This window comes from Pleurodeles waltl, chromosome 6, assembly GCF_031143425.1.
Source record: "Pleurodeles waltl isolate 20211129_DDA chromosome 6, aPleWal1.hap1.20221129, whole genome shotgun sequence".
Taxonomy (NCBI): domain Eukaryota; kingdom Metazoa; phylum Chordata; class Amphibia; order Caudata; family Salamandridae; genus Pleurodeles; species Pleurodeles waltl.
Window position 1 is genome coordinate 139,588,306 of NC_090445.1, and position 144,179 is coordinate 139,732,484.

Below are 144,179 nucleotides of genomic sequence, written 5' to 3' on the forward strand. Positions count from 1 at the left end.
AGAAGGCAGGCCTCACTATTAAGGCAGGCAATTGCCAAATAGGGCAGGGTTCGGTGGTGCACTTGGGACACCAGGTCGGGAGTGACCAGGTGGCACCTCTACAGCTAAAGATTGATACCATTCTGGCTTGGGAGCCTCCTAAGACCCAGACTGAAGTGAGAGCCTTCTTAGGTCTCACAGGATACTACAGGAGGTTTGTCATGGGGTATGGTACCATTGTTACCCCCTTGACTGAGTTGACTTCTAAGAAGCAACCCAGGAAAGTGATCTGGACAGAGGCTTGCCAGAACGCTTTTGATGCCCTGAAGACTGCCATGTGCACAGCCCCTGTGCTGAAGGCACCTGACTACTCCAAGGAGTTTGTTGTGCAGACAGATGCCTCAGAGCATGGTATTGGAGCAGTACTCTCACAGCTTAATGAAGAGGGCCTAGATCAACCGTAGCCTTCATTAGCAGGAGGTTACTTCCCAGGAAATGTAGGTGGAGTGCCATAGAACGTGAAGCGTTTGCTGTGGTCTGGGCGCTGAAGAAGCTAAGAACCTACTTGTTTGGGACTCACTTCTGGGTTCAGACCAACCACAGGCTCCTCAGATGGTTAATGCAGATGAGGGGTGAGAATCCAAAACTGTTGAGGTGGTCCATTTCCATACAAGGGAAGGCCTTTACGGTGGAACACCGTCCTGGTACAGAACACGCCAATGCTGATGGTCTGTCCAGGTTCTTCTGCCTTGGTGATGAAAACTCCCATGAGGTTGGGTAGTTGCTCCCTACTTTCAGCAGGGGGGGATACGTGTTAGACTTTTCATCCTTGGCGTGGTCTCCCTTAACTTTTTGCCTCTATTTCCCAGGTTGTTGATGTGTGCTGGACTCTGTTTTTGCTGTTTTTGTTACTCTGGGCACTTTACCACTGCTAACCAGTGCTAAAGTGCAAGTGCTCCTATACAAAATGTGTATGTAATTGGTTCATCCATGATTGGCATAGTTGATTTGCCAGTTAGTCCCTAGTTTGCACTAGAGGTGCCCAGGGCCTGTAAATCAAATGCTACTAGTGGGCCTGCAGCACTGGTTGTGCCACCCACATAAATAGCCCTGTAATCATGTCTCAGACCTGCCACTGCAGTGTCTGTGTGTGCTGTTTTAACTGTAAATTCGACTTGGCAAGTGTACCCACTTGCCAGGCCTAAACCCTCCCTTTTCTTACATGTAGGACACTCCTAAGGTAGGCCCTAGGTAGCCACAGGGGCAGGGTGCACTGTATGGTTAAGGTAGAACATATAGTAATGTGTTTTATATGTCCTGACAGTGAAATACTACTAAATTCGTTTTTCACTGTTGCAAGGCCTGTCCCTCTCATAGGTTAGTATGGGGGCTACCTTTAAATATGATTACATTTGTAGATTCCCTATGGGAGCGGATAGACATGTGGAGTTTGGGGTCTCCGAGCTCACATGCACGTTATTTTAACACACTAGGCCAAGCAGCTGTGCACTCTATTTTATTCGGCTTTATTTTATTATTGTTACAATAGCCACTTTCACAGTCTTGTTTTATTTTCTGTTTATCTAACTGTTTTTGCCTAGGCCAGCATTCTGTTCTCAAACAAGACATTCTTGCTCACTCTGTGCTTCTTCCAAGGCTACAGCAAGGAACATTGCCGGTGAACGTGGTATAAGTTTAGTCTCCAACATTCGTAGAAAATACACATCCTTACTTAAGAACATTTTCTCAGTACATCAGCTGTTTTATTATAAAAACACTTCCTTGTCCCTTACACGTTAGAGGGAGATTCCAGCCAGAGAACCACGACTGTATGCTGATTGCTGAATGCTTCGCTACAGATGCTAATGCAGACCATAGGCCTTTGCTCAGGCATGGGGAATGATGTCTTCCTAGGGGAACCTGAAGGGCAGAATTAGAGCTTAACATGCTGTGCTCTATCATAGCCTAGGTAGGAGTTAGTCTATCAACCGTAGTGACAATATGATAGCGTTATTCTTATACTTCACACTTCTTGTCACAATTTTAATACAGTCATGATGTTTCATCCTGGTTATTGCAGCTCACACTTTGCTATCTAAGATGCAGTTGTTTTATTAAAAACATTGAAACATATACTGCCTCTGTTTGTCATTGCATATATGAGACTAAGGTAACTGACAGAAACGGATGAGACCTGAGTGACCACGGCTTCCCTGAGAAACCAATTATGTCATGCGCTCGGCTGCCCAGTCATTCCCGCCCTTGGGTGGAGATGAAACACTGGTAGTTGGCCGGAGCAAAACCCAGATTGGAGCGACAGGTGTCACCCGCCATGGGTCAGACTTAGTCTCCCACACATCGAGCGATTCTGCCGTTCAAAATCCAGTAGTCTCATTAGAATAATGATAGCCTACGCGACAGAGGCTGTGCCTGCCCTTACACATTGTAGTCTCCAACCCCCTGGTGTGTGTCTGGGGCCTGGCCTGGGCAAAGCAGGATTTCAGAATCAAGAGAGACTTTTTTTTTAAGTAAGCCTACTTCAAAGGGCAAAATGGGTATAAGAAGGGCACCAAATCCACACACTTTAGAACACTTCTGGAAAAAAAAGGAACCTCTGCCTGGAGAAGAGCTGAAGAGCTGAGGAAGAAGAGCTGCCCTGCCTGTGACTATGCTTTGTGGAGCTATCCTGCAGTTGCTGCTTCTGCTTCCACTTTGTGTTGCCTTCCTTCTTGTGAAGAACTCTCCAAGGGCTTGATTTAGAGCTTGCCTCCTATTGTTTGAAGTCTCAGGGACAGCAAAGACTTCTCTCCGCCAGAGCCTGAAGCCTCTGGAGAGACTCCTACTCTGCCAAGTGGTGCCCATCCAGTTCCTGGGACCCTGAGAAGAGAAGCTGACAGCCCAGGAGTGAGAAATCCACGCACAGACCGCCATGTGGGAAAAAGATCGATGCGACTCCGATCTGCGGTTGAAAAATCGACGCACAGCCAGCTTTGCGGCTGAAAATCGATGCTCACCTGCAACGCGATCGGAAGATCGACGCCCGCGGCTGGAGAAACAACGCGCAGCATCGCTAATGGAGACCGGTGAGATCGCAAACCGCGCTGTGTGGTTTTTGGACCATTGTGCGGCTGAATTTCTGACGCAAACACTGCTGGGTGTGTAAAAACTACGCAAGGCCTGCCCGGACCCGAGAGCGCTGACCGGATTGGTGCATCGCTGCCCTGCAGAGAGAGGAAACAACGCACACCGACCCGGCTAAAGGAGAAACGATGCTCGTGAGTGATATCGACGCATCTCAAGCCCTTTTTGACGCACACTCACCCGTGCGGGGTTATTTTCACGCTAACAGCATTAGCATTGTGTTTAGAATTACATGAAGAATCTTTATGGTTTTTGATCGATAACTTGACTGGTGTATTGTGGATTTTTGTCATTTTGGTCTTGTTTTGTTTAGATAAATGTTTTCTATTTTTCTAAACCTGTGTTGTGTCATTTTGTAGTGTTTTCATTAAGTTACTGTGTGTGTTGGTACAAATACTTTACACCTAGCATCTGAAGTTAAGCCTACTGCTTGTGCCAAGCTACCATGGGGGTAAGCAGGGGTTAGCTGAGGATGATTCTCTTTTACCCTGACTAGGGTGAGGGTCCTTGCTTGGACAGGGGGTAACCTGACTGCCAACCAAAGACCCAATTTCTAACAGTATCAAACTGTGAGCCCAATATATTTTCACAGCCCTGAGTTAGAAATCACGCTGAACAGAACCCACACTTTTACAACAGTCCCTCCTGTTTAAATATATATAGGTTATTTCAGCCCCCAGTCTGCTCCTGTACGGCTTCCTCTCTTGTGGAGTGCCATTACCATAACTGGTCACGTACCTCAGAGAGCCATGCTCCTCCTGGAGTGCAGCATAGTGATTCATCTGATCGGCAGCTCTCCTTGGGGTTTCAAATCTTCCTGTCACCGTCTCGTCTTCGTAGGACCTTAGATACCTCAGCTGCTTTCCTCTGGTCCTGCATCTCAATAGATGGATCAGCTTCCTCTTCTCTGCTTCCTGCATGCTCCTAATCCTTTTTGCATGACTCTGCCTTCTTCCGGTAGCTTCCCTCAATCAGCTCACTTCCCCTTATCCAGATGCAGTCAGCCTGTCGCAGAAGTTCTGAAGTCCTGTAAAATCAAAAGGGATTCTTGTTCTTCACTTCCAGGTGCAGGAAGGACCTAAACCCAGGTAAGTTCTACTGGTAAGTCGTCGGCCTCCTAAACGGGGTCTCCGACACAATTTAACTGTTTTAAAGAAACATTTTCAAAAGCTGTCTGTGTAATACTTTTTAATATACTACTGTGCTAACCCCTAGGTGAGTTTTTGAATCATTATTTATCTTTACACCTTCCTTACCATACTAGGGACACCATGCAGCACTGTGGAAATCCGCTATCACCACTTGTATGAGGTGTGGAAGAAAAGGACACGTTGGGAAAGTAGTGTGTCCTGCTTTACACAAAGAATATTTCATGTGTGGCAAATCTGTAAATTTTTGAAGTGTATGCAACTCCTGAAGAAGTGTAATTCTGTTCAGAAAGTGATGTTAAATGCTAAACAAAGTGACAACAATCAGCATGTGTGTTGTTAACAATCACAAGTTCTTCTTTTGACAGCGATCGTGTGAAACCACTGAACTGAAATTTACCATAATTGGAATTGCTGTAGATGTATTGGTGTGCCTTAGTTCACTGCTTACAGCTATTTATAATGGGTTCTGTAACAAAAATAGGAAAGAACTACATTTCGAAATCAGTGACATTAACACTCATGGCTATGGAGGAATTCTATGAATACTCTGGGTTATTTTCTTGCATCTATTACTTCCCAGCTTTGCACCATTATGGGAAAATATACGTAGCAAAGGATGTACAACATATTTTGGGTTGGAGGCATCAGAATAATGGATCTGGACTCAACTGTAGATTTTGTCTATTTACTGCATGAGTGTAGAAAAAGGTATTGAAATCACTATTTCCCAGTAAAATGTCTTTAGAAAAGATCTAGGTAAAGTGAAAGGATTCTTATACAATATTGAGTTCAATCCTAACAGCGCACCCATTAAACACAAGCTCAGCGATTAGCCGCTCATTTCTAGAAAGGAACTTAGCTCTTGCTTAGGGGACTTCAAGCTGAAGAAGTTATTAAGCATTTTGGCTCTTCAGAGTGGGTTTGCAAAATATTTTTGGCGTGAATAAATCTGGGACCCTGAAGCTGTGTGCCTACCTTAGATAGCTAAATAAACAAATCAAAATTGATTGTTGCCCCCTTGCCAAAATTCAAGAGTTTTGGTTCTATTGGAAGATGCTAAATTGTTTAAAAACTCTTGATCTGAAGTGAGCTTACCATCAAGTTGAGTTAGGTAAGAGTTGTAGAGAATTAATAATTACTTTTATTGCACCTGATTTGGCTTTTGCAGCATAGCGATGCCTTTTGGTCTCTTATCAGCTGCCTCAGTTTTTCACAAGCTGATGTTCATTTTGTTTGGAGACTTGGAGGGCATCATTATCTTGCAAGACGATATATGTGTGTTTGTTGACACTGTGAAAATACACACCTGTAGACTATCTCATGTTTTGAATATTTTATAAGAAAAGGGAATGATTCTACAGATGGAAAAGTGTAATTTTCGACCAGTGATGTTGAATATTTGGGTCATAATATTACTCAAGAAGGTATTTGCCCTAAACAAAACCTGCTGCGTGGAGTTCACAATTCTGTAAGTTTTATTCACATTTTTTGGACAAGTTTGCCAACACAGCTGCACCATTGAGAAATCTGCTCAAAAAGGGAGAAATATTTTTCTGGTTGGAGAAACACCAGAAGGCGTTTGAATTATTAAGCAGCTGTATGTTTGCATCTCCTCCACTGTTTCCATTTTGTCTCTCTGGATGTCAGTGGCTCAGGTCTGGGGGGGCATGCTCATGGAAGGAGTTTGTGGCTGTAAAACAATAGCTTTTGCCTCTAGACCATTTTCTGCTGTAGAAACACAGTACTACACTATAGAGATGCTCGGCTACCATGTTTGTGGGCTATTGAACACTTCAACCTATCGATAGGGAAACATTGTCATCAGAACTAATCATCAACCCCTACTTTCTCTTCTTACTGGTAATGGCATAATAAGGCATCTTCACGTTTTGGATTACAAATCTTTCTAAATTATATGAATGCAAGTTTGATATCAACTTTTCTGGGTCAAGAAATTTGGTGACTTATTGTTTGGCTAGTTTACTAGATAATGATACCAACATGAAGTGATGAACTTGTGGAACGATGTGTGGATGTTTTGAAATTCTGTAAATTCAATTTCACTAGGTTGCAAGGTTAGCTAAGAAACAAATGTTGCTTAGTGATTTGCAAGTGTGTTGAAAAATTAAGGAACACATTTCCATGTGTGAAGATTTTCTGATGCCTGGTTCTATATATCTTCTCCTGTCTGTGCCATCTTTTCCGGCAGTGGGTGCCCCGTCTCTGGTGGACCCCCAGGGTCCGGACGTCCTTGGCAATGGCACGCCAAATGTCCTTCTTCTGGTGGGCGCTGACCTACATGACATGCACAAGGGAAGAAGCGAAGTCATTACCAACTGCACCGTCGATGTGAGTGGACCCCCTCCCTACCCTAGCCATGTGGCACATTCATTCACATGCATTTATGTTCCCTGAACTCTGCCCCCTTCCCTCTTACAACCAGCCCTCTCCACCCAGGCTTAGCCCATACAATTTGCTACCTGTGTACTAACCTGTTGGTCTGGAGGACCGTAGAGGAGCGTGTACTGGGGGAGGACCCCGTCTACCAGTTTCTCCAACTCCTGAGCAGTGAAGGCAGGGGCCCTTTCCCCAGACGCAGCAGCCATCGTCGCTTCCAGACCGAGGTCACAGCAGCACTTGCAGTGTAGGTCTTCTCCTGTCGAAGATCAGGTATCTAGTGATTGAACAGATAGAAAATGGCAGTGACGTCTGCGGCGGTGACGTCCGCGGCGGTGCGTATCATCACCACCGGCGCACTTGTTCATTGGCTCCTGGGACCCCATAGGGTCCAATGTTAACCAATGCAGCATTGCGCCGCGGTCTACGACCACCTACCGCGACGGTGTGCAACAGCAACGCAGTTACCCCACAATCCAATTGTCCCAGTTTAGAGGTCAGGCAGCTGCCATTTCAGGGGCCCACATGGCTTCATTTACTTCTGCGTCACACATAGCTAGGCCTACACTCAACACACATACAGGAAGGGTTTTGTGTTTGGTGTCGTCTTCTGTGTAACTGTGGGTACATACCTTGAAAAAAAATGACTCTGTGGTCACTGTTGTCCTTCCTAGGCGCCATCAGCTGGGACATTTGAGAAGATGGCGGAATCCTCCGGTGGACCTGTTGACAATGGAGGAGCGACATTTAATCGTCACCTACAGGTTTGACCGTGCCACAATCCAGGAACTATGTACCCAGTTGGAGCCAGACCTGATGTCACCAATCCGCCATCCCACTGGAATCCCCCCTGACGTGCAGGTGCTGTCAGTGCTCCATTTCCTTGCAAGTGGGTCTTTTCAGACAACAGTGGCCATGGCATCAGGGATGTCCCAGCGTATGTTTTCCAACGTGCTGTCCAGAGTGTTGTCTGCCCTGCTGAAACACGTAAGGAGATACATCATTTTCCCTGAGGTGGAAGATTTGGCTACAGTGAAAGGTGACTTTTATGCCCTTGGACATATCCCCAACATCATAGGTGCTATTGATGGGACCCATGTAGCTCTGGTCCCCCCCCCCACAGGAGTGAACAGGTGTACAGGAACAGGAAGAGTTATCATTCCATGAATGTGCAGATGGTATGTTTGGTAGACCAGTACATCTCTCAGGTAAATGCTATGTTTCCTGGCTCAGTGCATGACGCCTACATCCTGCGGAATAGCAGCATCCCTGATATGATGGGTCAACTCCAGAGGCACCGGGTGTGTCTATCAGGAGACTCTGGTTACCCCAACCTGTCCTGGCTATTGACCCCAGTGAGGAATCCCAGGACCAGGGCAGAGGAACGCTACAATGAGGCCCATGGGCGGACTAAGAGGGTGATCGAACGCACCTTCGGCCTCCTTAAGGCCAGGTTGAGGTGCCTCCATATGACAGGTGGTTCCCTATTCTACTCACCGAAGAAGGTGTGCCAGATCATCATCGCCTGCTCGATGCTTCACAATCTTGCTTTGCGACGCCAGGTGCCTTTTCTGCAGGAGGATGGTCCAGATGACGGTGTTGTGGCAGCTGTGGAGCCTGTGGAGCCTATGGACAGTGATGAGGAGGAAGCTGAGGAAGAAGACAACGACAACAGGGAGTCAGTCATACAGCAATATTTCCAGTGACACACAGGTGAGAACATTTTCATTTTTACCATTACATTCACTGTCACACGTCTTCCTCTATCCTGCGTGTAATTTAATGTGATTATTTGGTAACTGAGTTGTTCCTTTCCATTACGGTTTCACAGGTGTGGCTACCAACGTGTGTCATCTGCTTGCATCCTTCAAGGACTTGTGATGTGTGACATAGGTATGTTGCCTTTACAACTAGAAACGCATTTTGACACTGTCATTGATAATACATTTTACCAAATCATAGACTGACTCCAGATTGTTTTGTGGTTCAAGGGTGTTTATTTAAGTGCTCAAAAATGGAGGGGGGTTGTAAAATGAGGATGGGTGATGGTGGAGGAATGTCCATGGCAGAGTCCAGTCTATTAGTCTCACAGGTGCACTGCCCATATGGGCATAGGAAGTGGTGCTGGGGCAGTTTAAGTATGGACAGGGTAACAAAGTGGGACAGTGGGGGGACAATCAGGGTGGTCTCATTTCCTGTCGGGGTCTTGCCATCTTGCTCTGTCCTGTTCCTGGATCTCAGGGACCGCTTGCGTGGTGGTTGTCCGTCTGCAGGGGGTGGGGTGCTGGTGTGGTGGTCCTGTGGCGGGGCGTCCTGTCCACTAGCGCCGGCGGAGGTGGTGGGTAGTTCATCGTCCATGCTAGTGTCAGGGGCCCCTTGGAGTGCCACGGTGTCCCTCATGGTCTGCTGTATGTCCTTCAGCACCCCTACGACGGTGACCAAGGCGGAGCTGATGGTCCTGAGCTACTCCCTGAACCCCAAATACTGTTCCTCCTGCAGGCGCTGGGTCTCCTGAAACTTGACCAGGACCGTCGCCATCGTCTCCTGGGGGTGGTGGTATGCTCCCATGATGGAGGATAGGGCCTCGTGGAGAGTGGGTTCCCTTGGCCTGTCCGCCCACTGTCGCACAGCAGCCCTCCCAGTTCCCCTGTGTTCCTGTGCCTCCGTCCCCTGGACCGTGTGCCCACTACCACTGCCCCCAGGTCCCTGTTGTTGTTGGGGTGGTGGGTTATCCTGGGTTCCCTGTAGTGGTGGACACACAGCTGATTGACCTGTCCTGGGTACGGAGGTTTGGGTCTGCTGGGTGGGTGCTGTACTGGTGTTACCAGAGGGTGGAAGGTCAGTGTTGGGCTGTGCCTGTGCAAGGGGAACCGACTGTCCCGAGGCCCACGATGGTCCGGGCTGGTCATCAGGCTCCAGTAGGGCAGAGCTGCTATCGTCACTGTGGGCCTCTTCTGTGGGTGGAGTGGAGATGTCTGGACCCTCCGGTGTGGTGACGGTCCTTCGTGATCCTGCAGGGGCATAAGAGCATGATTATTGCATGTGTGTGTGTCATGGTGTGCAATGGGTGGGTGGGTGTGTTCCCCAGTGCAAGCATTCCTGTGTGGGGGCTTTGTGTGATGATGGTTAGGGGGTTGTTATGGGTATGTGCAGTGGGCATGCTTTCGTGATGGGTGTCCATGCTTAGTTGTGTCATGCAGGGCTTGGTGTTGGGATGGGTGGTTTGTGTTATGAGTACATTAGTGAGGAGTTGGAGTGATAGGGGAGGGGGTGAGGGTGTGTGATAGCATGCAGGTAGGGTGGGGGATATGATATTTAAGATTTGACTTACCAATGTCCATTCCTCCACCGACTCCCCCGAGGCCCTCAGGATGCATGATGGTCAAGACTTGCTCCTCCCATGTTGTTAGTTGTGGGGGAGGAGGTGGGGGTCCGCCGCCAGTCCGCTGAACCGCGATATTGTGCCTGGAGACCGCTGAACGCACCTTCCCCCGTAGATCGTTCCACCTCTTCCTGATGTCCTCCCGATTTCTTGGGTGCTGTCCCACAGCGTTGACCCTGACGACTATTCTGCGCCCTAGCTCCATCTTCCTGGCTATGGATGTGTGCTGCCCCTGTGAGCCAAATAGCTGTGGCTCTACTCGTACGATTTCCTCCACCATGACCCTGAGCTCCTCCTCGGAAAAGCGGGGGTGTCTTTGGCGTGACATGGGGTGGTGTGGGTGATGTGTGGGGAGGTGTATGTGTTGATGAGTGTGGTGATGTGTAGTGGTGTGTGGTGTTTTGTGCGTGGATGTTGTGTGGGTGATGGTGTTGTGTGCCTCTGTGTGGTGGGATTGTCTAATTTGTGCTGTCTCTCTGGCCTTTGGTTCTAATCTTTGGTCGTAGGGGTTTGTGGGTCATGTGGGTGTGTGTTTTATATTGTGTTGGGTGTGTGGGAGTGTTGTTTGTATGTGTATCAGGTGTGTGTATTTGGAATTGTCCAATGTGGTGGTGTTTTGGAGATGTGTGTGTATTTTGAGCGCAGCGGTGTGTACCGCCAATGGAATACCGCGGTTGAAAGACCGCCGCGTGGATTCGTGGGTCGTAATAGCATGGGCGTGTTTCTGTTGGCGTGGAGGTGGAGGATTTGTATTCGCCAGTTTAACACTGACCTTTGGTGTGGCGGGCTTGTGTGGGTGTCTGAATTTCGTCGGATTCCGAGATGTGGGTCATAATAGCTGTGGCGGAATTCCGCGGCCGCGGCGGTGTATTGGCGGTCTTCTGCACGGCGGTAAGCGGCTTTTACCGCCAATGTTGTAATGACCCCCCATATGTCTAGGTCTAATAGGATAGTAGTGACAACCCTTCTGCCTATCCCAATCTAATGGAGTAACCCAACCCCATACCTGAGTACGATAGCAAGGGACTGCCTGTTGTCTAGATGGCAATCCTCTCAGGAAGCTGAAGTCAGTGGCAGAATCAGTAGAGCTGTCTGTGGAAAAGTGTGTGTCCCAGAACAGCCATGACTGGAATGCCCTCTGCCTCCCTTAGGCCTACATGTTGTTTATATAGTAACCCATACAGGGTTTTAGGAACAGGCCTGACGTACTGATGTGTTTAGAAAATAGGGGCTGACCCCTGAGCTCCTGGACTGGCAATACAAGTTAGCATATCATGTACCGTACTTGACAGCTTTAAGCAGGGTACATGTTGTACAAATGACAGATACATTTTGCAGGGCAAACAACTCTGTCATCTTAGAAAATAGCAGCTGAATAAAATATAAAAGCAACAACCAGAAAAAAAGCAGGTTTGTACTAAAAATTTGAAATTAATAAAGCAAAATATAAAAGGCACAGGCTATGGGCCTAATGCTAAAATAAGGGTGCCCAACCTAGGTGCTGAAGGTGGCCTATTACACCCCCAAGGGTGACAAAGGATGCTAGACCTCTTGATGCAAAACCACATGGTGGTATGCAGCGGACATGTCAAATGTGGTAAATACTGAAGCACTTCCAAGAGTACTAAGCATTTCATTTATGTTACGTAAATGTTCTCTATCAACCAATATTTTCTGACTCAGATCCATGAGATCAACACACAAATGTATAGACGTGTCCACTGGAGCCAACCGCTCGCAGTCTTCAATTAGCTCAATCACATCTAACTCTTTGCACAAATCAACTCTTAAAGACGAAGGCACTTTATGGACCTTATGTGCGACTGGTACAGACCCAGTTTCCAGAATCATCCAGAAACCTTACAACTTCCTTAGTCGTTCAGCAAATACTTCATGGAACTTCTTCACCCACTGATTTACAAGCGCTATATTCGTGCACAGCAACTTAGACACATATTCCAGATGACCGTGGTCAAGCACTATGTCCAATTCATCCTGGTCATTCCACCCTAAGAGATTCAAACCTTGTTTTGCCACACAAACATCACACATGTTTTTTTTTTACCATAAAACTCAAACACACCCCGGAAATGCCATTCTATGTCAATCCTTTTCCCTCTATAATCATTCATCTTTACCCTAGACTCTTGCAGACTCTGTGGCAAAAATTGCTTAAACTCACCAGGTCCGATTAACGTAAAGGATATCCTGCATCAGTCATCGAAGGTACATCAATACCATTAATCACAATATTGCAGAAGGGAACGGTTTCACTTGTGTGACAGTCTCACTGTCCTCCTCATTTGTATCAGATGATACAAAACTCCTGGAATTCGCTAGCTCATCACCACCACTTCAATTGTGAGTATGAGATTACCTTCATCCACATCAACACTTTCCATGGTACACTCATCAATCACAGACACAGTAGATTAACATGAGTTACAACACACCCTGACAAAATGTCCTTTGCGGTTGCATTTGAACACATCTGATGTAAGGCTGGACAATTCTTTGCAGAAGCTATATGTGTGTGGCTATCACATCTAAAACTCACAGCACTGCCTTCATTCCTAACCTTGTTCACCTTAAGATATGAACGACTATTAATCTTGAGTAGTGAATCCTTCTTCACTGCTATCCAATCATATTTTGCCTTAAGTATTTTCACTTCTTTCAGGGAATCATTGTCAATAAGCATAGATCTGTCACTCCGCTTAAGCTGCTTGTACACCGCACAATTGTTTCAGGCGAGCGGAACATGCAGCCTCTCTGCAGTGTGAGCAGCAGCAGCCCTGGAGAGCCAGTGCCTCCTTTCCCTTGCCTTACCTTGTACTTGATCTACAGTTGCACGCCTATGTGGGGATGTCCTGGACCTTGGGGGGAGCAGGCAGCCCTTGTGGTGCCATCTTGTCGGCCAGACCTCTTTACAAAGTTTCTCTGTAGGGATTCTGAAAGGATATGTAATAGCCCAATCCTAGATGGCCACCACTATCTTTACTCCTATATTATCACAAACTATTATGGAGAGTTCTGTATGATTCTGTTTCCTCTTCCTTCTTCGGCCTATTTTAGGGAGGGTTTTCCAGACTTTCATTGTCTTAACACTTTAATTGTTTTTGTCATGTTCTCTCGCTCCGGGATCCAGCCTAGTAGTAGTCCCAGCTCCAGCCTTTATCTTCTTGGCCCACCTTCTTCTCCAGTTCCTGCTTCAGTTTCCATTGTTTCCAGTCAAGTAGTCTTTCTCTACCTTGTGCCTTGATACCAAGTTTAGGAGTGTCACCATCTCTTGGAGGTTTTTTGCCTTGTGGATTTTTTGCTCCTTGGGGCTTCTTCTGTAAGACACTTTCCTGCATGGTCTTCACTAGTGTCGGCAACATGGCTACTAAAAGTGGTCGCCTATACAGCTGTCAGACCAAGACTGGGACTACCAGACACTGAAACCACCTGTGAGAGCTCTCTAGGTATCAAAGTCATGACAGTTTGCGACGCCCACGATCCAGCCTAAAAATCAAAGTGATGAATCCTGATCAAATGAACAAGCTTTACCCTTATTGTTGGCAGTTCAGCAGCAAACCTAAGAACTGCAGCAATTACACATGTAGAATATTGCCCTGCCTCAGGCTATAATCTCCAAGGCTTTAGACGTACCGGTAGTGTCCTCTTCAATTCCACGCTTCTCCAGGGATCTAAACAGGTTGAAGGAGTTCCTTGAACTTTCACCCATATACTTTGCTTTTTGTCCAACATAATTTGCTCAAGATCAAACTAAAATAGCTATTTAATTAGTGGCCTATCTGGAGAGCTAGCTTGGGTAACCCCCTTGGTAATCACTGATGATCCAAGTCTATGAGATTATGACACAGTCTTAGCCACCTATAACTAAGTTTTTTGAGATGCAGGATCTAGTGTGTTCAGCCGAAGAGGCACTAAGTGACATTCATCAAGGAAAACATTACATTCTATCCTACAGAACTTAGGGCCAGATGTATGAAAAAGTTTTCCACTCGCAAACGGTGCGAATCGGTAAATTCGGCCGTTTGCGAGTGCAAAACAGTGGTCTGCGATGCATAAAATGCATTCGCAGACCACAAATAAGAAATCGATAAAATTGCGATTTCTTGCGTTGCGACCTGGAAATTGCAAGTCGCTATTTGCGATTCGCAAATTCCAGGTCGCAAGGCTATGCTGGAAAAAATCGCAAATTGCGATTTTTCCAAAAATGGCATTTTGCACTTGCAAAATACCATGATATGCAACCAGGTGGAAACCTGGTGCAAAATTTAAACATGCAATAAAACTGCATTTTTAAATTGAACATGTAAAGCACAATGTGAGTACCTTACATGTTTAAAAAAATGATTTTGGGGTGCAGGAGAGGGGGCCTTAGGCCCCCAGCACCCTGGCCTTTTGCATTTCCAAAATTGCGATTTCTGGTTCAGAAATTGCAATTTTGGAAATGCAAAAAATGTGCAGCTATGGGCCCCACAGGCCCATAGCTGCAAATGGGGCCGGTATCGCAATTTGCGATTCGGTAATAGCATTTGCGATTTTTAAGAAATCGCTATTACCGATTCGCAAATGTGATACATGGCCCTTTGCGAGTCGGTAATAGCGATTTCTTAAAAATCGCTATTACCGAATCGCAATGGGCCGTGATGATACATCTGGCCCTTAATTTGTCCAACTAGTGGCTGAAACCTCTTAGGTTGAACAGACTCTAATAACTCTTTTTCATTGAGGCTTGAAGGAAGAAATAAAGGATGAATTGGTCCACTATGCTGGTTCCATTAATTATGCAGAAATTATGAATCAAGCCCTTCTGACTGAACACCGGTTGAAGGAGCGGCAGTTACAGAAACAAAGAGTTTGCTTCCCACCAGTGGTAGGTGGGAACCAGTCCTTACCTATGAAAACGGAAGATGTCCCAGAAACTTCTGCAGAATCCGTAGGATGGCAACCAGTGCAAACTGGATCAGCTCATGCATCCCTCTTGGATATAGAATAGGCACATAACAGAAGGAATGGGCTCTGTATGTATTGTAAGTCTCCTGACGTTTTGGTTTATTGTTGTCCTTTTTCACCAATGTCCTTCAGGAAATGCCAGACTTCACCCCTTTTAAAAGGGGAAAAGGTGGGCCGAGCAAGATCCTCTTCATTGGAGTATCAATAGATGACCAGTCCTCACTTTTCATTCTACCACTCCTTATTTGGCTTGCCTAACTACAACATGAATTAAGTTCCTGCTCTTTTGGATTGTGGAGAAAGTAGATTATATCTTGGCAACTCTTGGACAAAGAAGCAAGAACTAACCCACATTACAAAAGTTTCTCCAGAACAAGTTCATACCGTAGATGGAACCCCGTTGGTGTCAGGATCTGTGGTCGAGATGACAACACCTCTACAGTTAATATTTGGCTCTCATAATAGGGAGAGCTCCTTCAATATTATTACCTCAACAAATTATACCATCATACCTGGTGTGTCCTCGGTAACACATCTGTTTTGCTTTCCTTATCTTATGACCGAGCTGACAAAACTTCTCTGGAATGCACTTCTTAGTTTAAAGAAGACATTTATTATTACTTCACCACGAGGTTCCTGAGAGACGAGATTAGTAGGTTGGAAGCACACGTTTAAAAGTAGTCACAGCAATGAAAGCAAAATATATCAAAGTACTTCTCAATTGCAATGTACACAGCAAATACATGTGATTATATTATAGCATAACTTCAAAGCAAAGAATAAAAGTCAAAATTCATCAGCGTAGGGCCTATCACTGCACGTCATCTTTCTCATGCCTGCAAGTTGATGATTCCTGTTCAACTGCGAGAAAGAGATTTTCCACCCAAACGGGAAGTCAGGCAGCTGACGTCCACTCTTGACTGAAGTCTTGGAAAATTCCCCTCGCTGCTGCCCAGGGACACCCCTTTATAATGAAAAAGCCTGCTAGCAGGCCCTTTCCTCTAATAGTCAAAACATGCTGGCTACTGTATCAAAGTGGGAAAAGAACAAGCGTTGGAGAGTGGCCAAGTCTCCAAGCTCGCTCGTTCCCACGGCTGAGCAGAGGGAAACACCAAAATATACGCTCTCTTATCACGCTAGGGTTCGGTGAGAATTTGAAATACAAAAAACGCAGCTTGGTCTACAATGTGGAAAAACACAGCTCATCTGCAATGTCTCAACTGCAATGTCTAACTCCATGATAAAGCCCATAGGCAGCTAAACTGAATACAAAATGTAATGTCTAATGCCACGTTAAAGCCAATAGGCAGCTAACCTAAATACCAAATGTAATGTCTAATGCCAGGTTAAAGTCAATAGGCAGCTAAATTGAATACAACATGTAATGTGCTACTGGTAAACATTGAACAACTAATATGCACAGTGGAGAAACACAAAGTCATTGGTCAAACACAATTAATGGCATAACAACATCATAACCCATATATTAATTGGGAGACTCAAACTATCTCCCTTTCGTTTACATTTTACAGTAGCCACTGTTACCCAAAAAACAGGTACAGATAAAGAAACAGCATGAAACAATAAAGTTATTTTAAGCCTAGTTTTTTGGGTCATTCTCCTTTCCCTTACAGGTCTGGTGTATCCACAATTCAAAGTAGAATCATCGTTGACTTCTAAATCCGGTTTGAAGACAAGCATTTTCAACATTGATCTGCTCCCCTTGTATGCTATGTTCGCAATTAGAATATTCCTCTTGTATGTCCTCTACTCTAAGAGATCAATTCAAAAAGGACTCCCTAGTGGGATTGACAGAATTATATGAATTATGGCCTGGTGTCATAAAATAGGAAGACTATGAAGAGACCGAATCCAAAACCTTTTCAGCTAAAAATAAATAACCAGAATCATACGTAATTTTTACAGTTTCAGTTACATTAAGATTAAACTTAAGCAATCTGCTTAAATTCCACCAAGAGCCATTGTTGAGTTTGGCAGATATTTTCCAACCTGTATGACCCTAAACAGTTTGTTGAAACTGGACATACCTTTTTAACATAAAACAGAAATTTAAATTTCACCCTGTTACCCATCTTTTAATGCAATTGATTCTAGACTGGATGGTTCTCCACCTTTTCCTGCTGATTTTCCCCTACATCAACGTTGGCCTCGTGATATAGTGACTTTAAATTTCATAGTGGCATTTCACCTTTAATCCATTTTGGTATCATCTCCATGGAGGGCACCCTACCTTTCAATATGTGAAAAGGTTAAGTTCCAATCACAGAATGTGCTGTGCAGTCATAGGCCACGATTTTCTCAGAAACAAACTTCTGAATGTTGTAGTTGTTGGCAAAAGCAGCATGAACTGTTAATAAATGTTTCCACAAGATCTTTCATATATGGTGAGTAATAAGCAGTTTTGTGCTCATTGGATTTGTTTTCAAAAAACTCTTACAGTTTGTAAGAAATGAATTATACACCATTCTCTGTGATAACACTCTGCAAGAGATTGTCTTTGTAAAAGCGATCCTTCAGAAAATCAATTACAGAATTGGTGTTGGTTTGATAAATCCATCTAATCTCTGCCCACTTGGTAAAGTATCCATTGCCACTAATGCATATATCTTCCTTGATGTCCATGTTTCATATGGGCCCAATAAATCAAGGGCCATTTTTTGCCATAGACTCTTGGAAAAATCTGTATTACCATGTTCACATCTTATCAACTTTAACCTTTACACACAACACATCTCCTGATCTTGTGATTCATATAAGGCCACCAAAAATATTCTCTGACTCTTAGTCAACATTTCCGCGTAATGACCAGCATACACATATGACAAAATGCAAGTGCGTATTTCCAATGGCGGAATTCTGCATCCTTTTTTAAGAATCTGGGGTCAGATGTAGCAAACGATTGCGACTCGCAAACGGGCCGAATCGCAATTTGCGACAGTGCAAAATCGGAAATGGGATGCAAAAAGCCCATTTCCGACTCGCAAAAAGCGATGGGACCCGTTTGCGAGTCGCATCCGGTGCGACCCCATTTTGCGACCCGCAAATTGCAAGTCGCAATTTGCGAGTCGCAACCCATATGCAATTGCAACTCGCAAATTGCGACTAGTCGCAAAAAGCCTAGTTTGCATGTCCCATTTACCACTAACTCAGAGCAGGTGGTAACCATTACCAAAGTATAAAAGGGGACCCAGAAGGCATCGGGGTTACTCAAGATGGCGGAGATATACCTGATAGCAGTGAGGAGGAGAGTCTACGCAGCCAAGCAGAGGAGGAGGAGGGGCCACAGACAGGAGAAGATATATAGAACCAGGCAGACTCTTTTTCAGCAAACTGAAGAGGAGATCTATGACAAATACCGCCTTAGCAGCGCAGCCATTCTAGAATTAATAGATTTACTGAAACCACAGCTAGAACACAAGACTCTGTGTGGCTGCGCCATCCCTACGCATGTGCAAGTACTATGCGCACTGCACCTCTTGGCCTCAGGGAGCTATCAGGGGGTCATTGCCGTGGCAGGTGGGGTATCCCAAAGTGCAGTGTCAAGGTTCCTCAGGGCATTCCTAGAAGCCTTAGTCACGCACATGTCTCATTTCATATACTTACCAAGGAATGAGTCAGAAATTAACAGCACCAAGCTGGACTTTTACCACATTGCCCACTTTCCTCATGTCATAGGGTGTGTAGATGGGACACACATTCAAATATGCCCCCCTGCTAATCTGGAACACATTTTCCGCAACAGGAAGTGTACCCACTCACTCAACATACAGGTTGTTTGTGATGCCCATTATGTCATCACGGACATCGTAGCTAAGTTTCCTGGCAGTACCCATGACTCATACATTTTTAGGCATAGTAGGATACATCAACGCCTGGAACGTGGGGAATTTGGAGACGGTTACCTCCTAGGTAGAGCCACAGACACTTGCAGACATACACACAGGTCACTGTGCACGACAATCTGGACTTCCTAACCGTGTACTTTTGTGCCCAACAGGTGACAGTGCATATGCTCTCAGGCCTTGGATCATGACTCCGTTTTTAACACCCAGAACTGAATCAGAGAGGCAATACAACAGTGCGCATAAGAGGACCAGGAACCTGATCGAGCGCACCTTCGGACTGCTGAAGGCAAGATTCAGATGCCTTCACCGCAGTGGAGGCGCCCTCCAATACACCCCCATTACAGCTTTCAAAATTGTGGTCGCATGCGCCATCCTCCACAACATAGCCACCCGACGTGGGCTACCTCTCACCCCTGAATTTGTTAACTTCCTGGCTGTGATGTCATCATCATGTGCCAGGAAGTGTTTCCAGAGTGTTCTGGTATGCTTTCTGGAGTGTTCTGCTGCACCTGCAAGCAATTTTGAAGGTAATCGCAATTTGCGACACCCACTCGCTAATTGCGAGTTCGTTTTTTGCACACTCGCAAACAGCGACCTCGCACATGATGATGACATCACAGCCAGGAAGTTAACAAATACACCTGGGAGGAGGGATCAACAGTGAGCAGTGTCTCTGCCACTGACAGTAGGGTGCTGAGGAGTGGTAGGCACAGCACCATGGACGCAGCAGGGACCAGCCAGGCTGGCAGGAGGGGCAGGAGATCATAGATAACAGCCAGGACAGATTAATGTGGCACATGGCGTTAATGTGCCACATGACTGGTTGGCATTTTCCTGCCCATGGACAATTTCAACTTGTATATAGTTTCTTCATGACATTAATAAAACAGTTATTTTTGTTCCACTTAACAAATGGTTAATAGGTGAGTATGGTGGGAGTTGACACGTACCGTCCAAAATATTGCGTTGCAATGTGGTCCCGTCTCAGTCTGCCTTGATTAGCTAGACTCCTATCCCCATGATGGCGATGTGGTTGTTCTTGCTCTTCATTATCAGGATCTGGGTCTGCAGGGGTGAGAGGTAGCCCACGTCGGGTGGCTATGTTGTGGAGGATGGCGCATGCGACCACAATTTTGAAAGCCGTAATGGGGGTGTATTGGAGGGCGCCTCCACTGCGGTGGAGGCATCTGAATCTTGCCTTCAGCAGTCCGAAGGTGCGCTCGATCAGGTTCCTGGTCCTCTTATGCGCACTGTTGTATTGCCTCTCTGATTCAGTTCTGGGTGTTAAAAACTGAGTCATGATCCAAGGCCTGAGAGCATATGCACTGTCACCTGTTGGGCACAAAAGTACACGGTTAGGAAGTCCAGATTGTCGTGCACAGTGACCTGTGTGTATGTCTGCAAGTGTCTGTGGCTCTACCTAGGAGGTAACCGTCTCCAAATTCCCCACGTTCCAGGCGTTGATGTATCCCACTATGCCTAAAAATGTATGAGTCATGGGTACTGCCAGGAAACTTAGCTACGATGTCCGTGATGACATAATGGGCATCACAAACAACCTGTATGTTGAGTGAGTGGGTACACTTCCTGTTGCGGAAAATGTGTTCCAGATTAGCAGGGGGGCATATTTGAATGTGTGTCCCATCTACACACCCTATGACATGAGGAAAGTGGGCAATGTGGTAAAAGTCCAGCTTGGTGCTGTTAATTTCTGCCTCATTCCTTGGTAAGTATATGAAATGAGACATGTGCGTGACTAAGGCTTCTAGGAATGCCCTGAGGAACCTTGACACTGCACTTTGGGATACCCCACCTGCCACGGCAATGACCCCCTGATAGCTCCCTGAGGCCAAGAGGTGCATTGCGCATAGTACTTGCACATGCGTAGGGATGGCGCAGCCACGCAGAGTCTTGTGTTCTAGCTGTGGTTTCAGTAAATCTATTAATTCTAGAATGGCTGCGCTGCTAAGGCGGTATTTGTCATAGATCTCCTCTTCAGTTTGCTGAAAAAGAGTCTGCCTGGTTCTATATATCTTCTCCTGTCTGTGGCCCCTCCTCCTCCTCTGCTGGGCTGCGTAGACTCTCCTCCTCACTGCTATCAGGTATATCTCCGCCATCTTGAGTAACCCAGATGCCTTCTGGGTCCCCTTTTATACTTTGGTAATGGTTACCACCTGCTCTGAGTTAGTGGTAAATGGGACATGCAAACTGGGCTTTTTGCGACTAGTCGCAATTTGCGAGTTGCAATTGCATATGGGTTGCGACTCGCAAATTGCGACTTGCAATTTGCGGGTCGCAAAATGGGGTCGCACCGGATGCGACTCGCAAACGGGTCTCATCGCTTTTTGCGAGTCGGAAATGGGCTTTTTGCATCCCATTTCCGATTTTGCACTGTCGCAAATTGCGATTCGGCCCGTTTGCGAGTCGCAATCGTTTGCTACATCTGACCCCAGATTCTTAAAAAAGGATGCAGAATTCCGCCATTGGAAATACGCACTTGCATTTTGTCATATGTGTATGCTGGTCATTACGCGGAAATGTTGACTAAGAGTCAGAGAATATTTTTGGTGGCCTTATATGAATCACAAGATCAGGAGATGTGTTGTGTGTAAAGGTTAAAGTTGATAAGATGTGAACATGGTAATACAGATTTTTCCAAGAGTCTATGGCAAAAAATGGCCCTTGATTTATTGGGCCCATATGAAACATGGACATCAAGGAAGATATATGCATTAGTGGCAACGGATACTTTACCAAGTGGGCAGAGATTAGATGGATTTATCAAACCAACACCAATTCTGTAATTGATTTTCTGAAGGATCGCTTTTACAAAGGCAATCTCTTGCAGTGTGTTATCACAGAGAATGGTGTATAATTCATTTCTTACAAACTGTAAGAGTTTTTTTAAAACAAATCCAATGAGCACAAAACTGCTTATTACTCACCATATATGAAAGATCTTGTGGAAACATTTATTAACAGTTCATGCTGCTTTTGCCAACAACTACAACATTCAGAAGTTTGTTTCTGAGAAAATCGTGGCCTATGACTGCACAGCACATTCTGTGATTGGAACTTAACCTTTTCACATATTGAAAGGTAGGGAGCCCTCCATGGAGATGATACCAAAATGGATTAAAGGTGAAATGCCACTATGAAATTTAAAGTCACTATATCACGAGGCCAACGTTGATGTAGGGGAAAATCAGCAGGAAAAGGTGGAGAACCATCCAGTCTAGAATCAATTGCATGAAAAGATGGGTAACAGGGTGAAATTTAAATTTCTGTTTTATGTTAAAAAGGTATGTCCAGATTCAACAAACTGTTTGGGGTCATACAGGTTGGAAAATATCTGCCAAACTCAACAATGGCTCTTGGTGGAATTTAAGCAGATTGCTTAAGTTTAATCTTAATGTAACTGAAACTGTAAAAATTACGTATGATTCTGGTTATTTATTTTTAGCTGAAAAGGTTTTGGATTCGGTCTCTTCATAGTCTTCTTATTTTATGACACCAGGCCATAATTCATATAATTCTGTCAATCCCACTAGGGAGTCCTTTTTGAATTGATCTCTTAGAGTAGAGGACATACAAGAGGAATATTCTAATTGCGAACATAGCATACAAGGGAAGCAGATCAATGTTGAAAATGCTTGTCTTCAAACCGGATGTAGAAGTCAACGATGATTCTACTTTGAATTGTGGATACACCAGACCTGTAAGGGAAAGGAGAATGACCCAAAAAACTAGGCTTAAAATAACTTTATTGTTTCATGCTGTTTCTTTATCTGTACCTGTTTTTTGGGTAACAGTGGCTACTGTAAAATTTAAACGAAAGGGAGATAGTTTGAGTCGCCCAATTAATATATGGGTTATGATGTTGTTATGCCATTAATTGTGTTTGACCAATGACTTTGTGTTTCTCCACTGTGCATATTAGTTGTTCAATGTTTACCAGTAGCACATTACATGTTGTATTCAGTTTAGCTGCCTATTGGCTTTGACCTGGCATTAGACATTACATTTGGTATTTAGGTTAGCTGCCTATTGGCTTTAACGTGGCATTAGACATTACATTTTGTATTCAGTTTAGCTGCCTATGGGCTTTATCATGGAGTTAGACATTGCAGTTGAGACATTGCAGATGAGCTGTGTTTTTCCACATTGTAGACCAAGCTGCGTTTTTTGTATTTCAAATTCTCACCGAACCCTAGCGTGATAAGAGAGCGTATATTTTGGTGTTTCCCTCTGCTCAGCCGTGGGAACGAGCGAGCTTGGAGACTTGGCCACTCTCCAACGCTTGTTCTTTTTCCACTTTGATACAGTAGCCAGCATGTTTTGACTATTAGAGGAAAGGGCCTGCTAGCAGGCTTTTTCATTATAAAGGGGTGTCCCTGGGCAGCAGCGAGGGGAATTTTCCAAGACTTCAGTCAAGAGCGGACGTCAGCTGCCTGACTTTCCGTTTGGGTGGAAAATCTCTTTCTCGCAGTTGAACAGGAATCATCAACTTGCAGGCATGAGAAAGATGACGTGCAGTGATAGGCCCTACGCTGATGAATTTTGACTTTTATTCTTTGCTTTGAAGTTATGCTATAACATAATCACATGTATTTGCTGTGTACATTGCAATTGAGAAGTACTTTGATATATTTTGCTTTCATTGCTGTGACTACTTTTAAACGTGTGCTTCCAACCTACTAATCTCGTCTCTCAGGAACCTCGTGGTGAAGTAATAATAAATGTCTTCTTTAAACTAAGAAGTGCATTCCAGAGAAGTTTTGTCAGCTCGGTCATAAGATAAGGAAAGCAAAACAGATGTGTTACCGAGGACACACCAGGTATGATGGTATAATTTGTTGAGGTAATAATATTGAAGGAGCTCTCCCTATTATGAGAGCCAAATATTAACTGTAGAGGTGTTGTCATCTCGACCACAGATCCTGACACCAACGGGGTTCCATCTACGGTATGAACTTGTTCTGGAGAAACTTTTGTAATGTGGGTTAGTTCTTGCTTCTTTGTCCAAGAGTTGCCAAGATATAATCTACTTTCTCCACAATCCAAAAGAGCAGGAACTTAATTCATGTTGTAGTTAGGCAAGCCAAATAAGGAGTGGTAGAATGAAAAGTGAGGACTGGTCATCTATTGATACTCCAATGAAGAGGATCTTGCTCATCCCACCTTTTCCCCTTTTAAAAGGGGTGAAGTCTGGCATTTCCTGAAGGACATTGGTGAAAAAGGACAACAATAAACCAAAACGTCAGGAGACTTACAATACATACAGAGCCCATTCCTTCTGTTATGTGCCTATTCTATATCCAAGAGGGATGCATGAGCTGATCCAGTTTGCACTGGTTCCCATCCTACGGATTCTGCAGAAGTTTCTGGGACATCTTCCGTTTTCATAGGTAAGGACTGGTTCCCACCTACCACTGGTGGGAAGCAAACTCTTTGTTTCTGTAACTGCCGCTCCTTCAACCGGTGTTCAGTCAGAAGGGCTTGATTCATAATTTCTGCATAATTAATGGAACCAGCATAGTGGACCAATTCATCCTTTATTTCTTCCTTCAAGCCTCAATGAAAAAGAGTTATTAGAGTCTGTTCAACCTAAGAGGTTTCAGCCACTAGTTGGACAAATTAAGGGCCAGATGTATCATCACGGCCCATTGCGATTCGATAATAGCGATTTTTAAGAAATCGCTATTACCGACTCGCAAAGGGCCATGTATCACATTTGCGAATCGGTAATAGCGATTTCTTAAAAATCGCAAATGCTATTACCGAATCGCAAATTGCGATACCGGCCCCATTTGCAGCTATGGGCCTGTGGGGCCCATAGCTGCACATTTTTTGCATTTCCAAAATTGCAATTTCTGAACCAGAAATCGCAATTTTGGAAATGCAAAAGGCCAGGGTGCTGGGGGCCTAAGGCCCCCTCTCCTGCACCCCAAAATCATTTTTTTAAACATGTAAGGTACACACATTGTGCTTTACATGTTCAATTTAAAAATGCAGTTTTACTGCATGTTTAAATTTTGCACCAGGTTACCACCTGGTTGCATATCATGGTATTTTGCAAGTGCAAAATGCCATTTTTGGAAAAATCGCAATTTGCGATTTTTTCCAGCATAGCCTTGCGACCTGGAATTTGCGAATCGCAAATAGCGACTCGCAATTTCCAGGTCGCATCGCAAGAAATCGCAATTTTAGCGATTTCTTATTTGTGGTCTGCGAATGCATTTTATGCATCGCAGACCACTGTTTTGCACTCGCAAACGGCCGAATTTACCGATTCGCACCGTTTGCGAGTGGAAAACTTTTTCATACATCTGGCCCTAAGTTCTGTAGGATAGAATGTAATGTTTTCCTTGATGAATGTCACTTAGTGCCTCTTCGGCTGAACACACTAGATCCTGCATCTCAAATACTTAGTTATAGGTGGCTAAGACTGTGTCATAATCTCATAGACTTGGATCATCAGTGATTACCAAGGGGGTTACCCAAGCTAGCTCTCCAGATAGGCCACTAATTAAATAGCTATTTTAGTTTGATCTTGAGCAAATTATGTTGGACAAAAAGCAAAGTATATGGGTGAAAGTTCAAGGAACTCCTTCAACCTGTTTAGATCCCTGGAGAAGCGTGGAATTGAAGAGGACACTACCGGTACGTCTAAAGCCTTGGAGATTATAGCCTGAGGCAGGGCAATATTCTACATGTGTAATTGCTGCAGTTCTTAGGTTTGCTGCTGAACTGCCAACAATAAGGGTAAAGCTTGTTCATTTGATCAGGATTCATCACTTTGATTTTTAGGCTGGATCGTGGGCGTCGCAAACTGTCATGACTTTGATACCTAGAGAGCTCTCACAGGTGGTTTCAGTGTCTGGTAGTCCCAGTCTTGGTCTGACAGCTGTATAGGCGACCACTTTTAGTAGCCATGTTGCCGACACTAGTGAAGACCATGCAGGAAAGTGTCTTACAGAAGAAGCCCCAAGGAGCAAAAAATCCACAAGGCAAAAAACCTCCAAGAGATGGTGACACTCCTAAACTTGGTATCAAGGCACAAGGTAGAGAAAGACTACTTGACTGGAAACAATGGAAACTGAAGCAGGAACTGGAGAAGAAGATGGGCCAAGAAGATAAAGGCTGGAGCTGGGACTACTACTAGGCTGGATCCCGGAGCGAGAGAACATGACAAAAACAATTAAAGTGTTAAGACACAATGAAAGTCTTGGAAAACCCTCCCTAAAATAGGCAGAAGAAGGAAGAGAAAACAGAATCATACAGAACTCTCCATAATAGTTTGTGATAATATAGGAGTAAAGATAGTGGTGGCCATCTAGGATTGGGCTATTACATATCCTTTCAGAATCCCTATAGAGAAACGACAAGATGGCACCACAAGGGCTGCCTGCTCCCCCCAAGGTCCAGGACATCCCCACATAGGCGTGCAACTGTAGATCAAGTACAAGGTAAGGCAAGGGAAAGGAGGCACTGGCTCTCCAGGGCTGCTGCTGCTCACACTGCAGAGAGGCTGCATGTTCCGCTCGCCTGAAACAATTGTGCGGTGTACAAGCAGCTTAAGCGGAGTGACAGATCTATGCTTATTGACAATGATTCCCTGAAAGAAGTGAAAATACTTAAGGCAAAATATGATTGGATAGCAGTGAAGAAGGATTCACTACTCAAGATTAATAGTCGTTCATATCTTAAGGTGAACAAGGTTAGGAATGAAGGCAGTGCTGTGAGTTTTAGATGTGATAGCCACACACATATAGCTTCTGCAAAGAATTGTCCAGCCTTACATCAGATGTGTTCAAATGCAACCGCAAAGGACATTTTGTCAGGGTGTGTTGTAACTCATGTTAATCTACTGTGTCTGTGATTGATGAGTGTACCATGGAAAGTGTTGATGTGGATGAAGGTAATCTCATACTCACAATTGAAGTGGTGGTGATGAGCTAGCGAATTCCAGGAGTTTTGTATCATCTGATACAAATGAGGAGGACAGTGAGACTGTCACACAAGTGAAACCGTTCCCTTCTGCAATATTGTGATTAATGGTATTGATGTACCTTCGATGACTGATGCAGGATATCCTTTACGTTAATCGGACCTGGTGAGTTTAAGCAATTTTTGCCACAGAGTCTGCAAGAGTCTAGGGTAAAGATGAATGATTATAGAGGGAAAAGGATTGACATAAAATGGCATTTCCGGGGTGTGTTTGAGTTTTATGGTAAAAAAAAACCACGTGTGATGTTTGTGTGGCAAAACAAGGTTTGAATCTCTTAGGGTGGAATGACCAGGATGAATTGGACATAGTGCTTGACCACGGTCATCTGGAATATGTGTCTAAGTTGCTGTGCACGAATATAGCGCTTGTAAATCAGTGGGTGAAGAAGTTCCATGAAGTATTTGCTGAACGACTAAGGAAGTTGTAAGGTTTCTGGATGATTCTGGAAACTGGGTCTGTACCAGTCGCACATAAGGTCCATAAAGTGCCTTCGTCTTTAAGAGTTGATTTGTGCAAAGAGTTAGATGTGATTGAGCTAATTGAAGACTGCGAGCGGTTGGCTCCAGTGGACACGTCTATACATTTGTGTGTAGATCTCATGGATCTGAGTCAGAAAATATTGGTTGATAGAGAACATTTACGTAACATAAATGAAATGCTTAGTACTCTTGGAAGTGCTTCAGTATTTACCACATTTGACATGTCCGCTGCATACCACCATGTGGTTTTGCATCAAGAGGTCTAGCATCCTTTGTCACCCTTGGGGGTGTAATAGGCCACCTTCAGCACCTAGGTTGGGCACCCTTATTTTAGCATTAGGCCCATAGCCTGTGCCTTTTATATTTTGCTTTATTAATTTCAAATTTTGAGTTGTTTGCCCTGCAAAATGTATCTGTCATTTGTACAACATGTACCCTGCTTAAAGCTGTCAAGTACGGTACATGATATGCTAACTTGTATTGCCAGTCCAGGAGCTCAGGGGTCAGCCCCTATTTTCTAAACACATCAGTACGTCAGGCCTGTTCCTAAAACCCTGTATGGGTTACTATATAAACAACATGTAGGCCTAAGGGAGGCAGAGGGCATTCCAGTCATGGCTGTTCTGGGACACACACTTTTCCACAGACAGCTCTACTGATTCTGCCACTGACTCTTCAGCTTCCTGAGAGGATTGCCATCTAGACAACAGGCAGTCCCTTGCTATCCTACTCAGGTATGGGGTTGGGTTACTCCATTAGATTGGGATAGGCAGAAGGGTTGTCACTACTATCCTATTAGACCTAGACATATGGGGGGTCATTACAACATTGGCGGTAAAAGCCGCTTACCGCCGTGCAGAAGACCGCCAATACACCGCCGCGGCCGCGGAATTCCGCCACAGCTATTATGACCCACATCTCGGAATCCGACGAAATTCAGACACCCACACAAGTCCGCCACACCAAAGGTCAGTGTTAAACTGGCGAATACAAATCCTCCACCTCCACGCCAACAGAAACACGCCCATGCTATTACGACCCACGAATCCACGCGGAGGTCTTTCAACCGCGGTATTCCATTGGCGGTACACACCGCTGCGCTCAAAATACACACACATCTCCAAAACACCACCACATTGGACAATTCCAAATACACACACCTGATACACATACAAACAACACTCCCACACACCCAACACAATATAAAACACACACCCACATGACCCACAAACCCCTACGACAAAAGATTAGTCACAAAGGCCAGAGAGACAGCACAAATTAGACAATCCCACCACACAGAGGCACACAACACCATCACCCACACAACATCCACGCACAAAACACCACACACCACTACACATCACCACACTCATCAACACATACACCTCCCCACACATCACCCACACCACCCCATGTCACGCCAAAGACACCCCCGCTTTTCCGAGGAGGAGCTCAGGGTCATGGTGGAGGAAATCGTACGAGTAGAGCCACAGCTATTTGGCTCACAGGGGCAGCACACATCCATAGCCAGGAAGATGGAGCTAGGGCGCAGAATAGTCATCAGAGTCAACGCTGTGGGACAGCACCCAAGAAATTGGGAGGACATCAGGAAGAGGTGGAACGATCTACGGGGGAAGGTGCGTTCAACGGTCTCCAGGCACAATATCGCGGTTCAGCGGACTGGCGGCGGACCCCCACCTCCTCCCCCACAACTAACAACATGGGAGGAGCAAGTCTTGACCATCATGCATCCTGAGGGCCTCGGAGGAGTCGGTGGAGGAATGGACATTGGTAAGTCAAATCTTAAATATCATATCCCCCACCCTACCTGCATGCTATCACACCCCCTCACCCCCTCCCCTATCACTCCAACTCCTCACTAATGTACTCATAACACAAACCACCCATCCCAACACCAAGCCCTGCATGACACAACTAAGCATGGACACCCATCACGAAAGCATGCCCACTGCACATACCCATAACAACCCCCTAACCATCATCACACAAAGCCCCCACACAGGAATGCTTGCACTGGGGTACACACCCACCCACCCATTGCACACCATGACACACACACATGCAATAATCATGGTCTTATGCCCCTGAAGGATCACGAAGGACCGTCACCACACCGGAGGGTCCAGACTTCTCCACTCCACCCACAGAAGAGGCCCACAGTGACGATAGCAGCTCTGCCCTACTGGAGCCTGATGACCAGCCCGGACCATCCTGGGCCTTGGGACAGTCGGTTCCCCTTGCACAGGCAGAGCCCAACACTGACCTTCCACCCTCTGGTAACACCAGTACAGCACCCACCCAGCAGGCCCAAACCTCCGTACCCAGGACAGGTCAATCAGCTGTGTGTCCACCACTACAGGGAACCCAGGATAACCCACCACCCCAACAACAACAGGGACCTGGGGGCAGTGGTAGTGGGCACACGGTCCAGGGGACGGAGGCACAGGAACACAGGGGAACTGGGAGGGCTGCTGTGCGACAGGGGGCGGACAGGCCAAGGGAACCCGCTCTCCACGAGGCCCTATCCTCCATCATGGGAGCATACCACCACCCCCAGGAGACGATGGCGACGGTCCTGGTCAAGTTTCAGGAGACCCAGCGCCTGCAGGAGGAACAGTATTTGGGGTTCAGGGAGGAGCTCAGGACCATCAGCTCCGCCTTGGTCACCGTCGTAGGGGTGCTGAAGGACATACAGCAGACCATGAGGGACACCGTGGCACTCCAAGGGGCCCCTGACACTAGCATGGACGATGAACTACCCACCACCTCCGCCGGCGCTAGTGGACAGGACGCCCCGCCACAGGACCACCACACCAGCACCCCACCCCCTGCAGACGGACAACCACCACGCAAGCGGTCCCTGAGATCCAGGAACAGGACAGAGCAAGATGGCAAGACCCCGCCAGGAAATGAGACCACCCTGATTGTCCCCCCACTGTCCCACTTTGTTACCCTGTCCATACTTAAACTGCCCCAGCACCACTTCCTATGCCCATATGGGCAGTGCACCTGTGGGACTAATAGACTGGACTCTGCCATGGACATTCCTACACTATCACCCATCCTCATTTTACAACCCCCCTCCATTTTTGAGCACTTAAATAAACACCCTTGAACCACAAAACAATCTGGAGTCAGTCTATGATTTGGTAAAATGTATTATCAATGACAGTGTCAAAATGCGTTTCTAGTTGTAAAGGCAACATACCTATGTCACACATCACAAGTCCTTGAAGGATGCAAGCAGATGACACACGTTGGTAACCACACCTGTGAAACCGTAATGGAAAGGAACAACTCAGTTACCAAATAATCACATTAAATTACACCCAGGATAGAGGAAGACGTGTGACAGTGAATGTAATGGTAAAAATGAAAATGTTCTCACCTGTGTGTCACTCGAAATATTGCTGTATGACTGACTCCCTGTTGTCGTTGTCTTCTTCCTCAGCTTCCTCCTCATCACTGTCCATAGGCTCCACAGGCTCCACAGCTGCCACAACACCGTCATCTGGACCATCCTCCTGCAGAAAAGGCACCTGGCGTCACAAAGCAAGATTGTGAAGCATCGAGCAGGCGATGATGATCTGGCACACCTTCTTCGGTGAGTAGAATAGGGAACCACCTGTCATATGGAGGCACCTCAACCTGGCCTTAAGGAGGCCGAAGGTGCGTTCGATCACCCTCCTAGTCCGCCCATGGGCCTCATTGTAGCGTTCCTCTGCCCTGGTCCTGGGATTCCTCACTGGGGTCAATAGCCAGGACAGGTTGGGGTAACCAGAGTCTCCTAATAGCCACACCCGGTGCCTCTGGAGTTGACCCATCATATCAGGGATGCTGCTATTCCGCAGGATGTAGGCGTCATGCACTGAGCCAGGAAACATAGCATTTACCTGAGAGATGTACTGGTCTACCAAACATACCATCTGCACATTCATGGAATGATAACTCTTCCTGTTCCTGTACACCTGTTCACTCCTGTGGCGGGGGGGACCAGAGCTACATGGGTCCCATCAATAGCACCTATGATGTTGGGGATATGTCCAAGGGCATAGAAGTCACCTTTCACTGTAGCCAAATCTTCCACCTCAGGGAAAATGATGTATCTCCTTACGTGTTTCAGCAGGGCAGACAACACTCTGGACAGCACGTTGGAAAACATACGCTGGGACATCCCTGATGCCATGGCCACTGTTGTCTGAAAAGACCCACTTGCAAGGAAATGGAGCACTGACAGCACCTGCACGTCAGGGGGGATTCCAGTGGGATGGCGGATTGGTGACATCAGGTCTGGCTCCAACTGGGTACATAGTTCCTGGATTGTGGCACGGTCAAACCTGTAGGTGACGATTAAATGTCGCTCCTCCATTGTCAACAGGTCCACCGGAGGATTCCGCCATCTTCTCAAATGTCCCAGCTGATGGCGCCTAGGAAGGACAACAGTGACCCCAGAGTCATTTTTTTTCAAGGTATGTACCCACAGTTACACAGAAGACGACACCAAACACAAAACCCTTCCTGTATGTGTGTTGAGTGTAGGCCTAGCTATGTGTGACGCAGAAGTAAATGAAGCCATGTGGGCCCCTGAAATGGCAGCTGCCTGACCTCTAAACTGGGACAATTGGATTGTGGGGTAACTGCGTTGCTGTTGCACACCGTCGCGGTAGGTGGTCGTAGACCGCGGCGCAATGCTGCATTGGTTAACATTGGACCCTAAGGGGGTCCCAGGAGCCAATGAACAAGTGCGCCGGTGGTGATGATACGTACCGCCGCGGACATCACCGCCGCAGACGTCACCGCCATTTTCTATCTGTTCAATCACTAGATACCTGATCTTCGACAGGAGAAGACCTACACTGCAAGTGCTGCTGTGACCTCGGTCTGGAAGCGACGATGGCTGCTGCGTCTGGGGAAAGGGCCCCTGCCTTCACTGCTCAGGAGTTGGAGAAACTGGTAGACAGGGTCCTCCCCCAGTACACGCTACTCTACGGTCCTCCAGACCAACAGGTTAGTACACAGGTAGCACGTTGTATGGGCTAGGCCTGGGTGGAGAGGGCTGGTTGTAAGAGGGAAGGGGGCAGAGTTCAGGGAACATAAATGCATGTGAATGAATGTGCCACATGGCTAGGGTAGGGAGGGGGTCCACTCACATCGACGGTGCAGTTGGTAATGACTTCGCTTCTTCCCTTGTGCATGTCATGTAGGTCAGCGCCCACCAGAAGAAGGACATTTGGCGTGCCATTGCCAAGGACGTCCGGACCCTGGGGGTCCACCAGAGACGGGGCACCCACTGCCGGAAAAGATGGGAGGACATTCGCCGCTGGAGCAAGAAGACGGCGGAGGCTCAGCTAGGGATGGCCTCCCAACGTGGGAGGGGTGCCCGTCGCCCCATGACCCCCCTGATGTTCAGGATCCTGGTGGTGGCCTACCCTGAGTTGGATGGGCGCTTGAGGGCATCACAGCAGACACAAGGGGGTGAGTACTCTCTCATTCTGCGGACTTTGCGTGCAGTGGAGGGGTCTGGGTGGGGGAGGAGGCCTGTGGGTGTACCTAGGCCAGGCAGAAATACGTATACTAGGCCCCTCTGTAATGCAGGCCATGTGGCACTCTACCCCACCGCTGTAGAGTGCCAAGTACAGGTATAGATGCCCCTGTGGCATCCATGTGTGCAGATGTCCACCATAGCCATGTAGGCCAGATCCCAGAAATTGCATCTGCAGAGGCCAGGAGCACGGCGTAGTGCAGGGGGCTGCTGTGTCTGTATTGTCCGCCAACGGTAGCGGTATGCCATGCACTCAACCTGTCTTTCTTCTGTCTCCCCCCCCCCTTTTTGTGCTCTCCCTGTTCTTTTGTGCATCAGCATCATCAGGCGGATGTACAGTGGCACCGGAGCACGAGGGAGCTGAATCCCACATGGCCATGGAGGGCCACACCACGGACTCAGAATGCACCAGTGGGACGGAGGGCGAGGGGAGCTTCTCGTCAGCCACCGGATCACCAACCAGCGACACGGACTTGTCCGCCGATGGGAGCTCCCTCTGCTCCATCTGTGCGCCCCACTTCTACAGGTACAGCCGCCACCTCCCCTACCAGCACCGCCCTCCCAGCAGCCCCTCAGCGTTCGCCCCGTGCCCGCTCACCAGGAGGGTGGGCATCACCGTCGCCCCAGGCACCTCAGGCCCTGCCCCTGTCACCCCTGCTGCCCTCAGTGAGGATGCCATTGACCTCCTCAGGTCACTCAGTGTTGGGCAGTCTACCATTGTGAATGCCATCCAGGGTGTTGAAAGGGAGTTGCAACACGGTAATGCATTCCTGGAGGGCATTCATTCTGGTCAGGCTGTCCTTCAGCGAACCCTGCAATCTCTGGCCTCAGCACTGATGGCAGCCATTGTCCCTGTGTCTAGCCTCCTCCCTCCAACCTCCTCTACCCAGACCCAATCCCCTATACCCCAGCCCATCCCAAGCACACCTACAGACCAGCATGCACACACATCAACACACAAGGGAAGCTCTGGCAAACATAGGCACCACACAACCCACAGGCACACACACAAGCATCACCCACATGCAGACACAGCAACATCCACTGCCTCCACTGTGTCCCCCTCCTCGTCGTCTCCCTCCTCCTTCCCAGTCTCGTCTACACTCTCACTTGCATGCACTACATCTACAGGCACCAGGAGTCGCACCAGAACACCCAGCACCACACCCGCTCACCTGCACTCACCACCTCCACTCCCATTTACACGTCCCCTGTGTCCTCTCCCAGTGTGTCTGTGACGCCCCCTCCCAAAGTACACAAACGCGGACACCCACCATCCATCCACCTCATGACAGCCTCCAGTACCTGCACCCAAAACACCTAAAGTGACACCTCCTACAACCACCTCCTCTTTCTCCACTCCCAGACCCCCTCCAGCTACCCATCCCAGTGTTCGTCAGAAACTGTCCCTCTGCAAAGTTGACCTTTTTGCCCCCACCCCCCCTCCAATTCATCAGTCCCGTCGTAGCGCCTCAGTCAAAAAGCCTCCAGTACCAGTGGTGCTTGTTCAAGGTGTGTGGAGTGCACTGGCAGCCCACCCCCTGTAAAGGCTCTGAAATTGGAAAGTGGCCGACGGGACCCTGTGAAGACTCCTGGAGGCAAAACAACTCACAGGGGTCCCAGGGGGATTGCAGAGTCAGCTGTGACTCATCCAAAGGTGGGGATGGGCCAGAGAAAGTCTGCACAGCCTGGTGTGAGCATCACAGCGGAGAAGGGCCGCATCCTTCCTGGCGGTCGGGACGCCACCGCCAGCACCGTCGTCACTGGTCTGGAGGCCACCGCCGGAGTCAGTGCCCAGGAGGGCCCAAGTATCGTCACTGGTCCGGAGATCACCGCCACCGCCGGAGTCAGTGCCCAAGAGGGCCCAAGTATCGTCACTGGTCCGGAGACCACTGCCAGAGTCATTGCCCAGGAGGTCCCAAGTATCGTCACTGGTCAGGAGACCACCGCCGGTGTCAATGCCCAGGAGGGCCCAAATATCGTCACTGGTCCGGAGACCACCGCCACCGCCGGAGTCAGTGCCCAGGAGGGCCCCGGCTGCCACAGCCCCGCTGGGCAATGAGGGAACGTCATGCCGCACACCAATGCCCAGTCCAGAGAACGTCATGCCACACACCAATGCCCAGTCCAGAGACCGCCATGGCAAAGCACCGTAGAACAGTCCAGAACCGCCATGGCAAAGCACCGCTGAACAGTCCAGAACCGCCATGGCAAAGCACCGCTGAACAGTCCAGAACCGCCATGGCAAAGCACCGCTGAACAGTCCAGAGACTGCCATGGCAAAGCACCGCTGAACAGTCCAGAGACCGCCATGGCAAAGCACCGCTGAACAGGGCATGCACCGGGGAAGATTGAAAAGGCCGCCACATCAAGCATCGTTATCCCATGTGCAGCTGGGACAGTGACGGGACAGGAACTGTCACGGGGAGACTAATCCAGTCTGGGCAGCAGTCCCCCTCCAGAACCAGTGGAGGCTGTTCTCTACTTGCGAAACTGTGGCTTTGCACTCCCCAGGATGGTCCAGTGGGCAACCCACCCACTGTAGAGACTTGAGAGACTGTGGCTTTGCACTCCCCAGGATGGTACAGTGGGCAAACCACCCACTGTAGAGACTTGAGAGACTGTGGCTTTGCACTCCCCAGGATACATCAATGGGCATGGAGCCCCGTCGTGGATCTGGCTTTGCACTCATCCGGCTGAGGTGCCCCCCCTTCCCTTCCCCCTGAGGTGCCTGTAGTATTTCTATCTGATGCCCCGGCAGTGTTCTCTCCGTTTGTGGACAGGTATCTTTTGTGGGCCTCGCCCATGCATTTTTGGACTAGTGGTGCACGGACATTGATATGTGCATATTTGCACTACTTCTCCTAATGTATATACTTTTGAATGATTTTATAATATATCTGTATATTTTTGGGACATGTATATTGAAACATTACAATGTTTGAACTGATTTCGTTTTGTCTTTGCATTCTTCCGGGGGGGTTGTGGGTTGTTACTGTGATTTTTGTGAATGCATTGGTGTGTGTGTTGTAATATGCGAGGGTGGGGGTGGGGGTGGGAGTGTTTCATGTGTGTCCCCCTAACTATGTCGTAGGTGCAGTACTCACCGTTGTCTTCGCCGGCGCCGGTGTTGCTCTTCGTAGATGAGTAGGAATACAAGGGCCGTAGGATTTGTAATTCCGGCTCCATGGAGTCCTCCTTCCTCGTGGGATGTGTTCAGGTGAGCGTTTTCCCATTACAGTAACTGTTTCCGCCGTGTTTTTATCCACGGTGAATCCGCCCCGGAAAAGGTGGCGGATTGGCAGGTTGTGATACTATGGGCGGTACATTGTCTTCCGCCTGTCTGTTGGCGGTGACCGCCGCGCTGCTTGTCTGTACCGCCATGGCGGGCGGTGTGTTAAAGTGGCTGTCTTTGTTGGTGGTTTCCGCCAGGGTCATGATTGCTTTTTTTTCTACGACGGACTGTTTGCGGTATTACCGCACCTTTACCACCGTCCACCAGGGTTGTAATGACCCCCATGGTCTAGAGTGGAATCTCTAGACTTTCTAAAATCATCCAAAATGGTGGGGTTACTTATTTTTTTTCCCACTTGTTTTAATGATGATTATTGTACTATGTTTCATCTCCCTGCCGCCCATGCTTTTTCAACTATGATGCAATTGCTTCATTAAATACATTCAAATCCAATTTGCATCTCATGTCCTGCCTTGGTATGGGCGAGTCACTGAGTAACTGAGTGAAAGGGGTGCAATCTGTTTTCCCGACTTTCCTGAGTGTATTGTCAGAGTGCCAGGTGCAGGTTGCCACAAAACACCTTTTCCTTTCTAGGGTTGGGTGAGGCACTGTGGGCTAGCCACAAGTCAGGTCAACAGCTTCCAAGTAGTGTGGAGTTAACTCAGTCTCCCACCCTCAGTGGCGCTGCCACCCTAAACATGCAGTCTTATCATAATAGGAACCACACGACAGGGACATTTAGCTTTAAAGTTAGGACTTCTGGCCTGGCACCAGCCTCCTCTGTGTTTCAATGGCTCATTAAAGAAATGTTTAAAAGTTGTCAGACTGTGAAGTGCTTTCAAGATCATTTTCTGGTTTTTGGTGATTGTGTTGAAAAGCACAATATGAGTTTGGACAACGTTTTGGAATTTTTGAAACAGAGAGGTATGATGCTGAGTCATGACAAATGGAACTTTGAAAGGTTTGGGGTTGATTAGTTAGGTCATCACATATCCATGCATGGTGTGTTACCCAAATTAAAGTTGTTGAAGGCCACTGAAGAAGTCACTCTGCCTAACAACAAGGACCAGTTAAGATTGTTCCTGGAGTTGGATTAATTTTATTTGAAGTTTGTTCCACATTTTGACAACAAAACAAACCCCTTGAGAAATGTGTTTAAAAAAGTGCAGTATATGTGTGGGAAGAGGGTGTCAGAGTGCATTCGGTGGTACATGTCAGGTCATTGTTTCAGCCCAACCCTTGAAGCTGATTGATGCTAAAGATTCCACCATCATTTTTACAGATGCAAGTCATTTTGGCTGGGGGCTATGCTAATGCAAACAGAAGAAGCATAGTAAAGAGGATATTGTAGCTTTTGCATCAGGGGTATTGAGAGGGAGGAACACACATACTCCACCATCTAGAAGGAGGCATTAGCTTTATGGTGGGGAGCACAATATTTCCACACATGTGTGGGGCATGCTCTTCATCCTGTGGACAGATCATAGACCCTTGATTGACCTGTTCAGTATTAAAGGAGCTGCTAGGGCCACTCCCAGAATTTCCAAGTGGCAATATCGGTTGCAGGAGTTCACTTATTGCAGTGGCTGGCAAAAAAACCCATTATTGCTGATTTTTTTAATCTGGAATGCATGTGCAGGGTTTGGAAGAATATGTTATAGACAATGATTAAAAGGTTTGTTTGACCTATAAAGCTGATAAAATGTTGAATGGTGCTTTAAGAGAAATAGAATGGACTAGGGAACTATAAAACAGATGTTATATTCAATGATGTGGGTGGTGCAAGGTAGGCACAATGCCAATATCGTGGGGCAATGCATGACACCTTATCTATATTTTGCCCTAGAACTTGGATGTGAGAAGGGTATGTTGTGCAGATTGGGTCAATTGGTTGAATCATCCCCTTTAAGTAAGAGTGTGTTGGAGCTAGCCCATGAGTGTCACACAAGAAGCTGAGCCATGAAACACAGAATCTGAGAGGATTCCTGGTGGCCTGGAGTAGACAAAGACATTGAGTGCTTTGGGAGAGATAGTGGCCCTTGTAATGTAAATGATAGGACCCAGGTAACCCAGCTGTCTCTGGTTTATCCAGTGAAGGTTGCTCCTGTGCCATGGTGCAAACTTGCCTCAGATGTGCCTGGTCCTATAACGATTTCAGGAGAAAGCTCAAAGTTTGCTATTGTACTTATCGATTAAGATCCTGATTTAGATCAGGGCGGTAATGGTCCCAATTTCGATTTTCTGTCGGATTTTTTGTCCTCCTACTAGGTGGTCCACCGACTCCTTTTAGATGTTGGCAGGTCCATAGATGAAAGACTGCAGACGAACCGCCACCACTGCTATGAATCACCACCCCTATTGACGGCGCCATAGCTAAAAGCTATTACTGTAGAGCCAATCACAAAGTACCTTCCCGCCGATGCAACTCTGGTGGTCAAACCTCCGCCACAGACTTTTTACATTTCCTGCCACCATGAACCAAGTCATACAAGTCCTGCTGTTGGTGCTGCTCCTGGAAAATGACGAAAATCAACCCTGTCATCACCGGAACAGAAAGTAAGTCACTTTTTAACCTGTCATCCTCAGAATTGTTGGTGTTGATTAGCACTGGACTCAAGCATGTTTAACAAATACTTTCAAGCAATAGTACAATGATGTGCAATGCATATGTGTGTAATGTCGTAGTTGGAAAAATATTTAAAAACACAGCTCGAGATATCACCCACCGGTCTGGTACTAATTTCTTTCATGGCAATAGACACCTACACCAAAGGTCACAGCAATCCCAAATTGAACTGTGTGCAATAATGTTCCCTAAACTACCATATCATATACATAAACAGTCTACCCAATAGGAACTACTCAACCCCATGATAATGTAGCAATTGCACTACAAAATGCTACAAGTGATTATACACAGAATGTACAACCAATTTTACCTCTAAACTGAAAACATGTCAGAGATGTACGGAGGTCACATGTCCCCTTAGTTTGTGCAGTTTATGAGAAACATAAGTTGTCATTCAACTGTAGAGTGCTATGTTCCCTGTGTATTGCATATGTGCATAATATTGACACATCATGTTAAATAAACACACAGTTATTCAATTACAGAAACACATATAATTTTGGTGTAAGTGTCCAGTAACATGATGAATGCTTCTACAGAAATAATTAACATGTCCATCACAAATGTACAACACTAATGCATGCATTTAAAAATATCTAAAATGTACAACCTGTGCTTGTCACTATCACAACTGAGAGAAAGTGCATAGCACACACATCCGCAGAAATAACATAATCAGCAAACAATTAGTAACAAAGCAAAAATGGATGTGGCAGGGGTGGGTTGGAATGTGAAAGGGGTTCCAAGATGTTTGGGTGGGGTGGTCTTCCATTTGGGAGGGGTGTTCTGGGATGAGGAAGGGGTCAGGGCCAGAGCAAACACCAGGTCCTCCTAAGGGAAACAGGTAGGGTGTTCGGGATGGAGTTGGAGTTGGGAAGTAGAGGGAGTGACAGTGTCTGTTGTGCATGTGTCTGTTGATTGTTTGGATGCCTTGTGGTCTGGTGTATGTGGTGCATGTTTTGCTTTGTGTTTTTTACTGGGTGTCTGTTTTCTGGGTGAGTGTGGCAATTTGTGTACAGTATGTTTGTCTGTGGAGGTGCTGTGTGTGGTTGTGGTGCCTGTGGAGGTGCATGTGTGTGCATGGTGGGTGTGGTGTCTGTGAGTGTGATGGTGGTGAGTGTTTGTGTTGTGGTGGGTGTGGTGTCTGCAGGTGTGCTGATGGTGAATGTGGATGTGTGTGCATTCCGGTGGGTGTGGTGTCTGTGGGTATGCTTGTGATTGTGGTTCTGGTATGTGGTGTCCGCATATGTGTGTGTGTCTGTGTTTCATGACGCATTTGTGTTTCTGTGAGGATTTGCTGCTTGTGTGTGTTTGATTCAATGCATGTAAAGGTGTGCATGTGCTCTGGATAGGGCTGAGAAGAGGGATTTATGATGGGAAAGGGGTGGAAATTGGGGAACAAGGTAGGGGTAGGTTGGAGACTGCGGTCAATTAGGAGGCCAGATCTATACAATATTGTTTTTGGCAAGAGATAACACATAAAACAGTGAACTGTTACTGTGTTTGACATTGATAGTGTTGTGGAGTATGTAATACTTCAGTTGATGGTAATTTTACAATAAAAAACAAAAACATAATGTGCAAATAATACATTTCAAATGTATTATTCACACATTATTTGTAAAATATGTCAGACATAAAAAATATCGATTTACAGTAGCAAAGATGTTTGAAAATTATGGTAACATATATGACACAATAAGATCACTAATCTAACCAAGACATGACGTGCGTTAAATGTGAAAGTCTTGTTTGACAATTTTTATTGATATTATGTTTTCATTACATGCAGACATATGAACCCAGGGATGGGTAGAAGAAGGCACTTTCAAGAATTTTCTTCTCTTCAGACCGTTTCCATACCTTGCCACCATGGAGGAAAGGGACATAATCAGAAAGTTCAGATTAAATAGGGTAACTATACCGTATTTGTGTCAGCAACTGCAGCCTGATCTCATGCCTCACAATAGGAACACAACAGCAATAACACCAATAGTGAAACTCATGGCAGTACTTCATTTTGTGCCCACTGTATCTTTTCAATACACTGTGGCAGTATCGGGAGGCATGTCACAGCCAACTTTCATTGGTGTGTTACAAGAAGTCCTTGCTTCAATGATGAGACACATCAATAGTTTCACCCAAGAGCTCAGGATTTGGCCAATGTGAAGGGAGAATTTTATGATTTGAGTTGCCTACCACATGAGGTTGGAGCAATTGATGGCACACATATTGCCTTGGTGCCACCACACACCCGTGAACATGTCTACTGCATTCAGAAGAACTTCCATTCCATTAATGCGCAAGTTGTCTGCTTACCACATTTATACATTTCAAGTGTGTGTGCCCACTTTCCTGGGTCAGCACATGAATCCTTTGTACTACGGAACAGCAACATACCCTTGCAAATGTCACTACTTGGACCTGAAAGGGCCTGGCTTTTTACTAAGTACGATATAACTTGAGAATCATTTGCTTTAATCCTAGTTTTGGAATATACAATGGCCTGATATGATTTTAATCTATCAATTTAATTGCCTCTATGTAGGAAACTCAGCGTATCCTAACTGACCGTGGTTGTTGGCACTGCTGAGGAATCCAACACCACCAGGCGAAGTCTGCTTCAGTGAAACCCATAGAAGAACATGCAGGCCAATAGAGTGGGCATTTGGGTTCCTGAAAGCCAGATTTAGGTGCCTGGACAACACCGGTGGAGCCCTCCTTTACTCAACCCATAGGTTGTGCCAAATCACGGTTGCCTGCTGCATGCTGCACAACATTGCCCTGCGACAGAACATCCCAGTCATCACAGAGGATGGAGACCATTCAGAGCCACCAGGTGAGGATGTTGAAATGCCCAATGAAGATGACAATTGTGAAGAGGAAGGAAATGACCTACTTCAAGATGTCATTGACCAGTTCTTCACGTGAGTGTAAGTGTACCCTTACATACTGAGACATTCGATGTCAGAACAACTTGTGACATAGGCAACATATCAGCCTGCAATGGTAATTTGGTAGGAATGGTCAGTTCCAGAAAGTCCAAGGCAAAGGTGTTTGTGAATTAGAGTTTCTCTACATTGACTACTGTATTTATTGGCATAGATTAACTTTGCGCATGCTAAGTATATGTGTCCTCCTAACTTATCATTTGAGTCAAATTGTATATGTGAATCAATAATTTTCCCTCGTTATCCTGTTTCAGGTTTCTTCATCATATCATCTTCATTTGGACATTTCAAAGTTGTGCCATTTGCAGTGGTATGTCAAGTTGAAAAGTAAAAAAGGGAACATGAGTTGATCCTGGGACATACTCCCTCTTGGGATGGACAGATCTTGAACAGAGACAACTTGCACTGCGATTAAATGGAAGTTCTTGAGAGTGTATCAGACCTGTTTTCTGTTGGATGCTGCCACCAAGGCAATATGGGCTGCTTAACTTGCTCTAACCACACGTGTATATCAAGTCATAGCGTAGTGATCTCCTTTCACATTGATTAAATCTTCAATTTGTGTTCAGTATAGGAAGCTGTTGATGTGTGTTCTCATAGTTGAAAGTCTTTTAGCATACCACTGACTGGTGGTTGTCACATCGCACCAGATACTGCCACAGTGTCCTGAAATAGTCATGTAGTTTCAAATGTTGTTGCTGCCATGATGTACACTATTGGTGCTATTGATGTAGGATTCCTATTGTGAGGGGAGGATGTCTGGCTCCAGCTGAGTTCATGCATCAATAATAGTTTGCCTATTTAATTTAATTTAATGTAATAATAACTTTCTTCCATGGTGTCAAGGTTCTGGATCGTCAGCTTCTAAATGGAACAGACTGTTTGGCTTCTGCGTGGTTTGTGAAATGCATATGTAATTGTGCCACAAACATGTTACCTGAAAGTGTATGACACTAATACATTCAGATTTCATTGCTTCTTTTTCCATCTTTTTTAACATGGGAAACACATTACAAAGTTGGTATCTATTATTTGTCTTAGTATCATATTGCGTGGCAGATTTTAAACCTGATGGTGTACAAAAGTCCTAGAAAAGGAATTATCACAATAAATACAACACCAGTCTTTCACTTTGTTTTATGTGCATTTATTTTTAACAAAATGATGAGTGCAATAGCTTTGAAACCAGGAAGAAATAAGTACAGTAGTGAAAAACAGAAGTCCATCATGGTGGATGAAACTATATTTGTTGAGCACAAATTGTTTGGAGTCCAATGTACAAAATACATCTGTCCTCAGAAAAGGAAAATGTGTCCATGTAATAGTCCACAAAGTGAATGGTAGACACTCACTTGAGGAAATTAGGTTTGTCGTCCTTTGGAGATGGTGGTGGAGTTCTTGCTATCCTTTCCTAGAGGTCAGGGTGAACATCTCCTGGAGTGTAGAGGGTGGCACAGGGACTGGGGTGGGAGGATCAGTTTTCTATTGTGGCAGGGCCTCCCTGTCTGTGGCTGCGGCAGGTGTATTTTGTCATGGTGTAGAAGGACCAGAGACAAGGGACAATGGTACAGGAAAAGTCCTGCACATGATAGTAAATGTCGTACAGCACCACAGTCAAGGAGCACAAATTGGAGTTGTGATTCTGTAGCTCAATAATGTTCCCCCCTTTGCACCTGCTTAAAGTTTTGGATCTCTGTCAGGACCTGACCCATCACGTCTTAGGACTGTTGTATTGCTCCCAAGACGTGATTAGTGGTGGGCTGAGTGACAATGCCAGTGGCCTCACTTTCCTGGCCAACTCATTCCCTCCCCCACTACACTGTGCCCATGAGGCAGTTTGGCCCATCCCACTGGATCCTGGCACAACTGGTGGTGGTGGTTGCTCAACAGTAGCCAGATCTGGAGAGCACAAGATGACAGTTGTGTTCCTCTGGACACAGGAAGTAGAGGTATCCATATGGGTAGTTGTAGTAGCTGTGGTGTCAGGTGTAGGTGTGGGCCGAGTGTGACTCACTGGGACTGTCTGCCCAGACAGACCAGATGGACCAGGCATCCCTTCATCATCCGGACTTGCAGGAGTGGTGTTCTCACTGAAGCCTTGATCCTGGCCTGGAGTAGAGGAGTCTTCAGTTGTAGATGGTGGTCCACTAGCCCTGTGTATTGGTCCTAATATGAATTACAAAATAAAAATACATTAAAGTTCTGTATTGTACCTCAAATCTGTCTTTAGCTACAGGTGATGCAACCTAAACAAAAGAATAAAAATATGATTCAGGGGGTGTTGAGGGCTTTGTGTGATTTGTCACTTTTTACTCCTGCAGGTAAATGTACACAGAGGCACACTTCAGGAACAGTGATGGAGAGATGTCCTGGAATGTAAAATATTATTTAGGAAATGTAAATTTAATGTACCAGACATGCAAATCAACACAGTAGAGAGAAGATTTGAGAGCTGAGCCATGTTAAGGCCTAGCAGTCTCAAAAACAAGCAATGGTACAATTTATTGGAGTAAATGGCATTGGTCATCATATGAACACTGCAAAGTAATTCATGTATCAATAATACTCTTAATCAGCATGCCACAGAACATGATTGGAAACCTTTGAATATACACACTAGCAATTAGATCAATTCAATGGAGTTACGAGAAGGGGACAACATACTGGATCAACACAGCAGATTCCTTTTTGATGCATACGTGAAAAGGTGAATGACAACTACGTAAAGCTTTGTCTTTTAAGCATATGTGAAAGGAAAGGAAGGTTGGGCAACATCACATTGCAGTATTGTTTTACAGAGACAAAAGCAGGACATCATGGTGGTTTTAGTCATTTTTAAACATTAATATATATAAGTTAATGCAGTGAAAATTAAACACACATTTACAATATCTACACCTATGTGTATAATGTGCATAGGTTACTTTACCACTTACAAGTGCTACACCTTCGTGTGCATATGGATGGAGTTTGGAAACTGGTTTTTGAAGTAAAACAACCTACATTGAGATACAGCAAAGGACTAGGCAAATGCATGGGGTGATCCGTGGAGGGTAACACACAATCTGACAATACATATTGGTCATTGTTAAATAGATTGTATCAACCATGATGCTACTGATTTGGATAATACAAGGTATTTTGGGAACTGACGTTTCAATATATATGTTTTGATAGGTGTCTAGGAACATTCTGAACAGCTAAGTTAAGGGCAAGGACTACATTTGTGATAAGTGAGACATACATACGTGTAACTTACCACTCTCCACTCCACCAGGGATTCCTGTCAAGCCTTGAGGATGTAGGATCTGGAAGACCTTCTCCTCCCAGAGAAAGAGTTATAATGGGGGCCTGGAAAAACCACCAGACCTCTTGTCCTCCAGGTGATGCTTGTAGGCCAGGGGACACATTCTCTCCCACAGGTCATTCCACTTCTTTCTAATTTCTTCCTGTGTGCGCAGATTTTTAGCTACAGCATTCACTCTATTGACTATTCTGTCCAACATTTGCCTTTTCTGAGATATGGTAGTATTGTGTACTTGTGCTCCAAACAATTGTGGCTCTACTCCAAAAATTTCATCGACCATGACTGTCAATTCTCCCTCTGTAAAATTTGTGTGACAAAAATAAATTTACCAGTGCCCCTACTGCGATTTGAAAAATAACAAAAAAACTAAAAAGTGAAAAAAGAGGGAGAACAGGAAAACAAAAAATAACCCAGCTTTTCGGTGGAAGGGTCATCCTCAGAATGGTGGTCAGCAGTGGAATGGCAAAAGATCATGGTCTGCAATGGAGGTGTTGTATAGTGTGTTTTGCAGGTGTTCACAATTGTCCAATATACATCAGGTGTGGGCTGCTAACATCCAGCCAATATTTACAGCCTTTGTCTAATACTGAACGGGTCCCCCAATGGACTCCTTCTGTCATGGGACTGCCACTGGTACACCGCCCAGTCAACTGTGTTACCTAAAAATGGTGAAATGCCTCTGACCCGACAATGATGGAGTGCTACTCGCAAGCACTGGAGTCCTCTGCCTCATCTGCGAGTTACAGCTAGTGCGAGAGAGTACACTCCGTCAACGCGTACAGGGACTGTACAGCCTTAAATCTAAATACGACAGTCAGAACACCGTCAGCTTGACAGAGTACTTGGGACCAACGCCACCTCAGACTGGCAGTAATACCATCCAGATCTAAATCAGGCCCTCAATGTCAAAATGGGCGGAAGTCAGTTTTGGTAACAGTGTAAACACAACTTCAGTTTTTGCAGAAAGTATTCATGAGGGAGGGGTATCCTAATGAGATAGCGAGACAATGATACAATAGCGCTCAGATGTTTTTTGAGAAAATGAGAGCTTTCTTAAATTCTAATGGCATCAAGCATGATGCCATCCTAGGAGTAACAGCCTTGTTGAGCGTTTCAATCCCATGATTAAGGATCAGTTACAGCTCTCTATGGCCAGCAATCTGCTGTGCAAACAAGTGGTACAGGAGATGTTGTGAGTGTACCAAACTACACTTAGTTTTTCAAATGTTGTATTGCTTGCTTCTTAGAGGTTGTGTTCCTGGATCTAAGTTGAATAGGGAATGGATGAATATGCGTCTGTGCGATGATGCACAGTTGTCCAATGTAACAGATGTTACTAAGAAGGTGCAAAGTAAGTATTCACGTGTTTCCAAAGGGAAACATTTAATTGAGACATGAAGTTGGGTGAGGGTTAAAAAACAAACCAGGCATTGTGCCCGAGGCTAAATCCAAGTTTTCAGTCTCTGGACCAGTCACTTATGATTTACTCAACGTGGTTCATACCAGTGATGGCAAAGTTTGGAATAGAGCTATGGTTGCTGTTATCCATCAAATTAAAGAAGATTTTGTTTGCACTCAACAACAGTGGAATGTGGGATTGTTAGCGCGTCTGACCTTAATAAGAAAACTTACAAGGGGACGCAAATAGGTCGATGAATCTTTTGACTCGCAATTAAGATGTTCATACCATAGCTCCAGTTCATAATCAATAATCAAAACACAATAGTCAATAATCAACAACAGTCTATAACAGTAATAATCAATGGAGTCAGTAATTGTCACGCACCATGACCTTTCAGTCATGAATAATCACACCTTTAGTAAAAGTTAGAATATTTATTTCCCTGTATTAACAATGCTAAAGTCATGTAGATTAATCTCAAAATCAAATGAAACACATACAGAAACAATACTGGCTGTCACAAGCGGCAGAAGAAACGTAATCTAATCAAAGCTTGAACTACAACACATTCTAAGGTTACAGTGCAAATTAATAAAGTCAACTGTGTCAAAGTAATCACGTGCATTCAAGGTTAGCAGATAAATTCATCAAGCATTAATCCCTATTAGCATAATTTCATTAGTGAGGATCCTTAATTAACACCAGATTAGCATCAGCATGTTGGGCTTCATGCAGAACTATTTCATAACACAAATTTGGAAAAACATCTAACTATGGCTCTATCAAAACAATGCAGTTGGTAACTAGAAAGAAAAATCAAATATGCATAATAATCAACAGTCTATTTCATTATACCTATCCTCAATGTGGATCAGCAAGCGGAGTCAATCTTCATCCTCGGGACACCAGTCAATCAGCAAGACATCAGGCTTCAGCATCAAAGTTCAGAAAACGCAAAGTCTTTAGGCAACTCGAAAGAATAGAGGTAAACCCTCCAGAAGAATAGAGACAATGGTGTGTCTTCCCCCTCTGCTGTGTCTTTAAATCAAAACGAAAAAAACTACTTCCCAAAGCCCTGTTGGTCAGTTAATTGTATGTTCACACTTTGTCCAATAAGACTAAAATTCCAAATCTATGAAGTCTACTCTTGTTCCGTTCCCATGTCTTTGATTGGTGTGCCCTGCAATGTCCTCATCATCCGGCTTGTCAGGTAACAATATTATTGCAGCTTCCACTCCAGTCAGTATCTCCATTGTTCTTCAGAAAGTCAGTCTCACACGCATTACACACAAAATGTTACATTGACAAGACCAGCATCTTTTAGCAGTCGGTTCTCATGAGAAACAATTTTTAGCTGCAAGCACATAATGCAAAATGAAAAATCACAGTTTAATTCTCTAGGACAGCCATTTATTAAACGTTAAGAAATACAGCTTTAACATGAGGGCTGGCAAACTAGGCCAAGACATTCGCTAAGTTAAGGCCTACAATCAATAAAGCTACAGCATAATGCATAACCCTTAATAAGACACACTACTACATTAGTCAAACATATATTCAACATTTCACAATATTAATTAATTGGTAAGTACATCTTTGTGAACATTGGCGGCAACTCTTCGTAATCACATTTTCAAATGCGTGTATTATTTTTCTACCTTATTATATTTTCTACACAAATCACTTATTCAGAATACATGAACACTCATTAATAATTTTTATCAATATACCTGCACTAGCAATCCTTCCTCTGATGACTAAATGTATCATCACACTAACTATTACCCACACAATATTGCATCAGCTAAACTTCTGTCAATTCAATCCTTTCATACTTTTTTTTCCCCTTCTCTGTACAATTTTTCCTGTTTCTTTTCTTACCTCCTCTGATTATTCTTTGACTTTTTCAATTTAATTATTTTGCATAATTTACACAATCCCCATATACCAAATAGACAAACCACAAAAATGAAAATCCCTTGCAACATTTTCAATAGAACACCATTCCAAATGTTGCTGAGACAATTTCCCACTGAAGCAAAACCTTTACCAATCTTTTCCCACACACCTGGGGCCAGATGTAGGAAGCATTTTGCAATGCACAAAACCCATTTTGCTATTCGGTAACCTGGTTACCGAATCGCAAAACGGGTGTGTGAGTCGCATTGCAATGCAGGATTGCTTTGTGACTGCGAACGCGGTCACAAAGCAATCGCAGTTAGCACCGATTTCAAATGGGTGCTAACCCATTCGCAAAAGGGAAGGGGTCCCCATGGGACCCCTTTGTGAATGGCCTTAAAAACATTTTCCCAGATTTTTCCTATGGACCGCTGCCTGCTCTGAAAAAATGAAACGAAAACGTTTCATTTTTTAGTTTTGTAATGCATCTCGTTTTCCTTTAAGGAAAATGGGCTGCATTACAAAAAAAAAAAAACTGCTTTATTTAAAAGGAGTCACAGACATGGTGGTCTGCTGTCTGCAGCAGGCCACCATCCCTGTGAGTGCCGCGATTCAAAAGGGGGTCGCAAATTGCGACCCACATCATAAATATTCATGAGGTGGGCATTCGGGACCCCCTTGCGAGTCGCAAACAGTGTCAGGGACACTGTTGTGCATAAGGTTTTGCGACTCACAAATTGCGAGTCGCTAAATCCAACGTACCTACATCTGGCCCCTGGTTCTTTCAATTCTTTCAAATCAGCACATTAGTCAGATTAGTAATCAGGCCTCTAATTTCTCTACTATTATCAGGAATATACGAACAACAATGCCTAGAATTAATCATTCTACAGACTCCACCATCCTTCGCTAAAAGAATGTCTAAAGCAAGAGGATGTTGAAGAGTCATAGCTTTATCAGCAGCCTAACTCAGTATCTATCAGGAGTATGGCTCCTAAAAAATTTGTCAGCGTGATATCCACAGTAGTAGACAACTTTTGAATTTTTATCAAATTCAAAATGATTCCCACTGAAGGAATCACTGCTGCAAATATGTCTCCCACTATACCAGAGGAGGACTCCCTCCTCTATCTCATATGATCTAATTCTGTCACTTTCAGAAACATTTTCAAATCATCCATTTGATAAATCGGTTGGAAAACTATCCCCAAATAACATGTCCCATACCATCCTCTTGGAAGATGGTAATAAGCATTAAGACCACAAATATAATAAACTTCTGTCCATTCAACATAAACGTCCATTTACTCTAGAACAAAAACACATGCTTACATTCACTTGTTCCCACAAATAAGGTGTCAGTATTTGATTTAGGCTATATATATAGGTATATACAAAGTTTCCCTACGTGTTGTGCATCTAAAGCTAATATCCCTTGCGTTTTAATTGCACTATAAGCATAATCATTCCTGTAAGTCCTTTTTTCTATGCCTTTTTCTACCTTCTTCTTTAATGCCTTTCTCCTGTCATCTGTGTGATCTCAGAAACTTTTCTCTAAAGGTGTAAGCAACCATGTCAGATTATTTCTATGTGCATAAGCTGTGCCAAACGTCAATGTAGGTTCAAAGAAATCTATATTACTATATCATTATCCTTAGCTACTCTACTCCAATACCTAATTATAAGAACAATTGAAAAAACAATATCATAATCATAATATCATAATTTAAGTAAAAGTACTGTATGTATCGACTGATGAAGGAATCTGCGTACACACATACCAATTCTTCGCATCCATCGTCTCAACATACTCACTCAAATAGCGATAGAAAACATTAGAAGAACGTTCCTCTTGCGCATTAGTATCCCTGTGCAAATATTTCTCATCTAACCTAAACTTCTCTGTTGCCGTTAGTGCAGTAGTCATCTCAAAAGCAGAAGTATGGTTGGCTTCACTCTTATCAAGAACAGACATACCCACAATCATCACCACAAACAATATCCCACACATAATCGCAAAACCAATATTCATATATTTACAGCACCTAGTATTCCTACCCTGCTGACTAATGTTACTCATGATCTGTAAAGAATTAGGAAGCAGAAGAAAATTTAGAAAAACTTTCAGCAAAAATCAAACATAGACAACTCCTCTTTCAGCTGTTATTTACAGCTCTCAGTCTCATTTCCAGGATCCCTTGTCAAAATTGGTTGCCAGCTTTGTCAAAATCAGGTTTCGAAAAGTCAAATGAGGTTATCAATGTCTCTTCCGGTTACTTTCATCAGTCTCTTTCTCAAAAATGTCTCCCAGATTGTTCCAACAGTTCAGATCATCAGCTTCCTTAAAGTGCCAATATACTGACCCGGACTGAGTCTATCAAAACAAAAAGACAAAAACTCTTGCTGCCATTCACTTTTAGTTGCATACGCCCATTCAGGACCTGCGTACCTTCTACTTGCTATTCTCTTTCTTTTCAATTTTTGATCACCATTCAATTCTCCTTCACTTAGATTTTCTCTCCTTGTTGTATTTACTTCTTCCTCTATTGTTGTCTCAGTGACCGCTTCTTTTCCTCTTTCTACTTGTGACTCTGGCCACTTATCTCCTTTCAGTGGACCTTTTGTCAGTGTTCTCTTCAGAGTCGAACTTGTTCTGCGGTGTTTTCTCTTGAAGGTCCTGCAATCGATTCAGGAGGAGTCAGATCACAGTGACTTTGTTCCACCTCAACTCCTTTCCCCCTCTGGGTCTGGTAATTTGTTAGAAATGGGGTTTCTGGTTGGCTAGGGTATGTACCTCAGCCAGGCAGAACCTACCCACTCTAGTAAGGGCAAGGGAATTACACGTCTAAGATAACCCCTGCTCACCCCCTTGGTAGCTTGGCACGAGCAGTCAAGCCTATCCCAGAGGCAATGTGTAAAGGGTTTGCACAACACACACAACACACATGATTCAAAATGTACACCACAAAGTAAACACAACACTGAGCTATGTAAAAATAATCTGTATTGCACAAAACATAATTAGACCAACATTACACGTAAGTAATACCCTGCTACCTTAGCAGTTGTCAGAAAGTTAAACAAGTTACTAATACTCTGCAAGAATACGCAGTTGTCACATTAGAACACGTAAGTACTCAGGATTCTGCAACATAAGCAGTAGTCAGGAATTACAATAAGAGTTATATGCACTTGTCATGAATAACCCCAAAATACCCATAAAAGGAACATGTCATGAAAGCAGGTAGGAACATATAACCCCCCACTAAGGTTCATACTAGGCTCACTGAGCCAATATTCTCTAAAAAGTACCTGGTTGTTATGAGGAGGCACTCCCAGTGCCTAGAAGATGAGCATAGAGGGCTCCTGTGCACAAACCGGGGGCCACGTGGTGCTTTTGGGGGATGTGGTGCGTGAGTGTAGGAAGCTGTTCCCAGGCCGCCGGGAGGCTTCTGAGGAAACTGGAGGCAGCTGGTGCCCCGTGGGCGCTCCAAGGAGCAGGACGTGCCTCGGGGGCGCCGAGAGGAGCACGCTTGCTCCGTTTACTTTTTTACGTGCCCCGGGGGCACTAGAAACAGCACGGACCCTGCGCTAAAGGAAGATTCAAAGCCCGGGTTGCGGCGGTGATTTCAGGGATCCAAATAAAGCGATTTTCAAAGCGCTAAGGCAAATCTGCATCCCGGGCTGCAGCGGTGATTTTCTGCAACAATTAAAGAGAGAGCGCTTTTTCCAAGCGCTTCGGGCAAAGCTGTTGAGATCGTTGCAGGGGTCAGGGGCCACAGCACCCTGCCCCTGGGAACAAGCAAAACAAGAAGAAGCACTGGGCTGGTGGGCCCAGCTACAGGACAGCACAAAGGGTGCAGATGGTGGTAGTTCCTTCTAGTGACCAGGCAGGTCACAGGTCAGCACAGCAGCAGCAGTCCAAGGTGGTTTCCTGGTGAGTCCATTCATCAGCGTTCTGTGTCCAGTTTCAAGTCCCAAGAATGTTCAAATTGTGGGGAAAATTCCCCTCTACTTATACTGGGTTTACAGTGTGTTTTACAATAGTAGGGAGAGGAGGTTCCAGCCAGTTACAACTGGTTCTGGGAGTGCCCCCTCTCTCCTTTCAGCACAGGCTCCAAACATCAGGGAGGGCCAGGGCACAGTCTTTACAAATGCAGGTGTGCCCCGCCTCTCCCTTCTCTCAGCCCAGGAAGGCTTTACCACATGTAGATGCATCTCCGTGACACCTCCACCCTCCCTGTGTTCAGGCTGTCTGAGAAGTATGCTCAAAGCCCCAACTGTCAGTCTGCCCAAATGTGGTTCGGAGGCAAGCTGCAAAACACCAAATTCATAGAAGTGCCATTTCTGTGATAGTAATAAAAAATACACCTACACCAGTAAGCAGCATTTCTCACCACTATCACAACCAGACCAAACATGCCTACGCTACCCCTCATAAATCAGACAGTACCCCTTACACATAAGGTAGGGCATTTCCAATGCAATCCTATGAGGAGGCAGCACTCACAGCAGTGAGACACCAAGTTAGGCTGTTTGTCACTACCAGGACAGGCCACGCCACATGGCACATATCCTGCCTTCTACATACATGGCACCCTGCCCAAAGGGCTAGATAGGGCGTACCTTAGGGGTGACTTATATGTAGTAAATGGGGAGTTCTGGGCCTGGCAAGTAAATTTAGTTGCTAGGTCCCTGTGGCAGGAAACTGTTCACACAGGCTCTGCGCTAGCAGGCCTTAGATAGGTTTGACAGGCTACTTCAGTGGGTGGCGCAAGCAGCACTGCAGGCCCACTAGTAGCATTTAATTTACAGGCCCTGGGTATAGGGATACCACTTTACAAGGGACTTATAGGTAAATTAAACATGCCAATTAGGTATAATCCAATCATACCAATTTTGTAAGGGAGGGCACATGCACTTTAGCACTGGTTAGCAGTGAAAAAGTGCTTAGAGTCAAAACGTCAGCCAACAAGGTCAGAAAAATAAGGAGGCAAAAAACAAAAAGTCTGGGGAATGACCCTGTAAAAGGGCCAGGTCTAACATAATTGCTCTGTTTGCCTCTCAAGATCATCTGCTTCTGGGAAGCCCTCCTCTGACTAGGCTCTCCTGCTGCCTCAATTGAGATAGCCTCTCTGTCACCCTCCTGGAGGTCTTCTCCTTCGTCTCTCACAGGAGTGGCTGAACTGTCCTCAATGGGCTGAGATCCAGTTTCAGTTCCCATTTTTTTTCTCTTTCCGACCCTGAGACTTGTTTTGCTGTTATTGGTACTCTCAATAACTTTTCTTCCTCATGATCCAGTGGACATGCCACTTTCTTCGTGTGACTCGCATGAATCCGGTTTGGAATTGCAGCACACTTCATAGCTGTGATAGTTGTCAGAACTACCTGATAAGGTCCCTTCCAATGAGGCTCCAAACACGTCTTCCTCACGTGTTTCCAGGCCACAACCCAGTCTTCAGCTCTCAGATTGTGCCCAGGGTCATGGATCGGTGGCAGTGTGGTGGCTTCCACCTGCTGAGAGAAAGAGCGAACCACATCAGCCAGACCTTTGCAGTAGTCCAACACCATATCATCTGCAATGTTGACACGTGCATTTGCAGGCACTGCTGGCAACCGGATCGGCCCATAAGGATCTCATGCGGCAACAATCCTGTCTTCCTGTTGGGTGTATTTCTCATTTACATCAACACTAAAGGCAACGCGTCAGGCCATTTCAAATTTGTGGACGCAGACATCTTTGCAACTCTTGACTTCAAGGTACCATTCATCTGTTCCACTAGTCCTGATTCTTCAAGGCGGTAACTACAATGCAACTTCTGCTCAATGTTCAATGCTGCACACAGTAATTTAATTACTTTATTGTTGAACTGACTTCCCCCATCTGATTCTAAAGAGATCGGAAACCGAAACACGGTATCAGTTCCCTAAGCAGTAGTTTCGCTACTGTGAGACTATCATTTGTTCGTGTAGGGTAAGCTTCAATCCAATGACTAAAGATGCAAACAATCACCAACACATATCTCAAACCTCCACACACAGGCATCTCAATAAAATCCATCTGTATTGTGCTGAATGGACCTCCCGCTCTTCCAATGTGGCCCAAATTAACCACTGTGCCTTTTCCCACGTTCAGTTGTTGGCAAATGACACAACAATGGCAAACTGCTTCAGCAACTTGTCTAAACTTTGGGTTAAACCAATCATATTTGAACAACCAAATCACTGCATCCCTCCCAATATGTGCTTGACCATGATTGTACCTCGACATTTGAGACAACAGGATATTTGGCAAAACCAATTGACCCTCTTCTGAAACCCACAATTCATCTTGTCTTTCCACACATTTCATTTTGCTCCGGAAAAGTTTTTCCTCCCTGTCAACATTACTCTGCAACGTTTTCAATTCTTCCAAAGTGTCAATTTTTTCAATGCATAACTTGGACAAGTTTCAACTTCTTCAGATAACAGTTCCCACTTGTCTTTGAACGATATACAGTTCAGTGCGCAAAACCTTGCAACTTGATCCGCATATCCATTTCCCAATGACACAAAGCCCTTCGACTTCAGATGTGCACTGCATTTCACCATGGCAATCTTTTCAGGCATTTGAATAGCATGTAACAATTCTGTAATTCTCTCACCATTTCTCACTGGTGAACCAGAAGAGGTCACGAAACCTCTCTGTGACCACAATCAGCCAAAATCATGGACTATTCCAAATCCATACTGGCTACCCATATAGATTGTAACTTTCAGCTGAGCAGAAACATGGCACGCTCTAGTAAGGGCTACCAGTTCCGCTACTTGGGCAGACTACACTCCTCGAAGCCAAGAAGCTTCCAAAATACCAGTAATTGTGCACACAACATATCTTGCTCTCAGTTTCCCTGCATTGTCTCTCAGACAAGAACCATCAACAAAGATAATTTGGTCATTTTCTTCCAATCAGGTGTCTCTAATGTCAGGTCTCGGTTTTGTGCACTAGTCAGTTACTTCAAGATAATCATGCTCCATATCTTCCACTTCCTCAATTTCGACCTTTTCATTTGGAAGTAAGGTTGCCGGGTTCAGCACTGTACATCTTTTCAATGACACATTTGGTGACCCTAGAATATTTGTTTCATATCTGGTTAACCTCTCACCAGTCAAATATTGGGTTTTCATCCTTCTAAGTGAAATATCAATAGAGTGAGGGACCATTACAGTCAGGGAATGTTCCATCACAATGCCTTCGCACTATGTAAGACTCTGACCAACTGCTGCAACTGCATGCAAATAACCTGGTAAGCCTGCTGCAACTGAGTCCAAAGTAGCTGAAAAATATGCTACTGGGAGGTTTACACCTCCATGGACATGTGTCAAGACAGACAAAGAACATGCATCACGCTCATGACAAAACAATGTGAAAGGTTTCGTGTAATCAGGCATACCCAACACTGGAGCCTTGCACAGACTCTCTCTCAGTTCAGTGAACACTTTCATTCTAGCCTGGTCTAACACTATAGGATCAGTGACTTCCTTATGAGTCAGCTTCTGCAATGGTCTCAAAATGACTGGAAAATTTGGAATCCATTGGTGACAATAGCCTATAATCCCTAAAAATATCCTGACATCTCTCTGTGTTGTCGGGGGATTTATCTGTAATATGGCTGTAATCCTTTCCCTGGATATCTTTCTTGATCCCTTCTCAATTTGGTGACCCAAATATCTCACTACTTTTTGACAATACTGTAATCTAAGTGGAGACACTTTGGGGGTCATTCCAAGTTTGGCGGGCGGCGGTTGCCGCCCGCCAAACTTCCCCCGTCGAAAGAACGCTCTGCGGTCAGAAGACCGCGGGGGCCATTTCGACTTTCCCGCTGGGCCGGCGGGCGCCCGCCAAGGGAGCGCCCTCCGGCCCAGCGGGAAAGGCCCTGCAACACAGGAGCCGGCTCCGAACGGAGCCGGCGGTGTTGCAGGGGTGCGACGGGTGCAGTTGCACCCATCGCGATTTTCACTGTCTGCTAAGCAGACAGTGAAAATCATGCTGGGGCCCTGTTAGGGGGCCCCTGCACTGCCCATGCCAGTGGCATGGTTAGTGCAGGGGCCCCCAGGGGCTCCCACGACACCCGTTCCCGCCATCCTGTTCCTGGCGGTAAAAACCGCCAGAAACAGGATGGCGGGAAGGGGGTCAGGATCTCCATGGCGGCGCTGCAAGCAGCGCCGCCATGGAGATTCAGCCCAGCCAGGGGTAATCTGGCGGGAAACCGCCGGATCCCCTTTTCTGATCGCGGCTTTACCGCCGCGGTCAGAATGGGCAGGAAAGCACCGCCAGCCTGTTGGCAGTGCTTTCCGTCGGTCACGGCCCTGACGGTTTTTACCGCCAGGGTCGGAATGACCCCCTTTGTGTCCATTCTTTCCCATATGGTTCAGCAAGGCAATTGAATCATACTTGCGCTCATCCCTTGTTTTGGACGCAACCAGCAAGACATCAATGTATTGCACCAAGGTCAATTAGAAAGGAAATTACAATTACTTTTTCAAGATCTGATTAAATATGGAAGGTAACTCTGAAAACCCTTGAGGAATTCTGCACCAGCAATAAACTCGATCCATGAATTTGAAACAAAAGAGAAATTGACTACCCTCATGAAGAGGCACAGAAAAGAAGGCTTGCGACAAATCAATGATGGTGAGCCACTCGGCATCACATGGAATCTGACACTTTATCCCAGCTGGATTTGGTACACAAGAGACAACATTTGATCACAATCTCATTTATTTTTCTCAAATCCTAAACAATTCGAACTTTCCCACAAGGCTTTTGCAAACCCATTATCAGTGAATTACATGGACTGCTCAATACTTCCTTCAAAACTCCTTGCTTTACAAAGTCTGGAATTATCTGAGCAACCTTCATAAGGACATCTTGCGGGTTGTGGTACTGCGGAAGTTGAGGGAAAACTGCATTTGGCTTCACAGTAACTTTAACTGGCTCAACTCCCTTTACCAATCCTACTTCTTTTCCTGTCAAATCCCACACTTTCTCTTTAACCACTCCCTGCAAATCAAGAGGAAGCTCTTTCACTGTGAACATCTGGAAAAATTCAATCAGCGGGTACTCCTCATTTGTAGTTTCACACTCTGTCTCTGGGGCTTGGTCATCTTCATCATCATCACTGTTCGTCTGGCTCTCAATCCCCTCATTTGAAGTGTAATCAAACACTTCGTTTTACACAGCAAGTCTCTTCCCAGTAGGGATACCGGACTTGAATCGCAGACTACAAATTTGTGCAATCCCTGAAAGTTGCCAATCTCAACTTGAATTGACCTGTAATCAGGTTTGTCAAATACTGGTTTGCTACTCCCACAACCTGAACTGTTCTACCTGAAAGGGGCAAGTTTGGAACTTCTGCACTTCTCACTGTAGAGCGTGTAGCCCCCTTGCCAACCAAGAATGAAACTCTGTGACCCATGACCTTTCCCTTCACATAGGGACCTATTTGATCTACATCCAAGGAGGTTGCAAGAACACACAGTATACTTACTAATGAATTAATAATGTGAAATGTTGAATATATGTTTGACTAATGTAGTAGTGTGTCATATTAAGGGCAATGCATTATGCTCTAGCTTTATTGATTGTATGCCTTAACTTAGCAAATGTCTTGGCCTTGTTTGTCAGGCCTCATGTTAAAGCTGTATTTCTTAACGTTTAATAAATGGCTGTCCTAGAGAGTTAAACTGTGATTTTCCATTTTGCATTATGTGCTTGCTGCTGAGAATTGTTTCTCATGAGAACCGACAGCTAGAAGATGCTGTTCTTTTCAATGTAACATTTTGTGTGTAATACGTGTGAGACTGACTTTCTCAGGAGAAGCACAAATGTAGATACTGACTGAACTGGAAGCTGCAACAATATTATTACCTGGCAAGCCAGATGATGAGGACATTGCAGGACAAATCAATCAACAACATGTGAACGGAGTAATAGTAGAATTCATAGATTTGGAGTTTTAGTTTTATTGGACAAAATGTGAACTTGTGATTAACTAACCAATAGAGATTTGGGAAGTAGTTTTTGTAGTTTTGATTTAATGACACAGCAAAGGGGGAAGACACACCATTTTCTCTATTCTTCTGTAGGGTTTACCTCTATTCTTTCGAGTTACCTAAAGAATTTGCGTTTTCTGAACTTTGATGCTGAAGCCTGATGTCTTGCTGATCGACTAGTGTCCCGAGGCGAAGACTGACTCTGCTTGCAGATCCACATTGAGGATAGGTATAATGAAGTAGAGTGTTGATTATTATGCATATTTGCTTTCTAGGTACCAACTGCATTGTTTTGATAGAGCCATAGTTAGATGTTTTTCCAAATTTGTGTTACTAAATTGTTCTGCTAAACTTGAATGTGCGTGATTACTTTGATGCAGTTGACTTTGTTATTATTTGCACTGTAACCTTAGAATGTGTTGTAGTTCAAGCTTTAGTTAGATTACGTTTCTTCTGCCGCTTTGGACAGCCAGTATTGTTTCTGTATGTGTTTCATTTGATATTGAGATTAATCTACATGACCTTGGCATTGTTAATATAGGGAAATAAATATTCTAACTTTTACTAAAAGTGTGGTTATTCATGACTAAAAGGTCATGATGCATGACAATAACTGACTCCATTGATTATTACTGTTCTTGATTGTTGTTGATTATTGACTATTGTGTATTGATTATTGAGTATGTACTGGAGCTATGGTAAGAACATCTTAATTGCAAGTCAAAAGGTTCATCGACCTATTTGCGTCCTCTTGTAAGATTTTGTTTGTACTCAACAACAATGGAAAGTGTGATACAGAAGAGAGTTAGGGGGAGCTATATAGTTCACGTTCTCATAGGGATAGGCACATGCCTGTGCTTTTCACAAATTATATTTAGTATAGTTATTGCATGCTTTGCAATGCTATGTGAGGCAAGATTTATCGTCATGTCATGTCAGTACTATGTTTTATTTGATGCTAGTTTTTTTCTGTTCTAATATGTCTCCTGCAAGTAGCATTCAATCAGTCTGAAGGTACTTAGACTGTTATCATATAATTTGGATATGGTGATATATTTGTGTGATAAGATGTGGAGTGATCATAAAACTCCCACACACTGTTACTGGTTTTTGCCTCTTCATTTATTGAAAAGAAAGATAAGATGTACCCACCTAACACACACATGGGTAAATGTTAAATATGTGTCCATGAGGGTGGAGAGGTTTGGTTCATTTGAACATTTGGCACACAAACAATTTCTGAATCAAGTTTCCATGACAAGTTGCGAGAGGGAAGAGCAAAAATCAGAACTTTAAAGAAAGCCTGTGAGGGTTTCCAAGGTAGAGTTCAGGTTTTCTGAACCAATGCTTGTTAGGAGGGTCTCATCTAGTGTTATTTTGATTAAAGCTAAAGGATGGTGGTTAATAATTGTGTGCAGCTGGATCAGCTAATCTAGCACAGGACTATCTTATGAGTAGCAGTTTGAATGCCCAGAGTGTGAATTATGAGAATTATAAATGTTGAACTCAACAGTCGTGGGGTGGTTTCTAATGGAACATATCATACTGATTACAAAATTACCTGTTAATGTAATAATGATTCCTTTTTGCAGGAGTCTTCAACTTCAAATTTTGTGGTGAAGAGCTAACTTAAATATCCTCCAAATTTAGATTTTACTGTGTACAACTAGTTATTTTTTCAGGATTTATATTCGTAATATTGTTTTACCATTTTGTATTTTCCTTTACTCAAGCATTTTTATTGTTTCTTTTGTGGGAAAATATGAGATGTATTATGGTGCCTTGCCAATGCTATGTTCAGAAATTAGAATTCTTATAACCTTATTGCTCTGTTTGGAATGCAGCTGGTCATTTGTTGCCTGGATGCCAAGCTTTGGCCTCCTGAAGCACAGCCTGGTGTTCACCCCGTGGGGACCTACTGGTATAACTACAAAGAAGCCTCCTAGAACAACTTCCATCTGTGGATTTGTGCACCGTTGTCACCCACTACAGGCAGTCAGAAATGAAACCGTGTGCAACCAACGGAAATACTGAGTGTGCCGAGCATTCACTACTAAGTTGAAAAGGACTGTTCTAACGGCAAAGCACTGCCTAAGAAAAAGAGCAGCATACAATGTAAGCATTAGCACCATCATAATTGGAGGCACCCAGAAACATGACACTGCCCTGTTACTTCTCATCTGTTAAGTATGTAGGATGTGCATGTTTATTTTATGAGCTTGAGCAAGTAATTATTTTTAAGATCGAGTCTGCAAGGGCATGCACTAGCGCATGCATCTTGCTTGCGAGACTGTTATTTTCAGTAAAGGGCTTGGAGCCTGCCTGTCGCTCACCATTTGTTGGTTTTCGTGGCACTCTTCTTTATAGCCTTGTAATTTGTCAAGGCATGCCTTGCATCATTTCTGTTCCTCTGTGTGGAGCAGAGCAATTTGTTGGTTTACGTGGCGCTCTTCTTTATAGCCTTGTAATTCGTCAAGTCACGCTTTGCATCATTTCTGTTCCTCGGTGTGGAGCAGGGATCAAGCACTAATTGATTCAACTTAATTAGTGCAGGTCTGCTGCTACCAACTGCTTCTTTTTAACTTCTCATGCCCCTCAAACATAAGGCTTGTGACTGATGAAAACATGCCCAGCAGGACAAACAACATTGCAAAGTTTTATTTTTTAAAGCTAGCTTTCTTTTATTTTGCCAAGTCATCTTTTCTCGCTTTCCACTCATGTTTTTTTTTGTTTTTGCTTGTTGGCACTGCTTTTAAAAGATGACAATTAACTTGTTCAAAATATTGCAGAGCGACAGTGTTTCTTTATTATGTGCAATCTCTGAAATGATGCTTTAACACATAATCAGGCAGCACACCCTAATCCACCCCACTCAAATCCGCCCTCTAATATACACCCCAATCCAACCCACTTTACCCCGCACCAATCCACCCCACCCCAAGCCAGTTCACTCCAACCCACTCCAATCAAATCTGCCCCACTCCAATTTGCCCCTCTAATAAAAAACAATCTGCACTATTCCAAAGCAATCTGTCGCAATCCAATCAAAACAATCTGCCCCACTCCAATCCATCCCACCCCACTTCAATCCAACCCGTCCCACTCCAAGCAGATCCACCCCACTCCAATCAAGTCCACCGCTACCCAATCCACTCCATTACAATCTACCCTGCTCCAGTGCAGTCCACTTTAATCAACCACACTCAGTTCAATCGAGTCCACATTAATCCACCCTACTCCAGTTGAATCCATCCCACTCCAAACCACCTTAATCTTCCTCACTTCAGTCCAGTACACTGCTCTCCAATCCAATCAACCCCACCCCCTCAAAATCCAGTCAACCGCACTCCAATCCAATTCACTCCACGCCAATCCAATTGTCCACAATCCACTCCACTCCAATCAATCCCAACCCAACCCAATCCACCCACCCCATCCAATTTTCCCCAATCCAGCACACTCAATCCAATCCACCCCATCACGCCCTAATCCACCCCACTCAGTCTAATCCACCTCACTCCACTTTGATACACCCCACTCCAGTCTACCCCACTCTAGTCTACACCACTCCAGTCCATCGCACTGAAGTCCATCCCACCCCATGCCAATCCAGTCTACTTCACCTCAATGCAGTCACCCCAGTCCAATCTATCCAAGTCGAGCCCACCCACCCTACCCAATTCCAATCAATCCACCCCACCCCAATCCAATCCACCTCCTCAGTCCACCCCAATCCGCCTCACCCAACTTCAATCCACTCCAATCCACCTCTCTCTACCACAATCCAGCCCACACCATCCCAGTTCAGTCTACCACAGTCCAATCCATCCAGCCTCCCCCACTCTAATCCACCCGACTCCACCACCCCCCCCCCACTACTATCCACCCCACCCCAGCCCAATCTAATCCAATCCACCCACCCCACATCACTCCAATCCACCCCACCACCACTCAATCCACCCCACTCCAATCTACCCCATTCCAATCCACTGCAATCCAATCCAACACACCCCACCACAATCCAATCTACCCCACCCCAATTTAATCCACCCCACCCCAATCCAGTCCACCCCACCCCACTCTAACCCAATCAACCCACCCTATCACTCCAATCCAAACCAGTCTAATCTACCCCAATCCCATCCACCTCACCCCTTTCCAATCCACCCCACTCCAATCTAATCCACTCCACTCAAGCCACACCAATCCAATCCACCCCATTCTACTCCTATCTAATCTACCCCACTACCTCAATCCACTCTAACCCACTCCAACCTATTCCACCCCACTCCACTCTATAACACTCTCTGTCACTGAATCCTACTTCCCTCTACTCAACTCTACAACACTCTAATCCTCCTACTCCACTCTACAACATTCAGACAAATCCACTTTTTATGACACTCTACTCCCCCACTCCACGTTGACACTCCACACCACTAACCTTTAGCCATGCTGAACATGAGCCACACTGGTGTGCAACTTGGCAAAACAAAGCCAATAGGTCTTGTATAGGCGAGACCTACTGGCTTTACAAATGCTTGCTTAGATAGCCTATTCCCTGGGATTTCCTTATTAAGTAACTTGTAACTTATCCTGTAACCTTTTAAATACATCTACAACCTCTATCATACATGAACTGGCTATCTGACTCCTACCTACTTGGCAAGAAGGCATCTTTGAATACAACACTGGTGATGATCTGGAAATGAACCCACACAAAATTTTTGCTAGTTTTGAGTTTGTGCTCCTTTAAGAGTGTGCAGGAGTTTTGGTGAGTGTAAGTGGCTATGGTTGAGTCCGTGTTTTGTGTCACTGGTTCTATGGATGGTTATGCAGTATTGGGTGAACGTGTAGTGCTAGTCCTGTTGCCAAATGCACAAGACGTCCCGTTGTTTTGGGATGAGTGTGGGTTGAGAGAGACCTGTTGCTTAGTTCACAAGATGCCCTGTTGTTTTGGGATGAATGTGGGTTGAAAGAGACTTGTTGCTTAATTCATAAGATGTCCTGTTGTTTTGGGATCAGTGGGGTTTGAAAGAGGCTCACTGCCAACTTCACAAGAATCCTTGTTGTTCTTGGATGAGTGTGGGTTGAAAGAGACCTGTTGCTAAAATCACAAGATGCCCTGTTGTTTTGGGATGAATGTGGTTTGAAAGAGACCTGTTGTTAAATTCGCAAGATGTCCTGTTGTTTTGGGATGAGTGTGGGTTGAAAGACACCCAATGCTAAATTCAACATGATAACCACTGTTTTGAGTGTGGGTTGAAAGAGACTGTTGCTAAGTTCACAAGATGCCCTCTTGTTTGGAATGAGTGTGGGTTGATAGAAGCCTGTTGCTAAGTTCACACAATACCGACTGTTCAGAGTTAAGTGTGGGTTGAAAGAGATCCATTTTCCAAATTCATGAGGTTCTCTGTTCTCACATTGGATGAGGTTTGAAAGATACCCATTGCAAATTTCTAGAAAGAGAGTTGACACTTTTGCCTACTGCCATACTGAGGGTTGAAAGACACCCATTGTGTTATGCACAGTTTGCCCTGTTCTGGTTTGACAGAGGGTTTAAAGATACCCATTTTTTGGTTTTCGTGTTTCATTTGATTTTTTCTGCCTGGTTGAGTAATAATAGGTGGTGTGCTAAGGGTCCAGTGGGACCCGTATATGGATGTGCTTTTGGTTTTGTGTGGATGTGGTGGATGCGACTGTTGTGTGAATAATTTTACAGGGTTGCATAATTTATAGGACTAGCTAGACTCTCTTACATTTTCTGCTTGTATTTTATTATTTTCTATCTTACGCTTCCTGTTGTTTACAATTTGCATTTTATTATTTTTTTAAGGAAGGAGATGTGTTATAATCTGCTGTACTTGTAATGCATTCTGTGTACACCTCCATTGTTCTCTGCTCAGCCAGTGTGTGACATCATGGAATTTTGGTGAGTGACTCAAGGAGTGTGACAGTTAGAGAGAGTGGGCTTAGCAGAGAGGGTGCTTCTCCTGATGCGGTTTCCTTATTAAGTAATGTTTAACTTATTCTGTAACCTTTTAAATAAATCTACAACCTCTGTCATGCATGAACTGGCTTACATACTCACACCAACTAAGAAGGGAACTTTGATTACAACAGATTTTCTAACAAAAACGAAAGGAAGTAGTATGAGGTATTTATTGCCAGAGCTACCTCCTACCGATTTTGTACCACATTCTAATAACTTTTGTAAGGCCACCTGCTTTAAGATTATCATAAAACAGTTCAGAAAACTGAGTTCAGACTGATGATGACAAGTTGGTGCTGAGATGGAGGGGTGCTGTACATCCCTCAAATAGACACCCTCACCTTTTCTGATTTGGATTCCAGCTCCTCATGTGGGTGACTCCTAGCAGGAGGAAGGGGCTCATGAAGAAATGTAACTTTTTCACTTTGTTACTGTTTTCCTGACACTATTTTGCCTGCTTGTTCTGTATTCCCACACCTTCATACTTTCATGGTTGTATGCTGCCTGATTGGTGTTACAGCTGACTACATCTATTTTGTCTTATTTTTTTCCCCTGCTGCGCAGTCCTTGCCTTAACATTCTCCCGCTGAATTTTTGCTGCCATTTCTTTTCTTTCCCCCCACATTCCACCTGCTCCACCCTCTGCTTTAGCATCCCTTCCTCCTCCCAGACCTACTTAATGGAGGCCGCAGTGTGGCTGCACAGTGGCCACATGCAGCACATGTGCCACCGGCACTCCGAAGGCACATTAAAGGCAAGCCCTTCTGCGACTGTCTGCACCTGGTCCATGACCAGTGCTAGGAACCCTAGCTCTCCCACCCCCTTATGTTACTTCTCTATCCAGCTCCGAGCGCCAGACCCCTGACTCCACAACAACAACTGCTGCCACACCTCACCCCGGTCAATGGTAGGGCTCATCACCTGCCAGCACTGCCACTTCTCCTGCAACACTGAAGATCCCGCAGGCACCATCAAACTCATCATAACTACCTCCAAACAACTCCACTGCCTAATGCTCAATACACGATTTCTCTGCAAACACGCCACCGAGATCTGGGACACCATCACCTCCTCACCCCCAACATCATCTTGCTCACCGAGTCCTGGTTCAATCCCACATCCTCGCCTGACATCGCCTCAGCTATACCCGACGGCTACAAGATAGCACACCGTGACCACATCAACAAATCCGGAAGTGGAATCGCCATCATTCACAAGGAAACCATCCACTGCACCACCACTGCAGACAACATCACCCCAGTCATGGAACACTCAATATCTAACTCTGAACCAATGGCAAATTGACCATCAGAGGCACCCTCACCTACAGACCGCCAGGAATTTGCCCTAGTTTCTGCAATGGCATCCACAAATTCATAGCACCACCCGCCATTGACTCCAAACACTACGTCTTCCTCAGTGTTCTCAATTTTCACCTTGATGACCTCAACGATACCAACACCGGTGACCTTAACTTGTCACCCAACCCCACACACATCACAGGATACACACTCAACCCCATCTCCATGGCCAGTACCAGAGACAAGTACAGCCATGTCACTGAGCTCATCTGGAAAGGCTACACCATCGTCCACTTCACCATCTCAAGATCCCCCAGGACTGTCCCCAAACTGCTCAGCACGTCAGACCGCAGCTGGAACAAAGTCTCAGAAAGCCTATGAACTGATCCTCTCAACACCTCTCACCACACATTGCGACCAACCTTGAACAGGCCATCAAGAACTTCTCTGCCTGGATCACCTACTGCGCCGAATGAGTCGTCCCTGTTAAGCCAACCAAACCTCAAGAGATCCTCCAAACAAACCAACTGCTACAACTCGGAACTAATAACCATCAAACGCAATTGCAAATAACTTAAAAGAAGATGCCACACTTTTAAGGAGCCCACAAACCAATCCACATTCAAGACATCCCTCAACCAATACCACCAATTCCTGAAGGAGACAAAAAGGAGTGCCCTTGTCAAATGAATTGAAGCAAGTTCCAACTAAAACAAAGAACTCTTCAATATCATCAGAGAGCTCTCCAACCCCTCAGCCACTGAAAATATCATCACCCCTTCCCAGGAACTCTGTAATACCCTGGCAGACTTCTTCCAGTGCAAGATTGCCACCATCTACAGAAGCTTCGAACCCCAACTCACCACCACAGACATCCTTAGCCTTCTGTCGCCCACAAATTAAAACCTGACCACCTGCTCATCACCTGGGACCAGCTCACCACAAGACACCACAGCCATCATGAACGCCATCCACTCAGGAGAGCCCATGGCCCCTTTCCCCACCACATCTTCCACCTTGCGAGCAAGACGATCAGCAAAAGAGCTCACCACCATCTTGAAAGCATCCATCACCACGGCCTCCTTCTCTGAAGAATGGAAACACGCAGAAGTCTAACCCCTACTCAAGAAACCACCTGCCTACCCCAACAAACTTAAGAACTACCGCCATATCTGTCTGTTGCCCTATCTACCAAAGTCCTAGAAAAGGCCATGAACCACCAACTCACAAAACACCTAGAGAACAACAATCTTCTGGAACCTCTGAATCCAGATTCTGCACCAACCACAGTAATGAAACTGCCCACATCGCAACCACAGACTAAATCAGATCCCTCATTTATCAGGGAAAATCGGCATCCCTGATCTTCCTCGACCTCTCAGCAGCATTTGACAAAAGTATCTCACTACATCCTCATCAAAAAGCTTCACCACATTGGAATCCAAGGACATTCTCAAATAGATTGCCTTTTTCATTCCGGAAGAACCCAGAGAATCTGCCCACCACCCTTCACTAAAAACCCAAGAACATGATCTACGGCATCCCTCAAGGTTCATCCCTAAATCCTACTCTGTTCAACACCTACATGACCCCCTTGGCCCACGTTGTGGGAGCACATGGACTAAACATAATTTCCTACGGCAACAACACCCAGCTCATCCTCTTCCTATCAGAAGGCCCCTACGCCACACTGACTAACTTCCACAGGTGCATGACAAACGTCACTGACTGAATGAAAGACAACTGCCTGAAACTCAACACAGATAAGACAGAAGTACTGATCTTTGGCAACAACACCTCCCCATGGAACATTTCGAACCAAACTAGGACCCTCACCCACTCCGACCGACCCCACCCACAACCTTGGCATCTTCCTCACCAGTAAGCTCACCAAGAAAGGACAGATCAACACAGTCTCATCCACCTGCTTCCTTCCCCTTCACATGCTCCATAAGAGCTTCAAGTGGCTCCCCATCAACACCATACACATCGTCATCCAAACCCTTGTCATCAGCTGACTGGACTATAGCAACACACTCCATGCAGGATCCATCTCGCACCTCCTCAAGAGACTGCAGACCATACAGAATGCAGCAGCTAGACTCATCCTAGACTTCCCAAGGTGGACCCACATCACCCCCACCTCAAGAAGCTCCACTGGCTAACCATTTAGAAGAGATATCAGTTTAAGATGTTGATCCATACCTTCAAAGCTCTACAAAACCAAGGACCTGTATACATGAACCACTGCCTGAACTTCTACCCTCCCTCCAGACACCTGCACTCCGCCTCTCTCTCCCTCGCTTACCCTGTGCTCCTTCTCCTACATTGCTGCAAAGTCTTGGAAGGACCTTGCACTTCATCCCCAGGCCTTACCCTCTCTGCCGGAATTCAGGAAGAAACTCAAGACCTGGCTGTTCAACTGTACCCTTTCCTGCAGCAATGCTCTCAGCACCTGGATACCATCATGGGTGATTAGCCACGCTTTACAAATCAAGATTGATTGATTGATTGAGATGCATGGTGGAACACATACCACAGGGGAAGATAGAGAAGGCCAAGGGAAGGAAAGACAGAAAAAAGGGGGAATGGGGTGGGAAATTCAGAAGTCATGATGGCAGATAGGAATGAGTGAGGGGAGAGTAGAAGCAAAGGGGTGAGAGGACTCATCAGAGTGGAAGACAGTGCTAGTGTGGCTTTAGATAGAAGAAATAGTGGGATAGGACATCAAAGAAGAAAGCACAAAACAGGGAAGACAAGGGGTGAGGTGGCAAGGAAAGAGACAGATGGACCGAGGTAGGGAGAAAAAGCAACGGGGATTGACAAAGACTACGGGTTGAGGAGGAATAGCAGATGAAAGGGGAGAGGATGTGAGGGATAGAGGATAAAGGAAGGGAGGGAGTGAGTGAAAGAACCCCTACAGCAGGAGGCAGGGCTGATGGAACTATGGAGAGAGCAGATACATGAGGGGGAAAAAGAGAACAGAAGAAGAGGCAGGGAAAAGAGTGAGGGAAGAGAAGGGCAATGTGGAAGTAAAGAGATGGACAATGGACAATGAACAGGAGGAGAGGTCAGGATAATAATAGGAGAGAGGTAAAAGGAGAAAGGTCACATCTCTGGTGCCATCTGGACCAAATGTTCGCACTGTGCTTTCCACTGATTCCTGTCCCCTATCATGTAATGTCATTGCCTGTGATGCTATGCTAGAATCAAAGGTTGTGTGATGTAATTTCCAGTGACATCATCATTATGCTAATGAGCAGTTTTTGAACTTGAAAAATCGTGCCGCTTTTTAGTCCTAATTCTTTTCTACATTGATGATTCATTGCTCCTGCCGCAGAGTCCAAATACTCTACACCATCCACTTTGTAATACACAAACCTACTGGAAAGAGAACATCATCTTGATTAAAGGGAAAAGCAAGATCACGGTCTGGGTCTCACAACCAAAGAAATCAAGATTTGGAACCGGAGCCAATCGAAAACTTAAAGACCTTTACTTATCTGGTCATACATTTCACTACTGCAACCTACCGGAAGTCTTCTTGGAAGAGAAAAGGGATTGCCAAGATGATTCTCCACTTCACACACTACTTTGAAAGAGGAATTTTGCATTATGTGTATCATGCATAACCACAGCTAAAATTAATTTGCTCACCTGCTATTCTGTTAATATGTGGTTAGGAGAGAAATTAGGACCTGGGAACAAAACAAAAAACATTTTGGAAATCCCTGCTTCGGACAGTCATCTTGGACAGCTTGGCAGTCCTTTCAAGCTCACTGTCCATATTATCCAGTCGCATTCCAATGCTACTAACAGACGGTGAGTTATGTGGCTAAACCCAGCAAAGCATGTTCAACTCGCCTGATCAACCTATGATGGAAAGAATTTATCACCCCCAACAACAAAGCTGTACAAAAAGAGCAGGTGGCTCATGAAACAAGAAAATTGGACTTGACACACCAAATTTTTCTTGAAGATGTCATCAAGCCAGACAGCTCAGGACACAATACTCAAAAGAGAATACTCATGACTCAAGCTCATGTATCAAGCATTTTTCCGTTTGCAAACAACCCGATTTGCCGAATCGGGCCGTTTGCGACCAGAAAAATGCAGTTTGGTATGTGTTAATTTCACATTGTGATTCTGTAACATGTTACTGAATAGCAGTTTGGAATTGAAAATACATACCGATTCGGTATTAGAAATGGGTGTGTTTGGGACATCTCTTCCTAATACCGAATCTCAGTGGTATGTAAGAACGTTTTGTGACTGAACTGTGTTTGCAAAACATTCTCATTTTACCACCTACTTCAAGTAGGTGGTAATCCATTTGCAAATGGGAAGGGGTCCCTAAGGAACACCTTTCCCTTTGTGAATGTTTGTAGAAACATTTTATAAGAGCATGGACTACTGCCTTCTGTTAAAGAATTAAAAGAAAACTTTTCATTTTTCTTTTTTAAAAGCATCCCATTTTCCTTCAAGGAAAACGGGCTGCATTTTAAAAAAATGGTTTATTAAAAAGCAATCACAGACATGGTGGTCTGCTGAGCCCAGCAGGCCACCATCCATTTGATGGCTGAGATTCCTAATAGGTCGCATATTGCGACCTACCTCATTAATATTCATGAGGTAGGTCTTTTTGGGACCCACTAGGAATCACTAATGAAACTCAAAAGAGTTTCATTCCCTAGCAATACTGATTTCCTAATTGCGATTAAAGAGAAAATGTCAATTAGGAAATCAGTATTCCCAGTGTTAGTACATCTGGCCCCATGAATTGGCCCATGAGTGGTACCAGAATGTGGATCTTATTAAAAAATATCTTGTAGATCGATATCTACCAGTAATATCTGCAACAGCAACCATATCTCACCACCATATGTAACAGAGACAATCACAGAAACTTTGCTTGGCAAGATGCAATCTGTTGGACACACGTGCACAAAGCCACAGATTGAATAAGACCTCTAAGTCATAATGCCTTTGTAATGGGAAATCTCCTTATGTTCTCCTATAATGCAACTGTTTCTCTAAGAACAGACAATCCCTCCTAGATGAAACATTAAGACTAAGGGACTGATTTAGAGTTTGGTGGAGGGGGTTACTCGGTCACAAACGTGACGGATTTCCCATTTGCTATTTTAGGATCCCATTATAGCCTATGTAGATCATAAGATGGCGCACAGGGTATCCGTCACATTTGTGACCGAGTAACCAGTCGACCAAACTCTAAATCAGGCCCTAAGTCAGTTTGAAGACCTCCACAGCACTTTATCATTCTTCCTCCCACATGGCAGAAATTACTCAGAACATCACAGCATTCAACAAACCACCATGGAAAGCAAGAAGAAAATAAATTGCTAAAACGGTTGCTAACTTTAAGGAGTCCCTCGAAGGGTAAAAAAAAACCACAAAAAGCACACCACCTGCAGACGCAAAACAACCCACCAGGAAATCCTTTCAAACAAAATCCTCTCAACCATTTTCTCAATATGAAGCTCAGAAAAAAATATTTGCCAACTCTGTGACCACCCCCTTACCTACCTATCTAAATCCCCATTTCTCTCACTGGGCACTCTTCCTCACTTGGGATTGGGACCAAACTCACTTAGCTCTGAAACTCAGTGCACAGACCTACATAGCCCATAGAAAATGGAACAGTGCTTTGTCATAGACGAAAAGACCTGAACATTACCTTTTGTATACCAAAGTGGAGGGTTTGGTTTCCCACTATGGACACCCATGACCACTGTTACCTGTTCTCTACATTCTGGGCTCTTTGGCATGCTGTTGCCCAGACACTATCATTCCCTTTCACTTTTTCTGCTCTTTTTGTTCATAGCAATATTGGCAGGCATGAGGCACATTCTCTGTTGCTTCGGTGTGCGGAGTTAACACCATGTAAAAAATATATATACAAATATTGTCAAAAATATTATGATGATAGGAATGTTGTGGTACTAAATACTTCAGTTCAGAATACTGTGATTTTAAGTGTTTAATTTACTTTTTAAAATATAGTGCTCGGATTACTTACCGGTAATCTTCATTACTCCGATTCTTCCTTCCTCGTCCCATTCCTAACGTTATGGAGTGGATGTGCCCATTCACTTCTCAGGTCACCTTTAGAAAGCTACTTCTTCCCTTTCCATTAAAGGGAAGAAGGACAAGGAGCTTATAGCCCCTCCCATCCCTAAGAACTTCCTGTGTATCACCAAGCACCACATCACCGGCTGATGAAGAACAGGGAGGGAGGGAGCGATGTACGGAATGGGACAAGGAAGGAAGAATCGGACTAATGAAGATTACCTGTAAGTAATCCAAGCATGACCTCTTCATCATCCTCCCTCGTTCCTAACGTTATGGGGGAATGCCCAAGCAAGACCACTTTCAGCAGCCCTGAAGGAACTACAAGAGACACAAAGTAGAGCAACACCAATGTAAGTGAACCAACAGAGCAAAAACCAAGTGCCAAACATAAACTACCCTCACCCCAGGGACAGGAACAGACCCAACCAAAAGGACCCCTGTCAGGAGGAGGAATGAACAGCCACTGGGAGTACCAAACCAAAGGACAACTTGGGACCCTGAGCCAGACGCAACCTGTAATGGAAATGCAAGCAGAGGGAGAGGACCACATGTCAGCCTCGCAGACGTTCTGAAGGGGAACACCAGGCCAGTCCGACCACGAGGCAGCCACAACACTACCCGGAACCACATTGCCCAGGCATGGGAAGCAGAAAAAAAATCACAGACTAAATCCAACGAAACAAAGCAGGGGGGGAGGGCATTTTGCTCTTCCAGACAGGACCAAAGCATCCTGAGGCCAAACAGGGAAAAAAAATCTCCCACCCACGGAGAAAGGAAGAAGACACTTACAGGAGGAACTGAGGATCCAAGGAAATGACAACCTGGCCTCCAAAAACATAGAGCCAAGGATGACAGCAAACCAGAGCATTAAACTGTCCCAAACGCCTGACAGTGGAGATAGACACCAAAACAAACCATTCCAAGGCCAGGAATCTGAGTGACACCGATTTCAGGGGCTCACACAGTAGGTGGAACCCCCAAACAACTGAGCTGCCAGAGACTCAGCAGAGGATAAATCATCCCAGGGAGCCTAATAAAGTCCCAGTAGAGAACCATGTATGCTCCAGAGCAGTAATGGAAAAGCCTATAGCAAAAACCTCAGGAAGAAATCGAAAAATAGCAGGCAAAGGCAGAAACAGGAGACAAAGACCTCACCCGGCAACAAGCAGCAAAGGAGCTCCAATGTTGCGCATATGCCTAGTCAGTGGAGACCCATCTAAAAGACAGGAGGAACAGGACAGCCATAGAGAAAGAACCAAAAGACGAGACCCGTCCTCACAACCACCAAATCGAGAGATGCAACCAGACCAGAGACTGCAGAGGAAGCATAGGGATAGACAGAGAAGACGGTTCCAGAGGAAGAAACCACTCCTGCTCCGCAGCGAGGAGACAGAGAAGAGGGAACACAAGACCCCCAAGGCCAGAAAGGAAGGGCCACCACTGCCTCCACCAACGCCTGCAGCAGATGAGTCAGGAACTGCTGGATCAGGAAAATCTAAGGAAATGCGCAAGAAGATCCGGAGGTCAAGAACCAGACAGGGCATCCGACCCCAAAGTGCCCGGAAAAGAAGAGGGAAAGCTAGGCATTCAGGGCAGTAGGGAGAGATCCACCATTGGAACACCCCAGAGATCTCAAAGCTGTGTGAACACCAAAGGAGCCGGAACAAACTCCAGGGAGAAGGGAAGCACCCAACTCAGAAGAACCGCTAGAATACTGAGCACCCCCAAAAGTGAACAGCCTGAAACCTGAGGAGAACTAACCCCACCCAAGATACAAAAGGTGTACAAGGAGGTCGAGGGAAGACATGAAGCTCTCCTCCACAGCGAGCTGGAGCAGTAAGGGTCCCCCAAGACCACCCCCCAGCCCAGGCAGCTGGCATCGACAGTGAGGACAAGAGGAACCAGAGAATGAAGAGGGAAGCCACGGTCCAGAGAATGCAGATGCAAACACCAGTGGATCGCGTCCAGGCCAAGGGAAGTAGAAACAGGAACAAAGGCTGTGTATTGTTACAGACAGGGGTCCAGTGAAGCAGGACATGATGCTCAATCAGACCCAGCGAAGGCGCGTCCAAGGCACAGAGTCCAAGGTTGCCACCTGAAAGAAAAACAAATAGGTGGCAAAGTAACACAACAGAAACCAACAACAGGGACAAGCACCAAACATGTAAGGGAAAAAAAACAGGGTTGACCCACACTAAAAAACTCCACTATATCAGTAGACCCTGAAGTGGTAGCCACACCCTTGCGGAAGCCTCCCGTACCATCAGCAGATGCTGAAGAGACAGAAGCCGCCAGGCACATCCTGAGGCAGGATGGGACACAGCCCCCAGAGCCGTATCAAAGAAGGCACCAACTCACTTCAGATGCAGAGGAGCCAGGCGAGACTTGGAGGGAGGACACAGGAACCGTAGGCCTGCAACAGACACACCGTGGAGGACATATCCCCCAGAGAATGCACCAGAGAGGGACATGGAGCAGAATAACATAGAGAAATGGATGGACCAAGATACCCCGGGAATGAAGAAATCACATCACTGGCGCCAGGATCTCGGAGAAAAGCCTGGGGAAGGATTGCAGGCCAACATAAGTACCCTGAACTGCCAGTCTAGGGAACCCCAGGTAAACCTCAGAAACTCCTGGGAAGCAAGAGCCACTGAAACGTGGAGACAGGCATACCGGAGAGCAAAGAAGGACAGGAATCCCCTGGAGAGACCGGCAAAATCATCAGATGCAAAGAGGTCATCCGTAAGTGAAGGGCCGGGACAAATCGGGACAGGAAATAAAGGTTGACGACCAACCGAAAATTCCCTGTGAACGTCCTGACCAAGAAGACACGGGAATAGGTACCACAACCTCACGCCAGAGGAGGTACACCAAGAAGGGCCCGTTGCAGGTCAAAAGAGGTGACACCATCCGCCAGAATCAACCTCCACACAGGAACCCCAGGACAGGCTGTCCAAAGGAAGTGTGGATCCGGAGCCCTGGAGAAAGACCATAAAACACCCTGGGACACCACCAGAAGAACCCAAATGACAAGGGCTGAAACTTCCCAATCATGAAAAAATGGCCCCAAATGCCCACCTACTGGACAATGGGGGGGGGTTGGACAAGGCAGGATGGATGTCAAAGACCTCCCACAACACCAGACTGATGGGGAGCACCCCCTGACTGAAGTCCCGTATGCTGAAACGTGGAGCGAGAGGCCTGGCAATCTGGCTGACATGCCCTAAACTGAACCATATGCCACTTACTGCCATCCCAGGATGTAGGCTTTTGAAGGACGGCATGAACATGTGTCAGGCGTGTGAAAGAATTCCAGAGGATCACCACCAATGCATCCCCAAATTATCTAGAAACCCCAAAGGTCAAGCGTGAGGGAACAACCTTCCAACCCCGAAGATGGCGCCGTGGCAAAACAGAACTGGCAGTGGTCATAGCCAAACCCCAAAGGGAACAAAGGCAATGTCAAAAAAAAAAACAGCCTGTACCACCATACAGGACAACAAATTAGAAAAATCAACACCACCCTGAATGTCAACAGAGAGGGGTGGAAATATTGGCCAAAGACGGAGAAGAACAAATTCCAGAAACACAGAATGCAAGGAGAGACGGAGGCCAGTGTGAGAGCCCACGAGAGCAGCCTCCACCTGTTATCAAGAGGAAAAGAGACTCTTATATGATCTTATCATTCATGCTGCAACAAGGAGTGACCAGCAGGGATAACTGGAAGGGTGGGAATGGAAGGTGCCAAAAGTGACAGAACCAACCCACTAGTGCAAGGATGCTCCAAGCCCAAAGGCCATGGTGGATTGGAAGTCAAGTCCTCTTGAAGAATATATGTCCCCCAGCCAATGCATAAGGCGGGAACCTGAGAACATCCACAACAGAATCCAGAGGAAGGCAGAACCAGAAGCGCCCCACAGTGGCAAACCAAGGCCTGGATATGCTCAACCAAAATAGGGGAGAGATGTTGTCGAACCCCACCAACACTCACTCCGGCAGAGTGGTATGCCAATCCAGGAGTAAGGGACCCAGGGAGGATCCACCAAAAGCACCCCCAAATAAAAAGGAGGGAAATGACCATGGACACACCTGGAGTAGAACCCTGATATTTCAGTGAGAGGGCACGAGACCTCAACCATTAGGCCACAGGTGACTTCCGTAAAGACCTTAGGATAGGCAAGAGGCAGGAAACCGGTAACCTTCCACCAGACAAGGAGACTCCAGGAACAGAGAGAGCAAACCCCCAGGGAAGACCAAGAAGAAAAAACAGCACCAGCGCACTCATCAGGAGTGCAGGGAAACACAGGGACCAGGGCAGAAGAAGGAGGCCAGATGGCAAACCCAACCCCACAGGGGAAGAAAAGGGAAACCACAGGAGGCCACTCCCAACACAGTCAGCCAACCAGAAAGGTTGCCTAGTAGCACCCCGTGCGCAGATGCAGAACACTGCATGAGCAAGGACCTGAGGGTCACACTTTGCAGGAACTACCCTCCAAAACAAAGTACCAGAGCCTGCCACACAGCACATTTTCATAGAACAAGCGAAAGGCACAGGGCTAAAAAAGTGAAAAAGACAAAGGCTTTGGGGAGCAACAACGGCACTAGAGCAGCCAAAACAACCCCAGAGAAGCAAATAGAGGCAGCGCCAAGCAGCCACCCAGGTGGACAAGGGGATTCCACTGAGCACAGCACAGGAAGAGGCAGCCACCGGGCCAGGGGGTAAACCTCCAGCTGAGGGCTACAAGGACCTGTGACCAGGCCCAGTGGGGAGGAAACCACCCAAGGGCACACCCCGCCCGGACGCCCCCAACAGCACATAGTGAAAACAGAAATGCGCTGCCCAAGAAGCCGCAAAACAGATAAAGAGAAACTCCAGCACCTACGCAGCCGCACACCCATTAAGATAGGAAGTAAAAAGGCAGGAACAAAAAAACATACCTTAACACCATATGCTTGGAAGGGTGCCCAAGCAGCCCCTACAGCCCTTCGATGATGAGTGGGCACAAAAAACAAAAAAAGAACAGGACGTTCTTAGAGATGAGAGGGGAAGAAGTAGCTTTCTAAAGGTGACATGAGGAGTGAATGGGCACATCCACTCCATAACGTTAGGAATGGGACGAGGAAGGATGATGAGGAGGTAATTGTAAATTATATTGGTGTTTCATTATTTCGTAATGTTTTATGATTTTGATGTTAACATTTTTAGTAGTTTTGTTTTTGACAATATCTTTAAAGTGTTATTTTTGGTATTTTTCTTACTTATTGGCAGGTTCTTAGGTTTGTGGAATATAGTTTTACATACTGTTGCATCTGCACCTTCTGAGGTGCCCGAGTGCCAGAGAACCACAATACTTTGCAGGTTCGCACAGTTCCAAAGGCTCAGAAGAAGGCATACGAAGCCCTCAGCTTTTCACTCATGCTCCTAGGCTCCTGGCTGCTGCTGCTCCTTCTCTTTTATATTTCAAAATGGCAATAACCTGCCTAAGGGTTTATTTTATTTTAAATAATTATATGCCTTTATTTTTATTTCAAAAATCTTTATTGCATTTATGTAAAAGAAGAATATACAATAAGAACATGCATGGCACTGCAATGCATCAAATACTATAAATTGTGGTACAAATTATGAATAGGTGAACACCTATGTGTGCAAGAGAGGTATGTTCAGTGGAAGGGAGCACTGCAAGCTTTCTCAAAATGGGCAGGAATAGATAGAGACAGGAGAAGAGGGATTAGGAGGACAAGGAGAAGGGAGAGGAGCAATTTAAAGTAAGAGCAGGTGTTGATTAAAGAAAAGGTATATTGGTGTGGTGAGGATAGTGTCAGAGAGGGGCATAGAGACGGATTCGTATGTATGACTTAATGCAAGAAAAGTGGTGTTGGCAATGTGCAACAGATATGTGACGGGGAGATGAATCAGGGGTAAGTGGTGCATGTTAAGGGGGGGCTAAAGGGGTATTTTGATTTATGCATATATGTAGCCAATTTATTCTGTAGCGTGTGTGAACTTATGGTATCATGGCATTTGTTAAAGGCAATCTTATCAGCACTTCTGGTGAAGCATACCCAGACACACCAAGCATGGTATGGCATACCTTGTTAGGATTTCCATTCACATAATGTTTTTAATACCTATGGTTAGGAGGAGATCTTAGAGGTAGAGGCCCTGGTGGTTTAACTCTACTGCAGGTGTGAAAATCCATGGGCCCAAAGCTATATTAGTGTAACATTGGGAAATATTTGTGTGAAATGTTTTATTGATAATAATTTCTATTTCTGTCTAGAAGTTTCTCAGCATTTTGCAATGGAAAAGCAAAAGCTCGAGAGAGCCTGTTTGCCCTCCGCAATTCCACCATTTGTTTGAGATTTTGGTACCTATGTTGTAGAGTCTGTGAAGAGTCTTTCAAGGGTCCAGAATGTTCTATGAAGTGTCCATATTTTACTTTGTATTATTATATGTAATATTTTACTCTTAGTGGATGATTTCCAAATTTCAGATAATAGTTTATCGGTTAGAGCAGAGGAAGTGGGTACGAGGTAATAAAAAAGGGGATAATTGGCATCAATGTGAAGTCCATTGTGATAAGTGTATTGTGTCAAATACGTGGTCATTAACCTTGATGGAGGCTGAGGGTAAAGCATAGAAGGCGAAGACAATCTGTTCATATTTTTTCCCTAAACTGAAATTTTGGAGTGCTGAGTGAAGAAAATCCCATAATACTTTATCAACTGCTTTCTCTTTAATTTTGGTTACCCAAATATGAACTTAGGCACTAAGATTTTTTATATATTTATATTTGAGTTCTTTTTGTTCTAATTGTTTAATTTCTTTCTCTGATTAGTCTATTCTTTTCATGGTGTTCTCATTCCTTATGAACAATAAGTTATGAAAACACCTCTCACTGTTGCTTTCGTGGCATCCAAGTGTTTCTAGAGAAATCTCATCAATGCCATTCTGTTCAAAATAGTTTCTAATGGTGTTTTGTACCTGTTCTTTGAACTTACTATCTTGGATTATTTAATTGTTCATCGTCCAGCATCTCCCTTTTGGTATGAGGTTGTAAATATCTAAGTCAATCGATATGCAAGCAAGATCTAAGCTTAATATGGGTTCAATTATCAGGTTATTCTCTTTGGGTGTTAGGTAGCTATTGGTTAATGTTAGAAAAGGGGTCTTTGGTTGACAGTCAGGTTACCCCCTGTTCAAGCAAGGACCCTCACTCTAGTCAGGGTAAAAGAGAATCACCCTCAGCTAACCCCTGCTTACCCCCTTGGTAGCTTGGCAGAGCAGTAGGCTTAACCTCAGAGTGCTAGGTGTAAAGTATTTGTACCAACACACACAGTAACTTAATGAAAACACTACAAAATGACACAACACCGGTTTAGAAAAATAGGAAATATTTATCTAAACAAAACAAGACCAAAACGACAAAAATCCAACATACGCAAGTCAAGTTATGAATTTTTAAAGATTAAACTAAAAAATAGCGCTTAGAAACAAAAATGCTTCGATGAGATGTTAACACGGCGTTGTGACGGAGTCGTTCCCAACAAGCCAACACCAGCGGCGCCGGACACGGAGTCGTGTAGACCCCCAAGTACAGTACCTTTGGTGAAGAGTGAAAACAAGCCGATGCGCGAAGTCGGGAATCGCGGCGTCTGTGCGAAACGTTGAACCCGTGCACTTCGAGCGGCGCCGGTCACGACGTGGTGCAGCGACTTCCACGGAGTCACGGACTTCAGCAGGGCTGCTGCAGCGTCGGGCCTGCGAAGATCGTCGCGTTCCAGCGAAGGTCACAGCGTCAGGTGCAGGCGGCGTTACCGGATTCAGCAGCGGCGTCGGTCCGAAGTCGTCCAAAGTCGATTTCCTTGGATTCCACCAGCTTTCATTTCAAGGGCCCAGGGACTGGATAGGGCACCACTTGTCGGGGCAGGAGTCTCTCCAGAGACTCCAGGTGCTGGCAGAGAGAAGTCTTTGCTGTCCCTGAGACTTCAAACAGGAGGCAAGCTCTAACTCAAGCCCTTGGAGAGTTCTTCACAAGATGGAAGGCACACAAAGTCCAGTCTTTGCCCTCTTACTCTGGCAGAAGCAGCACTGCAGGAAAGTTCCACAAAGCACAGTCACAGGCAGGGCAGCACTTCTTCCTCAGCTATCAGCTCTTCTCCAGGCAGAGGTTCCTCTTGGTTCCAGAAGTGTTTCTAAAGTCTGTAGATTTGGGTGCCCTTCTTATACCCATTTTAGTCTTTGAAGTCACCTTTCTTCAAAGGGGACTCACACCTACTTGTGAAATCCTGCCTTGCCCAAGCAAGGCCTCAGACACACACCAGGGGGTTGGAGCCGGCATTGTCAGAGGCAGGCACAGTCCTTTCAGACGAGAGTGACCACTCCACCCCTCCCTCCTAGCAGAGATGGCTAATCAGGAAATGCAGGTTACACCCCAGCCCCCTTTGTGTCACTGTCTAGTGAGAGGTGAAAAACATCCCAACTGTCAAACTGACCCAGAAAGAGAAACCACAAACAAGGCAGAGTCACAGAATGGTTTAAGCAAGAAAATGCTCACTTTCTAAAAGTGGCATTTTCAAACGCACAATCTTAAAATCAACTTTACTAAAAGATGTATTTTTTAATTGTGAGTTCAGGGACCCCAAACTCCACATGTTCATCTACTCTCTAGGGGAATCTACACTTTATTCATATTTAAAGGTAGCCTCCATATTATCCTATGAGAGAGACAGGCCTTGCAACAGTGAAAACCGAAATTGGCAGTATTTCACTGTCAGGACATATAAACCACATTACTATGGCGGTCACTCTGACCGCGGCGGGCGGCGGTCGCCGCCCGCCATGCGGTTACCGCCGAATGACCGCCCCGCGGTCAAAAGACCGCGGCGGCCGTTCCAACTTTCCCGCTGGGCCGGCGGGCGACCGCCAAAAGGCCGCCCGCCGGCCCAGCGGGAAAGCCCCTGCAACGAGGAAGTCGGCTCCGAATGGAGCCGGCGGAGTTGCAGGGGTGCGACGGGTGCAGTGGCACCCGTCGCGATTTTCACTGTCTGCAAAGCAGACAGTGAAAATCTGTATGGGGCCCTGTTAGGGGGCCCCTGCACTGCCCATGCCAGTGGCATGGGCAGTGCAGGGGCCCCCAGGGGCCCCACGACACCCGTTCCCGCAATCCTGGTTCTGGCGGTGAAAACCGCCAGAAACAGGCTGGCGGGAAGGGGGTCGGAATCCCCATGGCGGCGCTGCTTGCAGCGCCACCATGGAGGATTCCCTGGGCCAGGGGAAAGCTGGCGGGAAACCGCCGGTTCCCCTTTTCTTACCGCGGCTTTACCGCCGCGGTCAGAATAGCCCAGGAAGCACCGCCAGCCTGTTGGCGGTGCTTCCGCTGCCCTCCGCCCTGGCGGTCAGAGACCGCCAGGGTTGGAACGAGGGCCTATATGTCCTACCTTATCCATACACTGCACCCTGCCCTTGGGGCTACCTAGGGAACTACCTTAGGGGTGCCTTACATGTAAGAAAAGGGAAGGTTTAGGCCTGGCAAGTGGGTACACTTGCCAAGTCGAATTTACAGTGTAAAAATACACTTACAGACACTGCAGTGGCAGGTCTGAAACATGATTACAGGGTTACTTGTGTGGGTGGCACAACCAGTGCCGCAGGCCCACTAGTAGCATTTGATTTACAGGCCCTGGCACCTCTAGTGCACCTTACTAGGGACTTACTAGTAAATCAAATAGGCCAATCATGGATTAACCAATTACATACAATTTACACGGAGAGCATATGCACTTTAGCACTGGTTAGCAGTGGGAAAGTGCTCAGAGTTCAAAAGCCAACAGCGACAGGTCAGAAAAAAATAGGAGGCTGGAGGCAAAAAGATTCAGGATGACCCTGCATAAGCAAAAGTCCAACACGACCCCCTACCAGCCTAAAGCCAGGGGAGAACAATCAATACCTTGATGTACTTCCCTGATTGGGGCGATAGAACAAGGACCCAGGCCCACAACAGCAGGGGCATGTTCCAGTTCTACGCCTTCCTGACTCCAGTTGGATCCCTCTGTCCATACTCCCAGGGCCCACTAAGCTAACCCATGGGGAACCGTTCTCCACATCTGCAGACACCATCTGTGCAGCGCCTAACTTTACTTTGCTCACAGATGTATTGCAATGGGCAGATAGTACCACCAGGGCCAACACAGTGGTGTTGCCCACTCCACCCCTGGGGTGTGACTCTCGTTCCCCCCCCAGGGGCAGCTCTGTCCACCAGGACAGCAAGCCACAGTGACCCCTGACAACTGTCAGGGATGAGAGCCTGACCTCAGGCCTCTCCAACCACTGTGACTGTGGAGAGTGGGGGGCGGTAGCCCCTGGCGCCTGACACCCTTTGACCACTCTACCTTCCACCAGGTCAGAGAAGATAACCTGACCCTGGTCCTCCCCTCTGGGGCTCTGTACCCTCCCTCCAGGAGCAGCACCCCCAGAGTAAAAAATTATCAGGGTGCTTGTAGAAGCAGTCCTGCACAATTCTTCCACCAGTGCAGGGATGTTAACCTGCAACTGATCCTCCAACCTGGGGTCTGTACCTTCAGGTTGGACCAGGGCCAGGGGTGAGGCTTCCCTCCCCCTGCCCTCTCTTCTGGGGTCCTGAACCACCCAACTAGGAGTGGCTTCCCCAGAAGACAACATGGTAGGGGCACTGTTAGCAGTAGCCCCTTCCTCCAGGTCAGGGGGGACACCCTGAACCTGGCCTTCCAATCCAGGTCTGTACCCTTAGATTGCTCTGGGGTCAGGGGTGAGTCTTTCTCTCCCCTTCCCCTACTCTCAGGGTTCTGCACCCACCCCTCAGGGAGAGTACCCCTTGAAATCACACCAGGGGGGGTGATTGGGCAAACCGCCCCCTCCTTCAGGCCAGGGTTTATCCCATGCACCTGATCCTCCAGTCCAGGGTCTGTACCCACAGACTGGGCCACTGCCTGGCAACCCAGGAATTCCCGGGGGGCATACCTACCCCCCACCAGGTCAGAGTTTACCCTCTGAACCTGGTCATCCAACCCAGGGTCACCACCCTGCGGTTGAATCACTGCCTGGCGCACCAGGACTTCCTTGGGAGCACACTTACCCCCCACCAGGTCAGAGTTTACCTCCTGAACCTGATCATTCAACCCAGAGTCACCACCCTGCGGTTGAACCACTGCCTGGCACACCAGGACTTCCAGGGGGGCACACTTACCCCCCTCAAGGGACACACTGTCCCCAAGGGCCACACAAGAGTCTGGCTGGCGCAGGTCTCCTGACCTCTGCCCATCTGACAGAGTCTGGATTCCCCCCAACCCAGAAATGGTCTCACCAAGGTCATTCCTGGGGGGCTCTGCTCTCAGAGCTGACCCCTGACCCTCCAGGCTCTCCACTGGGGTCCGCAACCCCCTCTCAACCCTCTGTCTGGACTTCTGCACCCCTTCACTAGGAGTGGTACTGCCAGACACCAGAACTGGTTGGACGCTGGCTACAGCCGCCCCCCAAGTTCTCCTGACACTGTGGGATCTCCCTCAACAGATAGCCCTATGGTACAGGTTAGGCTCCCCTCCTGGTGTTCCCTCATGGAACCCTCCAGGACCTGGGACCGGATCTCGGGCACCTTGGACCTCAGCCCATCCCCATTCCCTCTTCTCAGACACTGGACATGGGGTCCCTCACCCATCCCACTACACCGGGACCTACCTGGGACACTACAATCCTTCCCTACCTCACCTGGTTGGGAAATACCTAGACCACTCCTCTCAGGAGCCCCCCCAAATGCCTCTTCAGACTCTCTGGTACTCACCAAGAGGTCTGCCTCCATTGTAAGCTCCTTGGGGTCAGAGAACTCACACTCCACCTGGTGTTGGCGTAGCTCTGGAAAATAAGGACTAGACATATGCTCTCCAGCAATTACATCACTCAGCCCCTTACATGAATTAACCAAAGTACCCTTCACCCAACCATTCAGTGACTCTGCTTTGAAAAAGCACCCCACATCACCCTCCTGAGACTGGTTAGACAGTACCTGACTGTCCCTGACACTCAACCCACACTCTTCTGGGATGTCTTCACACTCCATAACCAGGACTTCTACCTGGGGGGAACCCCTCTCCCTGTCACTCTCACCTAGAGTCAGTAGTGTGTCCCTCCCACCAGTAGGAATATGACTCCCCATGCCAGTTCCCCAATCCACCTCAGGGACCCTGTGCATCACTGGAGCTACCTCATACCCCTGAACCTCCTGGCGTGTGTTAACTCCCTCCTTCAAGTAGGGCACCACATCTCTGGGCATGTGCACTTCTTCAGCAGTACTGGATACAAGATTTTTGCTGCCACCATCTGAACTGGACTCAGCCCTCATGGCCTCCAGCTTCAGCTCTTGACAGCTCAGCTCTTGAGCTGTAATCCTTTCTTTTTCCACGACTAAGGCTCTCTTCTCATCAGCCCTCTCAAGCTCTGCATCTAGCTCTTCCAGACTCCGGATTCGAGCTAGGAGCCAATCATCTCTTTCTGTTCCCTCCTCAGGGCCACTGCCCTCCTCCTCAGAGTAGTCCTCCTCCTCAGAGTAGTTATCCTCCTCAGACTCATTTGGTGGTGTTGCCTGACAACGTTTCAATTCATACTGAAACAGGGCTGACTCAAGATCCTCCCTTCTGGATTTCTTGTTCACAGCCAGTCCCCTTTCCATGCAGAATGCTTTAAGCTGCCACTTTTTATACATAAATAGGTGCCAGAAATTGACTTCCATTCTGCAAAGGCTTCACAACCAAAAATCAAAGTCCAAAAATATTAGCAATACTTCCAGGAGGACATCAGAGAACAAAAAGCAGAATCACAAGACAAGTAGTATGTGGTCACGTAGTGGTCTGAACTCAAAACAGTAGTGTACACTTAATCACTGTATGTCAAGTACAAACACAAGTCCAAATCCCAACCGCTGATCACCAATGTTAGAAATGGGGTCTTTGGTTGACAGTCAGGTTACCCCCTGTTCAAGCAAGGACCCTCACTCTAGTCAGGGTAAAAGAGAATCACCCTCAGCTAACCCCTGCTTACCCCCTTGGTAGCTTGGCAGAGCAGTAGGCTTAACCTCAGAGCGCTAGGTGTAAAGTATTTGTACCAACCCACACAGTAACTTAATGAAAACACTACAAAAGGACACAACACCGGTTTAGAAAAATAGGAAATATTTATCTAAACAAAACAAGACCAAAACGACAAAAATCCAACATACACAAGTCAAGTTATGAATTTTTAAAGATTAAACTCAAAAATAGCGCTTAGAAACAAAAATGCTTCGATGAGATGTTAACACGGCGTCGTGACGGAGTCGTTCCCAACAAGCCAACACCAGCGGCACCGGACACGGAGTCGTGTAGACCCCCAAGTACAGTACCTTTGGTGAAGAGTGAAAACAAGCCGATGCGCGAAGTCGGGAATCGCAGCGCCTGTGCGAAACGTTGAATCCGTGCACTTCGAGCGGCGCCAGTCACGACGTGGTGCGGCGACTTCCACGGAGTCGCGGACTTTAGCGGGGCTGCTGCAGCATCGGGCCTGCGAAGAGCGTCGCGTTCCAGCGAAGGTCACGGCGTCAGGTGCAGGCGGCGTTACCGGATTCAGCTGCGGCGTCGGTCCGAAGTCGTCCGAAGTCGATTTCCTTGGATTCCACCAGCTTTCCTTTCAAGGGCCCAGGGACTGGATAGGGCACCACTTGTCGGGGCAGGAGTCTCTCCAGAGACTCCAGGTGCTGGCAGAGAGAAGTCTTTGCTGTCCCTGAGACTTCAAACAACAGGAGGCAAGCTCTAACTCAAGCCCTTGGAGATTTCTTCACAAGATGGAAGGCACACAAAGTCCAGTCTTTGCCCTCTTACTCTGGCAGAAGCAGCACTGCAGGAAAGTTCCACAAAGCACAGTCACAGGCAGGGCAGCACTTCTTCCTCAGCTATCAGCTCTTCTCCAGGCAGAGGTTCCTCTTGGTTCCAGAAGTGTTTCTAAAGTCTGTAGAGTTGGGTGCCCTTCTTATACCCATTTTAGTCTTTGAAGTCACCTTTCTTCAAAGGGGACTCACACCTACTTGTGAAATCCTGCCTTGCCCAGGCAAGGCCTCAGACACACACCAGGGGGTTGGAGCCGGCAATGTCAGAGGCAGGCACAGTCCTTTCAGATGAGAGTGACCACTCCACCCCTCCCTCCTAGCAGAGATGGCTAATCAGGAAATGCAGGTTACACCCCAGTCCCCTTTGTGTTACTGTCTAGTGAGAGGTGAAAAACATCCCAACTGTCAAACTGACCCAGACAGGGAAACCACAAACAAGGCAGAGTCACAGAATGGTTTAAGCAAGAAAATGCTCACTTTCTAAAAGTGGCATTTTCAAAAGCACAATCTTAAAATCAACTTTACAAAAAGATGTATTTTTTAATTGTGAGTTCAGGGACCCCAAACTCCACATGTTCATCTACTCTCTAGGGGAATCTACACTTTAATCATATTTAAAGGTAGCCCCCATATTATCCTATGAGAGAGACAGGCCTTGCAACAGTGAAAACCGAAATTGGCAGTATTTCACTGTCAGGACATATAAACCACATTACTATATGTCCTACCTTATCCATACACTGCACCCTGCCCTTGGGGCTACCTAGGGCCTACCTTAGGGGTGCCTTACATGTAAGAAAAGGGAAGGTTTAGGCCTGGCAAGTGGGTACACTTGCCAAGTCGAATTTACAGTGTAAAAATACACTTACAGACACTGCAGTGGCAGGTCTGAGACATGATTACAGGGTTACTTGTGTGGGTGGCACAACCAGTGCTGCAGGCCCACTAGTAGCATTTGATTTACAGGCCCTGGCACCTCTAGTGCACCTTACTAGGGACTTACTAGTAAATCAAATAGGCCAATCATGGATAAACCAATTACATACAATTTACACGGAGAGCATATGCACTTTAGCACTGGTTAGCAGTGGGAAAGTGCTCAGAGTTCAAAAGCCAACAGCGACAGGTCAGAAAAAAATAGGAGGCAGGAGGCAAAAAGATTCAGGATGACCCTGCATAAGCAAAAGTCCAACACGACCACCTTCCAGCCTAAAGCCAGGGGAGAACAATCAATACCTTGATGTACTTCCCTGATTGGGGCGATAGAACAAGGACCCAGGCCCACAACAGCAGGGGCATGTTCCAGTTCTACGCCTTCCTGACTCCAGTTGGATCCCTCTGTCCATACTCCCAGGGCCCACTAAGCTAACCCATGGGGAACCCTTCTCCACATCTGCATACACCATCTGTGCAGCGCCTAACTTTACTTTGCTCACAGATGTATTGCAATGGGCAGATAGTACCACCAGGGCCAACACAGTGGTGTTGCCCACTCCACCCCTGGGGTGTGACTCTCGTCCCCCCCCAGGGGCAGCTCTGTCCACCAGGACAGCAAGCCACAGTGACCCCTGACAACTGTCAGGGATGAGAGCCTGACCTCAGGCCTCTCCAACCACTGTGACTGTGGAGAGTGGAGGGCGGTAGCCCCAGGCGCCTGACACCCTTTGACCACTCTACCTTCCACCAGGTCAGAGAAGATAACCTGACCCTGGTCCTCCCCTCTGGGGCACTGTACCCTCCCTCCAGGAGCGGCACCCCCAGAGTAAAAAATTATCAGGGTGCTTGTAGAAGCAGTCCTGCACAATTCTTCCACCAGTGCAGGGATGTTAACCTGCAACTGATCCTCCAACCTGGGGTCTGTACCTTCAGGTTGGACCAGGGCCAGGGGTGAGGCTTCCCTCCCCCTGCCCTCTCTTCTGGGGTCCTGAACCACCCAACTAGGAGTGGCTCCCCCAGAAGACAACATGGTAGGGGCACTGTTAGCAGTAGCCCCTTCCTCCAGGTCAGGGGGGACACCCTGAACCTGGCCTTCCAATCCAGGGTCTGTACCCTTAGATTGCTCTGGGGTCAGGGGTGAGTCTTTCTCTCCCCTTCCCCTACTCTCAGGGTTCTGCACCCACACCTCAGGGAGAGTACCCCTTGAAATCACACCAGGGGGGGTGATTGGGCAAACTGCCCCCTCCTTCAGGCCAGGGTTTATCCCCTGCACCTGATCCTCCAGTCCAGGGTCTGTACCCACAGACTGGGCCACTGCCTGGCAACCCAGGAATTCCTGGGGGGCATACCTACCCACCACCAGGTCAGAGTTTACCCTCTGAACCTGGTCATCCAACCCAGGGTCACCACCCTGCGGTTGAACCACTGCCTGGCGCACCAGGACTTCCTTGGGAGCACACTTACCCCCCACCAGGTCAGAGTTTACCTCCTGAACCTGATCATTCAACCCAGAGTCACCACCCTGCGGTTGAACCACTGCCTGGCACACCAGGACTTCCAGGGGGGCACACTTACCCCCCTCAAGGGACACACTGTCCCCAAGGGCCACACAAGAGTCTGGCTGGCGCAGGTCTCCTGACCTCTGCCCATCTGACAGAGTCTGGATTCCCCCCAACCCAGAAATGGTCTCACCAAGGTCATTCCTGGGGGGCTCTGCTCTCAGAGCTGACCCCTGACCCTCCAGGTTCTCCACTGGGGTCCGCAACCCCCTCTCAACCCTCTGTCTGGACATCTGCACCCCCTCACTAGGAATGGTACTGCCAGACACCAGAACTGGTTGGACGCTGGCTACAGCCGCCCCCCCAAGTTCTCCTGACACTGTGGGATCTCCCTCAACAGATGGCCCTATGGTACAGGTTAGGCTCCCCTCCTGGTGTTCCCTCATGGAACCCTCCAGGACCTGGGACCGGATCTCGGGCACCTTGGACCTCAGCCCATCCCCATTCCCTCTTCTGAGACACTGGACATGGGGTCCCTCACCCATCCCACTACACCGGGACCTACCTTGGACACTACAATCCTTTCCTACCTCACCTGGTTGGGAAATACCTAGACCACTCCTCTCAGGAGCCCCCCAAATGCCTCTTCAGACTCTCTGGTACTCACCAAGAGGTCTGCCTCCATTGTATGCTCCCTGGGGTCAGAGAACTAACACTCCACCTGGTGTTGGCGTAGCTCTGGAAAATAAGGACTAGACATATGCTCTCCAGCAATTACATCACTCAGCCCCTTACATGAATTAACCAAAGTACCCTTCACCCAACCATCCAGTGACTCTGCTTTGAAAAAGCACCCCACATCACCCTCCTGAGACTGGTTAGACAGTACCTGACTGTCCCTGACACTCAACCCACACTCTTCTGGGATGTCTTCACACTCCATAACCAGGACGTCTACCTGGGGGGAACCCCTCTCCCTGTCACTCTCACCTAGAGTCAGTAGAGTGTCCCTCCCACCAGTAGGAATATGACTCCCCATGCCAGTTCCCCAATCCACCTCAGGGACCCTGTGCATCACTGGATTTTTGCTGCCACCATCTGAACTGGACTCAGCCCTCATGGCCTCCAGCTTCAGCTCTTGACAGCTCAGCTCTTGAGCTGTAATCCTTTCTTTTTGCACGACTAAGGCTCTCTTCTCATCAGCCCTCTCAAGCTCTGCATCTTTCTCTTCCAGACTCCGGATTCGAGCTAGGAGCCAATCATCTCTTTCTGTTCCCTCCTCAGGGCCACTGCCCTCCTCCTCAGAGTAGTCCTCCTCCTCAGAGTAGTTATCCTCCTCAGACTCATTTGGTGGTGTTGCCTGACAACGTTTCAATTCATACTGAAACAGGGCTGACTCAAGATCCTCCCTTCTGGATTTCTTGTTCACAGCCAGTTCCCTTTCCATGCAGAATGCTTTAAGCTGCCACTTTTTATACATAAATAGGTGCCAGAAATTGACTTCCATTCTGCAAAGGCTTCACAACCAAAAACCAAAGTCCAAAAATATTAGCAATACTTCCAGGAGGACATCAGAGAACAAAAAGCAGAATCACAAGACAAGTAGTATGTGGTCACGTAGTGGTCTGAACTCAAAACAGTAGTGTACACTTAATCACTGTATGTCAAGTACAAACACAAGTCCAAATCCCAACCGCTGATCACCAATGTTAGAAATGGGGTCTTTGGTTGACAGTCAGGTTACCCCCTGTTCAAGCAAGGACCCTCACTCTAGTCAGGGTAAAAGAGAATCACCCTCAGCTAACCCCTGCTTACCCCCTTGGTAGCTTTGCAGAGCAGTAGGCTTAACCTCAGAGTGCTAGGTGTAAAGTATTTGTACCAACACACACAGGTGGTCATTCTGACCTCGGCGGTAAAAGGCGCCTACCGCCGGTCAGAAATGCTCCATAATCCCGCCGCGGTCGCGGAAACCCGCCACGGTCATTCTGACCCGCAGAAGGCAAACCTCCGAAAATCCGACCGCCACAACAGACCGCCAGACCAGCGGTCGGCGGAAAGGTGGAGGTGACCAAACCTCCACCGCCACGCCAACAGAAATACGCCCATCCCATTACGACCCACGAATCCACGCGGCGGTCATTCAAACGCGGTATTCCATTGGCGGGACACACCGCCGCGGTCAGAATACACACAAACGAACAAAACTCAGCCACATTGGACGATTTGAATCCCACACACCTGATACACATACACACACCACTCCCACACACACAATACAATATAAAACACACACCCACATCACCCACAAACCCCTACGCTAAAAAATTCGTCAAGAAGGCAAGAGCGAGACACCAGCATCCAAAAAATAACAGCCACAGCCACTCAACACCATCACCCACACACTATCCACACACAAAACAACACACACCACCACACTCAACTCACTTAAATACACATACTCCACCCCACACATCATACACACCACCCCATGGCACCCCAAAGACAACCCCGCTTCACAGACGAAGAACTCAGGGTCATGGTGGAGGAAATCGTTCGGGTAGAGCCCCAGCTGTTCGGCACACAGATACAATACACCAGCATTGCCCGGAGGACGGAGCTATGGCAGAGGATTGTCGACAGGGTGAACGCAGTGGGACAGCACCCCAGAAATCGGGAAGACATCAGGAAGCGATGGAACGACCTACGGGGGAAGGTGCGTTCCATGGTATCCAGGCACAACATCGCCGTGCAGAAGACTGGCGGAGGACCCCCACCTCAACCCCCACAATTCACATCATGGGAGGAGGAAGTCTTGAACATCCTGCATCCTGACGGCCTCGCAGGAGTCGGCGGAGGAATGGATACTGGTAAGTTGAAGCTTCAATACTGCTTCCCCCCCACCTGCATGCCAAATCAGACCCCAAACCTCACCCCCATCCTCGAACCCCACCCTCACCCCCACCCCCATCGTCACCCCCACCCCCACCACCATCCTCACCCCCACCACCATCCTCACCCCCACCCCCAGCACACCTATTCCCCGCCAATGTCTCACCATCACAACCCACACATCCCAAAACCTAGGCCTGCATGCGTCCACTAAGCGTGGACACCCATCACCAAAGCATGCCCAATGCATATACACATCCCCCCCACAAGCCACCCTCACCAAAGCCCCCACACACGAATGCCAGCACTTGGGGACACGAGAACCCACAGATACACCCATATGCGACACATTTAAACTATAACCATACCTCTATACCCCTGCAGGACCCGACCGTCAACACACCGCGGCGGAGGGGCCAGAATTCTCCACACCCCCCACCCAAGAGGCCGTCAGCGATGACAGCAGCTCTGTCGACCTGGACACCGATGACCAGCCCGGACCATCGGGGACCTCTGGACAGTCGGTTCCCCTCACACAGGCCCAGGCCACTACAGACTCAAACCCCTCTGGGAACACCAGCACAGCTCCCACCCAGCGGGCCCATGCCTCTGTCTCCAGGGCGCGTCAATCTGCGGTGTGTCTACCACTACAGGGCACCCAGGATAACCCACCACCCCAACAACAACAGGGACCTGGGGGCAGTGGTAGTGGGCACACTGGGGGCAGAGGCCCAGGGAAACAGGGGAACTCGGCGGGCAGCTGTGCGACAGGGGGGGGAGGAGAGGCCCAGGGAACCCACTCTCCACGAGGTCCTCACCACCATCATGGGAGCATACAACCGCTCCCAGGAGACGATGGCGACGGTACTGGCCCGGTTCCAGGAGATCCAGGTGCTGCAGGAGGAACACTATCGGGGGTACAGGGAGGACATCAGAGCCATCAACACCACCCTGGTTACCATGGTAGGGCTGCTGCAGGACCTCGTAAACAGCAGGGCGGACACTGAACAACACCCAAGGGCCCCTGCCACTAGCCTGGACCAAGAACAGCCATCCACCTCCGCCGGCGCTAGTGGACAGGAGGCCCCCGCACAGCAGCAGCCCACCAGACCCCCACCTCCTGCAGGAGAAGAACCACCCCGCAAGAGGGCCCTGAGATCTCGCAAGAAGACAGAGTAGGATGTCAAGACCCCCGCCAGCAAAGGATACCACCTGATGTCATCCCACTGTCCCACATTGTCACCCTGTCCATCCTTGAACTGCCCATGCTCCATCTCTCCACAGGCCTCTGGACAATGCACCTGTGTGACTGTTACTCTGGACTCTGCCATGGACATTCCTTCACCATAGCCCCCACCCACTTGAAACCACCCATCCCATTTTGAGCACTGAAATAAACACCTATTTTGCACCAAAATATCAGGAGTCTGGCTGTGATTTCAATAGATTGTAATTGACATGACAGTGCAAATATGTCCTTGTACATGGTGAAGTCAACAAACAGCTGCCACAAAGCTGTAGTCCATGGGGAAACGAAGCACAGGACTCGTAGTGGGGACCCCAGATCTGAAATAGGGAGGGAAAAGCCAAAACTCAGTCATCATACACTGGGGCAAATAGACAGGCAGCAGAGATGCTGGAGAGTAGTTAACATTTACTAAATTATCTTTGAAATGTTACCTGTGTCCTATTGGAAGTACTGTTCAATGATTCTGTCCCTGTTGTCTGTTTCAGCCCCGTCGTCTTCCTCCTCGTCACTCTCCTCAGGTTCCACCGCTGCCACAACACCACCGTCTCGACCATCCTCCTGCAGGAAAGGCACCTGGCGGCGCAAAGCCAGGTTGTGAAGCATGCAGCAGGCCACGATGATGTGACACACCTTCTTAGGTGAGTACATTAGGGATCCACCTGTCATATGCAGGCAGCGAAACCTGGCCTTTAGGAGGCCAAAGGTGCGTTCGATCACCCTCCTAGTACGCCCATGGGCCTCATTGTACCGTTCCTCTGCCCTGGTCCGGGGATTCCTTACTGGGGTCAGTAGCCACGACAGGTTGGGGTACCCAGAGTCCCCCACTAGCCATACACGGTGTCTCTGTAGCTGTTCCATCACGTAAGGGATGCTGCTATTCCTGAGGATGTAGGCGTCATGCACTGACCCTGGGAATTTGGCATTTACATGCGAGATGTACTGGTCAGCCAAACACACCACCTGGATGTTCATTGAATGGTAATTTTTTCTGTTCCTGTACACCTGCTCCCTGTCTCTTGGGGGAACCAAAGCCACATGGGTCCCATCAATGGCACCAATTACGTTGGGAATATGTCCAAGGGCGTAGAAATCACCCTTCACTGTAGCCAATTCGCCCACCTCAGGGAAAATGATGTAGTTCCTCACGGATTTCATCAGGGCAGACAACACTCTGGATAACACCTTCGAAAACATGGGCTGAGACATCCCGGAAGCAATTCCCACGGTTGTCTGAAATGACCCACTTGCCAAGAAATGTAGTACTGACATGACCTGCACCAGAGGGGGAATCCCTGTGGGTTGGCGGATGGGGGACATCAGGTCGGGCTCCAGCTGGGCACACAGTTCATGGATAGTGGCACGGTTAAGACGGTAGGTCAGGATAATGTGGCGTTCTTCCATTGTCGACAGGTCCACCAGCGGTCGGTACACGGGAGGATTCATCCGTCTCCTCGCCCAACCCAGCGGACGGTGCCTAGGAAGGACAACATGGAGCACACAGTCAAGCAACCCACTGGTACGTACTCACAGCTAGCACAGTATACGATTCTCTATGCAGTGAATGGCGTGTCTGAGTGGCTATGCAAGGCCTAGGCCTGTGTGACGCAGTTGAAATTGAGCCATGTGGGCCCTGGAAATGGCGGCTGCCTGACCTGTGAAGTGTGACAATGGGATGTGAGGTCAATGCGCTGGCGTGGCACACCGCGGCGGGCGGCGGGCGAAGACCGCGGCGCGAAGCCGCATTGGTTAACATTGAAGCCTATGGGTTTCAGGAGCCAATGGCGAAGGGCGCCGGCGGTGGCGGGACGCACCGCCGCGGTACGCACCGCCGCGGACGTGACCGCCATTTTCTATCTACTTATCCACTTGCGACTTGAACTTTCACAGGAGAGGACCTATACTGCAAGTGTTGCTGTGACCTCGGTCTGGAAGGGACAATGGCTGCTGCGACTGGGGAAAGGGCCCCTGCCTTCACTGGAGAGGAGTTGGAGAAACTTGTGGATGGGGTCCTCCCCCAGTATGCGCTACTCTACGGTCCTCCAGACCAACAAGTGAGTTTAATTCAATATGGATTTGGGGCCACTGGCTGGCTTGGGGGCCTGGCGGGGATGGGGGGCATGTTGGGGTTGGCGGGGGGCCTGGCGGGGGGCCTGGCGGGGATGGGGGGCATGTTGGGCATGGCGGGGGGGCATGGCGGGGGGCCTGGCGGGGATGGGGGGCATGTTGGGCATGGCGGGGGGCCTGGCGGGGATGGGGGGCATGTTGGGCATGGCGGGGGGCATGGCGGGGATGGGGGGCATGTTGGGGCTGGCGGGGGGCCTGGCGGGGGGCCTGGCGGGGATGGGGGGCATGTTGGGCATGGCGGGGGGCATGGCGGGGGGCCTGGCGGGGATGGGGGGCGTTGGGCCACTGGAAAGGAAAATGCTGAGAAACTTGAACGTGGTATTTCTCCCTCCCTGTACGTGTCACATAGGTCCGCGCCCATGAGAAGATCGGGATTTGGCGTGCCATCGCCAAGGAAGTCCGGGCCCTGGGGGTCCACCATCGACGGGGCACCCACTGCCGCAAGAGGTGGGAGGACATCCGCCGCGGGACCAAGAAGACCGCCGAGTCTCTGCTGGGGATGGCCTCCCAACGTAGGCGGGGTGCCTGCCGTCAACTGAGCCCCCTGATGTTCCGGATCCTGGCGGTGGCCTACCCTGAATTGGATGGGCGCGTGAGGGCAGCACAGCAGACACAAGGGGGTGAGTACAAGCATTATCTACTCTGTTGTCGCGCAGTGGAGGTGTCTGGGTGGGGGAGGAGGGCTGGGGGTCCCCCTAGGCCAGGGCGATATCTGTAGGCTGGGCACCCCCGTAAGCCCCTGTGTCCCCAGCCACCACCCTCAGTAGTTTGTCAGTACAGCCATCCCTGGGCCGTGTCATCCATGGGTGCAGTTGTCAACTCTAGGCGTGTAGGGCATGTTCCACGGAATGCGTAGCGTACCCCAAGTGCGCAAGTTAGTGCAGGGGGCATCTGTGTCTGTCATGTCCGCTAACTGTACCGGAGATCCATGTACTCAATATCCCTTTATTTCTCGCTCCCCCCCCCTTTTTGTTTGTCTTTCTGTGCTTGTGTGCATCAGCATCATCAGGCGGAGGAGAAGTGGCATCGGGGCAGGAGGGAGCTGCATCTCACATGGCCCAGGAGGGCCATGCCACAGAGTCAGACTGGACCAGTGAGACGGAGGGCGAGGGGAGCTCCACGACGGGGACGACTGGACCCTGCAGCGACACGGACACGTCCTCGGAAGGGGGCTCCCTTGCGGGGGTGGCACCATCCGTGCCCCCCGCCATTACAGGTACAGCCGCCACCCAGCGCACCATCTCCGCCCTCCCAGCAGCCCCTCAGCGTTCGCCCCGTGCCCGCTCTGCCAGGAAGCCGGGCATCTCCTTCGCCCCAGGCACCTCAGGCCCTGCCCCTGTTACCCCCGCTGCCCTCAGTGAGGAGGTCATTGACCTCCTCCGAACGCTCATTGTTGGGCAGACTACCCTTTTGAATGCCATCCAGGGGGTGGAGAGGGAGGTTCATCGCAGCAATGCGTACCTGGAGGGCATTCATTCGGGTCAGGCTGCCCATCAGCGATCGTTCCAGGCTCTGGCCTAAGCACTGACGGCAGCCATTGTCCCTGTCTCCTGCCTGCCTCTACTAACTCCCTCCTCCCAGTCTCCTGTTCCTCTGCCTGTCCCACCCACACCATCAGACCAGCCTGCACACACCTCAACACCCAAGAGAAGCTCATCCAAACATAAGCACCACAGATCACGCAGACATTCACACACGCAACATTCCGATGCAGACATGCCAACAGTCACTACCACCTCTGTGACCCCCACCTCCTCGTCTCCCTCCTCCCTCCCTGTAACGTTTACACTCACACCTCCATTCACCTCACCATCAGCCAATGTTTCCATCACCAGCACACCCTCCACTCCAGTCCGCACACATGCAGTCACCACCCCCACTGCCATTTACACGTCCCCTGTGTCCTCTCCCACTGTGTCTGTCACCCCCTCTTCCACACCACACAAACGCAGCCACCCACCCACCCAACAGCCATCCACCTCACGACAGCCTATCCCTCCTGCACCTGCACCCAAAGACAGCAAACGTGACTCACCTACAACCACATCCTCTCCCTCCACTCCCATTCCCACTGTACCTACCACTCTCCATTGTCCCAAGAAGCTCTTCCTCGCCACTACTAACTTCTTTCCTGACCCTGAGCCCCCCCCTCCTTCTCGTCGGGGTAAGAAGAGCACCTCAGCCACCACCAGCCCTGCAGCCCCCTTGACAAGGGTGCAGGGGTATTGGAGCCCGCCAGCCCGCATGTCTGGATCTTCGCCCAGCAGCAAGGGGACAGGCAGCCCACCCCCTGGGAAGAGGAGCAGAAGGCGGAAGGGGCGACGCAGGAGCCCGCCTTCTACATCCCCCCCGGACACCACCCATAGACAGTCACCAGCCACAGCTCCAAAGGGAGGAAAGGGCCACAGGCCCACGACTAAGGAGGGCAAGGGCAGCAAGTCGGAGAGGTCAGGCAGCAGGCCTGCTGCCCAGGAGGAGCCCACAACCCCCATAGCCGCTGCCCCGGGAGGAACCGGCACAGCTGCCCCGGGAGAGCCCACCACCCCCATAGCCGCTGCCCAAGGAGGACCCAGCCCAGCTGGCCAGGAGGGCCCCACCACCCACAGCCCAGGTGGGCATTGAAGGAGCACCATCCCCGCTGCCCAGGAGGGCACCACCAGGCAATTAGCAGTTGGCCATAGACCGGCCGCCGTCTCAAGAACCGCTGAACTGGGCCCCGCCGTCTCAAGAACCGCTGAACTGGGCCCCGCCGTCTCAAGAACCGCTGAACTGGGCCCCGCCGTCTCAAGAACCGCTGAACTGGGCCCTTCAAGGCAAGTAGCGCTGACCTGGGCCCCACCGTCTCAAGAACCGCTGAACTGGGCCCCGCCGTCTCAAGAACCGCTGAACTGGGCCCTTCAGGGCAAGGAGCGCTGAACTGGGCCCCGCCGTCTCAAGAACCGCTGAACTGTGCCCCGCCGTCTCAAGAACCGCTGAACTGGGCCCTTCAGGGCAAGAACCGCTGAACTGGGCCCCGCCGTCTCAAGAACCGCTGAACTGGGCCCCGCCGTCTCAAGAACCGCTGAACTGGGCCCCGCCGTCTCAAGAACCGCTGAACTGGGCCCTTCAGGGCAAGAACCGCTGAACTGGGCCCCGCCGTCTCAAGAACCGCTGAACTGGGCCCCGCCGTCTCAAGAACCGCTGAACTGGGCCCCGCCGTCTCAAGAACCGCTGAACTGGGCCCCGCCGTCTCAAGAACCGCTGAACTGGGCCCTTCAGGGCAAGGAGCGCTGAACTGGGCCCCGCCGTCTCAAGAACCGCTGAACTGGGCCCCGCCGTCTCAAGAACCGCTGAACTGGGCCCTTCAGGGCAAGAACCGCTGAACTGGGCCCCGCCGTCTCAAGAACCGCTGAACTGGGCCCCGCCGTCTCAAGAACCGCTGAACTGGGCCCTTCAGGGCAAGGAGCGCTGAACTGGGCCCGCCGTCTCAAGAACCGCTGAACTGGGCCCTTCAGGGCAAGAACCGCTGAACTGGGCCCCGCCGTCTCAAGAACCGCTGAACTGGGCCCCGCCGTCTCAAGAACCGCTGAACTGGGCCCCGCCGTCTCAAGAACCGCTGAACTGGGCCCTTCAGGGCAAGAACCGCTGGCCCTTTGGCAGACGTGGCAGGGCAGGATCTATCTCGGGCAGGGCTGCAGGATGTCCTCTGGCCAACTTGCCTCCTCCAGTGGCAGTGGGGTCTGTTATGGACTGTATGGACTGTGGCTTTGCTCTCCCCAGGATGGCCCAGTGGGCAGGCCACCCACTGTATGGACTGTATGGACTGTGGCTTTGCTCTCCCCAGGATGGCCCAGTGGGCAGGCCACCCACTGTATGGACTGTATGGACTGTGGCTTTGCTCTCCCCAGGATGGCCCAGTGGGCAGGCCACCCACTGTATGGACTGTATGGACTGTGGCTTTGCTCTCCCCAGGATGGCCCAGTGGGCAGGCCACCCACTGTATGGACTGTATGGACTGTGGCTTTGCTCTCCCCAGGATGGCCCAGTGGGCAGGCCACACACTGTATGGACTGTATGGACTGTGGCTTTGCTCTCCCCAGGATGGCCCAGTGGGCAGGCCACACACTGTATGGACTGTTTGGACTGTGGCTTTGCTCTCCCCAGGATGGCCCAGTGGGCAGGCCACCCACTGTATGGACTGTTTGGACTGTGGCTTTGCTCTCCCCAGGATGGGCCAGTGGTCATGGAGTCCCCTCGTGGATCTGGCGTCGTGTACTCAAGTGGCTGAGGTGCCCCCCCTTCCCTTCCCCCTGAGGTGCCTGTCCTATTTTCTTTCTGATGCCCCTGCAGTGTTCTCTCCGTGGAGTTCTTGTCGTGGGACTGGGCCTTGCCCCTTTGCACAGGACCCCTGTGATCCACGGACAGTGGTTGGACTACATTTAGTAGCTGTATATATTTTGTACATAGTTTATTTATTTATTGGGATTACTGGTGTACATATTTCAATATATCTGCCCGTTTATGATCTCTTCTTTTGGTCTTTGCATTATTTCGGAGGGGGGTGGTTTGTGGGTTGTGACAGTGATCTGTGGGAATGCATTGATGTGTGTGTTGTAGTGGGTGTGGGTGGGTGGGTGTGTGCCGGTAATCTTTTCCCTCCCCTGTGTCGTAGGTGCCGTACTCACCGATGTCTTCCGCGCCGCCGGGCGTGCTCCTGGTATATGAGCAGGAATAGGAGTGCGGGGATGACCTGCAACTCTGGCTCCATACTGCCGGAATCTCGCGTGGAGTGCGTAGAGGTGAGCGTTTTCCCGTTCGTAGTCTGTTTCCGCCATGTTCTTATCGGCGGTGCTCCCGCCCCGGAAAAGGTGGCAGATTGGTGGGTCGTAATAGGGTGGGCGGTACTTTGTCTGCCGCCGGGCTGTTGGCGGGAACCGCCGCGCTGTTTGTTTGTACCGCTGTGGCGGTCGGAGTGTTAAGTTGGCGGGCTGTGTTGGCGGTTCCCGCCAGGGTCAGAATTGCATATTTTAGACCGCCGGCCTGTTGGCGGCTTGGCCGCCGCTTTATCACCGACCGCCAGGGTCAGAATGAGGGCCACAGTAACTTAATGAAAACACTACAAAATGACACAACACTGGTTTAGAAAAATAGGAAATATTTATCTAAACAAAACAAGACCAAAACGACAAAAATCCAACATACACAAGTCAAGTTATGAATTTTTAAAGATTAAACTAAAAAATAGCGCTTAGAAACAAAAATGCTTCGATGAGATGTTAACACGGCGTCGTGACGGAGTCGTTCCCAACAAGCTAACACCAGCGGCGCCGGACACGGAGTCTTGTAAACCCCCAAGTACAGTACCTTTGGTGAAGAGTGAAAACAAGCCGATGCGCGAAGTCGGGAATCGCGGCGTCTGTGCGAAACGTTGAATCCGTGCACTTCAAGCGGCGCCGGTCACGATGTGGTGCGGCGACTTCCACGGAGTCGCGGACTTCAGCGGGGCTGCTGCAGCGTCGGGCCTGCGAAGAGCGTCGCGTTCCAGCGAAGTTCACGGCGTCAGGTGCAGGCGGCGTTACCGGATTCAGCAGCGGCGTCGGTCCGAAGTCGTCCGAAGTCGATTTCCTTGGCTTCCACCAGCTTTCCTTTCAAGGGCCCAGGGACTGGATAGAGCACCACTTGTCGGGGCAGGAGTCTCTCCAGAGACTCCAGGTGCTGGCAGAGAGAAGTCTTTGCTGTCCCTGAGACTTCAAACAACAGGAGGCAAGCTCTAACTCAAGCCCTTGGAGATTTCTTCACAAGATGGAAGGCACACAAAGTCCAGTCTTTGCCCTCTTACTCTGGCAGAAGCAGCACTGCAGGAAAGTTCCACAAAGCACAGTCACAGGCAGGGCAGCACTTCTTCCTCAGCTATCAGCTCTTCTCCAGGCAGAGGTTCCTCTTGGTTCCAGAAGTGTTTCTAAAGTCTGTAGATTTGGGTGCCCTTCTTATACCCATTTTAGTCTTTGAAGTCACCTTTCTTCAAAGGGGACTCACACCTACTTGTGAAATCCTGCCTTGCCCAGGCAAGGCCTCAGACACACACCAGGGGGTTGGAGCCGGCATTGTCAGAGGCAGGCACAGTCCTTTCAGATGAGAGTGACCACTCCACCCCTCCCTCCTAGCAGAGATGGCTAATCAGGAAATGGAGGTTACACCCCAGCCCCCTTTGTGTCACTGTCTAGTGAGAGGTGAAAAACATCCCAACTGTCAAACTGACACAGACAGGGAAACCACAAACAAGGCAGAGTCACAGAATGGTTTAAGCAAGAAAATGCTCACTTTCTAAAAGTGGCATTTTCAAACGCACAATCTTAAAATCAACTTTACTAAAAGATGTATTTTTTAATTGTGAGTTCAGGGACCCCAAACTCCACATGTTCATCTACTCTCTAGGGGAATCTACACTTTAATCATATTTAAAGGTAGCCCCCATATTATCCTATGAGAGAGACAGGCCTTGCAACAGTGAAAACCGAAATTGGCAGTATTTCACTGTCAGGACATATAAACCACATTACTATATGTCCTACCTTATCCATACACTGCACCCTGCCCTTGGGGCTACCTAGGGCCTACCTTAGGGGTGCCTTACATGTAAGAAAAGGGAAGGTTTAGGCCTGGCAAGTGGGTACACTTGCCAAGTCGAATTTACAGTGTAAAAATACACTTACAGACACTGCAGTGGCAGGTCTGAGACATGATTACAGGGTTACTTGTGTGGGTGGCACAACCAGTGCTGCAGGCCCACTAGTAGCATTTGATTTACAGGCCCTGGCACCTCTAGTGCACCTTACTAGGGACTTACTAATAAATCAAATAGGCCAATCATGGATAAACCAATTACATACAATTTACACAGAGAGCATATGCACTTTAGCACTGGTTAGCAGTGGGAAAGTGCTCAGAGTTCAAAAGCCAACAGCGACAGGTCAGAAAAAAATAGGAGGCAGGAGGCAAAAAGATTCAGGATGACCCTGCATAAGCAAAAGTCCAACAGTTAATATGTAATGTTTTCTTGATATCTGTGAGAAATTGGGTTGTTGGTTATTGTAAGGGGTAAAGCCCCACTAAAGCAACAGCCACAATCCTTGTCAGGGTGCACCTCAAAAAGTCACTAAATTAACCTGTGCTTAATCCTCAGGTAAATTGGCTCAAAAGCAGTCAGGCTTTACTTAGAGGCAATGTGTGAAGTATTTATGCAGCACTTAATAAAGTCAAAACGCAACACAAGAAAAACACACCAATTCAGAAAAAATGAGTACATTTTAAATTATTTGGCACCAAAAAGGGGTCGGAAATTATGGCCAATTGTGATGGAACGCGGGCCAGGGTTCCTCTTATGTTTGGACTTAAAAGATTTTTTTTTTTAAAAATGTCTGAGAAGGCAAAGTTCAGCGAGCCATGGTAGCCAGCAGTGTCCAAGGAGGAGGAGTTATCACAAGGGAGCTAGTGGGCGAAGTTGTGGTGAAGATTTCTACATTCTGACTTAGGGCCTGATGTAGATATTAGCGGAAAGGTTTCTCCTTCACAACTGTGATGGATACCCCATCCACCAAAATCTAAGGACCTTATTATGATGCTCGCAGTCTAAAGACAGTTGGATCAGTGGTCCCTGAATGCAGTCCTGGTTGTACTCAGCCAGGGCGGCACTGAACTCAGCGCCGCCATGCTGATTACAACCTTGTTCTCCTCCAGCCTTTTCATGGCGGTCTGACTGCCATGAAAGGTTGGGAGAGAACATTTGCAGGGTTCCACAGGGGGGTCCCTGCACTGCTCATGCCCATTGGCAGTGAAGGGGTCCCGCTGTCCAGCACCCTCGAAATACGCGCACTATCTGCTGTGCAGACAGTGTGCATTTTGAAGGTGCTGGTGCCCCCTGCGTGTGGCAGCATTGCTGCCAGCTCTATTGTGAGCCCGCGACAATGCTGCTGTACCTTTCCCACTGGGCTGACCGGTGAAAACCTTGGTTTCCGCCGCTCATCCAAGTGGGAAAGTCATAATGGGGCTGCAGGGAGGTTGCCAGCGGTGTGGTGATCTCCTTATTGGGAGTTTGGCAGACAGATGTTTCTCTCTGCCAAACTCATAATCAGCCCCTAAATCTCATAGGATTTAATGAGATTTAGATTTTGGCGCAAGGAAAATCTGTCATCATTATGACTGAGTGACTTGTCTGCCAATATCTAAATCAGGCCCTTAGTCTCTTTATGGAAGTCAAAAATCTTCAGCGAGACAATGCTGCAGCCTGTAGTCAATGAAGGCTCCATGAGGCTGGATGCTCCATCTGCAAGGAGCCAATGAACAGATTTTGCTGCTATGGAGAAGAACACAGTGGTTGCTGCCTCAAAGCAAGACCGACCGGTGATGCACCTTGAGCAGATCGGCAAGCAGGCTGGTCCCAATCTCCTCTCAGTTCTCAGAGCACGTTTTGGCAGAAAAGTCCCAGGTTTTCGATTTGAACTACCACTTCCTATGTTACTTTTTTGTAAAAGAATTATATCACCTGTTAGACCTGGCATCCTTGGCGTAGTCTCCCCTGTCTTTTTGCCTCTGCAACCTATGTTGTGACTGTGTGCTGGACTTTGTTTTTGCTGGTTTTTGGTACTCTAGGCACTTTACCTCTGCTGACCAGTGCTAAAGTGCAAGTGCTCTCTGTGTAAACTATATGTGTAATTGGCTTTTCCGTGATTGGCATATTTGATTTACTAGTAAATCCCTAGTAAAGTGCACTAGAGGCGCCCAGGGCCTATAAATCAAATGCTACTAGTGGGCCTGCAGCACTTATTGTGCCTCCCACATATGTTGCACTGAAAACATGGCTCAGACCTGCCACTGCGGTGTTTGTGTATGCAGGTTTAAAGTGGCAGTTCGACTTGGCAAGTGTATTTTTGTATATGTAAGTCACCCCTAAGGTAGGCCCTAGGTAGCCCCATGGGCATGGTGCAGTGTATGTTAAAGGGGTAGGACATGTACTGATGTGTTTTACATGTCCTGACAGTGAAATACTGCCAATTTGGTTTTCAATGTTGCAAGGCCTATCGCTAACCTGGGGACTGCCTTTAAATATCTTTTAAGTGTAGGTTCCCATTGGGAGCAGATAGAGATGTGGCGTTTGGTGTCTCTGAACTCACAATTTGAAAATACACATTTGGTAAAGTTGGTTTTTAAATTGTCAGTTTGAAAATGCCTCTTTTAGAAAGTGGCCATTTTCTTGCTTAACCATTCTATGCCTCTTGCTGCCTGTGGAATCCATGTTGGATCAGACTGACAGTTGGGCTTTTTGTGAATTCCTTCTAGACAGTGACACAAAGGGAGCTGGGGTGTAGCCTGCATATCCTGAAGAGTCTCCTGGGCTAGAGTGGGGAGGGAGGAGCTGACACTTACACTTGAAAGGGCTGTGCCTGTCCTCACACAATGCAGTCTTCAACCCCCTTGTGTGTGTCTAGGGCTAGGCCTGGGCAAGGCAGGATCTTGTAAACAACAGAGACTTTCCTTTGATGTTTGCCTACTTCAAATGTAGAACTAGGTATAAGTAGTGGACCCAAAACCCAAGACTTTGAGATTATTCTGGATCAAGAGGAAGCTCTGCCAAGGAGAAGAGCTGAACAGTTAGAGGAGGAGCACTGCCCCTTTTCCTGTGAGTGTGCTTTGCTGGGTTTGCCTGCAGTTGCTGCTTCTACCTGAGAGAGGACAAAGACTGGACTTTGTTGTGTTTTCTGCTTGTGAAGTGTCTCGAAGGGCTTGGACTGAGCTTTTCCCCGGTTCTGAAGACTCAAGGACATTAAAGAGTTCCTCTGCCAGCACCTGGACTCTTGCTGAGACTCCTACCCTGCCAAGTGGTGCCTAATACAGTCCCTATGCCCTTGTAAGGAGAAGCTGGTGGAACAAAGTCTGAAATCTAAGCACAGGAACCGTGCAGGAGAAAAATCTATGCAGCACCCGCTTTGCGGCTGAAAAATAGACGCACCACTGCATCGGGCTGAAAAATCGATGCAACACCTGCTTGCGGCTTCCAAAATTGACACATTACCCAGGCAGCGTGGCTCTTCACCACTGTGCGCCCAGATTTCGTACCCATCATCGCTAAGTGTCAAAATCACTGTGAACCTGTGCGGACCCGAGGTTGCCCATCCGGAAATCGACGCATCGCTCTTCTGCAGGAGAGAAAAACAAAGGATTACCTACGTGACTGGAGAAGAAACAGCCCACGGCCTCACTTGCGAGAATGGAATCAACACATCGCTGACTTTTTCGACGCATGATGGCCCGTGCAGCTTTATTTTTTATGCAAACCAGGTACTTTGTGTAAAGGCAACAAATCCATTGTTTTCAATGGAGTAAGACTCTTTTTAATTTAAAAATTAATAACTTGCTTCTGTATGTTGGATTTTTGTAGTTTTGGTCTTGCTTGATTTAGTTAAATATTGGCTATTTTTCTAAACTGGTGTTGTGTCCCTTCTGTAGTGTTTTCACTGTATTACTGTGTGTGTTGGTACAATTACTTTACACATTGCCTCTGAGATAAGCCTGGCTGCTTGTGCCAAGTTACCAAGGGGGTGAGCAGGTCTTATCCTCTGTGTGTATCTCCATTACTCTGACTAGAGTGAGGGTCTCTGCTTGGACAGAGTGCAAACTGACTGCCAACCAGAGACCCCAATTCTGACATCACCTTTTAATTTGTGACAGTAGTCTAATATTTTGTTCCTTCTGACAGGGTGATTTAGGCCATTTTTGTTTAGTGAAAGGACTTTTAGAGACCTAGTCACCAATTTAATTTGATTTATGGTTGGCTGAATAGGTTCAGGTGCATGTGGGTATATTTTTTAGGTGTCAAGCAAAAAATGTTTCTGCTTGGGATGATTTTGAAAGAGGTGTCTATATTACTTAAGATGTTGCTTATTCATATAGTATTTGTTACGGTTGTTATCTTCAATACTAAGCGGTAGCTTGTATGTTACATCTGCCCTCATATAAGTGTTGCATTATGGTATGCTGAGGAAATAGAAGGTAGAAGGGAGGGACAGGAACAGAATGGAAGAAAGTGGTGGAAAGGAATAAGACTTAGGGCACAAATAAGAAGAACTTGGTAAACCAATAGCCCACCCACCCCAACCCCCATCGAGGTACAGTGGAGCAGTGAAGGCCACAAGAGGTCAAAATCTCAGTACTCTCATGTCATGGTAGATAATGAACCAGAATAGGAGAGCATTGAGATTTGTGGCATCTGAAGTTTCAGATGTTGGTTGCAGTTCATTCACTGGAAACGCTGTCCTGCTATTATATACAAACAAAAGGTGGATGGAGTCTCCAAAAATAAGCAGTCCCTATGCCCTGCTCCTTAGTGCTCACCTTGTTTTGTCCTGCTAGTGAACATTCTTGGGTTTCTGCTGCTTCGGTCCATGCCCCAAGGCTGGTTTGTCAATTTTTCTGGCCATTACCGGCAAACATGGGGCATCAGGAGAGGGAAAATACTGTTGAGTCTGTGACTTCTCTGCCTCCTTGGTGCATGAGAACCACAGTACTTTTAAGGTTCTGCGGTTCCTAGGGATCAAAAAATGTTGTATTAATCCTGCAGCTGCAGGCTTAGAAATTCTGTCACTTAGGCCTGCTCCCTCTTGTGCTCCTGGGTTCCTGGATTCTCCTCGCTCTCTCTTCAACTCTAAAATGACAATCAGCTGCCTAAGAGTTTACAGCTGCCTTGAAAGTGATTCTGCAGGTAGTCTGTTGGACTTTTTTGCTTATGCAGTCATCCTCAATCTTTTTGCCTCCTGCCTCCTATTTTTTCTGACCTGTTGCTGTTGGCTTTTGAACTCTGAACACTTTACCACTGCTAACCAGTGCTAAAGTGCATATGCTCTCTGTGTAAAATTGTATGTGATTGGTTTAGCCGTGATTGACACATTTGATTTCTTAGTAAGTCCCTAGTAAAGTGCACTAGAGGTGCCAGGGCCTGTAAATCAAATGCTACGAGTGGGCCTGCAGCACTGGTTGTGCCAACCACATACATAGCTCTGTAATCATGTCTCAGACCTGCCATTGCAGTGTCTGTGTGTGCAGTTTTAACTGTAAATTCGACTTGGCAAGTATGCCCACTTGCCAGGCCTAAACCTTCCCTTTTCTTACATGTCAGACACCCCTAATGTAGGCCCTAGGTAGTTTCAGGGGCAGGGTGCAGTGTATGGTTAAGGTAGGACATTTAGTAATGTGTTTTATATGTCCTGACAGTGAAATATTGCTAAATTTGTTTTTCACTGTTGCAAGGCATGTCCCTCTCATAAGTTAACATGGGGGCTACCTTTAAATCTGATTAAAGTGTAGATTCCCTTTGGGAGCGGATGGACATGTGGAGTTTGGGGACTCTGAGCTCACAATTTAAAAATACATCTTTTAGTAAAGTTGATTTTGAGATTGTGTGTTTGAAAATGCCACTTTTAGAAAGTGAGCATTTTCTTGCTTATACCATTTCTGTGACTCTGCCTGTTTGTGGATTCCCTGTCTGGGTTAGTTTGACAGTTGGGCTGGTTGCACCAAACACTAGACAGTGACACAAAGCTGGGGTGTAGTCTGCATTTCCTGATGAGCCATCTGTGCTAGGAGGGAGGTGAGGAGTGGTCACTTACACCTAAAAGGGCTTTGCCTGTCCTCACACAATGCAGTCTCCGACCCCCTGGTGAGTGTCTGGGGCCTGGCCTGGGCAAGGCAGGATTTCACATTCAAAAGACACTTTACTTTGAAGTAGGCCTACTTCAAAGGTGAAATTGGGTATAAGAAGGGCACCCAAAACCACAGACTTTAGAACACTTCTGGAAACAAGAGGAACCTCTGCCTGGAGAAGAACTGAAGAGAAGTGCTGCCCTGCCTGTGACTGTGCTTTGTGGAGCTATCCTGCAGTTGCTTCTTCTGCCAGAGTCAGAGGGTAAAGACTGGACTTTGTGTGCCTTCCATCTTGTGGCGAAATCTCCAAGGGCTTGATTTAGAGCTTGCCTCCTGTTGTTTGAAGTCTCAGGGCCAGCAAAGACTTCTCTCTGCCAGCACCTGGAGTCTCTGGAGAGACTCCTGCTCTGACAAGTGGTGCCCTATCCAGTCCCTGAAAGGAAAGCTGGTGGAAATTCAAGGAAATTGACTTCGGACGACTTCGGACGATTTCGGACCGACGCAGCTGCTGAATCCGGTGACGCCGCCTGCAACCGACTCCGTGATCTTTGCTGGAACACGACGACCTTCGCAGCCCCGATGCCGCTGCAGCCCCGCTGAAGTCCGCGACTCCATGGAAGTCACCACACCACGTCGTGACCGACGCCGCTTGAAGTGCGCGGATTCAACGTTTCGCACAGAGGGCGCGATCCCCGACTTCGCGCATCAACTTGTTTTCACTCTTCACCAAAGGTACTGTACTTGGGGGTCTACGCGACTCCTTGTCCAGCGCCGCTGGTGTCGGCTTGTTGGGAACGACTCTGTCACAACGCCGTGTTAACACCTCATCAAATCATTTTGTGTTTCTAAGCGCTATTTTTGAGTTTAATCTTTAAAAATTCATAACTTGACTTGTGTATGTCGGATTTTTGTCATTTTGGTCTTGTTATGTTTAGATAAATATTTCCTATTTTTCTAAACGGGTGTTGTGTCATTTTGTAGTGTTTTCATTAAGTTACTGTGTGTGTTGGTACAAATACTTTACACCTAGCACTCTGAAGTTAAGCCTACTGCTCTGCCAACTACTACCAAGGGGGTAAGCAGGGGTTAGCCGAGGGTGATTCTCTTTTACCCTGACTAGAGTGAGGGTCCTTGCTTGAACAGGGTGTAACCTGACTGCCAACCAAAGACCCCATTTCTAACATGGTCCATTTCAAGTTTTCCTTTCCTTTTCCCTGTCCATCATGGCTGTTTCAATTTATTATGTTCCCTGTCATGTGGTGTTTGATTTCATGTCCTTTCCCTGTTCTTTTACTGCTTTTACTATTTAAAGTTCTTGGATTGGAAGTTGCATTCCAGGAAAGCTGTGGTACTTCGCTCATATCCTCACTCTTTCCGGTTGCTGACCCTGACACTTCACTCTTGAGACTTTCACGCCTGGATTCCTGACTCCATGTGTTCTCCTAACCTGTGAAGACTTCATCAAAAAGGAGGATGTTTTACACCTTTGGCTTTATCCTCCTGAGAAGGTGGCAAGTTCTCAAGGTCACTTGCCTACCACATATTCCACTGTGGGGTGACCCTGTGGGTTCCTTAATCAGTTGCCCTTACTGCAGACAGCAGAAGGCCAGAATTTGGATTATGGATTCGTGTACATTTCTGAATATCTCTACATTCTTTCAAATCTTTACACTTTACACTTTAATGTGTTAATTAGATTAATAATTATGTAAAGTATTTAATTGACACATGTTTAAATGAACATTTTTGTAAATTGTTAGTATTTTTTATTTTAATGTGTTAATTGGGTTATTAGTTATGTAAGCTGTTGAATAGCTACATTATTTTATTAATAGTTATTTGTTTGAATTAATTGATTTTTAATGTGTTTTTTGTTTTAAATATTTAGTATTTGTGTATTTTTTATTTTGTTTACTTCATTTCAATTTGGTTTGTTGGAATTGTAATAGAGTAGGGCGGGAAGTGTTTTAACTATGTATTTTCCTGAATTTTAATTGGTAAATAATCTTTAAATTAGTTATTTCCCTATCAATAAGTACATTTTTAAAATTATTTGTATAACTACATTTTAGGAGAATTTCAGTTTACCTGCTATTTCTTAGGTTGCAGTGGGAATAGTAATTCCGACCCCTCTAAAGTTCAACACTTTATGACTGTTGCTTAGGTTGGAATAATAAATACCTGACCCATCCAAAGTCCACTTTCTCCCTACTATTGTTTAGGTTGGAGTGACAGAAATTAGTCAAAATATAGCTCAAGTTTTTATTTTTGAAAGAATGGGAAAAAAGTGCTGCAGAAGAATGTTTTTTTCCTGCAAATGGCATAAAAAATGTTTTGTGGCGCAAAATCACCATCTTCCCAAATTTCAGGGACAAGCAGACTTGATTAAGAAAACCACAATCTTTAACACAATTTTGGCATTTTTACTGGGAGATAGCCCATTTTTGCTATTTTGTGTTTTTTCAACCTTTTTCCTGTTTGAGGTGGAAACAGGTGTGAACCCCCTGGTAGATTCTGTAAAGTTATACATTTCTGAAAACTAGACAAAATGCTGAATTTAGCAAATGATCACTTGTGTAGAACCTTCAAGGTTTTCTCAAAGAAAAAAGAAACATATTTACAAAACAGTGACGCAGCATGGTGCCACAAGCCAGCTTGTTGCGTCGTGCTACATCATTACGAAAGTGCAGGGATGCGTTGTATTTACATCAATATGGCACATCCCTGTACTTTCCTCTGCACTGGCGCACTATTGGCTGCCTAGCGCCAACACAGGCGCCCTTGCACCATGCAGGGATGATTGTTTATGTGCAGGGAGGGACACCTTTCTGCACATAAACAATAATTACAGGTATTTTCCTCCAAGAAAGAGCAAAAAACAAGGAGAAATAAAGTTAGTTCTCCTCAAAGCACCGCTTTTACGCCGCCCCTGGGGTAGCATAGTAATCTGATGCATTCCCAGCTTTGTAAATCAGGAATTGCATCAGATTCCATGGGTGTTGCTTAGGAACACCCAGAGCAAAACCCATGGAATGCCCCTTCCACGCAGAGTTATGCATGATAGGGGGTCTTATTTACAAGGCCACGAAAAGCCACGCAAGGTGGCTTTACATGGCCTTGCAAATATGTGCTGGCACTCTGTGCCACCAGGCATTACAGCAGTGTTACTGTGCTGCAGGGTCATTGTAAATATGCCAACCAAGTGTTAAAATAAAATAAAATAAAAAATTAGTAGGAAACGACAGGCATTTGTGACAATGTTTTAATTTGTAACGTCTCATCCCTATAGCCCAGTGGTTCCCAACCTGTGATCCGGGGACTCCTGGGGCTCCGCAAAGCTCCCTCAGGGGGTCCGCGACTGCTTGGAAAATGAAATAATATTAACAGATTAGGTCCCCATCTCCACTAATGACTAAGTGCGGGGGACCCCAGATTCCAATAATGATTCTGTGGGGGTCCCCGGGTTCAAGTTATGATAAAGTGGGGGTCCACAAAAGTCAAAAGGTTGGGAACCACTGCTATAGCTGATTTACAAAAGCTATATACCATTACATCTGCTAGACCCTTACAGTTGTCGAGATATATAGGGTTTGTGGGTTTTCCTCGAGGTACCCAGAGCCAATAACTGAGCTGTACCTTGCAGTGGCTTTTCATTGTGTACTGGGTATAGTGCAATTCATATGGTAAAATATAAATAATGAAAAATAGGTATCAAGGAAACCCATGTATTTCCGAAAAGGACACAAGATATGGAGCTTAGAAGCAAGGGTTATTTGCACATCTCTGAATTTGTGGGTACCCATACCAGACCGTATTTCTCAAAATTACTTCTTTCTTACACATTGTCTTACATGGAAGGTGCAAATGCAGTGAAATACAATGGGTAATAACACTTGTTCTACTATCCTGTTTTCCTCTAAGTCTCCTGATACAAATTGTACCTCACTTGTGTGGGGTCGTGTAATGCCCGCCACAGAAAACAGCCCAAAATGCAGCATGAGTACATCAAACGATTCCACACAAATCTGACCCGTTTTTTGGAAAGCTCACACCTAGGGAAAGCTAGCAAATCTGTAAATTTTTTAAAACTAGACACTTAAGGGAATTCAGGATGGGGTGACTTGCTCTACTCTCACCAGTCTGTTTTACCCAAAATCCTTTGAAAATCCTTTGTAATCCTCAAACTTTTACTACAAAAACACGTTTTCCTTACATTTCTGTAATGTTCTGGAATCTGCAGGGAGCCACAAACTTCCTTCCACCCAGCATTCTCCTAAGTCTTCTGATAAAAAACAGTGCCTCACTTGTGTGGGTGGACCTAGTGCCTACAACAAGAAAGAACCTAAAACACAACATGGATACCTCACATTTGTCTGCTAAAAAAGTACCTGATTTTGCAAAGTGGGTAGCTGAAACTTTTGGGCACAGCTCAGCTGGCACAAAGGGAAACCTAGCAAACTTGTAAATTTTGTAAAACTAGTCACCTAGGGAAACTTGGATGGCTGTCACTGGTTTGTTTTACCCAGAATCCTTTGCAAACCTCAAACATTGACTAAAACTCACGTTCTCCTCACATTTTTGTGATGGAAACTTCTGGAATCTGCAGGAATCCACAAAATTCCTACCACCCAGCATTGCCCTATTTCTGCTGATGAAAATGGTGTGCTAGTTGTGTGACTGGGACTAGTACCAGTTACAGGAACAGATCAAACTAAGAACGATGGGAGTGCTTGTGTGGGGACTCCTCTTGACCTTGGTCATTTCAGTTTCTTTGGGGGGTCATGACCATGCCCATACTGTGCAGCCTCCACCCCTGCAATATGTACAAAATAAATCCCTGGTATCTAGTGGGTAACTGCCCCCATATACCTACTTGGGGGGGCAGAAAGACTGGATTATTTTAATTTATTAAGGGGGATCCCAGGCCCTTGCCCAAGAGGCCACTCCCCCCTCCCTGGTATACAGTGGGTGGATTCATGCTTGGGAATCTCCCTCCTGTGACGATCCCCAAGCAGGGATCCACTAGGGAAAGGTAACATTGGAAAGTGGAGATTTCTACCTACTGATATCTGAATCAGTGCTTTGGAAATGAGATAGCCCCCACCCCAAGCACCGATGCAGTGAAACTGAAATGACTTTGGTGCACCGATCGTCACTTCAGTGAAAAAACTGAAATAGCCTTGGATGCTGGGGAAGCTGTTCCCCAGCTCTCAAGGCTATTTTCAGCTATAGAAAATCCCTCTGGTGCCTGCACAAGAGAGATTTCCTGCCTCGTGTGAAAGGATGGCTTGGAGCTATCCTCGGCACACGAGCACTGAGACTGAGGACAGGTCTGAGCTGTCCTCAGTAGGGAACCAGTCAAATACTTTTAAATATATAAATAAGAAGAGGAAATACTTCTCGCACACTCAGGTCTCCAGGAAAAGCAGAATTCCTTTAATCACAAACACTACGTGTTTTGACTGACACAGCAGCCTTGGTCACGTGATAATTACCACCAATAGACATCAACTAAATACTAACATACCATGAACATAGAAATAAGACAAAAATCACCAAATTCAAAGCAGACAATCCTTGTCATAGTACATATAAAAAGTAAAGGGTTATCTGACCTGAAGTATTTTTATGTACCACCTGCAATTATAATATGGCTATTTATATACACACATTAGATATTAAATACTATCAAAACAAAAGAGAGGAGAATCATATTGCAAAATATTTGTTACATTGGACCATAATATATCTGATAAAATATCATCACTTTCGGCCCCAATGAGAAATAATCAATCGATATAAATTACTCACTCACAACCACGATTTTCAACTAAGAACAGTCCGGTATCAATAATAATCCTATCATTAATTTGTGTATACAAATTAATTATGAAAGTTAACACTACTAGGACAGACAAACCATAAACTATAAATAGAGGATCTCTTTAAATCTGTACAAGGAATGTCATCACCCAATATTAACGTGCAAAATAGAGAGACTGATGTCAAACAGGGCTCAGTAGTTCTTCATCCAGCCCACCACATCTGAAAAAATATATACAAATAAGACAAATAAATATATATAAAATACATAAACAACCCACAATGTCTTTCAAATATATAGACACAAATATTTTAAATTCATGATTAGCAACATCCCAAAATCTATTTCATGGTCAATTCCGAGAAGTATTTCCTCTTCTTATTTTTTTTTTTACCGGTCTGCTCGTGCCGGTTTTCGCACCACCCCTCATGGGCCGATGAAGTTCGGTATTGGGCTTTTGGAGGTGATTTCAGAGGAGAACTCTGTGGCCGGCCGCCATTGAAGACGCTGCTACCTTAGACGTTGTTTTTTCATTTGTTGCAGTTGAAAGCTGACGCTTTACAGATCTTCGGTTATATTTAGCACTCTGACAGGTTGAACTCAGCTACTGTGGTGATTAATGTTTCCTACGAGGAGGAGTTGCATTTATGATAAACTGAAGCCTTTTTCGACATTGGATTTCCTTCTGTTGTAGATTAAGCAGACGCTTTTTGACCTTCAGTTTTATTAGCATTCTGACAGATTGAGCTTGAGCTAATGCAGTGATTTATGCCTTTCATGAACTTGGGTTCATTATTTTCTGAAGCTTTCCCCGACGTTGGATTTCTACTGTTCACTTTATGCAAGACTGGACTTTATTTAAAGCACCCAAGTTTTCAACACACTTTGGGATAATATTATCCTTTCTTTTCTACGAAGAGGTTTCAGAGGCGCTCAATACTATTCACCTATGCTGTGAGAAAGTTTGAATATTCGAGGTATGTTATCTTCCTCGTTCATTTTCTTTTGAAAGACTAATAAGAGACATTCTTTCATGCTTTCTCTCATCTCTGGAGTGCATTTATACCATCTATTTTTGCTGTTTGACTGAGATTGATGCAAGGTATTTTAGGTAGCATAAGTCATTATATTTTTGGCTATTTTAGGCAAGGGGAACTAGGAACTTTCTTAGGGGTCTCTAGGTTTGTGTGGACTTCGATTTGATCACTATTTGATACACTATGAATGTGGATACAGAAAATGAGAGACGGTTGGCAGCACAAACATTATTTTCCAAAAATGCATTTAAGAGGAGCTTGCAGACCAGCAACCAAGAAAGTAGTAACGATTTAAATACCTTGTTGCACAAATTGGAAAAACTATGTAAAGCTGAAATTTCTAAATGTTGGGAAGCCACATCCCTGCAAAATTATGTTGATCAACAAATGGTTCCAAGGGGATTACATATTTTCATTACACCCTCATATGAGACACCTAATCCGGAGATGTTAAAAGAATGGGCAGACAATTCAGCCTTGAGTTCGAGACACATGCTTCAGATACTTATCAAATATGCATGGTGTGATCGGGAAGCCCTATTAGGGGATATTAAGAAGATGAGAGAAGATCTTGATTTACGATCTGAAAAGGAAATTATATTGAAATTTATGGAGACAATGAATGTAAGAGTGAACAAATATGAGGATGATATCAAAATCAAGAAACAACAGAAATTACACAGAGATATAGGCGATTATGAAAGTGGAAGAATTCTGACTTTCAGTAGGAAATTTGACCATTTATACAAATTTTCCTCTACTTCTAACCCAATGAATAATAGACAGTCTACCTCAGAAGGTAACACGGATAATATGGGGGAGTCCGATACTCTTAGCTCTACGGAAAGTGAGAAATCTATTGAGGAAGTTATTACTAAACCAGCAACTTTTTTAGACGAATATCGCCTGCTGCGACGGGGCAGGCAAGTTTCCAAGAACCAACAAGGAAAAACCTCAAATTACAAAGGCAGAACATTAGGTCGAAGAGGAAGACGGGGCGGAGTCAGAAGAGGCGAGAAAGACTTAGAAATCGCAACAAGAACAGATTTCAACATGGGGCAAGTGGGAAAGATAACAAGAAGCTCCAACTTGCAGACATAATGGATACCAATATGGTGAATAGAACAATTGTTAATTTATCTAACTTTATATTATCTGACAGTGATAAATTGACATTATGTTTAGGTCTGTCATTTTGCCCTACTGAACGTTTTAACTATGCTGAGACACGGATCGATTTCTTCAAGTTTATTAGGAAATTAAAGTTGAGGAAATGGTTTAAATTGAAAAATTCTCCTGATATTGATGATGGAGGTTCTTCAAAAAACTATCATCATGATTTATTTAGTATTGGTGATGTTGACTCATTAGTTTCGCTATATGAATTGGAGAAAAATGAGTCAGACCCTAATGCAACTAGTAATGTTTATCAAATTATGGATGAGTTGGATATCACTTATAATTTGTCTGTTTCAACTGGTTTTAAACCTAAATCTACTTTCTTTCCTATTATGAACCATGATAATATTGATACTTTTTACGATATGGTGGTTAAAGATTTAGTTCATTTTCGACATAAAACATGGTTCAAGCCTAGATGCAATCAAAATCTGACTCAGACTCAGAGAACTATGATTAAGACTTTGGCAGAGGACAAGGAAACTATTGTATGCCCCGCCGATAAAGGTGGGAATATAGTACTTATGGACAGACAAAACTATATTGAGGAAGCTATGCGCCAATTTAGCAATGCACAATTTTATAGGATTATTACTAAAGAGGTTTACAACAATAGCATTTTAGGGATTTGGCAACTGCTTATGGAATGGAAGGATAAATGTTTACTGATATGGGAAGAATATTGTTTTCTTAAGAAAGATTTTCCAAAGTTACCGGTCCTATATATCCTTCCAAAGATTCACAAGAGCAGAAATAATCCTCCTGGCAGACCTATAGTATCATCTGTGGCAGTGTGTTGGAAAATGTTTCTAAATATGTTGATTTCTTTTTAAGAGAGTTTGTAGTTAATTTACCCTCATATGTCTGTGACACCAAAGATTTCCTGGGGAAAATAGAAGGAATTGTGTGGGAAGATGATTTCTTACTATTGACTCTGGATGTCAATTCTCTGTATACCGTCATAGACCATAATAAGGGTATCGAAGCATGTAGATACTTTTTACGGACTAGATCTTTGAAATATTTGGCACACACTGATATGATTTTAGATATGATAAGATATTGTCTAACCAATAATATCTTCTTGTTCAATGGGACCCTATATCAACAAATCCTTGGGACGGCGATGGGTACTTGCTTTGCTCCAAGTTTTGCCTGCCTGTTTCTAGGTTGGTGGGAAGAGACCATCTTTAAAGATGAGGAAAAGTACCCAGAAATATGTCAAGTGATTTTATGGTTGAGGTATATTGATGACCTCATCATTATCTGGAAGGGCACTGAAGAAGAAGCTTTACAATTTATCTGCAAGTTATATAGCAATGATTTGAATATAGGTTTATCCTATAATATGAGAAGGTCTTCTATTGAATTTCTGGATACTTTGATCAAGACCAGTGACCGTAAAATCAGTACAGGACTTTTTCGTAAGATTACGGCAGGCAATAGTCTATTACACGCTTCGAGTGGACACCCAGAAAGCTTAAAATGGAGTATTCCCTACGGAGAATTGTTAAGAGCCAAGAGAGTAAGCAGTACTGATGCAGTAGTTGAAATTGAACAAAAAGAGTTGATTAAAAGATTCAAACAGCGTGGTTACCCTGATTGGGTGATCAAAAAAGCAACTGATAGAGTTAAGGAGATAAAAAGAACTGATACCCTGTTTGACAATGCTATCAAACAGGAGGCAGATGCCAATGAGGAAACTAGACTCATTATGACATACAATGAGGATACTAGACAGATTAATAACATCATCTCCAAAAACTGGAAGATTCTGAAGAGCGATCCGGTTATTGGGAGCTCGATACAGAAAAGACCGCAGATCACTTATAGAAGGGGACGAAGTCTACATGATATTTTAAGATCTAATGATATTACTACTATCCCTCAACTTAGACAACATAATATACAAGGCTTTTTTCCTTGTGGACATTGCAAGGCATGCCGTAATAGAGTCATGCAGAAGCAATATTCTTTAAGTAAACCTGGGAGAGTGAGACAAATCAATCAATTTATAACATGTAGTACTCCATTTGTGATCTATATACTTGAATGTCCATGTCTAAGGTGGTATGTGGGTAGCACCAAACATAGTGTTAAGAAGCGAGTTTTGGAACACATGTGAGCCATTACTTCTAAGGATGAACATTATCCTGAGGCAAGGCACTTTGAGGATAAGCCTAATTCTGACTATGCTCTGCTATCTTTCTTTGGCATTGAACATGTACCTGCATCTCACAGAGGAGGTAACAGAGAATTGACATTAAGGAAGAAAGAGTCAAAATATATCTTAGATCTAGAAACTAAGATACCGAAAGGGTTGAATACGGGGGAAGAATTGAACACCCATTTATACAATGATTAATGAGAGAATGAGATTTAGTGGTAATACGTGGTCCACTTGTTTTTAGGAATTGACCATGAAATAGATTTTGGGATGTTGCTAATCATGAATTTAAAATATTTGTGTCTATATATTTGAAAGACATTGTGGGTTGTTTATGTATTTTATATATATTTATTTGTCTTATTTGTATATATTTTTTCAGATGTGGTGGGCTGGATGAAGAACCACTGAGCCCTGTTTGACATCGGTCTCTCTATTTTGCATGTTAATATTGGGTGATGACATTCCTTGTACAGATTTAAAGAGATCCTCTATTTATAGTTTATGGTTTGTCTGTCCTAGTAGTGTTAATTTTCATAATTAATTTGTATACGCAAATTAATGATAGGATTATCATTGATACCGGACTGTTCGTGGTTGTGAGTGAGTAATTTATATTGATTGATTATTTCTCATTGAGGCCGAAAGTGATGATATTTTATCAGATATATTATGGTCCAATGTAACAAATATTTTGCAATATGAATCTCCTCTCTTTTGTTTTGATAGTATTTAATATCTAATATGTGTATATAAATAGCCATATTATAATTGCAGGTAGTACATAAAAATACTTCAGGTCAGATAACCCTTTACTTTTTATATGTACTATGACAAGGATTGTCTGCTTTGAATTTGGTGATTTTTGACTTATTTTTATGTTCATGGTATGTTAGTATTTAGTTGATGTCTATTGGTGGTAATTATCACGTGACCAAGGCTGCTGTGTCAGTCGAAACGCGTTGTGTTTGTGATTAAAGGAATTCTGCTTTTCCTGGAGACCTGAGTGTGCGAGAAGTATTTCCTCTTCTTATTTATTTATTTACCGGTCTGCTCTTGCCGGTTTTCGCACCACCCCTCATGGGCCAATGAAGTTCGGTATCAGGCTTTTGGAGGTGACTTTAAAATATATATACAACTAATGTTGATATATAGGACAGCAATATATTCTAGATGAGTCTACATTTAGGACCATCATATTTTTGTTGCAATATTTTTGTATTGCAGTATTTTTGATGTTCATATTATGTCATATAGCTAAACCCCCATGACCAAAAGGTGATCAATCCCCTGGTATGGAACAAGCGCCTTCCTTGGAAGAAGAGGGCATGCAAGATTCTGAAATCTCAGATGTCTTTCAGGAAGGCAGTAAGAGGATGTGGCAGTCTTTTGGTTACAAAAGGAAGTGAGAGGAACAGCATATGGCGGATCCTGCAGACTCTTTTTATTATTGAATGGGTTATTCAAGCTAGAAAATATATAGTTCACCCAAGATCCTCTCACGCAACACCATTTTCTAGCACAGCAGCAAGACTGAGAAAGCCCATAATAAAGCTGTTGGAAAATGTCTCACAGTAGAATATACCACCTCGACCACCTCTCAATAGCAGGAACTCAGCTGCTCCTGAAGTCAGTCTCAAGATGCCTACCTTCATGAACAAGTTAACTAGAAGGTCAAAAAAGGGTCTAGATAGAGCTTTGTGAGGCTGTCAGAATAAACTGTTAGACTTATCAGCACCATTGGCCTAAATCCTAGCTATGCCCCTTCCAGCCAAGGGCAATGGAACTGCCATAGATCATGATGTGTTACTGGAATGGACCCAGTATGCGGTATGCCTTCTAGACCAAGTGAATACTGCTATCAAAACTGAATAGCTAAAATCCATGCTCTTCAAGCTGGACCCTAAGTTGGATGACATCGCTGACTCAGAGGTGGGTCCTGTGTCTCAAGGACTAGGGAGTTGTCATACAGTAACCATCTTGTCAAAGAGCTTAGGTGCTTTGGCATTACCTTCATGGTACTTGAATAAAACTATATTATCTCTGAAGAAAGTATTTATTGCCAACCTTTTTGTTAAAGCAGTCTGTGGCAGAAGATGTACGGCCAGCCACAGTCAAGATTAACTCCCCAAATATATAACAGTGCCAAGAATAGAGATGGGTGAGACCATCCCCAAATATATAACAGTGCCAAGAATAGAGATGGGTGAGACCAGAGCCTGTTTACCACTTTCTTCCTTCAAGAGGCTGTGGTCGTGGTCACAGCAGCTTCAGAGAAGGTTCAAAGAGAGCCATCACTTTGCAAACAGGGACCCGTGTTTACACGCGACCTGCACCGCCGGTGCGTCACTTTTTGTGATGCAATCAATTAATCATTCATGGATTTATAAAGCGTGACTAATCGCCCCATAGGGTGCCAAGGTGCTGAAAGTAGGAGTGCTGTTCTGTTGAAGCCAGGTCTTGAGGTCCTTCCTGAACTGCTTCAGTGATGCGGTCTGCCTGAGCTTGAGGGGAAGTGTGTTACACATCCAGGCTGCTAGGTAGGAGAAGGAACAGCTGCAAGTGCAAGCTGGGAAGAGCGGAGACGTCTGTTGGGTACGTAGAAGATGAGGCGGTGGTTGAGGTATGCTGGTCCTATGTTGTGCAGTGCCTTGAAGGTGTGGATCTGGAATTTTTATGTGATGTGCTTGTTGACTGGGAGCCAGTGTAGGTCTCTAAAGGGGAAGGAGATTCGGCTGTGATGGTGGATGTCCAGGATGAGTCTGGCTGCTGCATTCTGGACTCTTTGTGGCCTTGATTGAAGTTTCGTTTTAATGCCAGCATAGAGTGCATTGCTGTAGTCCAGTTTGCTGGTGATGAATGCGTGGGTGACAGTCTTCCTCGTGTCGTGGGGAATCCACTTGAAAATCTTCCGCAGGAGATGGAGCGTGTGGAAGCTAGATGAGGTGACGGCATTAACTTGGTGGGTCATCAATAGAGAGGAGTCCAGGATGATGCCCAGGTTGCGCGCATGATTGGTGGAGGTGGGGGCGTTACCCAGAGTGGTGGGCCACCAGGAGTCGTTTGAGGCAGAAGGGGTGGAGCTGATCACGAGGGTCTCTGTCTTGTCTGAGTAAGCTTGAGGTAGGTGGCCTCCGTCCAGGTGGTGATTGCGCGCATCCCGTTGTGGAAATTCCTCTTGGCTTGCGCAGAGTCCTCTGACAGGGAGAGGATCAATTAGCTGTCGTCGGTGTAGGAGACTATGTTTAGCTCATGGAGATGTGATTACAGAATCAGATGCCAGCCTGATAGGCAATAGGGCCAAGTGTTGAGCGTTGTCAACTGGAGGGACTTGGTCAAGACAAGAGCTGCAACTCCATGCAAATTGCCTGGATTTCTTAGCCATCTCCTTGAGTAATGCTGGAAGAAAGTCAAGACAAAATACTACCAATTGCTGAAGATGGACAGCATCTCAATTATATGCTTCATACTCAGATTGTGGGTGTTGGAGGCTGGTTATTAGTAGGGGTACGTACGCACCTAAAACTAGCAATAATGCCCCCAGAAAGTGTTAGGTTCAGTCAACGTCTCAAAACATTAGCCCCTGACTCAACCCCATGTAGCTTGGTGACGAGCAGGCAGGCTTATCTTCGAAGACAGATATGTAAAGCATTTAAATACACCAATGCTTTAAGACACAACACCCAATAAAAATCCCACACCTATTTATAACAATAGTAAATATTGTTATCCTTAAGATGACACCTAAACCACAAAAATCTAATATAGGCAACCAGAGTTATGACTGTTTAAAGATTACATTTAAAAAATGTTCTTTCTAATGCTTAGAAATCAATAGCACCAACTGGTTGCGCTTGACTGGGACAAAGTCAAAGTTGAGGCTGACCACTATGGAGCCCTCTTGGATACACTGAGCGGTAGGCCTTAGTGAAAATTTTAACTTCACACTTAATAACTTTTCTGGAGCTTTTCTCTCTCGATATCGTGCGGTCCTCTTCAGCAAGCCAATTTTGATGCAATGTCATTGGATTGCTTTTTCGCGATTCCCTAGTCAAATCCTGGAAGTCTGGAGCTCAGGAGCTTTCACTGGATGAACCTGAAATCCTGACCGGGTCGCAGTTGAAGGTAGTCGGCTTGACTGACGATTGCAAGTCGGTCCACTTATTAAGCTTTTTCCATGTTGCCCCAAACTTTTCCAAACTTCTGGAACTTCTTCCTGAAGTTCCTTGTGATAGTTCAAAATATCCAAAACACACATTCAGGGGTCAAGAAGCTCTGAGATGCTCCTTGAAAGTTTAGGACCACAATTCCGAGAATGCAGCTGGCCAAATCCTGAAAAGTCCACTGGATGAACTCCAGGCAGGGGACTTTTGTGAAAGTTGGTGCAGGCAAGCTCTGTTGGCCTGTTGCTTTCAGGGAGTCCACTCCTGAGTCCTTTTTTGAAACAAGACAAAGACCTTTGGGCTGTTGCTCCAGTGTGCAACAGGAGCAGTACATCAGTGTGCAATCCTCTGGGTTGCAGACCAGGGTTCCGGTAGGGCAATCCTTTTTCTACTGGTTTCAAGCAGCAGATCTGAGTTCCAATGCAGATCACCTACTTTTATTCAATCATCTTGGGGGGACAGTCAGTGCGCATCCTTGTCCAATGAGCTGCAGGGTGCCACCCAGAAACATGGCAACTTCCTCCAAAGTGTGGCATCTTCTTGTCCCATGAAGCACTGCGCTTGAACATTCCAACATGGGTTATTTTCCTCCAGAGGAGCAAGTCCTGGCTAAACCAACCCACTGGTGTAGCTCATTTCCATTAACTCCCTCTCTGGACATCTGCAAGTTCCTTTCCACTATCTATCTGCTAGGTACCGGGTGAGAAGGCAGACCTGACTGCATTCCTTTCTGACTGGTTTCCTTTTGAAGCCTCAGCTTGATTTACCCAGCCCCCTTCTCGGCCTGACCTCAGCATCTGCCAACCTCCCCCATCAGATAGCCTTTGCTTAGTGCAGGCCACTTATCACCTCATCAAAGCAGCCTGACTAATCCTGTTAGTGCTGACTCATCAGGAGAGACCGCTAGAAGGCTGTAATTTGGCTTACAGAAAAAAAGTCTTGCAACGCATTTTCTGTACTATTAATGACAGATTCAACGATGGCAAGTTGTTGGATTTATCATCACCATTCATTTGAGCCCTTTCATGAGACACTTAGCTCCCTTCTAGCCATACGCATGCTTATGGAAAATATTCCTAGTTGATCCTATGAAGCTAAGTATCTACAATAAGGAAAACTTAAAGGTGCAGTTTTCCCTCACCAAGGCATATAAAACATATTTTATAAAGTCCCTGCTTAAAGTTACATGGCACACCACCCCTGGGGCATTTAGGGGACACCTTGGGGTAGTTTGCATGTAAACATAAGGAAGTTTAACACTTGGGAAGTACTTTAAATCCCAAAGTCAAATTTGCACACTTTTTAGTTTTTAAGGACAGTCTGCAAGGAAGGGCTGCCTTTAAAAATGACAGCAGGCAACACAGCAGTGCACACCCCAGTGCAGGACATCTACTGGGCCTCTAAACTTCCCTGCCCTATTATATACGAGTCTGTAATTGCTAATTGTAATTTAGATACTTTAGCATAAACCTTTCATTCAGAGCACTGATCCTGGGCCTGTTTTGCAGAGCCCAGGGCACTGTCAGGGTAAGTTACCACAAGTACCAGTCAGAAAACATTGGGGTGGACATGCTAAATGGATGACTTTCTCACAGTGGGGTACAAATCTATGATTTTAGTGCTTCATTGGCATCTCACCTATCCCGGTGGTTCTCAACCTTTTGACTTCTGTGGACCCACACTTTATCATTACTGGAACCTGGGTACCCCGACTCAATCATTATTGGAATCTGGGGACCCCCCACTGAGTCAATACTGAAAGCTGGGGACCTAATCTGCTAATATTATTTAATTTTCTAACCAGTTGTAGACCCCCTGAGGAGGCTTTGTGGACCCCCAGGGGTCCCCCAACCACAGATTGGGAACCACTAACCTATCCTTTTCCTGGCAGCCAGTAGGGGGCACCACCTTTTCAATACCTCCAAACTCCATTTTCATTTACACACAGCACTTTCTTCACGCTATGAAAACTGTTACAAAAGGACACATCTACGAGCCATCCAATGTCAAAAACGCCATGGCCTCCAACAATTTTTCATCTTCAAACTCTGCTGTCTTCCACTCTTCTTTAGCCATTTCCACCCCATTCTGAAAATCAGGCATCCCCTCATAATCCTCAACTTCACAAACATCCGTACACTCCTGAGCCTCACAAGAAGGTTTACTGAACAAATTATGTGCCAACACAATTTCCCATTCCACTACATTCTGCATCCTGAAATTATATTCCTGTAGCATGAGCAACCATTTTATAAGCTGGGGGTGGCAACAACAGACCGGTTAGTAGAGAACACATGAATCAAAGGGGTTGAGGTCTGTACAAATTACATATGGGATTCCCCACATGAAGCCTTACAGTGTTTTGACCCCATAAGTATGCCAATGCTTCCTGTCAACTACTAAATAATACCTTTCTTCTGGCTTGGTAAGGCCCAAGAGATAGGAGCCATGGAAACCTCCTCTGTGTTCTGCATTCGGATGGAATGATCCTCAGTATCCACTGCCAAATATGCTTTGTACTTTACACCACATGTAGCGAGTGTTGGCATAACTCTATTGAATGACGTCATAGCCTCAAACATTTCCTGACATACATTGTCCCTATTCCACTTGCTTCCTCTTTTAAGTATCAAACTCATAGTATCCATTGTCTGTGAGAAACGAGGTATTAGCCTACCTTGTGTAATATTACTGGAGACCCAATCAGGGGCGTAGCTTGGTCAGTAAGATTGTGGGGGGGGTGAGCTGCAGATTGTCCGACTACCACTCTGGCTAGCATTAAAATACATTATCTAAAATAAGGTTAAAATACATTATATAACATAATGTTAAAATACATTAGGGGATGTGTAACACCCCAAACACCCCCCTTGAAGCTATGCCCCTGGACCTAGTAATTACTTTGCTGTACTACTTTCTAAACTTAAGCTTACTGATTCGCTGTGTGACTCTGCATTAGCATATCTACTTAAACAGCATGTTCACCATTTTATACCTATAAAACAAACCAGGAAGTGCCTGTATGGAACATACCAGCATATGTGAAACTTTGGTGCAAATTGAGATAGTTCTTCTTAAAAATATTATGCAGTTTTTGTGATGGCATATAACCTGAGTAGTGAGGTCAACAGCCCAATGAAAGTGGTACTTGTGGAAGTTAGAGGTAGTCTAAACAAAGTCCACCCCGGAGGAAGGGGGCTGGAAACCCTCAGAACGATCCATGGAATCCACCTATGAGCAGTAGGCTAGTAGCACACTGTAGATTTAATTGAGGAGTAGGAGAGACCAAATCCACCGATGGGTCAAAGGATTACACCCAAGAGTAGAAGGACAGAAAACTTGTTGGGGTGTAGAGGTTCTACCCTAGGGTGTATGGAGGACAGTCCACTAAAAATAACCCAATTGAAGGGTCTATGAAATGTACCTACACCAGAGAAGGAATTCCTGCAGATCAGAATGACAGCAAAGTATAAAGAGCAACCCACCTGAAGAGACTACGAAGACTAACTGGGAACAGACCAAGTAACCCACTGATGAGTTTGGGATTACACTCTGGCAAAGTGGGACAGTGATTCACTGGAGTAGACTAAGATTCCTCCTTAGACTGATGTGGAATAGAAGTAGATCAGTTTAGAGTCCTATGGTTTTTCGATTCTGTGGGAAAGCAACACTCTGCAGGTCGGACAATTTCAACTGGGAGCAAAAGGAGAGGAGCAGATTAGATGTGGATCACTAAAGGACATAAGGAGTCCTCCCAGGAGCTGATGGCTCTATGAGGAATGTATATTGTTCAGCTACTAGTACTACAGCGCTTTGCAGAGCAAACCGCTGAAGAGTACATGAGTTCCACTTAAGAGCAGACTACAGTCTACTGAAAAAAGTGGTCCACTGATGGTTTTATGGAGTTTATCCAGACATTGGGAATAGCGTTGAAGGGTCAGAAGACACCATTCTAGTGGATCTTTGAGAAGCGACACACAAGTGACCCCCAGGAGTAGTTCTAGGATGAAATTAGCAGAAATGAAAGTAAACAATTAGTAGTCCTTTCGGCAGGAAGTAGTTCGATTTAAGAAAATTAGAGGATGCGAAAGGAAGATGATAAACAGGTGGTACAGTTAACGAGGTGGGAAGATGCAGGGCAGGGATTGTGCCACCAACCCTTGCCTATTCACAAAGACCTAAAGAGGGAAACTACCACTGGAGGTTACCCGTATCCACGCTGCTCTATTACCCATAGAGAGGGTACATGGTGGTCACAGACTGGAAGGCACAGCCAAGGAGGGCAAACCACTTAACCAAATTGAAAACCCCTCAAGGTACTTGGGAGAAGCTAAAAGGAGGGAAAGGAAAACCTGCAAAATAAATACAAAGATAGTGGCACCAAGATAGTGCAGCAGCAAACCAGAACGCAGACAATCAAACCAAATATTTGCCTGTCCAGAGGCACCGTCTGCAAGTTCACTCCCACAAATAGATGTGCAGTGATGTGCCTAAATACAGACAGACTTCGTTCTAGGAAACGTTTTGTTTTTCAAGGTTCAAGAAATATAAACAAAAGTCCCATGCTTTGCAAGGTACCTAATGCACGCTCCTGACCCTGGCACTAGAATTGCCAGTGGTTCAATTGGTAGTAATCATAGTAATCGGTGGTACAAATATATATATATTTCACTTCTACAATCAATGCTTTAAATGGGCAGGTACTTTTCGGTACTGAGTACCAGCACTTCTTCAATTTGTAAGTGATAGTACCTGTATTTCTCGGGACTGTGACTATACAGTTAATGGAAGAATACCAGCACTTCTCAGGAGCAAACAGGTACTCTAAACAGTGAGTACCTACACTTCTATATCTCCATTTAAAGCACCGTCTACAATCCTTCTATATACTCTGTGTAACTGAACAAGGTGCTGTTCAGAAGCAGCTGCCTTGCCAGAGGGAAAGTTATGGCACATTGGAAATACAAATACTAATCAATTTACATGGCACAAGCGGCTGAGAGTGCAACAAAAAGTGTTTACGGATGGCAGAAATGATTTACGTTCATGCACAAAGCAAAACACAAACATTTTGGACGGAATGCGGAACCAATCAAACATTCATTCCCAGTCACAGATCTGGGTTTAATCCATCGTTCTTTTGCTCACCATGCCACCCCAGTTTAGACCCAGCCACATGCAAATCAGTCTTGACCCTGTTCCTCATGGGAACAGTCCAGCCCGAACTGCCAGGTCAGGTCCTCCCTGGACTGAAAACAAGCATTATGGAACCAGTTTCAGGGTTTCACCCTTCATCAGCTAGGTTAGCTTGAATCCAGTGGTATAGTGACCCGGGACCAACGTCTGGGCATACCCAGCGCACTTATGACAGCAAAATCAAAGCAAAACACAAATGATGGTCGGAATGCGGAACCAATCAAACATGCACCCCCAGTCACAAATCTGGGTTTAATTCATCATTCTTTTGCTCAACATGCCACCCCAGTTTAGACCCAGCCATATGCAAATCAGTCTTGATGCTGCTCCTCATGGGAACAGTCCAGCCCGAACTGCCAGGCCAGGTCCAGGGACGGAAACAAGCATCCTGGTACCTGTTTCAGGGTTTCACCCTTCATCAGCCAGGCTTGCTTGAATCCCGTGGCATAGTGAGCCCGGGACCCACGCGGAATGCGGAACCAATCAAACATTCACCCCCAGTCACAGATCTGGGTATAATCCATTGTTATTTTGCTCACTATGCCACCCCAGTTTGGACCCAGCCATATGCAAATTAGTCTTGACCCTGTTCCTCATGGGAACAGTCCAGCCTGAACTGCCAGGTCAGGTCCTCCCTGGACCGAAAACAAGCAATATGGAACCAGTTTCAGGGTTTCACCCATCATCAGCCAGGCTAACTTGAATCCAGTGGCATAGTGAGCCCGGGACCCATGTCTGGGCATACCCTGCACACTTATGGCGACAAAATCAAAGCAAAACACAAATGATGGATGGAGTGCGGAACCAATCAAACATTCACCCTCAGTCACAGATCTGGGTTTAATTCATCATTCTTTTGCTCAACATGCCACCCCAGTTTAGACCCAGCCATATGCAAATCAGTCTTGACGCTGCTCCTCATGGGAACAGTCCAGCCCGAACTGCCAGGCCAGTTTCTTCGTTGACCGGAAACAAGCATCCTGGGACCGGTTTCAGAGTTTCACCCTTCATCAGCCAGGCTAGCTTGAATCCAGTGGCATAGTGAGCACGGGACCCAGGACTGGGCATACACGGCGCACTCATGGCGACAAAATCAAAGCAAAACACAAATGATGGACGGAATGCAGAACCAATCAAACATGCACCCCAGTCACAAATCTGGGTTTAATCCATTGTTCTTTTGCTCACCATGCCACCCCAATTTAGAGATATGCAAATCAGTCTTGACCCTGTTCCTCATGGGAACAGTCCAGCCCGAACTGCCAGGCCAGGTCCTCCCTGGACCGGAAACAAGCATCCTGGGACCGGTTTCAGGGTTTCACCCTTCATCAGCCAGGCTAGCTTGAATCCAGTGGCATACTGAGCCCGGGACCCACGTCTGGGCATAACCGGCGCACTTATGGCAGTAAAATCAAAGCGAAACACAAATGATGAACGGAATGCAGAACCAATCAAACATTCACCCCCAGTCATAGATCTGGGTTTAATCCATCGTTCTTTTGCTCACCATGCCACCCGAGTTTAGGACCAGCCATATGCAAATCAGTCTTGATCCTGTTCCTCATGGGAACAGTCGAGCCCGAACTGCCAGGCCAGGTCCTCCCTGGACCGGAAACAAGCATCCTGGGACCGGTTTCAGGGTTTCACCCTTCATCAACCAGGGTAGCTTGAATCCAGTGGCATAGTGAGCCCGGGACCCATGTCTGGGCATACCCGGCACACTTATGGCGGCAAAATCAAAGCAAAACTCAAATGATGAATGGAATGCGGAACCAATCAAACATTCACCCGCAGTCACAGATCTGGGTTTAATCCATTATTCTTTTGCTCACCATGCCACCCCAGTTTAGAACCAGCCATATGCAAATCAGTCTTGACCCTGTTCCTCATGGGAACAGTCCAGCCCGAACTGCCAGGCCAGGTCCTCCCTGGACCGGAAACAAACATCCTGGGACTAGTTTTAGGGTTTCACCCTCCATCAGCCAGGCCAGCTTGAATCCAGAGGCATAGTGAGCCCGGCACCCACGTCTGGGCATACCCGGCGCACTTATGGCCGCAAAATCAAAGCAAAACACAAATGATGGAAGGAATGCGGAACCAATCAAACATTCACCCCAGTCACAGATCTGGGTTTAATCCATCATTCTTTTGCTCACCATGCCACCCCAGTTTAGACCCAGCCATATGCAAATCAGTCTTGACCCTGTTCCTCATGGGAACAGTCCAGCCTGAACTGCCAGGCCAGGTCCTCCCTGGACCAGAAACAAGCATCCTGGGACTGGTTTCAGGGTTTCACCCTTCATCAGCCAGGCTAGCTTGAATCCAGTGGCATAGTGAGCCCGGGACCCACGTCTGGGCATTCCAGCGCACTTATGGCGGCAAAATCAAAGCAAAACACAAATGATGAACAGAATGCGGAACCAATCAAACATTCACCCCCAGTCATAGATCTGGGTTTAATCCATTGTTCTTTTGCTCACCATGCCACCCGAGTTTAGAACCAGCCATATGCAAATCAGTCTTGACCCTGTTCCTCATGGGAACAGTCCTGCCCGAACTGCCAGGCCAGCTCCTCCCTGGACCGGAAACAAGCATCCTGGGACCAGTTTCAGGGTTTCACCCTTAATCAGCCAGGCTAACTTGAATCCAGTGGCATAGTGAGCCCGGGACCCACTTCTGATGGATACAACTACCTATGGATTCCTCACATATTGAATACTCCCATTGCGCCAGCATTCAACGGAAATCTTCTTCCTAGCTTCTGCACGTCGACAAGGACGTCACAATTGCCCACGTGACGCCGTTTGACGTCATACAGGCAATAAGAGGTCCTCGCCCATGTGCCGACTGCAGTTCCCTTTTTTCTGTGCCATTCAAAACGGTTATCTTCGAGGGAGCTACTGTTGCTGCTCGACGTGGTTACAGTGTTTTTTGGCTGTTTTTTGCTTTGAGACATTACAATGTCGCAAAGAAAGTCAGGATTCAAGCCCTGCCGAGAGTGCGGAGGCAAAATGTCGGTTACGGACCCACATTCTGACTGTTTGTGGTGTCTTAGTTCCGACCACGACGTTGACAAGTGCGATTCTTGTCAACGTATGAATCCAAAGGCCTTGAAAGAACGTGAGGCCAAACATTTTCTTGCGAAATCAAAGAAGAAGGAGAAAAGACATCACCGAAAGTCGCATCGGCGTCATCGGGACTCCCGGCGTCGTCGAGAATCTTGACGCCGGTCTAGTAAGGAGAGGTCTCGATCGAGGTCACCTTCGACTCGACATCGAAAGACTTGGGAAGTTAGTCCCACCGTCTCTACCCAGCCGCCGACGCCGTTAGCATCTCCGACTTCCCCGACTTCACCGATGTCACCGGTTAATCCTCCTTCGGTGTTCGAGGTTCCACAGCCTCAGGTGTTTTCTCCATCCATGCAGACGTCGGGACCGGCGTCGATGTCGCCTTCGAACCAGGCACCTCAGTACCCGGCTTTCCCGGCCCCTGGAGCCGATAGTTCAGCATTTTTGAATGCAATGTTCTCCATCTTCCAACAGATAGCTCCAGGTGGTGGACCGGCTGGTCCGTCAGGCCCTTTGGCCTTCAACATGGGTGCTCCGGCTCCACTACCGGCACCCTTTATGCCCTTTCTTCCCTTGGGAAACGTGGGCTCAACGCCGGTGTCGGCGCCTGTGGCTTCAGCTCCTGTGGCGTCAGTGTCTCAGCCAGCGACGCCGACTAGACCTCCACCGGCCCCGGAACAGTCTTCAGTCTGTCCTGCTCCACGTTCGGCGCCGATGAAATCCATGGCGCCGTTAGATCCGGCGTCTGATGGATCCGAGGATCGGCGTCAGGCTTCGACATCTGCTGACGCCATGTCGACGCCGAGGATAGAGGAGAGACTGCATTCGAGGAGGCTTGCTCTTCTTCGCCTCCTTGAAGAGCAAGAATACCTGAGACAGGCATTGGAGAAAGGGAAGATTGAGGACTCTCGTGAAGGTCTCCATGGCTTGGACACTGCTAGTGGTCTGAACACCTCTCCAGAATGGGACTTGTCATCACTTGGGGAGTACACAGACGAGGCAGCAACTTTTCATTCAGTCATTAGAAAGGCGGCTGACTTTTTGGACCTTCCTTTGCCGGTGTCTGAGACCAAGCCAAACATCTTGACAGAAGTGTTGCACCCTGCCTCAACAACTGCAGAGCCACTTTTGCCTTTTAATGAGGCACTATTGGACCCCATTATGGAAATCTGGAAGAAGCCGGTGTCATCTTCGGAGGTGAATAGATCTGTGGCTCGGAGATATCGGGTTGCACCGGCTGACCAGGCATCTGACACCTGAAAGCCTAGTGGTTCAGGCTTCTTGCTCAGCCCGATCTGCTCCTGGATCCTTTCCAGCTGTGCCCTCAGATAGAGACTCTAAAAAAATGGACATGTCATCAAAGAAAGATTTCTCGTCATGTAGCATGGCTTTGAAATCCACCAATGCTACGTGCATCTTAGGGAGATACATTTACGCCCTGATGGACGAGATTAAGTCGACGCACACTGAGGTTCCTCAAGAATTATCGAGCCTGGTTTCTGATGCTCAAGCAGCGGCAACCCAGGTTATTCAATCTGGGTTGGATACAACCGACTCTGTTGCTAGAGCTATGGGTACTGCTGTGGCTACGAGGAGGCAGGCCTGGCTTCGTAGCTCTGGATTTTCCTCTGATGTACAATCGATCCTCTTGGACCTTCCTTTTGATGGCGATAAGCTTTTCGGCGCCAAGGCGGATTCGGCTCTAGAAAGGTTCAAGGAGAGTAGGGCCACTGCCAAGTCGTTGGGCTTGCAAGCCTCTTCTTCTGCTTCCTCCAGATTTTTTTAGGAGGTTTCGAGGATTTGGTCGTGGTTCCTCCTCCTCCTTTCAAGGAAAATTCCAGCAACCCACCTCTGCTCTCTCCTATAGATCTTTCAGAGGGAGGGGTAGGGTCCGCACCAGGGGAGCCACTCAGCAGCACTCTGCCTCTTCCTCTTCCTCTGCAGCATGGGAAGCAGCCTTCCTTCTCACTCCACTCCTGTAGGGGGGAGGTTACTGAATTTTCTCCACAAGTGGGAGGTCATAACATCAGACTCCTGGGTTACCAGCATTGTGGGGAAAGGCTATGCCCTACCCTTTCGGGAGTTTCCGCCCTCCATCCAGCCCCGTCCTTCCTACTGTTCAGAAGAACACCTCCTGTTACTAGAACAGGAGGTTCAAGTCCTCCTTTCAAAGGGTGCGGTGGAGTTGGTTCCAGAGCAGGAAAGGGGTCAGGGGTGTTACTCGAGATACTTCCTGATCCCCAAGAAGGATGGTCGATTGAGGCCAATCCTGGACCTGAGGATCTTGAATTGGTTCCTCAAACAGGAGAAGTTCAAGATGCTGACCCTAGCTCAGGTGCTTTTGGCGCTGAACGATGGAGATTGGATGGTGTCTGTAGACTTGCAGGATGCTTACTTTCATATCCCGATACTCAAGTCGCACAGGAGGTATCTCCGGTTTGTGGTGGAGTCGCAGCACTTTCAGTTTGCGGTCCTCCCATTTGATCTTACTTCAGCACCCCGAGTCTTCACAAAGGTGATGTCGGTGGTTGCAGCAGAGCTCAGAAGAAAGGGGATAGCAATATTTCCTTACCTGGACGACTGGTTGATCAAAGCCAAGGATCCGGAGCTCGTGCTGCATCACCTTCAGTCGACAACCCAGTTGTTGTTCGACCTGGGTTTTTCAGTGAATGTACCCAAATCTCACCTAGAGCCCTCTCAGCGCCTCCTGTTCATAGGGGCAGTACTGGATACAACATTGGGTCGCGCCTTTCCTCCGCCTCAGCGGATTCGGGATATTCAGGCATTGGTTCCAATGTTTCAAAGTGGGGTGGTCAGTCTGGTCCTCAAGGTCCTACGCCTGCTCGGCCTGTTTGCTTCTTGCATTCTGCTGGTCACTCACGCTCGCTGGCACATGAGGGCTCTTCAGTGGTGCCTCTGGAAGCAGTGGTCTCAGCACAAAGGGGATCTCGAAGGATCAGTAAGAATCTCCGGGGACGCTGCGGCGGATTTGAAATGGTGAATTGCGGACGGCAATCTTTCCCAAGGAAGGCCGTTCTCGCAACCTCCGCCGGTGACCACAGTAATAACGGATGCTTCCACTCTAGGGTGGGGAGCTCATCTGGGGGACCTGGAGATCAAAGGTCTTTGGTCTCCAGTAGAACGGATGTTTCATATAAATCTGTTGGAGTTGCGGGCGATACGTCTTGCACTCAAGGCCTTCCTCCCTACCCTTCGCGGTCAGTCGGTTCAGGTCCTGACGGACAATACTACTGCGATGTGGTATATAAACAAGCAGGGAGGAGTAGGGTCGTACCTTCTCTGCAGAGAAGCTCTACGGCTTTGGTCCTGGGCAAAGGACCATCAGATTTGTTTGGTAGCAAATCATCTGGCAGGAGTCTTGATCGTGCGTGCGGATTCTCTCCGTCGCCATTTCTCGACCGATCATGAGTGGCGTCTCCATCCGGAACAAGTCCGTTCAATCTTCCAGATATGGGGGTTTCCTCGGATAGATCTGTTTGCCACCCGGGAGAATTCGCATTGCCCGTTATTCTGCAGCCTCCAGTATCCGGTACAAGGAGCGTTGGGGGACGTGTTTCAGATGACCTGGTGCAACCAGTTGCTTTACGCGTTTCCCCCCATACCCTTAATTCCTCGAGTTCTGAGGAAAATTCGTCAAGACCCGGCCCAAGTCATCTTAATAGCTCCGGATTGACCAAGGAGGGTGTGGTACTCGGACCTTCTCCAACTCTCACTGTGCCCTCCGCTCCGTCTCCCTCTCAGGGCAGACCTCCTCTCGCTATCTCAGGGGCAGGTTTTACACCCCCACCTCCAGAGCCTGCACCTTCATGCCTGGAGATTGAACGGGGCAACCTGTGTTCCTTTTCTCTCCTGCCTGATGTTGTGGATGTTATCTTATCGGCCAGGTGACACTCCACTAAGTGTATCTACGCTAATAGGTGGGATAAATTTGTGATTTGGTGTGGAGAGAGGCAAATTGATCCCTAACGTGCTCACTTATCAGATATCTTGTCTTTTGCATTGTCTCTGGCACAGAGGGGTTGTGCAGTGGCTACGGTTAAGGGATACTTATCTGCCCTGTCAGCCTTTCTATGTCTTCCAGACCAGCCTTCTCTATTCAAATCCCCTATAGTACTTAGATTTTTAAAAGGTCTTATTAACAAATTTCCTCCCACTCCTTTCATTATGCCTCAGTGGGATTTAAACTTGGTTCTGACTTTTCTTATGGGTTCCCCGTTTGAGCCTATGCATTCTTGCCCCTTAAGGTTATTGGTCCTAAAGACGGTTTTCCTGGTTGCAATTACTTCCGCAAGGAGAGTGAGTGAGCTGCAGGCTCTATCTGTAAAACCCCCTTACACATCTTTTTATGGGGATAAGGTAGTGTTGAGGACCAAGGCTGCTTTCCTACCGAAGGTTGTTTCACCCTTTCATATGGCCCAAACGATTACTCTTTCCACGTTTTATCCTCTGCCTCATCCTTCAAAAGAAGAAGAGAGACTACACCGCTTAGACCCAAGGAGAGCGCTAAGCTTTTATGTGGACAGAACAAAGGATTTCAGGCTGGAGGATCAGCTCTTCATCGGGTACGTGGGAAAGAGGAGAGGAAAGGCAGTCCACAAGAGAACACTAACCAGGTGGGTCATTCTTTGCATTAAAATGTGTTACTCTTTAGCAAAGAAAGAACCCCCTGATGGTATAAGAGCTCATTCCACCAGAGCTAAGTCGGCCTCTTCGGCCTTGGCTAGGGGTGTTCCTGTGGTCGACATTTGCAAGGCCGCAACTTGGTCATCACTCCACACTTTTGTGAAGCATTACTGCTTGGACTCTGATGTTAGGAGGGATGGCCATTTTGCATGGTCAGTGCTGCAGGATTTCCTGGTTTGACCATTCAGGCACCCACCACCGAGAGCGGTACTGCTTTGGGACTCTATTCAATATGTGAGGAATCCACAGGTAGTTGTATCCATCAGAAGAACGAGTTACTTACCTTCGGTAACGACTTTTCTGGTGGATACATTAGCTACCTGTGGATTCCTCACGGTCCCACCCGCCTCCCCGTTGCCTGTCTGGTCTAACCAAGTTGTTCTTGGGTGTGCTCCTCTTTGTTTTTGAGGACTTGTACATATACTGTATATATGTATATATGTATAATTATTCATGTATTCATTTATTTATTTAAAAAAAAACAATTAAGTTCTTGAAATGAAGTATTTATCTTGAATGTCATTAAATATTGCTATTTGTTCATTTATCTCAATGGCCTATTATTCTCAGGCACGTAAAAAATGTTGGTACTGACGTCGGCACGTCGGCAAGGACCTCTTATTGCCTGTATGACGTCAAACGGTGTCGCGTGGGCAATTGTGACGTCCTCGTCGACGTGCAGAAGCTAGGAAGAAGATTTCCGTCGAATGCTGGCACAATGGGAGTATTCAATATGTGAGGAATCCACAGGTAGCTAATGTATCCACCAGAAAAGTCGTTACCGAAGGTAAGTAACTCGTTCGTCTGGGCATACACTGCACACTTATGGCGACAAAATCAAAGCAAAACACAAATGATGGATGGAATGCGGAACCAATCAAACATTCACCCTCAGTCACAGATCTGGGTTTAATTCATCATTCTTTAGCTCAACATGCCACCCCAGTTTAGACCCAGCCATATGCAAATCAGTCTTGACGCTGCTCCTCATGGGAACAGTCCAGCCCGAACTGCCAGGCTAGGTTCTCCGTTGACCGGAAACAAGCATCCTGGGACCGGTTTCAGAGTTTCACCCTTCATCAGCCAGGCTAGCTTGAATCCAGTGGCATAGTGAGCACGGGACCCACGACTGGGCATATACGGCGCACTTATGGCGGCAAAATCAAAGCAAAACACAAATGATGGACGGAATGCAGAACCAATCAAACATGCACCCACAGTCACAAATCTGGGTTTAATCCATCGTTCTTTTGCTCACCATGCCACCCCAATTTAGACCCAGCCATTTGCAAATCAGTCTTGACGCTGCTCCTCATGGGAACAGTCCAGCCCGAACTGCCAGGCCAGGTCCTCCCTGGACCGGAAACAAGCATCCTGGGACCGGTTTCAGAGTTTCACCCTTCATCAGCCAGGCTAGCTTGAATCCAGTAGCAGAGTGAGCACGGGACCACGACTGGGCATACACGGCGCACTTATGGCGGCAAAATCAAAGCAAAACACAAATGATAGACGGAATGCAGAACCAATCAAAAATTCCGCCCAGTCACAGATCTGGGTTTAATCCATCGTTCTTTTGCTCACCATGCCACCCCAGTTTAGACACAGCCATATGCAAATCAGTCTCAATCCTGTTTCTCATGGGAACCGTCCAGCCCGAACTGCCAGGCCCTCCCTGGACCGGAAACAAGCATCCTGGGACCGGTTTCAGGGTTTCACCCTTCATCAGCCAAGCTAGCTTGACTCCAGTGGCATAGTGAGCCCGGGGCCCACGTCTGGGCTTACCCGGTGCACTTATGGCGGCAAAATCAAAGCAAAACACAAATGATAGACGGAATGCGGAACCAATCAAACATTCAACCCCAATCACAGATCTGGGTTTAATCCATCGTTCTTTTGCTCACCATGCCACCCCAGTTTAGACCCAGCCATATGCAAATCAGTCTTGACCCTGTTCCTCATGGGAACAGTCCAGCCCGAACTGCCAGACCAGGTCCTCCCTGGACTGGAAACAGGCATCCTGGGACCAGTTTCAGGGTTTCACCATTCATCCCCAGTCATAGATCTGGGTTTAATCCATCGTTCTTTTGCTCACCATGCCACCCCAGCTAGACCCAGCCATATGCAAATCGGTCTTGACCCAGTTCTTCAAGGAAACAGTCCAGCCCGAACTGCCAGGCCAGGTCCTCCCTGGACCGGAAACAAGCATCCTGGGACTGGTTTCAGGGTTTCACCGTTCATCAGCATGGCTAGCTTGAATCCATTGGCATAGTGAGCCCGGGACCCACGTCTGGGCATGCCCGGTGCACTTATGGCGGCAAAATCAAAGCAAAACACAAATGATGAACGGAATGCGGATCCAATCAAACATTCAACCCCAATCACAGATCTGGGTTTAATCCATCATTCTTTTGCTCACCATGCCACCCCAGTTTAGACCCAGCCATATGCAAATCAGTCTTGACCCTGTTACTCATGGGAACAGTCCAGCCTGAACTGCCAGGCCAGGTCCTCCCTGGACCAGAAACAAGCATCCTGGGACTGGTTTCAGGGTTTCACCCTTCATCAGCCAGGCTAGCTTGAATCCAGTGGCATAGTGAGCCCGGGACCCACATCTGGGCATACACGGTGCACTTATGGCGGCAAAATCAAAGCAAAACACAAATGATGAACGGAATGCGGAACCAATCAAACATTCAACCCCAATCACAGATCTGGGTTTAATCCATCATTCTTTTGCTCACCATGCCACCCCAGTTTAGACCCAGCCATATGCAAATCAGTCTTGACCCTGTTCCTCATGGGAACAGTCCAGCCTGAACTGCCAGGCCAGTTCCTCCCTGGACCGGAAACAAGCATCCTGGGAGTTGTTTCAGGGTTTCACCGTTCATCAGCATGGCTAGCTTGAATCCAGTGGCATAGTGAGCTCGGGACCCACATCTGGGCATACACGGTGCACTTATGGCGGCAAAATCAAAGCAAAACACAAATGATGAATGGAATGCAGAACCAATCAAACATTCACCCGCAGTCACAGATCTGGGTTTAATCCATCGTTCTTTTGCTCACCGTGCCACCCCAGTTTAGAACCAGCCATATGCAAATCAGTCTTGAACCTGTTCCTCATGGGAGCAGTCCACCCGAACTGCCAGGCCAGGTCCTCCCTGGACCGAAAACAGGCTGGGACCAGTTTCAGGGTTTCACCCTTCATCAGCCAGGCTAGCTTGAATCCAGAGGTATAGTGAGCCCGGCACCCACGTCTGGGCATACCCGGCGCACTTATGGCTGCAAACTCAAAGCAAAACACAAATGACGGACGGAATGCGGAACCAATCAAACATTCACCCCCAGTCACAGATCTGGGTTTAATCATTCGTTCTTTTGCTCACTATGCCACCCCAGTTTAGACCCAGCCATATGCAAATCAGTCTTGACCCTGCTCCTCATGGGAACAGTCCAGCCTGAACTGCCAGGCCAGGTCTTCCCTGGACCAGAAACAAGCATCCTGCGACCAGTTTCAGGGTTTCACCCTTCATCAGCCAGGCTAGCTTGAATCAGGAGGCATAGTGAGCCCGGCACCCACGTCTGGGCATACCCGGCGCACTTATGGCTGCAAAATCAAAGCAAAACACAAATGATGGACGGAATGCAGAACCAATCAAACATTCACCCCCAGTCACAGATCTGGGTTTAATCCATCGTTCTTTTGCTCACTAAGCCACCCCAGTTTAGACCCAGACATATGCAAATCAGTCTTGACCCTGTTCCTCATGGGAACAATCCAGCCTGAACTGCCAGGCCAGGTCTTCCCTGGACCAGAAACAAGCATCCTGGGACCAGTTTCAGGGTTTCACCCTTCATCAGCCAGGCTAGCTTGAATCCAGTGTCATAGTGAGCCCGGGACTCACGTCTGGGCATTCCGGCGCACTTATGGCGGCAAAATCAAAGCAAAACACAAATGATGAACAGAATGCGGAACCAATCAAACATTCACCCCCAGTAATAGATCTGGGTTTAATCCATTGTTCTTTTGCTCACCATGCCACCCGAGTTTAGAACCATCCATATGCAAATCAGTCTTGACCTGTTCCTCATGGGAACAGTCCAGCCCAAACTGCCAGGCCAGGTCCTCCCGGGACCGGAAACAAGCATCCTGGGACCGGTTTCAGGGATTCACCCTTAATCAGCCAGGCTAGCTTGAATCCAGTGGCATAATGAGCCCGGGACCCACGCCTGGGCATACCCGGCGCACTTATGGCAGCAAAATCAAAGCAAAACACAAATGAAGGACGGAATGCGGAACCAATCAAATATACACCCGCAGTCACAGTTCTGGGTTGAATTCACCATTCTTTTGCTCACCCTGCCACCCCAGTTTAGACCCAGCCATATGCAAATCAGTCTTGACCCTGTTCCTCATGGGAACAGTCCAATCTGAACTGCCAGGCCAGGTTCTCCCTGGACCGGAAACAAGCATCATGGGACCGATTTCAGGGTTTCACCCTTCATGATCCAGGCTACCTTGAATCCAGTGGCATAGTGAGCCCGCGACCCACGACTGGGCATACCCGGCGCACTAATGGGGGCAAAATCAAAGCAAAACACAAATGATGGATGGAATGCGGATCCAATCAAACATTCCCCCGTCACAGATCTGGGTTTAATCCATCGTTCTTTTGCTCACCATGCCACTCCAGTTAAGACCCAGCCAAATGCAAATCAGTCTTAACCCTGTTTCTCATTGGAACAGTCCAGCCCGAACTGCCAGGCTGGGTCCTCCCTCAACCGTAAAGAAGCATCCTGGGACCAGTTTCAGGGTTTCACCCTTCATCAGCCAGGCTAGCTTGAATCCATTGGCACAGTGAGCCCAGGGCCCACGTCTGGGCATAGCCGGCGCACTTATGGCAGCAAAATCAAAGCAAAACAATGCGTAACCAATCAAACATTCCCCCCCAGTGACTGATCTGGGTTTAATCCATCGTTCTTTTTCTCACCATGCCACCCCAGCTAGACCCAGCCATATGCAAATCGGTCTTGACCCAGTTTCTCAAGGGAACAGTCCAGCCCGAACTGTCAGGCCAGGTCCTCCCTGGACCGGAAACAAGCATCCTGGGACTGGTTTCAGGGTTTCACCGTTCATCACCATGGCTAGCTTGAATCCAGTGGCATAGTGAGCCCGGGACCCACGTCTGGGCATACCCGGTGCACTTATGGCGGCAAAATCAAAGCAAAACACAAATGATGAACGGAATGCGGAACCAATCAAACATTCACCCCCATTCATAGATCTGGGTTTAATCCATCGTTCTTTTGCTCACCATGCCACCCGAGTTTAGAACCAGCCATATGCAAATCAGTCTTGATCCTGTTCCTCATGGGAACAGTCAAGCCCGAACTGCCAGGCCAGGTCCTCCCTGGACCGGAAACAAGCATCCTGGGACCGGTTTCAGGGTTTCACCCTTCATCAGCCAGGCTAGCTTGAATCCAGTGGCATAGTGAACCCGGGACCCATGTCTGGGCTTACTTGCCACACTTATGGCGGCAAAATCAAATCAAAACACAAATGATGAATGGAATGCAGAACCAATCAAACATTTACCCGCAGTCACAGATCTGGGTTTAATCCATCGTTCTTTTGCTCACCATGCCACCCCAGTTTAGAACCAGCCATATGCAAATCAGTCTTGACCCTGTTCCTCATGGGAGCAGTCCAGCCCGAACTGCCAGGCCAGGTCCACCCTGGACCGGAAACAGGCATCCTGGGACCAGTTTCAAGGTTTCACCCTTCATCAGCCAGGCTAGCTTGAATCCAGAGGCATAGTGAGCCTGGCACCCACGTCTGGGCATACCCGGCGCACTAATGGCCACAAAATCAAAGCAAAACACAAATGATGGACGGAATGCGGAACCAATCAAACATTCACCCCCAGTCACAGATCTGGGTTTAATCCATCATTCTTTTGCTCACTATACCACCCCAGTTTAGACCCAGCCATATGCAAATCAGTCTTGACTCTGTTCCTCATGGGAACAGTCCAGCCTGAACTGCCAGGCCAGGTCTTCCCTGGACCAGAAACAAGCATCCTGGGACCAGTTTCAGGGTTTCACCCTTCATCAGCCAGGCTAGCTTGAATCCAGTGGCATAGTGAGCCCAGGACCCACGTCTGGGCATTCCGGCGCACTTATGGCGGCAAAATCAAAACAAATCACAAATGATGAACGGAATGCGGAACCAATCAAAAATTCACCCCCAGTCACAGATCTGGGTTTAATCCATTGTTCTTTTGCTCACCATGGCACCCGAGTTTAGAACCAGCCATATGCAAATCAGTCTTGACCCTGTTCCTCATGGAACAGTCCAACCTGAACTGCCAGGCCAGGTTCTCCCTGGACCGGAAACAAGCATCATGGGACCGATTTCAGGGTTTCACCCTTCATGATCCAGGCTACCTTGAATCCAGTGGCATAGTGAGCCCGCGACCCACGACTGGGCATACCCGGCGCACTAATGGGGTCAAAATCAAAGCAAAACACAAATGATGGACGGAATGCGGATCCAATCAAACATTCCCCCGTCACAGATCTGGGTTTAATCCATCGTTCTTTTGCTCACCATGCCACTCCAGTTTAGACCCAGCCAAATGCAAATCAGTCTTAACCCCGTTTCTCATTGGAACAGTCCAGCCCGAACTGCCAGGCTGGGTCCTCCCTCAACCGTAAAGAAGCATCCTGGGACCAGTTTCAGGTTTTCACCCTTCATCAGCCAGGCTAGCTTGAATCCATTGGCACAGTGAGCCCAGGGCCCACGTCTGGGCATAGCCGGCGCACTTATGGCAGCAAAATCAAAGCAAAACACAAATAATGGAAGCAATGCGTAACCAATCAAACATTCCCCCCCAGTGACTGATCTGGGTTTAATCCATCGTTCTTTTTCTCACCATGCCACCCCAGCTAGACCCAGCCATATGCAAATCGGTCTTGACCCAGTTCCTCAAGGGAACAGTCCAGCCCGAACTGTCAGGCCAGGTCCTCCCTGGACTGGAAACAAGCATCCTGGGACTGGTTTCAGGGTTTCACCGTTCATCACCATGGCTAGCTTGAATCCAGTGGCATAGTGAGCCCGGGACCCACGTCTACAAAACACAAATGATGAACGGAATGCGGAACCAGTCAAACATTCACCCCCATTCATAGATCTGGGTTTAATCCATCGTTCTTTTGCTCACCATGCCACCCGAGTTTAGGACCAGCCATATGCAAATCAGTCTTGATCCTGTTCCTCATGGGAACAGTCAAGCCCGAACTGCCAGGCCAGGTCCTCCCTGGACCGGAAACAAGCATCCTGGGACCGGTCTCAGGGTTTCACCCTTCATCAGCCAGGCTAGCTTGAATCCAGTGGCATAGTGAACCCGGGACCCATGTCTGGGCTTACCTGCCACACTTATGGCGGCAAAATCAAATCAAAACACAAATGATGAATGGAATGCAGAACCAATCAAACATTTACCCGCAGTCACAGATCTGGGTTTAATCCATCGTTCTTTTGCTCACCATGCCACCCCAGTTTAGAACCAGCCATATGCAAATCAGTCTTGACCCTGTTCCTCATGGGAGCAGTCCAGCCCGAACTGCCAGGCCAGGTCCACCCTGGACCGGAAACAGGCATCCTGGGACCAGTTTCAAGGTTTCACCCTTCATCAGCCAGGCTAGCTTGAATCCAGAGGCATAGTGAGCCCGGCACCCACGTCTGGGCATACCCGGCGCACTAATGGCCACAAAATCAAAGCAAAACACAAATGATGGACGGAATACGGAACCAATCAAACATTCACCCCCAGTCACAGATCTGGGTTTAATCCATCATTCTTTTGCTCACTATACCACCCCAGTTTAGACCCAGCCATATGCAAATCAGTCTTGACCCTGTTCCTCATGGGAACAGTCCAGCCTGAACTGCCAGGCCAGGTCTTCCCTGGACCAGAAACAAGCATCCTGGGACCAGTTTCAGGGTTTCACCCTTCATCAGCCAGGCTAGCTTGAATCCAGTGGCATAGTGAGCCCAGGACCCACGTCTGGGCATTCCGGCGCACTTATGGCGGCAAAATCAAAACAAATCACAAATGATGAACGGAATGCGGAACCAATCAAAAATTCACCCCCAGTCACAGATCTGGGTTTAATCCATTGTTCTTTTGCTCACCATGCCACCCGAGTTTAGAACCAGCCATATGCAAATCAGTCTTGACCCTGTTCCTCATGGGAACAGTCCAGCCCGAACTGCCAGGCCAGGTCTTCCCTGGACCAGAAACAAGCATCCTGGGACCAGTTTCAGGGTTTCACCCTTCATCAGCCAGGCTAGCTTCAATCCAGTGGCATAGTGAGCCCGGAACCCACGTCTGGGCATTCCGGCGCACTTATGGCGGCAAAATCAAAGCAAATCACAAATGATGAACGGAATGCGGAACCAATCAAACATTCACCCCCAGTGATAGATCTGGGTTTAATCCATTGTTCTTTTGCTCACCATGCCACCAGAGGTTAGAACCAGCCATATGCAAATGAGTCTTGACCCTGTTCCTCATGGGAACAGTCCAGCCCGAACTGCCAGGCCTGGTCCTCCCTGGACCGGAAACAAGCATCCTGGGACTGATTTCAGGGATTCACCCTTAATCAGCCAGGCTAGCATGAATCCAGTGGCATAGTGAGCCCGGGCCCACGCCTGGGCATACCCGGCGCACTTATGGCGGCAAAATCAAAGCAAAACACAAATGATGGACGGAATGCGGAACCAATCAAATATTCGCCCTCAGTCACAGTTCTGGGTTTAATTCACCATTATTTTGCTCACCATGCCACCCCAGTTTAGACCCAGCCATATGCAAATCAGTCTTGACCCTGTTCCTCATGGGAACAGTCCAACCTGAACTGCCAGGCCAGGGTCTCCCTGGACCGGAAACAAGCATCATGGGACCGATTTCAGGGTTTCACCCTTCATGATCCAGGCTACCTTGAATCCAGTGGCATAGTGAGCCTGGGACCCATGACTGGGCATACCCGGCGCACTTATGGGGGCAAAATCAAAGCAAAACACAAATGATGGACGGAATGCGGAACCAATCAAACATTCCCCCTGTCACAGATCTGGGGTTAATCCATCGTTCTTTTGCTCACCATGCCACTCCAGTTTAGACCCAGCCAAATGCAAATCAGTTTTAACCCTGTTTCTCATTGGAACAGTCCAGCCCGAACTGCCAGGCCAGGTTCTCCCTGGACCGGAAACAGGCATCCTGGGACCAGTTTCTGAGTTTCACCCTTCATCAGCCAGGCTAGCTTGAATCCAGTGGCATTGTGAGCCCGGGACCCATGTCTGGGCATACCTGCCACACTTATGGCGGCAAAATCAAAGCAAAACACAAATGATGAATGGAATGCAGAACCAATCAAACATTTACCTGCATTCACAGATCTGGGATTAATGCATCGTTCTTTTGCTCACTATGCCACCCCAGTTTAGAACCAGCCATATGCAAATCAGTCATGACCCTGTTCCTAATGGGAGCAGTCCAGCCCGAACTGCCAGGCCAGGTCCTCCCTGGACCGGAAACAGGCATCCTGGGACCAGTTTCAGGGCTTCACCCTTCATCAGCCAGGCTAGCTTGAATCCAGAGGCATAGTGAGCCCGGCACCCACGTCTGGGCATACCCGGCGCACTTATGGCAGCAAAATCAAAGCAAAACACAAATGATGGACGGAATGCGAAACCAATCAAACATTCACCCCCAGTCACAGATCTGGGTTGAAT